The 117,125-nt window shown below is 33.6% G+C and overlaps 7 protein-coding genes, 2 long non-coding RNA genes, 1 other non-coding gene and 1 pseudogene across 11 annotated transcripts; 5 read left to right on the forward strand and 6 right to left on the reverse strand.

The window, feature by feature from the left end:
* Window positions 1-19,772: 19,772 nt before the first annotated feature.
* LOC146941317 (F-box/LRR-repeat protein At4g14103-like) lies at window positions 19,773-21,131 on the reverse strand. The gene is made up of 2 exons (XM_085758007.1): window positions 20,160-21,131; window positions 19,773-20,066 (listed from the first exon to the last, which is right to left on the reverse strand). The coding sequence occupies exons 1-2, from the start codon at window positions 21,033-21,035 to the stop codon at window positions 19,968-19,970; spliced, it is 975 nt and encodes a 324-aa protein (XP_085614133.1). The 5' UTR covers window positions 21,036-21,131; the 3' UTR covers window positions 19,773-19,967.
* A 13,213-nt stretch (window positions 21,132-34,344) lies between these two features.
* LOC146941318 (CCT motif family protein) lies at window positions 34,345-37,875 on the reverse strand. Of its 2 annotated transcripts, none has more exons than XM_085755064.1 (4): window positions 37,311-37,875; window positions 35,482-35,976; window positions 35,195-35,341; window positions 34,345-34,810 (listed from the first exon to the last, which is right to left on the reverse strand). In XM_085755064.1, the coding sequence occupies exons 1-4, from the start codon at window positions 37,419-37,421 to the stop codon at window positions 34,718-34,720; spliced, it is 846 nt and encodes a 281-aa protein (XP_085611190.1). In that variant the 5' UTR covers window positions 37,422-37,875; the 3' UTR covers window positions 34,345-34,717. The 2 variants fall into 2 exon arrangements, with proteins under 2 accessions (XP_085611190.1, XP_085611191.1); XM_085755065.1 differs by lacking the exon at window positions 37,311-37,875 and adding an exon at window positions 36,532-36,569.
* Window positions 37,876-40,676: 2,801 nt separating this feature from the next.
* Window positions 40,677-40,749, forward strand: TRNAA-CGC (transfer RNA alanine (anticodon CGC)). The gene has a single exon. It is a non-coding gene; the product is annotated as a tRNA-Ala (tRNA).
* A 1,867-nt stretch (window positions 40,750-42,616) lies between these two features.
* LOC146941320 (2-oxoglutarate-dependent dioxygenase 19-like) lies at window positions 42,617-46,080 on the forward strand. Its single transcript, XM_085755088.1, has 4 exons — window positions 42,617-43,065; window positions 43,871-44,109; window positions 45,123-45,450; window positions 45,654-46,080. Exons 1-4 carry the CDS (start codon window positions 42,784-42,786, stop codon window positions 45,903-45,905), a joined length of 1,101 nt encoding a protein of 366 aa, XP_085611214.1. The 5' UTR covers window positions 42,617-42,783; the 3' UTR covers window positions 45,906-46,080.
* Window positions 46,081-46,841: 761 nt separating this feature from the next.
* Window positions 46,842-48,694, reverse strand: LOC146941321 (uncharacterized). Its single transcript, XR_015032324.1, has 2 exons — window positions 48,490-48,694; window positions 46,842-47,025 (listed from the first exon to the last, which is right to left on the reverse strand). It is a non-coding gene; the product is annotated as an uncharacterized LOC146941321 (long non-coding RNA).
* A 16,254-nt stretch (window positions 48,695-64,948) lies between these two features.
* LOC146941322 (uncharacterized) lies at window positions 64,949-65,650 on the reverse strand. The gene is made up of 2 exons (XM_085749941.1): window positions 65,447-65,650; window positions 64,949-65,389 (listed from the first exon to the last, which is right to left on the reverse strand). Exons 1-2 carry the CDS (start codon window positions 65,648-65,650, stop codon window positions 64,949-64,951), a joined length of 645 nt encoding a protein of 214 aa, XP_085606067.1.
* A 1,331-nt stretch (window positions 65,651-66,981) lies between these two features.
* On the forward strand, window positions 66,982-73,596 carry LOC146941323 (2-oxoglutarate-dependent dioxygenase 19-like). Its single transcript, XM_085755089.1, has 4 exons — window positions 66,982-67,461; window positions 68,424-68,662; window positions 72,657-72,984; window positions 73,190-73,596. Exons 1-4 carry the CDS (start codon window positions 67,180-67,182, stop codon window positions 73,433-73,435), a joined length of 1,095 nt encoding a protein of 364 aa, XP_085611215.1. The 5' UTR covers window positions 66,982-67,179; the 3' UTR covers window positions 73,436-73,596.
* Window positions 73,597-89,714: 16,118 nt separating this feature from the next.
* On the forward strand, window positions 89,715-91,937 carry LOC146941324 (uncharacterized; annotated as a pseudogene).
* Window positions 91,938-99,000: 7,063 nt separating this feature from the next.
* On the reverse strand, window positions 99,001-102,644 carry LOC146941325 (uncharacterized). The gene is made up of 2 exons (XR_015032325.1): window positions 101,276-102,644; window positions 99,001-100,567 (listed from the first exon to the last, which is right to left on the reverse strand). It is a non-coding gene; the product is annotated as an uncharacterized LOC146941325 (long non-coding RNA).
* Window positions 99,245-103,819, forward strand: PMEPCRF (putative pectin pectinesterase PMEPCRF). The gene is made up of 3 exons (XM_085755090.1): window positions 99,245-100,296; window positions 101,504-101,640; window positions 102,878-103,819. The coding sequence occupies exons 1-3, from the start codon at window positions 99,332-99,334 to the stop codon at window positions 103,573-103,575; spliced, it is 1,800 nt and encodes a 599-aa protein (XP_085611216.1). The 5' UTR covers window positions 99,245-99,331; the 3' UTR covers window positions 103,576-103,819.
* Window positions 103,820-111,571: 7,752 nt separating this feature from the next.
* LOC146941327 (phosphatidylinositol 4-kinase gamma-like protein) lies at window positions 111,572-115,506 on the reverse strand. Its single transcript, XM_085755101.1, has 3 exons — window positions 115,345-115,506; window positions 113,030-114,808; window positions 111,572-112,259 (listed from the first exon to the last, which is right to left on the reverse strand). The coding sequence occupies exons 2-3, from the start codon at window positions 114,389-114,391 to the stop codon at window positions 111,882-111,884; spliced, it is 1,740 nt and encodes a 579-aa protein (XP_085611227.1). The 5' UTR covers window positions 114,392-114,808; window positions 115,345-115,506; the 3' UTR covers window positions 111,572-111,881.
* Window positions 115,507-117,125: the final 1,619 nt, after the last annotated feature.

Raw genomic sequence — 117,125 nt, forward strand, 5'->3', positions numbered from 1 at the left:
TATGAAAACCTTCTATAATAGTATAAAATACACTTCTATCAAATCAAGATCATTATGCATGACAAAACTCTCCGTCAAAAGATTTAATGGTGTTGTATGCGGAGAGCTGAATACAAACTCGCTCTACACTGGATCCAATCTATATCATACTTATATTTTCTTTAAGGCTAATGTTTTTCAAAAAGTTTATTTATCTACAAATGTAAGATTTTAGGCAACAATGAAAGTTCGGATTATCCGGTCTACTAAAGTAAATATGAATAATATATTTTAAAATTTATTCTTATTATATTAGTTCTTATTTTATGTACCACTATCAAAAAGTTATAAAAGAGTGATGTGTACATGTGAGATCCATTTAAAGACTCAATGAGGGTATTTCTCCATTTTAGACGCTCTTTGAGGGTATCACTCGTATGAGTCATTTTAAATTATGCATGTGTTATTCAACATGAGTGGCGTGACTTAAGAATAAGTAATCACCACTCTTCGTCTCAATGTGCCAAAAACTACATCTCTAGGGCATGGTCGATCCTAAAAAAATTTGTGCCATGGGCGAACCAAAATAATGATGACCATCTCTTATTATATTATTATAATTGTTTCGTTTGTGCAAAATAACAGAACCAAACAAAAATTTAGGTTGCTAAAGTGAGGATAAAAAAATCGAGTTCTAAATTTAGAAATACAAATAAAAATAACACTAGTTGATATACATGTACATACATTCAATGTAAATTAAGACACATCTCTACATAGAAGATCAACAAATCTTAAGAAACATCACTGTAAATAACAAAAGATAACACCACATACTACTGTAATGAAAATTGACCAAGTCCCATTTCTAATAAACAAATAAGTTCATTCTTTTATTGACATTAAATGATCTAACTAATAAGTAAATAACTTCGATCATCCTAAGAAGTTGGTCATTGCAATATTTAGTATTGTGAATTGATTCTCAATGTACTTAAATCAATTAATTTTTAGGAACCTACCAGAACCCGTTGAATGTATGTTTTATTAATTAAAGAAATCGCAGAAACACAATTAATATATATCTTATATTTTAAATGAAAAAAATTGAATATTAGATAAATCACACATAATTGATTGTATAATTATCATGAAGTAAACATGGCTCGTGAAGTCATGCATTTCAATCACAAACATCACCAACAACTACTTTCATGAACCATTAATACATCTTGCAAAGAATACATATTTTTCTCAATTTTCATGCATTAAACATGATTTTAGTCATGTATGTCACATTAGAGTAAATATTATATATGTTAGAAATACAATTTGATTGTAAATTTTAACCCTATTAAAGAGCCACATAAAAATTTTTAACGTTATATTATTTTATAGAAAAAATTTAAGTTACATTAATTACCGCTTTAAAATTAGATATAGAGCATAAAAAATATTAATTATTTCTTTGGTTTTTCATTTGTCTTCATCTAATCACTACGTACCCTTTTAACTATTAACATATACTTTGTAATCTCGGTTGTGGTTAGGGCCGCCACAACTTTAGGTCTTCACAACCTTATGTAGGTACACCGGTGTTTTAAAATCCAGACCAATGATCGACTTGGTTAAGGCATCAAGTCACTAGGTTAGTGGTCAGACCAGTGGATCACTGATCAGACCGCATGACTGTTGACCCGATCCTTAATAAATTTTTATTATAAAAAATAACTAACATAATATATATTTAATGCCTAAAAAATTTACACATTCAACTAAAATATTTTCAAAAGAATATTTTATATGACGATTATAACACAAAATCTATATATTAAGGTGCTTCATAGGATAAGCATACATGATTATAGGATCTTTGTTGTTTTGGTTCTAGTGGGAGGTTTTTTTGAGGATCACACGTTTTGAATTTGGTATACTGTTGTGGTAGTTTTACTTAGAGTTGCAAAAAGATTTTAACCCTTAGCTTTTGATTCAAGGTGTTTGCTTTACTGTTGTAGGGGACCATCCCTTTGTAATTTTCTTTGTTTGAGCTATTTTTATTTATTAATACAATATTTATGTTTTAATCAATTTCTTAAATTTCACCATGACAAATATCAATTTGACACGTAATTGAGCTCAAGTGGTTAATGAGTTTCATTAAAGGACGAATTATTTGTGAGAATGAAATATGATAGAATCTATGTTTCACTTCGTCGTGTCCGTGTCAATGTCGTGTCCTTAGAATAAATAATAAAAAGAGGTATGAAGTACGAACACTCCTCGGATTAAGCGTGTCCCGGTGTCGGACACGCGTCACGACACGCGTCACGACACTGACACATATAATTACATTGAATTATGTTATTTTCTCAAATTATTATCGATGTTGACGTGTCGTGTCCGGTGTTCGTTTCCGTGCTTCGAAAAAGAGAAAATTGAATTGAGAGAGAGAGTGTGTACCACATATGCAGAGAGGTTGCTTGCACTTGCAAGGAAATCAATGGGAAGAGTCAAGGAAGAGGCAGAGCCATACAATGAAGCCCTCTTAAGGTGAACATATGGAGTAAAAGGTACATCATATGTAGGCACTATCACACATCACTTTCACAAATTTTATTTCAAGAACTTCAAGATGTGGACACGAAGAAAGAAGTGAAACAACGACTTTTTTGAGTAGAAGCTAATCAAGGCCAAACGCAGATTTTTGAGTCAGACCAATCCATTGAGAGAGACCTCGGAACATAGATTCCTTCCAAATTCAATGAAAGTAGAGTCTTGCAATTCAAAACATTCTCTGGGAGATAGAGTCTTTTGATAAAAATAAATTGTTAGGTTTTCCATCTTGTATTCTTGGAAAATCTTTTCAAGGTAACATTCAATATTACTAGCCGCGGTGAAATGATGGGTAAGGGATAGTTTGAGTGATTTAACATGATTTCTTTGACCTGAAAGAAAGATGTCTTTTAAGGTTTGATCAAACCTGTCGAAAGACCAGTTTTTAGGAGGCACATCGCTGAGATCATAGGTTTCAACTTGTTGAAACAACTTGCTCCATCTTGTAGAGAGTACAGTGGTTGTTGTTTCGCCTAACTTAGATGAGAGTTTAGAAATAATATGATCGATTAAAAAAATTTCATCTGGTACATTGCTGATTCTATCCATCGTCATCACACAACACAACAAACACACACTTTCTTAAGTTTCAAGAAAACAGTGAAATTTTTTTTTTTTTTTGAAATGACTTTTCTTGTTTTGTGAAAAGTGAACTTGACCTTCTCACATTTATAATCACGAATTAGACCGTTGGCATCTAATTCTAATTAGAGTTAATTTAATCCTTTGTAATTTTAATCCTCTATAATATTGTACTTCATAAGAATAGTCCATATTTTAAAAACTTTTTTTAAAAAGTGGACACTTTTAATCTCTCAAAATAGTCTCAATAAAATGAAAATAGGGACTAAAAGTGAATAAATATACCAACTTTTTGTTTTAGGCTCTCTAAATTTTTCTATTCAAATCACTAAATATGTTTTTGGTCCCTATAAATATACCAACTTTTCGTTTTAATCCCTCTAAAATTTTCCTTCAACTTTTTGTCCTATAAAATTTTGGGTTAAATATGTTCTTGGTCCCAATAAATATATCAACTTTTCATTTTAGTCCCTCTAAAATTTTCCTTCAACTTTTAGTCCATATAAAATTTTCAATCGCTACTTTTTGTCCTTATTTTTAAGTCAAATTTTGTATTTTTTTTAATGAAATTGTTCAGAAATGTGTAGAATATTGTAAAAATGTTCCCCGAAAAAATTAGAATATTTTAACAAAACATCAATTAAATATGAATTTTTAACCGCAAAAAATATAAAAATTCATATTTAATTCATGTTTTGTTAAAAAGGTCTATTTTTTTGGTGAGATTCTTATGATATTATAAATTTTTATTCAAACATATTAATTCTACATATGAGTTTACTCTAAAGGAGGAACCAAATGTGAAGATGAAAAAAATTTGGGGACTAAAAGTTGAAGAAATTTTTTAGAGGGACTAAAATGAAAAGTTGACATATTTATAGGGACAAAAAACATATTTAACCCTAAAATTTTCAATCACTACTTTTGGTTCAATCACATATTTTACAGGTACTAAAAGTTGAAGAAATTTTGTAGAGAGACTAAAACGAAAAGTTGACATATTTATAGTGACTAAAAACATATTTAACTCAATCAATTAATATATATTGTACCAAAAATATTTATTATTCATATTTACTTAATATTGTACTAAAAAATATTTATTAGTCATATTTAATTAAGTAAGTTGTCTGCTAGCCCTAAAAGACTTTTCTATATAAGCTTTTAAAGAAAGTCTTTGTTTTATTTTTATTTTATTTTTTATAAAAAGGTATCTCATTTTCTCATCCTACTAGTTGAAGGTGAGAAAAACACAAGAAGGGGGGTTGAATTGTGTTTTAGAAAAATTCTTCGTTTCTCCTAAAAACTGAACACACTGATCAGAAGCTAAGCGAGACAGCTTCTGAAGTGATAATCAGAATCTAAATGCAGCGGAATAAAACAGATAGAGAGAGAAGAAGAACGACACAAAGCAATTATACTGGTTCCTTCCACAATCCGGAAGTAGTCCAGTCCCCCTTGCACTTCCAAGGAGATTTCACTATGAGTAATATCTGATTACAAATGCTCAAGCACACAAGCAAGAGACTTCCAATGCTCAAGCACACAAGCAAGAGACTTCCTTTGCTCAAGAACACAATCAAGAGACTTCCTGCTCAAGCACAACTGCAAGAGACTTCCTAACTAAACAAAATTACACAGAAAATTGTTTAAGGTTGAACACTTGATATACAATCAGAGGTGCTCACAATACAAATCAGATACAAACTCAATGGACTTAAGAATTTCTAAGATATGACTTTGAGACACAAAAATTCTAAGTGAATGCAGAACAATTTCAGCAGAGGTTTGGTACTTGTGAAAATCTTGTGAGTCTTTCGCTCAGCGTTCTTGCATTACCAATTCTCTAGGTCTTCACTCCTTTATATAGAGGTGTGAGAGAGACGTTGTGAAATTGCCAGCACACCAAAGAGTCGTTGTTGAAGCTTGATCTTTCACCAATAATCTTTTGCTTGATTTGGCTGTTGTCCTATGAAGAACAAATTTGAAATCCATTCCTTATCCAAAGGAACATCTATGCAGGCGAAACCGTATTCTGGAGCTGTTTTCTTGTCCTGTAGCGCGGACACAAAACAGAGTAGTGGAGAACGTGGTTGTACAATTCGTACAAAGTACAATGTCAACGCTTTCGTCCAAATTGCAAACACACGCCTTCAAACACCTTTGAAATGACCGTTGCAAACTCCACTAATCCTTTGTTTGTGTTTTCGAATCCAATAGACAGCTTTTGCATTGATAATTCTTCAATTCTTGATTCTTTGCAAATCCAGTTGATATTCAGCTTCTGGTGAAATGGCTTCTGATGAGGCAGCTTCTGATGATGCAGCTTCTGATGATATGACTTCTGCAGCTTCTGATGACGCAGCTTCTGATGATGTGGCTTCTGGACCTCTTGTCTTCAGAAGCACTATTCTTCAGGAGCAGCTTACTTCAGGAGCGCTATTTCTTCAGGAGCAGCTTGACTTCAGGAGCGCTTTTTCTCTTCAGTAGCAAGTTGCCTTCAGGAGCGTCCAAGCTTCAAATTTTTGTTGTTTCCATAGCTCTTTATTTGCTCATTCAGAACCAATGATGATGTAACTTTATAATTATGGTCCTGTACACTTGAACAAATATTAGCTAGTCCAATTTACAATTTTTAATACCTTGTTATCATCAAAACCCTTTAAGGTTCATTGTTAAACACATTTTGTTCCAACAATCTCCCCCTTTTTGATGATGACAAACAAAAGTATTTAAAATTGATCAATTGTTGTTAATCTAATTAACAAGTTGACTTTGGGGTTCTGAGGTTTGTAAGCTCAGAATCTGAGGTTTGTAAGCTCAAACTCCCCCTGAGTCTGATAGTCTTTAAGGTGAGGTTTGTAAGCTCCCCCTAAGTTCTATCCAGGTTAATTAAATTCATTTTTCGCGCAATAATATTATCAGAGCTTAAAAACAAAATTGAATCATTGAAAGAATTAACTTATAGATAAGAAGAATGGTTCAATTAATTTTACTTGAATTTTGATACTCCTTCGTTCGTTCATAGCTTATACCAATAAGGTAAAAAAAAATGATAGAAGGTTTTCAAAAATTTCAAATGCCATTAATGGGGCTCAGAGCCTTTAAATACTTGTCACATATACTCCCCCTTTTGTCATTATCAAAAAAAATTAAAATAAATTTAAGCATAAAAGACAAAAAGATATGAGAAAAACTCAAACAGGAGAGAGTATAAAAGAAAGTGAACTAAATAAGTCAGAGCAAAATATATGAACATGTATATCAATTGTCAGAAGCAGCTAAACAGTCAGAATCAGTAAGCATTCAGAAGCAAGAGAAATAAGACAAGATGGTTTCAGAAGCAAGGACTAAGAAATTTTAAAACAGACAACAAACAAAGAAAAACACAAGGGTGTGCAACTAAGGGTTGGTTTGTTGTTGTTTCTTCATCTCTTCCATTTCTTCAATCTTCTTCTTCAACAGTTCTTCAAGTTGTTGTTGCCTCTGAAGAAGAGCTTGTTCCCTTTCTCTAGCTTCTTGCTGCTGCTGTGCCATCTGTTTCTTCAGAAGCTTACACAACCTTGTTTCTCTGGTCAAGTAATCCGTTTCAAAGAAGAAAGGCTGGTTTGCCAGGAGCAGTGTAGAACTTCTTACTCTGAGACTCTGATTCAGATGCTCCATTAACTTCCTGACAGAAGCTTCCTTGCTTCTGATGCACTTAGCCCTTAAGCTTTCAATTAGCTCAGTTGCCCGGTTCTGAAGTGATGCCCAGGAGTCTTCATATGCACTTGTGAGATCAATTGTCCTTCGTTGATCCACAAGATTATGCAATTGACTAAGGATTGTCAGAAGCTCAGAAGTAATATATCCAGATTCCAGGATGTTTGTGGGTGGTTGTTCAAGGATTTCAAGATCAGAATCACTGATTTCCAAATCTTGAAAAGGGTTAGGAATTGGAATGGTAAAGTGTGTTTGAGTGTTTGAAGATGAAGGCTGGTCAGAGGCAATGTGAGTGGTAGTGGTTGAGGCTTGAACATTGACTAGAGAGATGTCAACATCCATGGGAGTTGGTTCTGGGGAGTGTTCAGGTAAAGGTTGAAATTCAGTTTCAGGTGGTGGTTGTTGTGGTGAAGTTGATGTATGAGTGTTGAGTTGGGGGTCAATGATGGCTATTGGTGATTGTGGGGGTGTTGTGGGTTTTTGTGGTTCAGGTGTTTGTTGATGGGGGTTTTCTGAAACAACATTTTCAGAAGCAGCTGCTTCTGGAGTTGCTTCAGAGGCCTTTTCTGAAGTTTTGTCTATGGGTAATTCACCTGAGTAGTGGAGAGCAAGATTGTCTAAGACAGAAGTGTCTTCTATTTGTTCAGGTGCTGATGGTGAAGAGGGTGAAGTGGGGATAGAGGTGACTGGAATCTGGATTACCTGATCTGCAGGGTCAGCTTCAGAAGTGATCTTCTGTGGATCAGCAGATTGAGAAACTGCTTCTGAAGTTCCCTCTTCTGGAGCATTTTCAAAGACGAGCATCATATCGTCTTCCTCATTGTCTTCAGTAGGTTTACCAGCAATGGCTCTTACTTCAGCCAGTTTATCTTTGTAGAACCTATCACAGTCCTCCAATCCCAAAGCCTTGAGCTTTTCATCTCTTTGATGAATGTATTGAGCTTTTTGATCCTTTCTTTCTGATATAAGATCAGCAGCACGTTCATCTGCCATCCTTTTCCTTATTCGAGTCATCTCAACCATAGGACTCACAAGTTGAAGGGGAGCCTTCTTCTTCTTCAGCTTGGGATCAGCCTCCTCTTTCTCTATTTCTTCAAGAGCTTCATCCAGCTGCTCTTGAGTGATTACCAAGTCTGCCTTACCTTTTCTCCTCTTCTGTGGAATAGAAGCAGCACCAACCTTCTGCATCTTTCCTTTTTCCTTGATAAAAACAGGTTTAGCAGCTTCTGACTCAGTACTAGTTCTGGCCTTCTTTCCTTTAGTAGGAGCAGCTTCTGATTCAGAACTAGTTCTGGCCCTTTTCCCTTCAGGTGCCTCAGAAACAGCAGCTTCTGACACAGCAACTGCCTTGGCCTTCTTGCCTTTCCCTTTAGCAAGAGCAGCTTCCTCCTGAGACCTTGCATCTTCCTCCAAGACGTACTCAGCTACTGATTGAACTAGGAAATCAGAGTCACTTTCCTTAAAGATGGGAGGAAAGTCCCTGATTATCTCAGTTTCAGCAGTTGTCATCTCTAACCACTTTTCATCTTTAGGGGCTTCTTTGATGAACTTCATAGAGCATAAGCTCTTGCTACTGATAGTCCTTTCAGCAGTAGAAACTTCGAAACATTTATCAGAAGCACTCCTTGTCCTTTTTAAGAACTCCAGCACCCTTCCTTGATGAAAGATTTCAGAAAGCAATCTTCCATAGGGTACTTGTTTTCTTCCTCTTGTAGTGCTTTCGTTTATGGCCCAGCAGAGATGATCCATTACATATCTGGGGAAGTTTATCTTTTCAAGATTGGTCATGAAATAAATTGCTAGCTTCTGTTGGTTGTTGGGTTGGTCAGACCCTCCTGCTCTTTGAAAGAAGCAATCATTACTGAATTTCACCAACATTCTGTTGTGAATCTCCATCTCTGAAGGCTTGGCATCTTTCTTCCCACCCAGAAGAGAGTTGTAGTAACCTTTTAGCAGGATATCTTCCTTCCTGACTATTTCTTGGAATCTTCCCTCTGCATGCATCCTACAAGCTTTAGCTATAACGTCCTCAGTGATGGTTATAGGAATGCCCATCACTTCAGACCTTATTTCTAAGCTATCAAATGATGTAGGATTCATATCCATGACCATTTTCCCTTTCTTTGACCCCGCTTGTTTGCTTACGACTTTTGCAGGCTTTTCATTGTACACTTCAGCTTTTAACCAAAAGTCCTTGACCAAGTTCACATATGTTGGCCCATTTAGCATCTTGAAATACTCAGACATCATCTGAGTTTCTATCAAACCTTCCATGTTTACTTCATACTTCTTGAGTGAAGCAAAATCCACCGGTGACTCTACTTGAACTATTAAGGATTCCCATGGAATATCCATAGTCTTCTTTTTGTAGATGGACCCAGATTCTGATACGCTTTGCTTGTTTGATGTAGATTCTGAAACTTTTGAGCTTGATGATGCCATTTGATGATTTACGAAGATTTGAAGAAGATGAAGATTTTAGGGTTCTAAGGTTGAGAGAATGCGCTTACTTCGCAAGAGGTTTGAGAGCAAATGTGTTTGTTGTGAGTGAGTAGTGTGTGAATTGACAAAGTGTTAAAAGTAAAACGATTGCAATTCAAAAGAGACAAACAAACATAACATTAATGACAAAATTGGGGGCGCGTGAAAAGTACTTTCAAAGCTTTTAAATCATCATTGCCCTTTTTAGTTATACACCAACACATACAGGCCACGTAAGAAGTTCACAGAGTAACTACCAAGTTAGTGGGCCAGAAGTTACTTTTTAAAAGGTAACTTCCAACGTTTCCACTAATTCAACTATTCAGAAGCAACAAATCCAGCTTCTGGACTTCAGATGCTGACGTCATCATCAGAAGCGAGTTTTCCTCAGAACCTCAATAAAGAGCTTCTGATGGACTACTGCTTCTGAACTAACTTCAGAACCTAAAATCCTATTCAGGAGCAAGCAAGCATTTAATCAGATACAAAGTGCATGTTCAAATTTTTCTTTATAAAATCAAATCTTTCAACAGTTAAAGGCTTAGTAAATATATCAGCCCATTGATTTTCAGTATCAATGAATTGTATATCTAAAATTCCTTTTTGAACATAATCTCTGATAAAATGGTGTTTGATTTCAATGTGCTTCGCTCTTGAATGCAAAATTGGATTTTTAGACAAACAAATAACAGCAGTATTATCACAATAAATGGGAATACTGTTAGCAGTTATCTGATAATCTTCCAACTGATGTTTCATCCAAAGTAGTTGTGTACAACAACTTGCAGCTGAAATGTATTCTGCTTCTGCTGTAGACATAGCAATAGTTGTTTGTCTTTTGCTAGCCCAGGATATAAGATTATCACCCAGAAATTGACAATTGCCACTGGTTGACTTTCTTTCAATCCTATCACCAGCATAATCAGCATCACAGAATCCAATTAGCTTATAATCTAAGGATTTCCTATAAAGGAGTCCAAGATTAGTTGTTCCTTTCAAATACCTGAAGATTCTCTTGACAGCAGTCATATGAGATTCTCTAGGATCTGATTGGAATCTTGCACACAAGCATACACTGAATAAAATATCTGGCCTAGATGCAGTGAGGTATAACAAAGAACCAATCATACCTCTATACAGCTTCTGATCTACTTTAGCTCCTTCATCTTCTTTGCTCAAGTTGCACGTAGGGTGCATTGGAGTGTTCATCACTTTACAATCTACAAGTTTGAACTTCTTCAGAAGCTCCTTTGTGTACTTTGATTGATGAACATAGACTCCATCTTTGCATTGATTGATTTGAATGCCCAGGAAGAACTTCAGCTCTCCCATCATGCTCATTTCAAATTCATCCTGCATTAACTCAGAAAATTCCTTGCAAAGAGATGCATTAGTAGAACCAAATATTATATCATCAACATATATTTGCACAACAAGAATATCTTTCTCAAGGGTCCTTCTGAAGAGTGTAGTATCGACCTGTCCTCTTTTAAAATCATTTTTGATTAAGAAATTACTTAGTCTATCATACCAAGCTCTGGGAGCTTGTTTCAAGCCATATAGTGATTTCTTCAGTTTAAAAACATGGTCAGGATATTTAATATCCTCAAATCCAGGAGGTTGCTTGACATACACTTCTTCTTCTATGACACCATTTAGAAATGCACTCTTGACATCCATTTGATATAATATTATGCCATGATTAACTGCATAGGAAAGAAGTAACCTGATTGCTTCCAATCTTGCAACTGGAGCAAACGTTTCAGTGTAATCAATGCCTTCTTGTTGACTATACCCTTGTGCAACAAGTCTGGCTTTGTTTCTTGTTACTTCACCTTGCTCATTCAGCTTGTTTCTGAATACCCATTTTGTTCCAATAATGTTCTTGTGCTGAGGTTTGGGTACCAGATCCCACACATCATTTCGTTGAAATTGATTCAACTCTTCTTGCATAGCTAGGATCCATCCATCAACTGAAAGTGCTTCATCAACTGTTGTAGGTTCAATCATTGAGATTAGTCCAATCATTGACTCTTCTTGTCTGAAATGTGATCTTGTTCTTCTTGGACTATCTTTGTTTCCAATGATTAGCTCCTCAGGATGTGAAGACTTGTGTTTGAATGTGTTTCTGGGAGGATCTTCTTGATGTGAGTCATCTTGTGCTTCATTAGAAGCAGTTTCATCTTGCGCTTCTGATGTGGGTTCAGCTTCTGGACTATCTTCAGACTCAGCTATCTGATCAGGTTCTGGAGTAGCTTCAGGAACCTGTATCTCTGCAAAACTTTCACCTTGCTTTGAAGTTTTATCTTCAAGCTCTTTGTCATCAAATTTAACGTGCATAGATTCTTCAACACAGAGTGTTTCTGAATTATACACCCTGTATGCCTTTGACCTTTCAGAGTAACCTAAAAAGATTCCTCTTTGGGCCTTGGCATCAAATTTCTTTAGGTAGAGCTTGTTGTTCAGAATGTAACATGTACATCCAAATTGATGAAAGTAAGAGATATTGGGTTTTCTTCCTTTAAAGAGTTCATATGCTGTTTTCTCCAAAATAGGTCTAATATAGATCCTGTTTTGAACATAGCATGCTGTATTCACTGCTTCTGCCCAAAAATGTTTTGGTAAATTGTTTTCATGAATCATGGTTCTGGCCATTTCTTGTAAAGTTCTATTCTTTCTCTCTAAAACCCCATTTTGTTGTGGTGTTCTAGGAGAAGAGAATTCATGGAAAATTCCATGTTTTTCACAAAAAGCTTCAAATGGCTCATTTTCAAATTCTCCACCATGATCACTTCTGACTTTCAAAATTTTTGATTCTTTTTCAGATTGAATTTGAGTGCAGAAGCTACTGAATACATCACACGCAACATCTTTACTCTTTATGAATTTCACCCAAGTCCATCTGCTGTAATCATCAACAATGACTAATCCATATCTACTTCCATATAAGGATGCAGTACTTACTGGTCCAAATAAATCAATATGGAGTAATTCTAAAGGTCTTGAGGTTGAAACAATATCTTTTGTTTTAAAAGATGATTTCACAATTTTCCCTCTCTGACATGCACCACAGAGTGCATCTGAATAATAGTCAATGTCTGGTAGCCCTTTCACAAGTTGTAACTTACTAAGCTTAGAGATTAACCTCCAGTTAGCATGTCCCAACCTTCTGTGCCACATCCATTTCTTATCATTCACTGATAGTAGGCACATCACCTTCTGATCAGCCAGTTCAGAAAAATTGATTTTATAGACATTGTCAACTCTCTTTCCTTTGAACACAATGGATTTGTCTTCCTTGTTGATTACTGTACAGTTGGGTTTTTCAAAAAGCACATCATAACCATTATCACAAAATTGACTAATGCTCAAAAGGTTATGTTCAAGACCATCTACCAACCATACATTATTAATTGAGGTAGAGGAATTACCAATAGTTCCTGTACCTATGATCTTGCCTGACTGGTTGCTTCCAAATTTCACATTTCCTCCCTCTTTCATTGTTAGGCTGAGGAACATGGACTTGTCTCTTGTCATGTGTCTTGAGCAACCACTGTCTAGGTACCATGATCTTTGCTTTGGCACTGCTCTTAGACATACCTGCATCATTGACATTTTTAGATTTAGGTACCCATTGTTCTATGGGTCCTGGAAGGTTAGTACTTAAGGCTTTACTCTTCACTTCTTGTACCTTGTGCTGTGAGTTGGGTTGCTTCTGATTAACCATCACCTTAGGTTTTGGTACTTCAGAAGCAGTAACTGTCTTCTTCTGAAACTTAGACTTCAGAACCCCAGATTTTGGTTTCACCAGACTCTGAGGAATAGGTTCTGATCTTTTCAGGATCCTAACCTTTGAAGTTTTGGAATCAGATTTGATCATAGCCTTTGACTTAGAGTTCTTTGGCTTTGAAGTAATCTTAGCCTTAGAACTAGAAGCTTCAGGTTCTGATTGAACAACAGTTTCCAACTCAGCCCCTTCTGGTATAAAGAATGTTTTCAGACCTTCCTTGATGCATTCACAACAAGACTTTAGATTGGTTTTCTCCAGTTTCACTTCTGGAAAACCAATTCCTCTGCCATTGTTCTTGTAAATGCTATAAATCATAGAAGCCACTCTGCTTCTGTCAATGCCAGATATAATAAAATCTTCAAGAGCAATTTCATGGTTACTTAAAGGTTTTTCATTACACTTTTCTTGTAGCTTCTGACATAAGAACCTGAGCTGATCTTCATATGTTTTACACATGAAGTCAAAGCCCCTAAGTCCTTGTTCAGAAGCTTTCAGATCCAATAAAGTTGATTTTTGCTGTTGTACCAAATCAGCATATTTTTCTTTTAAATCCTTCAACTCATTGGTTCTTACTTCAAAATGTGTAAGAAGTTCTTTAAGTGACTCAACAAGTTCATCTCTGGGAATTTTGGAATATACCTCGTTTTCATCTTCTGAGTCTGAATCTGACCTTGCTTCTGAAGTTGCTGTTGCTACCAACCCAACAACTACCTTTGCATCTTCATCAGCTTCCTCTTTATCAGATCCAGATTCACTACCCAAATCATCCCAGGTTGCCATTAAACTCTGCTTAATCTGCTTCTTGAATTTGCTTGGTTTGAATGTAGACCTCTTTGACTTGTCCTTTGACTTTTCTCTTTGAAGATCAGGGCATTCAGCAATGAAGTGACCTGGCTTCTTACAGTTGAAGCATCCCTTCTGATCTTCTTTCCTTGAGCTTCTGGAGTTACCCCTTCTGGAGAGAAACTTTCTGTTCTTCTTGGCCAGATATTGAAGTCTGTTTGAGAGCATGGCCATTTCTGCAGCATCTGGTTCAGAGTCTGAACTTGACTGTTCTTCCTCTTCAGATTCAACCACTTTGAGAGCTTTTGATGACTTGCCTTTGGATGAAAGAGCTATTGATTTACTCTTCTTAGTAGACTCATGTTCATTAAGACTTAACTCATGAACTTTGAGAGAACTAACAAGATCTTCGACACTTAAAGTGTTTAAATCTTTAGCTTCCTCAATGGCAGTCACTTTTGGTCTCCATCTGGCAGGTAAGCTTCTGAGTATCTTGCTTACATGATCAGAAGCAACATAGCTCTTCTTTAGAATCTGTAGACCAGAAACTAAGGTTTGAAACCTTGAGTACATCTCCTCAATAGTTTCATCATCCTTCATTTTGAATAACTCATACTGATGTACAAGCAGGAGAGCCTTTGCTTCTTTGACCTTCTTGCTCCCTTCATAATTTGAACAGAGAGAAGCAAACATAGCTTTAGCAGTGGATTTGTCACTCATCTTCATGTATTCTGCTTTGGGTATGGCAGTGACAAGAGCTCCTCTGATAATATGATGCTTCTTGTAAAGTTTCCTCAGTTCTGGAGTATGTTTCTTTCTATCCACAGCAGCTCCTTCTTCATCAAGGACTAAATCACCAACACCATCTTCCAGAATATCCCATAATTCTTCATCTAGGCTCATGATGTAACTGTAAAAGTTGGTCTTCCACCAAGAGAACTCTTCAGCATCTCCATTGAACTTTGGAACTTTTCCAATACTGGTTTTCTTACTATCACTATAATCATGTGAGACATGTTTATAGCTAGTATCACCAGGACCAGTAGGAGTAGGAGTAGACATGTTTTTCTCAGATCTTTGACTGTTGCACGGTTAAGTGTTACACAACAGACCAAGGCTCTAGATACCAATTGAAGGTGAGAAAAACACAAGAAGGGGGGTTGAATTGTGTTTTAGAAAAATTCTTCGTTTCTCCTAAAAACTGAACACACTGATCAGAAGCTAAGCGAGACAGCTTCTGAAGTGATAATCAGAATCTAAATGCAGCGGAATAAAACAGATAGAGAGAGAAGAAGAACGACACAAAGCAATTATACCGGTTCCTTCCACAATCCGGAAGTAGTCCAGTCCCCCTTGCACTTCCAAGGAGATTTCACTATGAGTAATATCTGATTACAAATGCTCAAGCACACAAGCAAGAGACTTCCAATGCTCAAGCACACAAGCAAGAGACTTCCTTTGCTCAAGAACACAATCAAGAGACTTCCTGCTCAAGCACAACTCCAAGAGACTTCCTAACTAAACAAAATTACACAGAAAATTGTTTAAGGTTGAACACTTGATATACAATCAGAGGTGCTCACAATACAAATCAGATACAGACTCAATGGACTTAAGAATTTCTAAGATATGACTTTGAGACACAGAAATTCTAAGTGAATGCAGAACAATTTCAGCAGAGGTTTGGTACTTGTGAAAATCTTGTGAGTCTTTCGCTCAGCGTTCTTGCATTACCAATTCTCTAGGTCTTCACTCCTTTATATAGAGGTGTGAGAGAGACGTTGTGAAATTGCCAGCACACCAAAGAGTCGTTGTTGAAGCTTGATCTTTCACCAATAATCTTTTGCCTGATTTGGCTGTTGTCCTATGAAGAACAAATTTGAAATCCATTCCTTATCCAAAGGAACATCTATGCAGGCGAAACCGTATTCTGGAGCTGTTTTCTTGTCCTGTAGCGCGGACACAAAACAGAGTAGTGGAGAACGTGGTTGTACAATTCGTACAAAGTACAATGTCAACGCTTTCGTCCAAATTGCAAACACACGCCTTCAAACACCTTTGAAATGACCGTTGCAAACTCCACTAATCCTTTGTTTGTGTTTTCGAATCCAATAGACAGCTTTTGCATTGATAATTCTTCAATTCTTGATTCTTTGCAAATCCAGTTGATATTCAGCTTCTGGTGAAATGGCTTCTGATGAGGCAGCTTCTGATGATATGACTTCTGCAGCTTCTGATGACGCAGCTTCTGATGATGTGGCTTCTGGACCTCTTGTCTTCAGAAGCACTATTCTTCAGGAGCAGCTTACTTCAGGAGCGCTATTTCTTCAGGAGCAGCTTGACTTCAGGAGCGCTTTTTCTCTTCAGTAGCAAGTTGCCTTCAGGAGCGTCCAAGCTTCAAATTTTTGTTGTTTCCATAGCTCTTTATTTGCTCATTCAGAACCAATGATGATGTAACTTTATAATTATGGTCCTGTACACTTGAACAAATATTAGCTAGTCCAATTTACAATTTTTAATACCTTGTTATCATCAAAACCCTTTAAGGTTCATTGTTAAACACATTTTGTTCCAACACTAGTTTCTCATGCGCCCTACAAATTTTAGATTTTATAATTCAACCAACGTCAAACGCCATCTAAAACACGTTAAAATACCTTTGAAAACCCTCCATCTTTTTGGATTTTATAATCCAAATAGGACACCAAGAAGAAAGGAGGATGGAAAAAGAGTAGAAAGTGAGGGGTTGCTTTAGTTGTTTGGTATAAGAGAAAATGAGTAGAATGTTAAAGGAAAGATAGATCTATATTTAATGATTGACAAAAATACCCTTGAGCAGATATTATATATTTATATATACACACACACAAAAACACACGCACACATACACATACATTTCTACTGTTTCAATGGAAAAAGGCAGCTAAAGCAATTGTAAGACAAAAAAAAAAAACAAGGCAGTAAATTGAGAAAATAAAAAGAAAGGACAAGTAAATAGTAAAAAAATATAAACAACAATAATAGGTGGGGTATTTTAGACTTTTCCATCAAATATAGGTGTTTCCTCTTTTCCGTCCATTTGAGTGCGGAAAAGTTTTTTAAGGTGGGCCCCACTAAAATCTTTCTTTCCTTCACCTTTTTAGAGTGTTCCAAACAAGGGAAGATGCTTCTTTCCCTTAACTTTCTCTCCTCTCCACTATCTTTCCTTAGAAACAAACATACCCTGAAAGTTATTCATGCCACCAGAGACGTCATGTGGTCAACATATCATCACCCCTTTGCTTTTTTCTCCCTGCACCGCTGACTTTTATATATCTTTTAAGAAAACAATATCTTAGTAATTAAGAAAGAGAAATGTTAACCGGTGCTTCAGGGACACTAGTTAAGAAAAACTAATATAGAAACTTTGCGTTGGGAAATGGTGAAAAGTAGAATGTTCAACTTTATGCAGATCAAAAAGTTGTTGTGGGTATGAAAAATTTCTATTTTTACTTACTTAACTAATGCACCGGGCATCGGTTAACATGACCCAGTAAAAAAAACAAAGGCTTAAATGTGTCATTAGTCCCTGCAGTTTTATCATTTTTTGGCTTTGGTCCCTGCAGTTTTTTTTGTTTGGCTTAAGTCCTTGTACTTTGTAAAAATTTTGCCATTAGTCCTTCTGTTAACTTCAAGTTAAAAAAAATGTTAATACTAACGGTGTGCCACGTGGACCAATTATTTCACGCCACGTGGCACACTAAAAGACAAAATTTTCATAATTAAAATAAATAAAATAAAATAATTGTTTTTAATAGTTTTTATAGTACTTTTTTGAAGGGAGTTTTTATAGTACTATTATTATTTAAGTAGAAATAAAAAATAAAAAAATAAAAGATATTAAAAGAAAGAAGACATGAAACGCAGAAGGTTTGAGAAAAAGGGAAAATGGCCTTCTGCGTTTCATGTCTTCTTTCTTTTAATATCTTTTATTTTTTTATTTTTTATTTCTACTTAAATAATAATAGTACTATAAAAACTCCCTTCAAAAAAAGTACTATAAAAACTATTAAAAACAATTATTTTATTTTATTTATTTTAATTATGAAAATTTTGTCTTTTAGTGTGCCACGTGGCGTGAAATAATTGGTGCATGTGGCACACCGTTAGTTTTAACATTTTTTTTAACTTGAAGTTAACAGAAGGACTAATGGCAAATTTTTTACAAAGTACATGGACTTAAGCCAAACAAAAAAAACTGCAGGGACCAAAGCCAAAAAATGGTGAAACTGCAGGGACTAATGACATATTTAAGCCAAAAACAAATATTAATAACAATATCTTAAAATCTATGCAGTCAAACTTAGTATGAAAAATATACTTTCCAACACAATAATTACTTTTTTTTTTTGTTTCTCCACAGATGTACCAAAGGAAAGTACTCTTTTAGTTTTAATGAAACCAATTGTTTTGGTCATTCTTTGTTTAGTACTGCGTAGCTTCTTCCTTTGAACTGCGTCTTGCTGGCTATCGTTCTTGTTTAGTACTACATTTCATTTTCAAACCAAGAGCCAATAGGCAATGGAAAATTGAAAAAAGTCAACCTCGTTTTTTCTCTACATTCAAAATAATTTTTCTAAACAAAATCTTTTGTGTTGTTCAGATTAAATACATAAAACAAAAAAAAATCTGAAAGAATAAAACATAATCTTTTGAGTTATTCAGAAAATTAATACAACCATTTGATATTGATAATAAAACAAGATTGTGAAAGCGCGTATATTCCATGTTTCAATAATCACTCACACACATTGCTCAAAAAAAAAACACTCACATATGCATCCATCCATCAAAATCAAATTACATAATACTTTTTTTTTTTTTTTAAGAATTTAAATTAACCCACCCAAAAAAGCACTGAAAAGAATCGGACCTAAGACTTTGAGGAGGAGCATACTCTCAGGTCCCAAGTCAATACCACCAAGCTAACTCAAGTGGCTCAAATTACATAATACTATTACTAAGTCTAATACTATATAATAATTTACATTCCAACAAAATTAACCTCAACAAAAATTACTAATATATTTGATTCAAACGAACAAATACGCTGGGGTGATGGTGGTAGCGAAACTCCCAAATATCAAAACATGGACGAAAAACCAAGGACGATAGCATTGTCATTTCAAAACCATAGCAAATTATGCAACGAAATCTAAGTACAAAGGCTTATAGTATATAGACAAACCATGTACATAATAAATAAAAAATAGAGAGAAACCATGTTTCACATACAACGATATAAAGACACATCAAAATAAATCATCTCTCATGGCTCCAATATTCTTGGAAATCTTTTCATGACCCAAATTCAAAAACCCATTGCTTCCATGTTTGCAACTTTAACATAACACAAGCATGTCACAACCATTGAAGCTTAGAACAAAAAATATAAAATAAATGTGACACATGAAATGAAATCAGCCCACGTTGTCAAACCAAAATGCCATCATCACCAACCAAGCAACCTCACCTCACGACTTTGAAAGAAAGAAAGAAGAATTTGCATCACAACCACAGGTGAGTTTCGGATGAGTTTTAAGCGCAAGTAGAATGAAATGGTTGACACATTTGGGTTGCGTGACAACAAGTGGAATTTTGGAGAATGCACCAAGTATACAAAACAGTATGCAATGCAATCAGTAAAAGGAAAATAAAAAATGGAAACCAAGTATTCAATTAGTGATAACAATAGCAAAATGCATAACCAATATGCAATGAACCATAATACAAAATATAGAAACTTTTTTAAAATCATTGATGTTTGCCAACATTCATGTTATTAACATTTTCGAACTCCACAAAACTGAATCCTCCTGTTTCAATTCCACACAAGAATTGGTAATTCAATCGATGTAGAACCAATAAATGAAGTTGCGATACATTATTTTCCGAGTAGCATGCTAGAATCATTCATCCAGCAACAGCTAAAACCAATAAATAAAAGCAGCAAAAAATCAGATTTCTAGTTGCACATCATTGAGAAAATGAAGTTGGCTTAGAACAGAACCCCTTTGACAAAAATGTAATTCTTTGATAATCTTCGGGTTGGGGGACAAACTGCGGATGCCACTTCTTCGTCACAGCAGCCTCCGAACTGACAACAATTAAATAAAAGAAAAATCACACATCTGAGGCGACAACCAAAGATAAAACGAATGGTGTTATAAAAGTTAACAAACTAACAAACCTTATGGATCACAAAAGCGTGAAAAGAGGGGCAGGCAGAGACGAATTTATTTAACCAATCCCGAGAAGAATATTCGTCCTCCACAATGGTAAGCTCCATATGAGTTAAATTAAGAAATTGAGTAGTGTCTTGATGTTGTAGTGTGACTTGTGTGCGAAGAAAGTCCACATCGTAAAACAAGTTCAATGGGAAACAAGAAGAAATGGAGGAAGAAGAGTCAGAAATGTGGGCTTTGAGCAAATTGGGGAAGGGTTTTAACATATCTGATGTAGCAGCATTATGATCATCAACTGTAACATTTTTTATGAGTAAATCCTCAAGAAGCGGACATACGGAGAGAATCTTAATAAGAAATTGAAGCTTTAGAAAATGAACCCTTGTGAAATGGAGTTTTTTGAGGTTTGGCAAATTAGTACGAGTAGGAACATAGTCAATAGTTAAGGCATCATTCCCATTCAAGTTCAAAACAACAAGAGTTGAACAAATTAGAATCCTCTGATTCAAGTAAATGGGGGCAGTGGGAGAATGCTGCAAAAAAGTGAGATTGACATGTTCAACTTTTCTTTTGATTGCTTGGCGAAGCCAAAACGAAGAAGAGTTGGCAAAGCGAGACGCAGACAAAAGAGTTAAAGTTTTGATGGGTTGATCTCTGTAAAATATAAGCCTGATGACCACGTCAGTATAATCAAAATAGGCGAATTGGTCTCGATGATCCTCCTCCGTGTCGTCCAAGTTGATATCCCGAATTCTTCGATAGAGTCCTCTCCAGCGCTTTGAGAGAAGGGATGTTGCAAAGATTTGTTTTGTGGGCAAAAGAGAGAGGATGTGACATCGTAGTTCGACGGGTAAAGCGCTGATTATGTCTGCTTTAGGCATTGTTAACCAGACTCGATTCCATCGCTTTGAGAGAAGGCTTGTTAGGGCTATTTGTGAGGAGGGCAAATATGAGAGGATGTGACGGATTAATTCATCTGGTAAATTGCTGATCCTGTCTCTTGTTTGTGCCATATATATATTGTTAAGTTTCTTTCTTGATTGGATTGAATTGAATTCAATGAAAGAAGATCGATGGATCTATCGATAAAGGAGGGAGGTTCTCTCTGGCGTTAGGGTTTCAACCTGTGACTGACTGGAATTGTGATGGATTTCAACCAAGTTTCTGATCACTTATATAATTAAGGCTATTACGCGCAATTACATTTCCATCGTTTAAATTATACAGTACCTCCCTATTATGTCAAAACGTACACTCTTAAATATCCCTATAAATATTAAGATTTTCATTTTTAGTCCCTACAGAATAAAATCACACTTTTTAATCCCTGTGACATTTTTCTTTGGTATTCTAGGGACCAAAAATGTTGATGGAAAATTTTACAGTGACTAAAAATAATGACGGAAAATTTTACAGGGACTAAAATGTGTGATTTTATTTTGTAGGGACTAAAAAAAATTCTGAATATTTATAAGGACCATTTACTTAATTAACCATAAAAAAAATGCTTAAATACAATTTTGATTCTCCTATTTTTGAATTTGCTAACTTTTGATACCCCATTTTCTAAAACAATTTTTTTTTATCCCTATTTAGAAAGCCAACAAAAAAATTTGGTCCCTCTTTAGATGATGTGGCATTTTCATTAATTACATAGATCCTACATGACATTTGTGACATGGTATCATCATTAGACAGATAATTTCCATGTCATTTTAATTAAAAATATGATCATAAAATTAATTAATTAGAATTTGTAAATAAAAATCTTAAAATAAAATATCAATATTATTCAAGAACCCTAACACCATTCTAGTTTAGAGACAGACTCCATTCTAGTTGTTAATGCCTTCAACAAGAACAAAGGAGTTCCTTGGAGGATGAGAACCAAATGGAACAACTGTTTGAATTATTGCAAAAGTATTGATTGTTCTTGTGTTCATGTGTTAAGGGAAAGTAATCAGGTTGCCGATGCTCTGGCCAAGAATGGGCAGGGGCTTGCTATGTACTCTTCACAATGGTGGCCTGCCCCACCCACCTTTTTGCTACCTATTCTCTTTAGGGATAGTGCTGGGCTATCTTACTCTAGATTGATTGTAGATTGATTCTTGTTCCCTTTTGTTTGAGGGTTTTTATCTTTGTTTTTCCGTTGACTTTGTTTTGATTTTGTATCTCTTGGTGTATTATGGTTCAGGCATCTCCTGATTTTTGATTGAATTTTTAGCTTGATAAAAAAAAAACCCTAACACCAAAAATTCCCAAATTAATTTTCAATCAGTCCCTTTTTCAATCAATCTCCTTTTCCTTGACATATGGTTGAATTACATTCATCTTCCCTATAATATTAAAATTTACACTTCTCTCCTTAATATTTTTATTTTTACTCGCTCCGTCTCACAATAATTGTCTCTTTAGCTTTTTTTATTTTTCTCAAAATAATTGTCACTTTACAATACCAATGCAGCATTTATTATGTTTTTCCACTATTATACCCTTATTTATTGAATTTCATCCAACTTAACTACTCCACTAACTACATTTAACAAGGGTATTTCAGTAAATGCCACTAATTTTACCATTGAAATCAACACAACTAATCATTTCTTTAATTATCGTGCACAAACCTTAAACGACTAATATTGTGAGACGGAGGGAGTAATAGTCTAACAACGAAAATATAACACACACAGTTAATCATATTTTATATTACTAAAACCAATGAAATGTGGGTGATAAAAAATATATTTTATATTCTAAATCATTAAGTTAATCATAAAATAATCACAAAAAAAATTATCATTGACGCTTCAATTAAAAAGAAGTATTTTTTTTAATGGTGGATCAAAATTTGTAGATATTATAAAATATTTATTTATGTGAAAACGGATTAAAATGTAGTACATAAAAAAGTTTTAGGGGAGGGAGTGTAATTCAAGCATCTCTTAGAGAAAATGAGTGAAATTTACTCCTTTTTGTTTTTGAAACTACCCTTTGCTCGACAAATATAATCTGAGCCAGTTCGGCAAATATAATTTGAACTGTGTTAGCACACAAAGTTATATTCTATAACTATTGTTAAAACATTTTATAACTAAATTTCACCTGTATAGCAAGATTATTCAACAACTATTTATTGTCCTTTTGTGTAGTTCACGGTTGATTGAAATTCACATATACTTCCATCATTTTCATTTTGTATGAGAGAATTTTCAAGAGCTCTATTCCTCTTCTATTTTTGGAAAATTGGCACAAATTGGTATCATATCACTTCTAACATTTTATTATTCGTTTATACCACCTTTTCATTCATACCATTCCTTTCTGTATATTATCTTATATTTTTTACTCATTATTATAATTATTTAATTAATTTGTGTTTCACTTTGTCTACAATTATAAATTAACAAATTCAGTACTACAAATATTACTTACATATTCATCTATCTCCATGTAATATCCAATATCTACAATTTTTAAATCTGTTTTTAATCAGTGCTAATTATCACAGTTTATATATTTTTTTGGTTATTAAATTCCCTTTTTCAATTTTAATATTATTTGTTTTATCATTTTATAAACACCTACTAACATGTTTAAAATATCTACAAACTTTTTTGTCAAAAAATAATAACAAACTATCTATAAACTTTCAAGACCATAAATACAGCATAATTATATCAATAATTTCTATACATTTAAACTGTTTACAATTATTTCATGTCAAGTTTATACTACATAAATTTGTCCGCAACCAACCAGCCCCCGTGCGGATGCACGGGTATCCTACTAGTTAACAATGATAAATTTATCACTTCTGACATCATGTGCATAACAATCATGTCACTTGCTTCTTCACAATCTTCTGATCAACATAAGCTTCTTCACAATCTTTCCTGAAAGCAATCAAATGTCGCTAAACTTAAGTCTAAGTTGTATTGATTTCGTTTCCAGCAGTAGTCAATGGTTGCCGCTAGTTAGAAATGGAATCTCGTACCATTTAAAAAACACACACAGAAAGTGTGTTTCTTACCTAGAAAAAATGTTGTTTGTGTTGGGATTTTAAGAGGGGTTTTTCAAAAATTTATCCTCTTAACGGAACAAATCCCATTGAAAATAGATCTTGATTAAATCATGAGAAATGATATTTGAACATCCATTTTTTAACAACTTTTGTGACAACCTTCTCTCTCATACTCTCATTGTACTTTTATTTTCTCTCTTCCTTTTTCTCTCTCTATTGTTATTGTCCAATAAAAAGAGAGGAAAAAGGTTGTTACTAAAAGTTGTTGGAAATTGGATGTCAAAATATCATTCCTCTTAAATCATTAATCACAAATCAACAAGAACACATTCTTAAACACTTTAAGGATTATGTGTTTACTTCTTGAAGCGCAGAACCTTAGTAGCAGAGTTGTTTCTCATCACGAGCAAAGCAAAGCAGCGATGTCTCTACTCAGTCGACGCGAACAGAACTTCTCCGATGACCGGTGCTAGCCAATTCCAACGAAGATTCAGAGAGATTAGGTTTAGAGAGCGGTAGCTAGGTTTACTCTTGTGAATTAGGTTAAGCGTTTCAACCAACAAAATGTTTCAACCTAAGTGTTCTATTTATAGAACCACTTGTGTGGTCATCAAGTCAATCACTTAAATACACTGTACCTTACGGTGGACCGCGTTTATCTATTTTCTTTATAAATTAAATAATAAGTCATACTTATTTATTTAATTACTAATAAGTACTACTTATTATTTTATAAATAAGTCTTACTTATATATTTCTCTCATCTATCTGTCCTTTGTGTATGACCATATAGGTTTCCGTAACGTTGGCAATAATATTAAATCACATACTTAATATTATAATCAGTGAGTGGTATCTAGCAACACATCACTGCTACCCAAGTGACAAGAATGTCATGTGATCTGACGAAACATTTCCGTGATATTGATCATGTGTATAATTACCATTTTGCCCTCATGTCTATATTGAACACAAGACATATCATGTCACTCTTGTCTAGTTCAATATTGGGCCCGTAGACATTGCTTATGTTATGTAGGAGGGACAGATTCCATCTAGGTCACTCATGTCCCTCAGCATGATTCGTGGAGCACCCATCAACCAACTTTATGGTCATCTTATTACAGACACTATTTGAATGGTGACAAAGCACTCAACTCCAACATCTAGGGTACATAGTGGTTTCAGGTCAAAGGGTGGAATACACCACTATCACTATGAGAATATCTTATGACACTTTTCATAACTTTTACGATGTAGTATTCTCATGCTGGGTCAATCCAATATAAATATTACTCCTAATATTTATATCTATGTGTAGACTTGATAACTCTTTATCCATGATCTGTGAGATGTGATCATCAATCTATCCACATAATAGTCTCCATGCTTTAATGATATCTCACTTCACAATAAAGCTTGACTACAGATACTTTAAGAATAATGTCCTTATGTTTAATGGGGTCTCATAATTAAGTTATACTTAATGTTCCATTAAACAGACTAATTTTAGGGACTTTGTTATTTTGAAACAAAACAAAATCAACAAAGATTGGCTATTAGGGCTTACTCCAACAGTTTGTTTGTTGTTGGACAACATCTGCTGACTTTGAATTATGAGCAAAAAGGCTTTAAGCAGTGAACACAGATTCTACCTACGTGTTCCGACACAGTTTGGATTATATAATCTGGACGTTTGTTAAAAGTTCGGCAAATATAATTTTGCCGAACTTGAATTACGAGCAAAAAGGCTTTAAGCAGTGAACACAGATTCTACCTATGTGTGCCGACACAGTTCGAATTATATAATCTGGACGTTTGTTAAAAGTTCGGCAAATAAATTTGAACTGTGTCAATTTTAACACTTCAATCTGTCTTTAAACATGGTTTTATGGGGGGTTTGACACATTTCAGATTCTATTTACCGAACAATTTTGCGAGGTTTTGGCAAATACAATATGTACTGTATGTTTACGTACTTTGGACAGGCATGAGCAATTTTATAACAGTTCGGATTATATTTGCCGAACTGGTTCATATTATATTTGACGAGTGTTGTGCAGATTAGACAAGTGTACCAAATCGTTTACGAAGTAATAAAGTGATAAGTAAAGTATTGTATCCAGTGTGATTGTCGTTTCGTCCAAACAATTCACGTTACTTATTTTTAGTTGACGATAAAATAAAGGCTTAAATGCATTTTTGGCCCCCTAAGTTTCGCCCGGTAGCGATTTTGGCCCCCTATTAAAAAAAACGACTTTCCAGCCCCCCAACTTCACCCCCTTTTGCAACTCGGTGGCCCCCTTCAATTTTGACTCGGTTAAAGTTCAAGTGGCCAATCAATGGACGCCACGTGGCATATAATAAATTAAAATAAAAAAAATTAATTAATAATTTACATAATTAAATAAATATCAAAAAAAATAAACATAATTTTAAAAAACCAATAATTTTAACATCATCATCATCAACAAGAACGCAACAAGAAAATTGGGAATGGAATGTCACGTGATATTTCTTCAAGAACAAAAATTTGATTCTTTCAAAAAAAAAGAAAAATTCATTAATCTCCTCATTCCTCTTCTTTTCCCAGCATGCATTACAGGGAGCATCAACAAAAAGAATAACAACTCCCTTATCCTGCGCAAGGTAGCAGGAAAAACACCAACAAAAAACTGCGGCAGCATATCAGATTAAAAACAGCAGAAAACCAGTAAACAAACCCCACCAACTGAAGGCTAAAAACCGCGGCACAGTTGGGCTGTTTGTACACCACACCCATTCCGAACAGCTTCAACCAAAACACCAATATGATTTCTAAACATATTGCCTTAAAACTGCAGTTTTGAAAGATCTTTAAATCCACATCAAACTTGTCCATTTTGGTACAATTTGTCCATTTTGCAACCGATCTAAGAAAACCACCATATCCACCGCCTTGGTTTCTCCGATGATCTCCACCGACGACGGCGATGATCCGAATACCCATGAAGGCAAATGCAAAACCCAGATGAGAAACAAGAAGAAAAAAAAAGAGATCTTTGTACCGTTCATTGCGAACAGCGAGGTTGAGAAGAGCAAGAAGGGAGGATTGACGAGCATCAATGTTGGAAGAAGAAAGCATGAAGATGAGTGGTTGAATAACACCAGCATCAGCAATTTTGGAGCGTGTCTTTGATGATTTTCGAACCATTCTTCGAATTTCTCTTGCAGCTTCGATTTTTGTGTTAGTTTTTCTGATAATGTTTGGATTGTTTGGTTTTGCTTTCATGTTGCTGTTGATGTTAATGTTGTTGTTGTTGATGATGATGATGTTGTTCTTTCTTGTTCTTGTTCTTGTTGCGGTTCTGGTTCTTGTTGCGGTTCTTTTTCTTGTTGATTGAAGAACAACATGAATGAGAAGGAGATGAAGATGATGATGGTGCTGTGTTTGATTCTCCTTTTCCAATTTTTTATTTTTTTATATTTATTTAATTATGTAAATAATTAATTGGTTTTTTTTAATTTTAATTTATTATATGCCATTTTTTATTTATTTATTTAATTATGTAAATTATTAATTAGTTTTTTTTAATTTTAATTTATGATATGCCACGTGGCGTCCATTGATTGGCCACTTGAACTTTGACCGAGTCAAAATTGAAGGGGGCCACCGAGTTGCAAAAGGGGGTGAAGTTGGGGGGCTGGAAAGTCGTTTTTTTTAATAGGGGGCCAAAATCGCTACCGGGCGAAACTTAGGGGGCCAAAAGTGCATTTAAGCCTAAAATAAAAGAGTTAAAGTGTTAGTGATTTGCAATTTTTATCTGTTTGCAACAGAGCAAGTTACCTATTTTGGTTGCAGAAAAAGTAAGCAGCGGTTAGGATTCTTCGAATCCCCCCTATTTATTTGTTGGGTATCAAATAACAGTAATGTCGTGTTTGTTTATCTCAGGTTGAAGATTCACGAATATGTATCCTAACGGTGTGTAACTCGCAAGCATTTTTCAAAATGTAGCGTATGAACTCCAACTCCAGGTTTGATGCATCATATCACATGATGCTAAAACTAGTCAGCTTAAATGTTATACGTGTTGGGACACGGACCACATGCTGTCAAGTGTAGTCTTGATTGTGTCTGTATTCAGTCATCTGTCAACATTCAACAATAATAAGTAAAACTAAAACCTTCAATTTGTGAACAATAGGTGAAGCAAAAAAAACCAAGGTTCTCCCACTTGTGATATGTAAATCAAAAGAGGAAGGTCACCATACATTTAAAATCTGATTTGTTTTGGTTAGCAGCATGCTGGTATTTATAGCTGATGCGCAATGACGTGTTATTCAAAGGAATTATGGGATCGGTGATGTGTCAACACATTTTCAATATCAATCAAAATACAATCCTTATCTCACACACAGTCATTGAGACATAACAAATGCACAATTACCATATGTTTTATCATAAATCTTATAAAACATGATTGAAAAATATCAAACCATAGTAAGTTCACAATTACCATATTTTTTATCATCAATCATAAAACATGATTGAAAAACATCAAACCATAGTAAGTGTACAGTTACCATATGTTTAAGTTATCATCAATCTGATCTCACACACAGTCACAGACACATAAGAAATGCACAATTTCCATATGTTTATCATCAATCTTAAAACATGATTGAAAAACATTAAACCATATTAAATGCACAATTACTATATGTTGAGTTATTTATCTCACACAGAGTCACATACACATAACAAGGGTACAATTACCATATGTTTTATCATAAATCTTATAAAACATGATTGAAAAATATCAAACCATAGTAAGTGCACAATTACCATATCTTTTATCATCAATCGTAAAACATGTTTAAAAAACATCAAACCATAGTAAGTGCACAATTACCATATGTTATCATCAATCTGATCTCACACACAGTCACAGACACATAAGAAGTGCACATTTACCATATATTTTTTTTATCATTAATCTTAAAACATGATTAAAAAACATCAAATCATATTAAGTGCACAATCACCGTATGTTAAGTTATTTATCTCACACACAGTCACAGACACATAAGAAGTGTACAATTACCATATGTTTATCATCAATACTAAAACATGATTGAAAAACAATAAACCATATTAAGTGTGAAATAACATTATATGTCTAACTCGGGCAACGCCGAGTAAATACACTAGTATACATAAAAATACAACACCAATAGAAGATGAGCTGAAGCCGGATAAGATAAATCTAATATAAGAAAACTTCTTAGGTGAAAACGCAACTAAAAATTAATTCTTACAAATAACCAATTAAAAATTACAACACATTAAAAGAATAAATTTAATCCTTCAAAAACAAAATTACATATTATCTCATTATTATTGCTATTGCTTTTTTATTTCCTTCCTTTAACAAAATAGCATCACAACAGTGAGTTATTGATCCCTAAAAAAAACAATGGACTCAATCATCGTCTCCTACTCCAATTTACAATAGTTTCCTCACAAATTATCATTTTATCCATTGTCTTTGTATTTTGTTATACTATTTTAATTTTCATGGTTCAATTTGGCTTTGTTAACAATACGATAACGTAAAAAAAAACAATACAAAAAAATTATGTCTATCATCGTAATAAAAACAAATAAACCACAACTAATTCCATTTTTATGTTGGTGAGAAATTTATTTGATGACAAGTTCAATTACAAATATAAAGTCTTGATGAACCAAACAAATAAACTATAACTAATAAACCAAATTAATGCATACCGATATTCATTGACAAAGAAAAACAAGAATTAAAAATTATGTCTATGATTATAATACAAACACAAATTTTTGTTCAGTCCGCTCTCTACTAGTAGTTCCCCTTGTTCCTCAAATCACTTAACCCATATTTTAAGTTAGAAGACTTCACTTCACAACATGACAACAAGTGCTTCATCAGTGACTTTGCATCTGGGCTCTCTATCCTGAATGTGTGTAATTTTGTGACATTGGTCAAAATGTAGCTTGCGAACTGGAACTCTATGGCCGATGCATCATAATGCATCATGGTAGTCAGTAAAGATAAGCATGTTGGGGTAAGGACCATAGTCTGCTAAGTGTATTTTTCATTGTGTTTGAATTCAGACATCTGTCAACAATAAACAATAATAAGTAAAACAAAAACCATCAATTTGTGAACACCACCATTCATGGTTTTAGATAGCACTAAAACTATATCTTGGTTGTGGCTAGAGCCAAATTAATGTAAACACATTTTCAATATTAAACACATAAGTGCACAATTAACCATATATTCATTTATCATCGATCAAAAACTTTGTTAAATCTAGGTTCATAGTCTAGCATTCTCAATTGATAATCACTCAATAATCTTGTGGATTAATTTTTTATTCACTAAACCAACACTAACATAGGAACCATAGAAAGATACATGTAAATAAATTTGATTGTGTAATTTTAGGACTATAAAAGAGTGCTTGATCTACTAACTTTTTCTTCATTGTGCTATATGTTCTTAACCATAAGAAATGCACAATTACCATATGTACACAATTACCATATGTCATCAATCTTAAAACATGATTGAAAAACATCAAACTGTATTAAGTACACAGTTACCATATGTTAAGTTATTTATTTCACACACAGTCACAGACACATAACAAGTGCATAATTACCATATGTTTTATCACACAATTACCATATGTTTTATCATCAAATTGTATTTCTAACATATATAATATCTACTCTAATGTTACATACATGACTAAAATCATGTTTAATGCATGAAAATTGAGAAAAATACATATTTTTTGCAAGATGTATTAATGGTTCATGAAAGTAGTTGTCGGTGATGTTTGTGATTGAAATGCATGACTTCACGAGCCATGTTTACTTCATGATAATTATACAATCAATTATGTGTGATTTATCTAATATTCAATTTTTTTCATTTAAAATATAAGATATATGTTAATTGTGTTTCTACAATTTCTTTAATTAATAAAACATACATTCATCGGGGTCTGGTAGGTTCCTAAAATGCTTATCTTTATTAATTGATTTAAGTACATTGAGAATCAATTCACAATACTAAATATTGCAATGACCAACTTCTTAGGATGATCGAAGTTATTTACTTATTAGTTAGATCATTTAATGTCAATAAAAGAATGAACTTATTTGTTTATTAGAAATGAGACTTGGTCAATTTTCATGACAGTAGTATGTGGTGTTATCTTGTATTATTTACAGTGACGTTTATTAAGATTTGTTGATCTTCTATGTAGAGATGTCTTTATTTATATTGAATGCATGTACATGTATATCAACTAGTGCTATTTTTATTTTTATTTCTAAATTTAGAACTCGATTTTTTTTATCCTCACTTTAGCAACCTAAATTTTTGTTTGGTTCTGATATTTTGCACAAACGAAATAATTATAATAATATAATTAAGAGATGGTCATCATTATTTTGGTTCGCCCATGGCACGAAATTTTTTAGGATCGACCATGCCCTAGAGATGTAGTTGTTGGCACATTGAGACGAAGAGTGGTGATTACTTATTCTTAAGTCACACCACTCATGTTGAATAGCACATGCATAATTTAAAATGACTCATACGAGTGATACCTTCTAAGAGCGTCTAAAATGGAGAAATTCCCCCGTTGAGTTTTTAAATGGATCTCACATGTACACATCACTCTTTTATAATTTTTTTTATAGTGGTACATCAAAATAAGAACTAATATAATAAAAATAAATTTTAAAATATATTATTCATATTTACTTTAGTAGACCGGATAATCCAAACTTTCATTGTTGCCTAAAATCTGACATTTGTAGATAAATAAACTTTTTGAAAAACATTAGCCTTAAAGAAAATATAAGTATGATATAGATTAGATCCAAAGTAGAGCGAGTTTGTATTTAGCTCTCCACATACAACACCATTAAATCTTTTGACGAAGAGTTTTGTCACGCATAACGATCTTGATTTGATAGAAGTGTATTTTATACTATTATAGAAGGTTTTCATAAGTAACATGTCATATTCTATTCACAAATGATAAAAGGTTTTCATGTTACTTGATTTGATAGAAGTGTATTTTATATTATTATAGATTTATGGTGATAAATGATTATGAAGCTCTTTGAGAAATTTTAGAGGTAGTAAATCTAGCTGAATTAATCAAATCAGATAATAAAACTTATATAAAGCTTGGTATGTCTACCTGTTGTTTTACTTAGCTTTGATTAGTTTGGTTCGACCCCCCAAATTGTTTTTGTTTTGTTATTTTTTTATTAATAATCTATATGACAAAGTGTATTTGTCACCGTGTTTTAGGGTGTGAGCATTGGTGGGTTTCAAAATATCATATATGGTGACTTGGAGCGGCAGCATAGTTGAGATGTCAACCACTATGATTAATGCATGTCTCATCTATTATTTATCAAACTTGACCTAAGACCTATAAAATGTTAGGGATGAGGCTGTGTGCTGGAAATTGAACTTGTTCAAACTCTTTAACGTCTCTTATATCACCAGTTGAGTTAACTACGCAAACTGTTATTGGCGCAATGAGATAATATTGATTGCATATTCTTAACCCACACCACTCATCAAACTAACTTAGATGAATAATGTATGTGTGAGTTTGTTGTATATTTGTCTTTAACTTTTGAGCAACGTGGTTAAACTCAAGTTTTTACCTCAACTCTTTCTTCCTAAGTAGAATCAACTCATAAACCCATATATGTTTACCTTATCTTAAAATAATATATATATATATATATATATATATATATATATATATATATGTATATATATATGAGGAGGGATATTTTGACTCCAAGAGTAAGTTTATAGACTTACTCCAAATCTCCACCTTTCATCTTATTTTAATCTAATGGCTTAAATTTGAGTTTTAATTGTTAATCATGTGACCATCTTTTTTGATCTCCTTAGAAAATACTTTCTCCATTTAATCGCCCTTTATTAATTAATGCAATAAATACCTCCACATTTTTTACTTTTTTTGGCATACCTCTACCAATTCAAAAAGTATTTTTTAATCTTTCTCTCAAACATTACAGTAAGGTTGCACTTTGAATTATAAATTAAAATGTAAGCTTTCCACGCTCACCTCTTGAACCTATGCATGAGAAGAATTTTTCTATTGAAATCTAAATCAAAAAGGAAAGAAATGGGATTGGGAGCCATGTAGAATTGAGGCTGGAGTGGAACTGAGATTGTGATTTATATGATTATATCCAATCAAAAAATTGTACGTAACCAAAAAAAATTGGGTGAGTTAGGGTACAAAGTATTAGGAGGAAATTTTGTTTTATGAGTTAAAAAAAAAAAAATACTTAAGAGTGTGTTTATGAGAAAGGAAATTTGTTTTATGAGAATTAATTAAGGGAGAATAACTGGAGAAGGTATTTAGATCCAAAAAGATGGTCACATGATTAACAATTAAAACTTACCTTTAAGCCACTAGATTAAAATAAGATGAAAGGTGGAGATTTGAAGTAAGGCTATAAACTTACTATCCCTCCTCATATATATATATATATATATATATATATATATATATATATATATATATATATATATATATATATGTGTATTAATCTGATTTTTTTTTTGTTTGTATTTTTCATTTTTGAATGCAGCTACAGTTGTTTTTTCATGCGTTCTAGAATTACACTCGGTGTAACTGTAATGTGTAATGCTAACAAGTTTTGACTTTGACAACTTTTCTGTGTGTTTTTCACTGTTGATCCTGTTCTGACTATAACTTATATATACTTCAGCAAGGTTGCGATCAGTGGTCGAGCTAGCATTTGAATTGACACATACGCGTATTCATGAACATACGCGTAGCATGAACATGTGTTATGCAGCTGACTGTGATTTTTAATGTATGGTATTCATCATTCTTTGTTGCAATCACATTTTTTATCCAATTTAGCTTAACAAACTTAATCAAGTTAGAAGCTGACCTATTTTAATACCACGTATCCACAGATCCTAACCAGTAACCATTAACCAATATATACATAAACATATACCAGTCCAAGCAATTCAAGTTTGTTTCTCAATTGTGCACCTAGCATTTTTCAAGATACTGTAATTTGGCAAGCATATACATATAGATAATAGATGTAATTTGACAAGCATAGAATGCGTTTGATCATATACATGAACATAGGATGGGGGCACTTTTTTGCCCCGTTCTCTTATTTAACAAACCTATTTACACATCTAGAGCTAGAAGGTCATTTGACTTGACTCATTACCGTCTACAGAGACCTTAATACAGCAGATAAGATTTGAAACTACCCTAAGAAATTTGACATCTACTATATTTGGCAATTATTTGTTCAGTTTATACAACTCCTCCACCAAGTGTGGACACACACAGGAGTATGATCCAATTCCAAGCACATATTACGTTGAGCACTTCACTTCATTCATATGTCTTTGTCACATAAAGCTACTTGGTTAAACGTGATAACATCATTCAGTCCTTCTTTGCCTGATCAGATTCTTCATTCTTTGCAAATCTTCCACGGACTCTTGGTTGACTGTCAGCTAGAGCCTTCCTGCAAGCATACTGAAACCAACCCAAATCATCATATGAATATCAACGGATAATTGCATCGTTAGTAGCTTCAAAAGTAGGTAATGGTTTAGGGCATGTTATAAGCAGGAAGCATTTACCAAATAACATTTTCAAGGCTTTTTATTCATGTGAAGAAAGGGCAACCCGGTGCACTGAAGCTCCCGCATACGCAGGGTTCGGGAAGGGGTCCCACCATTTGGTGTATTGTACGCAGCCTTACCCTGTTTTTACACAAGAGGCTGTTTCCAGGACTTGAACCCGTGACCTTACAGTCACATGACAACAACTTTACCAGTTGCGCCAAGGTTACCCCTCGCTTTTTATTCATGTGAAATCTCACATATTTGAAAATGTGTAAATTTATAGTTAAACTACCTTGATTTTCCTTCCAAAATTCCTCTTTGTCTTCTTGTTCCTGTATCTAGAGAGCTTTTGTAGGCGCTCCTCACTGCTGCAGTTACTGGTAAAAAACGGCCTCTCCACCGGAGATTGGACAACGTTCATATTAGCATTGCCAAGAGTCTGTCACAAAAACAGAAACCATCCGAATGAGAGGAATAAATACCTAGGAACACCTTAAAAGTAGGATCCATAATTTATACTATAAACTGATAAAGTATCCGATTTCTGGATGTGAAAAGATGGACTTTAAATTATCATACCTTTATATCTCCTTCACTAAATGATCTTCGCATGCCATAAACCGCATCAAAATCTATTCCTGAGATACCAAGGAAAGCAGGCTTCATTGCAGCAGATCCATGCATCCAATCCATCGAACTTAAACTTCCTGAGCTAACGCTCTTCGGTAATAATGGCATATCAGGAAGTGGCTTGTTTTCTTGAATTATGTTCTCGTCAATGTTCAGTAATGGAACCTTGATTTCTAGAATCTCAGAGAGCGGTGACTCCATTCCCGCCTTTTCAAATAGATCCTTTTTGCAATCATAGAATACATCGCTGAGAAGCTGTTCGTTTTGAAGAATAGAAATATCTGTGGACTTGACATCTTCGCCACAAGATATCATTGAGATGGCTGCTGTCATGGGATCAACGTCAATGCCTGGCTCTTCAATCATCGGTTCAGGTGCTTTGAACAGATCTCCTTCTGCTGCAAAATCATACTCGGACATTGCAGAAAACTGAACAAGGTCACTCTGCATTAAAGACATACATATCCACAAACACAAAAAAAAAAAAAAAAACTGATTAAAAGATGTAATAAAACATGGCTTATCAGTGGGATTCAGACCATATAGAGACTGTTTCTCAACTTTCGTAAAAAGAGAAGAAAAGAAAAACAAGTAGGAGGAAGATAAAGAGAGAATCTATCTGCGATAGTGAAGCGACAGGAAAAAAGCATGTCAGTAAAAGAACTGAGAAATGCTTTCAGAAAGTTTCAAGCACAATCTAAGAAATGTGTAAATTCTCAGGTCTAGGAAATTTTGACTCAAGTATTTATTATCCAAACAGTACATATCAAGAAGAAAAGGAGTTTGTACTTTTAATTTTTTCAGTACAAATCATCAAAACAGAATAGAATAGGAATAACACACCACAAAAGCACAAAACAATATTCACACTGTCTAGCATAAGCTTTGCATAAATGAAAGCTATATAAAGCAATAACTAACTTAGGTTAGGAGCATCTTGTTCAAAAACAAATATACACATATCAAAATACTTAAACTGCAAAGGCTTAAAATCCTAACCATCCTTGTAAATCCCTACACTCAAGGTGGACACTCTTCCTTTGACCAAAATTAGAAGGTGGATTAGTCAAGCCACTAAACCAAAGACCTAGCCTCAAAACCATCATTTGCAATTGTCAATGACCACTTTCATCATTAATTTAACAGGAACAGAAATAGCAAAAACCTTTCTACAACAATCTATAATTAAATGATTGAGTTAAGCATTACCAAATCCCTTTCTCTACACTTTTTTATTTTCTCTCCTTATTTTAAAGGAGGCAAGCGAATAAAAAGCTTTTTCCTCTTTAATCTCCCCTCAGTGCAGCACAAAAAAAAAGAGACAAACCCCACTAAGATTTCACACTTCACACTAGAAACTCATAAATAAATAGAAGGAAGATTATACAACACGGAACTATCACATAAAGGGAATATTTCCCTTTTATGCTCAATTTTATTTTATTTTCTATTACTTTTTCAGATCTAGCACATGAACACAAATCCAGCTTTTTCCACTTGTGCTACTACTATGAGAAGAAAGAAAACATTCAGACAGAAAGGAAAGACTAAAAATCATATTTAACATTAAAAACAGTCTAAGTTAGTTTTTTTCTTTCTTTCTTGAACTTCGTATTATATTATCAACCACCAAACAAGGAATAAAACTTATAAATTACAAATAAATAAAAGAGAATCTTTATTGAATACAGAGTGACCAAACTGTGAAGTTTCAAAATTTATTGAATATAATGAAAAACCCATCAAAGAAATGGTGAGATAGAGAAATGAGAAAGCACCACTGAAGCATTGAACTTCTGGTTTCTGTAGTAGTCTTCAAGTTGATGAAGCTCTTGAGAGAAATTGTGTAGATAAGACCATGGGAAAAGAAGACCATTTTCTCTATACATTTCTGCAACACAAAAACACTTCTAGAACACTCTTAAACTTGGAAGAGAAGAACAAGAACTAAAAGAAAAAGTAGAAAGTGATGAGTTAGGCAAAGCAAGATAGAAAAAGTTGTATTATTATATTTCAGAAAAGAAAAAACAAAATGGTGAGTAAATAGAGCATAAATTTGGGGATGTTACTTAGATTTAGAGGGGAGTTTGGAAGTGTGATGTAACAGATATAAAATAAGGACAAAGTAGGAAACTGACGACACCATGTTATAATCTAGTGTCCCAATGTTCTTGTCAAGAACTTTATAATGAAAATATCGAAAGGTAGGGTATTATTATTTTAATATATAATTTTTGGGAGTATTATTATAATTGCAATTTGGAGAGTAGAGAGTAGAGACAGATGAATTGCACCGAGCCAATATGACAATATCAGTGGTCATGGTGGTAGGGGGGCTGGAATACAACAGTGATCATCACTCATTCTCAGTATTATTATAGGTCACGGCAGTGTAGGACCACAAGGAGTTCAGGACTACTTGAAGTCATAAACCTATATTGTCGTTGTAATAATTGTACTAAAAATTAAAGAGTTAATGAATATGTTAAATTTTCTTTAAAATTGTATGCATTTGGTCAAATTAGTATTGATTTTTGCAAATTGACAAATTGATAGTGAGATTGTAAAATGTCTGCTATGATAGTTTAAGTAAACTTTTACTATTGTGGAATACGAAGTGAAATCTTAACTATTGATCCTTTAAAGTTGATCTAATATCAATGTTTATTTGAGATTAATTTTTCTTTAGTTAGTCTTTGTACAATTTTTATTACGTACAAACTTGTCCTTGAGATGACCTAAATATTATAGCAAATTAGTCTCAAACTCTCAATTGAGCTAACACGGTTGATGATTTAGCGCCTCGTATTTTTGTATGATTAATTTATTTTTGAGTAAAAGATGTTATTTGATATATGTTTGGATATAAGACATCAATTTAGGATAACTAAAAATCATTTGGTTTGATGTTTTGCACTAGTTAATGGAATAATTTACTCTATATTCGATGATTTAATTGGGTAAATTGATTATTGTGTGTCTAGATGAACTTATTCTATTTTATCTTACTATAGAGATAATCTTTGGGATCCAATACTTTCCTTGATCATCCGTGATACACATATCAATGCATGCTTTGTTGAGATGTGGAGTGCATCCACATTTGCATTTGTAATGACCATGCGACGATTTAGTCCACACCTCCGTTGATTGCTCCTGCCGCATACTTGAGCGCACAATTAATGTGCACGAGCTGGGAATTTTTCTTTACTTCCAACGACTCCAAAACATAACACTAAATAATTCTTGTTGAGCTTTATTAAGATTATGCATAACAGATAACTCATTTATTTTTTACCACATCCCCACTCTTTGCCAATATTGGATACTCTTGTTACAACTGAAAATAAAATGTGGATACTATTATTTATTCCACTGCTTCCTATTATTCACCATGAGGTCAAAAACTCTCAAATCGGCCAACATATCATGGAGATAAGGTGGTTCATCAACACAGTACCATCATAACACCCTTTTTGGTCTAAACCTTTATGTTTTCACACGAACCAATACACCATATTTACACTCTTTGGACAACAAAATTCGCACTCCATCTATTACGGTAACCACGCGAAATGTAGTTTGGATTATGGCCAATGCAAGATTCAAGAAAATCACAATTTGAAAAGTATTTAATTTGGAATAATCTAGTGATTAAGCTACCGGAATTTGCAAACAACTTGCAGGCTTGTTTTCCAAACATTGTATAGTTAAAAGCCTTCAAACTTTTAAAACTCATGTCACCGTGATTTTGGGTAGAATTTTGCTCTCCACCCAGCACATTTTGCTCGCACCCTGCAGCCATGCCAAAATTGCCCTTTCGCATGTTAAGTAACGCTGCGCAAGTTAAGTCACACAGCGTGACTTAACTAACGCACCTTAATTTTACACATGCGTGATTTGAGTCACGTTGCATGAGTTAACTCACGCAGGGTGCGTGAGTTAACTCACGCTAGTTACAAAGTTGTGATTTTGCAAAATTCTGTTTCCAACACCAAGAATACAGTGTAACCCATCCAACTTGGTAGTCAAAACAACCACAAAATGCCACGTGTGGTGGATATATACTATCTTTAAGATTCAGGTCCATTGTTGAGATTTCTTTAAGATAAATCCAACATTCTATCTTTTTCAAATCACTTACAACTCTCATAAAATTTAACAATAATATTTACTATATTATTCCAATTTTCTTAACCAAAAAGATGGCCGACACACTCAATCATACCAATCTCTCTGTCACACTCAATTTAAAAAGCAAAAAGTCTTGGGATGGCATATATGACAAAAGCACAAAGCTTATTGTGTAGACAAAACCCAACGTGAGTTAACTCACGTGGGCTCCGTGAGTTAACTGACGTAAGTGTAAAAAAGTTTTTACACATGCGTGACTTAAGTCACGTTGCGTTAGTTAAGTAGCGCATAATTTTACACTTGCGTTAGTTAACTAGCGCAAGGGCATTTTTGGCATGGCTGCAGGGCGCGAGCGAAAAGTGCAGGGTGAAGAGCAAAATTCTTTTGGGTATAGCGAGTCGTTTTCAAGAGCCAATGAATATTCCTAGATTGTTCACTATTATGTCCCAACCAAAAGGAATTCAACATTTTTTCAATTTCATTATTAAGAGAGCTCTTAATGAGAATCTCTCTACCAGCTTGGGAAATACATTGATTGCCTCAAGAAATAATTAAAGTAATCCAATTAATACATTTGTGTTACTTAAACATTAAAAAAATCTTAAAATTCCAATATTTTATTTGAGTAAAACACATCGCTTAAAAACTCTTCCACAGTTTGAATCAAGTCCAAAGGCAAATATGTACGGTCTAAAACAAAAGTGAAAGGATCAAGATATATCTCAATTTGAATAAAGCAAAGCAGATCTATCAAATTAGATTTAGATTTCAGTTATTACAATTAATAAAAAAAAATTATGATAAAGGATGTGCTAGACAATTTGTAAAAATATATAATAAAAATAATAAGACATGTCAAAGAGTTGAGTTGGCATATTCTAAATGTCAAAGCTGCTACCCAGACAGACCAAAACACTTTTGATTTGAATGAGTTGGTTTAGAAATTAACTTAAATCAGTCGCATATATTAACAAACAATATATATTATAAAAACTAAAACATTTCAACATGGGGTTGTAGCTCATATGGTAGAGCGCTCGCTTCGCATGCGAGAGGCACGGGGTTCGATTCCCCGCAGCTCCAATTTTTTTATCTTATTATTTTGATTTTGTTGTCTGGATCAATTAGGCTTCGTTTACACATAAGGCCCATTGGGCTTCTAGTGGTGGATACTGGAACACAACTTTCAAACCAGCTATTCACCACCCCCCTTATAAATCATATGCTCAATGTTTGTTTTCTTTCTTTTCCAAAAAAAAAAAAAAAAAAAATATGCAGAGCTAAAACTCTCTTCACGGCAAATTCATTTTATTTTTTTTATAAAACATAAGCTCAAGTATGTACGAATTTGTGTAAAAAAAACATGCGTGAAATTAATCTAGACGATCAAATGGTGCTTCGACCACGAGACTATGATTTACAGACTCGGAATCCTCTACAACCGCAATATACTAGTATATATAGTTATTGTTGGGACAAATTTAATGTTTCCTCCAGCAAAAACATCATAATGCGGTACTAGTGACTAATTTTCGTTGGGAAATATGTGGGGGGCATACCATGCAAGGTGTATTATTCTCTTTTAATATGATTTTTTTTTTTCATATACATGAGCCAGAAATCAAACCTAACCACATGTTAAAGGAGCTCAAAATCTTTACCACTTGAATCACTTCATTGTTGATATTTGTCTTTCAATTTAATCAAACACACATAGATTGGTATATAAGAATATGATGACTATATTTGAATGGCCCTACTATGCAATACTCACTTAACACTATGTTTTTATTGTCTATCTCCCTCTTCATGTTACATCACACATACTTATCACATTAGGGTCTATATTTTTCCCTCATGTTGATAGTAAATACTAACTTAAGCCTGTCCACTCACCACAAAATATCTAAAGAGAGAGTGTCATATTTGATAGTGTCAACCAAACTCTTTGATGAATGACTGAACGATTGTTTCATTACATGTGTGGAGAGTGATATACTTAATAGCATTGATAATGAAAATATCATACATTTTCCAAGATATGAAAACTCATAAATGACAACTGAAATTTATATATGCTTGTATGTATTTTGAGTTTAGTTTGGTAGAAAAAGAGGGAATGCCCCGGTTTATTTTGGTAGAATTAATTCTAGTCGTTGTGTTCCTTGATCGGTCATAGTAACTCATAATTAATCAAATTTTGGATATAAGTACTATAGCAATATTTGCGCTTTCAAAGAACAAGATGTTCACGTTAGAAGAGAACACGTTGATTGATCAATAAGTTGGCTACGACGTGTCGTCTCTGTTGTAGCTACATCAAATTAAGAGGTACTCGAAAACATCCAAATACCAGCTAATATGCACAAAAGTATTATTGAATCAAATGACATAATTGCAAGTTATGAAGAATGGACGAGAAGCACTTGTTGTCCATATATGTATGGATTGGTTGATTGAGTTTGTGTAGAATATTCTTACCCAAAACATACCTTAATACAGACGTAACCTTAACAAAGACGTAAGTAAGGTACCACATCCGTCATTAAATATGAAACACTTTAAAAAAAAAATTATACTCCAATGATATTCTTTTTACTAACATTAGCGGACACTGATTATATATTTTTTTTCCTGTGCCCAAGCAGGCGAGCTTATAATTTTAAGTGAAGTTCTTATTTATCTATCAATAAAAGGTAGGTGGATGTCATTTATCTGAGTTTACATAAATTAAAATTATTGATTTGTCTTCCGTTTTCGTGTACTTCCCCGACACTTCTTATGTTGGTTAGAATGCATTGGTTAGAATGCAATTTGACTTGTTCTAAAAACATTTACTCATCTTTTGTTAATGAGAAGTGTTTGTCGCAAATAATTTTAATTCCCTGACAATGAGTGTTTCTGGTCCACACCCTTATTTAATATATCAACCTTTGGCCGCTTATTGATTACCTATTGTTTCAATTATATCCTAGTAATTACAAGTACTCTCTGTTTATATTTTATTTTACATCAATACTCTCATTCATCACTTCCTAATCCTACATGATTGCAATCACTTCCTAACTACATCAATATTCAATATATATCAATCAATTCCAACTCAAAGATACATCCATGGCTTCAGCAACTACAATTACATCATCAGAACGGACAAAAGTTCATACATCAAATATTTCATGCATCAAAGCCTTTGCGGAATCAAATGGAACCTCTCTCATTCCTTCCAATTACCACTCCCTCACAGAACCTGATGATAATATTATTGATGTTACTGAGGAGCTTGCAGCTTCCATCCCAGTCATTGACTTCTCTCTCCTCACCTCAGATGACCCTCAAATCCACACAAAAACTGTTCATGAACTTGCCAAGGCATGTTCTGAATGGGGTTTCTTCATGGTAACTTTTCCTTTCTACCTAGTAGTTTTATCAAATGATACATCAAATTTAATGTCAATTTTTTTTATTTTATAAAAATTGGAAAGGAGAAATTATTATTATTATTATGGTTAAACATGTCTTTGGTCTTACACAATTATTAACTTTTGTTTTCTCTCCCCTAAAAAAGCCGCACTTTATAATCCATACAAAATTATCCTTCATATAGTATTAGCTTTTGTTGTTAAATTAATATAAGGAGAATATTAACAAGACCCTTAAAAATTAGCTTTCATAAGTATGTTTAAAATATTATAAAATCTCATCAGAAAAATTAGCTCAAAATTTAATTTTTAGGCACATGTTTATTTTAATCTCGAGATTTTATCATTTAAAAAAGTTCATCTTTAATTCATTTTATATTAAACAATTCCAAATTTTTACGAAGAACTTTGAATATACATGATTGTAAAAAAGATCATTCAAAAATTTAAAAGTTAACATTTTATTTCAACAAGGACTAGAACTTTCTATATTATAATTTTGTATGGATTAAAAGGTGTATTTTTTACGCCGACAATAAAACAAATTTGTTGAATTTATAAAAAATAAAAACAAATTTAACCCTCATTTTTTACATAACCTTATTATTATTAATAACGGTGACACAAATTACTATTGTACAAATGTTGCGTTTGAGATTTATGCTCGGTCTCTTAGACAACATTACACAGTCAAGTTCTTAGTTATCAGAGAGGTCATACATCATATCATAGACATATTAACAAGATATTAATGCCAACTAATATGGTCTCCCAATGTTCAGCTCACAAACCACGGAATTCCTGAGAGTCTTATGGAGGAGTTGATGAAAAAATCTCACGAGTTTCATGATTTGCCGGTGGAGGAAAAGAAGGAGTTTGGTGACAATGGTGAGCCTTTCTCACCCATCAGGCATGGCACTAGCTTCCATCCTCCATCAGAGAGTGTACATTTTTGGAGAGATTATCTCAAAGTCTTAACATCTCCCCAATTCAATTTCCCTCACAAACCACCAGGTTACAGGTAATTAAGTTCAACATAAAATAATTTCTGCTTTACTAACGAATATTAATAGAGAGAACCCTTCAAAAAATAAAGAAAAGAAAATTAAGAGAGAAAAATTGATACCAAGACAATGAAATAGAGAAATGTTAATGAGTAACCCCAATACACTTTTTAAAGGTCTAAAATGGTAACTTTTCTATGAAAATTTGTGTATTCAATATATTAGAAATTGAACCAATTGACTTTTTTTTTTTTAAAAAATAAACTTCTTAATTTGCAAGTTAACAAGACCCTATCTATTGTCTATGATGTTTACGGTTGTCAAATAGAAGCCAGTAGACCCGCATTAATAAATTCTACCACTATTAATCATTATAAGTACAAAAATAATTTAAAAAGTCCCTAAAAAATATTAGTGATTGGGATAGACCGAGAATGTTGACATGACTAGAGTTGTGTTCCGTTGATGTTTAATGTGGGGTGGTACATGAAAGCATTCTGACACTCAAGTCATTAAATGGACAAAATAATATGAAGTTTTAGAGTAGAAATATTGTGTACATTGCATTGCTGTGAGAATGAGTATTTATACCGTCTCGACAAGGAGTTGTTGAGGAGTAAAGGGAGAACCACTACAAATTGTGCCCTTCATTGGTGTGTTCTAGTGTTGAACGTACTTTAAATGTAGGCCGTGAAGTAGTATTACATTAATTATTCAATGAATGTAAAAAAAAAAAATTCTTATATATAAGACCGGAAGGAGTATTTAATGTGGACTTTTCAACCCTATCCGATAAAACTAGTAACTATCCAATGCGAGCCTAGCGGTCCATTTTAAAAGCACCACTAATGTTGACTTCAACATTTATTTATATAGCACCAATACAATTAAATCAGAGACGAATTTTGAAATTTTTTTGCTTGGGGCTTTAGCCCTCTTTTTCCAACAAAAAAAATCAGACATTTTTTTTACTCTAGTTTTAATCAACAATTCATGTGTTCTTTTTATTAATTGGTCAACATTTGTGCAGGGAAGTTGCATTTGAGTATAGCCAAAAAATCACATGTGTGGCAAGGAAATTGATTCAAGGAATATCCGAGAGCTTAGGATTAGAATCCAATTCTATAATTGAGTCATCTGGTTTTGACTCTGGCTTACAAATCATGGCTGTGAACTTGTACCCTCCATGTCCACAACCACACCTTGCTCTAGGGTTGCCTGCTCATTCTGATGTTGGCTTCTTGACCTTCCTTATACAAAATGGAATTGGAGGTCTTCAAGTTAAACATGAGGGTAAATGGGTCAATGTGAATCCCATTCCCAACTGCTTAGTTGTCAACATTGGAGATCAACTTGAGGTCACTATGCTCTTCTATATGTGTCACATACATTTATGAAATAACAAATTAGTCATTGAAATTAAAGACACTTCATTTTTTATGACTAATTTGTGATTTATTATATTTTAAACTCAAATTACAAAAGTCATTGCAATTTCCATTACCAATTGTGATTAACTCATTTTAATGTTTGATTAACGTATATCCTCTGTATTGGTTAGGCTGTGAGTAACGGGAGGTATGAGAGTGTGTTACATCGAGCAATCCTCAACAACAAGGATACTAGAATAAGTCTTGTAGTGGTGAATGGACCTGCAGAAGATAGAGATGTTGGACCTGCCCCTGAACTATTACAGAAAGAAAAGCCATTGTTCAAAAGTATCAAGTATCGTGATTATTTCTTAGTTCAACAGAAGTCACGATTGTCAGATGAAAGGGCTTTGGACCAGGTTCGGTATAGTGCTAAAAAATGACATGTATGATATGGTCTTGTCTAGTTCTAGAGGAAATTATCAAAGTTTAAAAATATGGATGTTGAATATGGTTGATGTTAATTAATGGTATGTGTAGAGTGTAGTAGATAATGTTTATAAATTCAGTAAAAATTATATAAGAAAATGCCAAATAAATAAATGTTAAAAAACTAAATGTTGGAGTATTGCTTTAATTAATTCAATTTCTTGTATTATTTCACGGGTACTTGGTTTACAAAATTTGGACCAAAAAAATCTCGCACACAATTTGGACATATTGATGACCATGTTTTTACCCTCTCTTGTTTAGGAGGTATTTACCCTTTCAAGATATCAATCAATCAAAATGTAATATACAAATGTAACGTTAAATGTCAAATATATGAGTCAATTTTTCTATAAAAAAAAAATCAATTTTAATAAGGTAACTTTTAATTTTTATTTAATTATATTTAGGTACACAATCTTAATTAATTTACACTATCGGGTTTGTAACAATTAAAATGTGTAGCTCAGTTAATTTGTGCAGGGGCCGGGGTTCGAACCCCAGATTCCCCCTTCTCCACACATAATGTGTGTGAATCTAGCCACTAGGCTACTAGACCAAAAAAAAAAATTCACATCAAATTCAACCCATAAATATTTATTTTTTAGGATGCAAAATTAATAAGTTTTTGGAATACTTTTAAAACATTATTTGTTTTTTAATTAAAAACAAAAAGGTGTAGCCAATATTTTCTCTACAAAAAAAATTGTTCCTAATTTGTACTTCCACGGATAAGTTGATACTAGGATTTACACCCGTGCAACGCACGGGCGAAATGAATATTTTTTGTAAAGATGTAGGTGTTAACTCTCAATACAATACAAAATACATAAAATATAATATAATTCGCAGATAATTTAAATATGACTATCTTGTAAGAAATAAAAAAATCAACAAACAACATATAGTTTCGTCTACTTTAGTTCCATTACACAACAACATTGAGTAATAATCATCCAATAATAACATAAGTTAAAAGTCACAAAAACAAAAATAACATAGATAAAAGATAAACTAATCAAAAAAGTCATTCTCAACAATAGGTTCAACATCTCTTGATGGCTCCAAATGTCACTACAAAAGAAATGTATGAGAACTATTAGTCAAAAGTCACAATTTATTGTATATAATAGTTAATAACAGTAATATTTATACCTACAATATAATAAATAGAAACATGAACTAAATATGTACAGACTCATGTTTGAGGAATATAAACATTTGGACTTAAATCAAATACCTATAGCCCCCCATGTATGAGGAATTCCTACAAAATCTTTCTTAATAAAATATTGGATGTAGATTGTGTCAAAAAAACTATTGGATGTATATGTATTTTGATACTTACTAATATAATTAGATTAAAGTCCAATAGCAAGCTTGCATAGATTAAATTTTTAGGATGATAAAAAAGTATACAGATGAAGTGCTAACCACGTAATGATTATTAAGGTCACATCCATTTGATAATTTTGTAAAGCAAAATGTGATATTAAAAGAAACTAAACCATGCAATCAGCCCCACCCAAACTTATAGGAATAGTCAACCGAAGGAAAAATTCCTTTTTCAAAAATGGCTTTGCAAAAGAGGATATGATTGCTAAGACCATATACAATGGGAAATTTTTTTCAATAACCTTCAACACCCACTTTTTCAATTCCCAACACTCCACATCATTTTCTCTCTCTTAATTCAACACCCATTCAATTTTTACCACTCCAATGGTAAACATTCAACACCCTACCCCACCACTTTTTATTTCTTATTCTTATTTAATTTTTGTTTTTATAATTACATAAAATTATAATTATCGATTATAATTAAATTAAAATAATACAATTAACAATTTATTTTTTAGTTTTTTTTGGAAAAACAAAATTTTGTAAAATAATTTATTTTTATTTTCTTAACTTAAAATGCAATACAACAAACTAAGCACGCGACACACAATTAACTTAAGAGAGTGAAAAACTTGGTTTTTTTCTGTGTCCAAATCAAATGATTCAAGTCTCTATTTGTAGAGAAAAAAAAAATCACGAATTTTGGTAAAAAAAAAAATTTAAAAAATTATTTGCAATGAAATAATTGAGTCCAAATTATTAAGAAGATAAAAATCCAAGCAGCCAATCGTAACATGCCAAGTGTCACAGCTTTATGAATTTCTCTTTCTCTCTCCGCAGAAAACTTCTCCCACGCTCCCTGTCTGCGCGTGCATGCCACGCGCCATTTTCAGTCCAATGCAAGCTTGCCACGTGTCCTCCCGGTCAGATATTCAACATGTTTAACTCTTTCATCACCTCTCTCCTCTTCTCTCATTTTCAATAACCCCCTACAATGGTTTCAACATGTTGAATATGACATTCAACAAGCCATTGTAAATGGTCTAACAAAGACTAATCAGATCAGATGCTTACTTGTGCAGTCTATGCAAAGTAGTCATTGAGACTCATTGCCAAAACCAAAGGAATATACTTGATTGTATTCAGGTTTGAACAAAGGAATATGTTTCAAGCCATGATTTAAAACCATGATTATACCTTCAGTTTGATTGTCTCTCCAACGTCATTTATTTGAACTCTTCTAAAATTGATGCATAAAACCTGTCACCAAACAAAAAGATTAAAAAGATGAATAAAACATGTCATCATATATTTAGTCAAAATAGCATGCTTTGCATATTCAGACAGAAAGTAATCGGAACAAAATAATAAACATCTTTATAAACTAAGAAAGTTGATTTAAATCTCAGATTAACAAAAGAAACAACAGAGGAAGTATAAGAAAGCAAGCAATGTTTGATTTGCTTTTGTACAATTATATTCAATCAAAGACTACCCTTTTATAGTAAAAAAATCCAAACACAAAGATTATCAAAGAAAAAACCAAAAGAAAGAGAAGTGTCATATTTAGATTCAAATTTTGATTGTGCAAATATTTATATTTTTGGCTGAATCACTATCTTAAGAAAATGGTAAAAGATTCTAAACTTCGTGGGTCAACTTAATACAAATCACAAACTACCATTTTATAGCCAAAAATCTCGACATCGTATCAAAGAAAAAACCAAAAGATTCAGATGTGTCATATTTAGATCCAAATTTTGAACTTTAACATCATGCAAATGTTTTAATTTGAATCGAAATCCAATTTCAAGAAAATGGTAGAGAAGAGAAAATGGCAGATACTAACTCATAACATGATGAAATAAGATACTAACTCTTAGTTAGATCATTTTTTCTCATCATCACAAAGGAACAATAAGAGAGGAAGCAATGTTTGATTGCTCTTGTAAAATTATATTCAATCAAAGACTACCCTTTTATAGCAAAAAATCCAAACACAGATTATCAATGAAAAAACCAAAAATATCTAGTCAATATGTCACTTTTTGTTTCAATTTATAAACCAAAAATATCTAGTCAATATGTCACTTTTTGTTTCAATTTATTTCCTCAACACCCAAAATGGTTAAAGTTTTAATAACTAGAAAGTGCCTACAAAATATCAAATTGTTTCCTACATTTATAAACCATCAATATTATTCTTCCACATCAGCACCAACATTTGCATTGCTTCCACGAGTAGCATTTGAAGGTGAGAAAAACACAAGAAGGGGGGTTGAATTGTGTTTTGAAAAATTCTTCGTTTCTCCTAAAAACTGAACACACTGATCAGAAGCTAAGTGAGACAGCTTCTGAAGTGATGATCAGAATCTAAATGCAGCGGAATAAAACAGAGAGAGAGAAGAAGAACAACACAAAGCAATTATACTGGTTCCTTCCACAATCCGGAAGTTGTCCAGTCCCCCTTGCACTTCCAAGGAGATTTCACTAAGAGTAATATCTGATTACAATTGCTCAAGCACACAAGCAAGAGACTTCCTTTGCTCAAGCACACAAGCTAGAGACTTCCTTTGCTCAAGAACACAATCAAGAGACTTCCTGCTCAAGCACAACTGCAAGAGACTTCCTAACTAAACAAAATTACACAGAAAATTGTTTAAGGTTGAACACTTGATATACAATCAGAGGTGCTCACAATACAAATCAGATACAGACTCAATGAACTTAAGAATTTCTAAGATATGACTTTGAGACACGGAAATTCTAAGTGAATGCAGAACAATTTCAGCAGAGGTTTGGCACTTGTAAAAATGTTATGAGTCTTTCGTTCAGCGTTCTTGCATTGCCAAAACTCTAAGTCTTCACTCCTTTATATAGAGGTGTGAAAGAGACGTTGTGAAATTGCCAGCACACCAAAAAGTCGTTGTTGAAGCTTGATCTTTCACCAATGATCTTTTGCCTGATTTGGTTGTTGTCCTATGAAGAACCAATTTGAAATCCATTCCTTATCCAAAGGAACATATATGCAGGCGAGACCGTATTCTGGAGCTGTTTTCTTGTCTTGTAGCGTGGACACAAAACAGAGTAGTGGAGAACGTGGTTGTACAATTCGTACAAAGTACAATGTCAACGCTTTCGTCCAAATTGCAAGCACATGCCTTCAAACACCTTTGAAATGACCGTTGCAATGTTCCACTAATTTTCTGCTGTGTTTTCGAATCCAATAGACAGCTTTTGCAATGTAGATTCTTCAATCTTTGAATGTTTTGCAAATCCAGTTGATCTTCAGCTTCTGGTGAAATGACTTCTGATGAGGCAGCTTCTGATGATGCAGCTTCTGCAGCTTCTGATGGTGCAGCTTCTGCAGCTTCTAATGGTGCAGCTTCTGATGATGTGGCTTCTGGACCTCTTGTCTTCAGGAGCACTATTCTTCAGGAGCAGCTTGACTTCAGGAGCGCTTTTACTTTCAGGAGCGTATTGCCTTCAGAATCATCTAAGCTTCATTTTCTTTTGCTCTTTATTTGCTCATTCAGAACCAATTAATGATGTAACTTTTTTAACTGTGGTCCTGTACACTTGAACAAATATTAGCTAGTCCAATTTACAATTTTTAATACCTTGTTATCATCAAAACTTTCTAAGGTTCATTGTTAAACACATTTTGTTCCAACAATCTCCCCCTTTTGGATGATGGCAAACAATAGTATTTAAAAATTGATCAATTGTTGTTAATCTAATTAACAAGTTGACCTTGGGGTTCTGAGGTTTGTAAGCTCAGAGTCTGAGGTTTGTAAGCTCTAACTCCCCCTGAGTCTGATAGTCTTCAAGGTGAGGTTTGTAAGCTCCCCCTAAGTTCTATCCAGGTTAATTAAATTCATTTTTCGCACAATAATATCAGAGCTATAAAAAATTGAAAGAATTGACTTATAGATAAGAAGAATGGTTCAATTAATTGTTATTTGAAATTTGATACTCCCCCTTTTTGATACACCGATAAAAAGGATAGAAATTTTCAAAATTTTCAAACTTCAATTAATGGGGCTCAGAGCCTTTAAATACTATCACATATACTCCCCCTTTTGTCATTAGCAAAAAGACATAAACAAAAAGAAGAGATGAGAAAAAACGTAAGATTAAAGGTTCAGATCATAATTCAATATAAATTAAAAGCATTGTAACCATCTTCAAAGATTAAATAAACAGTCATAGTAAGCATTATTATCAAAGCAAATAATGACATACACGGTATAAACAGTTAAAGATTTTCAGAAACAGGAAAAATTCAGAAGCTTATAATATCAGAAGCAAAAAGAACTAATTCAGAAGCAGAAATGAACAAAGAATATCAAAAGCCTAAAAAGACAGAAAAATAAGCTAAAAGTGTGCAACTATGGGTTTGGCTTATTTCTCTAAAATCTTCTTCAGAAGCTCTTGAACATCAGCATACTTCTTGTCCATATCTTTTCTGTAGTTGTCTTCTCTGATCTTGGCTTCTTGCATATCAGCTTCCAACTGTGATATCTTCAGCTTCTGCTCTAGTAGCTCTGTTTCCAGCCTGTCATTTTCTTCTTTGAGCACCTTGTTCTCCTGAGCTAGAGCCAGGTTAGGTGCATCAATCTTTTCCAGAATCTCAGAAGGAATGATCAGATTCAGCTCCTTAGGCAGGAATTCATCAGGTTTTCTGCCTCTGATACTGAGTGAATTCTTCACCCAAGTACCAAGAATTTCTACATCTCCATCATTCTCTTCAATGTCATTCAACCAATCTTCCAGCTTCTGCTTGGCTTGCTCTTGAGCCTCAATGCAGGAATCATGCAGAGCTGAAATCAGGTTGATGACTCTTTCTTTGATCATTCTCCATTGCTTCTGATAGCTTATTGTATGACCCAGATCATTTCTACTTGCTATCAGTCTGAGAACTTCAGAAGCAATATCTTCCCACACATTCTTTAGTACTTGAGAATCCAGGTAAATGGTGGGAGGTGAAGGTTGTTTAGAGGGTTTTGGAGGGGCTAGGGAACAATTGGTAGGTTTGATGATGATTGGTCATTTGTAGTTGATGATTGGCTGGTTGATGGTTGGTCAGGAGTGGGGTCAACTACCATATCAGAGGCATGATCATATTGATCATCCTCAGAGTCTGTGTCCATATCACATACACCAGTATGGTGGATGATCTTGATGACTTGAACTGGTGAAGAAGATATGGAAGCAGAGGTTAGCTCAGGAACAATGTGTTCAGGAGCGGTAGTTTCAGGTTCAGGTTCAGGAGTGGGTTTAGTAACTGGTTGTTCAGGAACAGAATGTTCAGGAACGGTCTTTTGAGGAGAGACTTGTTCAGGAACAGATAGTTCAGGAACAATTGGGGGTGATGAAGTTGTAGGGGGTGAAGAGACTTTTTCTGGTGAAGGAGTTTGTTGTGGGGGGTCTTCTGAAACAACTTTATCAGAAGCAGCTGCTTCTGGAGTTGTCTCAGAGGCTTTCTCTGAGGTTGTCTCAACATTTTCTGGTACAATCATGTTGAGGGGTTGAATATTAAGAGGTTGAGGGTTAAGGCGAAAGATATTATTGATGACTCTATCTCTCTGCACAGCCAATTCAGTCAACTTCTCATTGATTATATGACCAACTGGTTCATAAGTGTTTGACTGAGATGGCTTTGTGTTAGTATTGGTTGATGTTGACTGGCGTTTTACTGGTTTTCTAACAAGTTGAGCTATGGGTATATCATCATCAGAATCTGAAGATGATGATGAGGATTTTGAAGAAGGTGAAGGAGAGTCACTGGATATCTCATGTACTATGGGTTCTGAGTGTGTGAAAATATTACCTGTAGTAGAAGGTTCTGAACAATCAGCTGTCTTCATTTGATCATCTTCAGCAGTGTCAGGAATTTTAAGAAGTTGTGATGCTTCTGTCATTACCCTCTCTTGAAGTTCAGAAGCAATCTCCATAGCTTTTCCAATAGCTTCTGAAACAATAGTAGGAGCTTCACTCTTCTTAGAAACATGAGAAAAGTCCTTGGTCCTCCTTAATGCTGGCTTCATCTTCTTCTTTGGTACTGCAGGTTGATCAAGAGTAATGCCAACATCCATGATCAATCTAGAATCCATGTCTTCAATAGCTTCTTCAATTGAAGGTACTGATGAACCACCAATCTTGAGCTTGTCAGCAGCAACTTTTGCCTTCTTAGCAGATTTTTCAAACTCTAGGTATTGCTCTGCAGTCATCTTCCTTTTTGACTTTCTGCCTCTGGCTCGTGGCAGAGCACCACCATACATTTCCTCTGGAATATCTTCCAATCTGATTCTCTCACTGGTTGCCTCAAAATGTTCCTTGATATAGTGCATCTGCACTTCAAGGGGATCCTTCTTGCAGATGGGTGGAAAGACCTTCATAAGATCAGACTTAACAAGTGATTCACTCAAATCTGTATGAAGCTTGGTGACAGCAGGGATCAACTTCATATTCTTGAGGGTTTGTGCATTTATGAACTTTCCAGTTTTAGTATCAAGCAGCTCATCTGTGAAGGCTTCAGCACTGCTTAGCTTGTCCAAGACTCCTCCTTGATAGAATATTTCTGACAAGAGTCTTCCATAAGGTACCCAGGTTCTATTCTGCAGCTGACTCTGTTTCAGACACTCTATTAAGTATTTGAACATATATTTTGGCACGTTCACTTTCTCCTTCTTAATGAAGTGCTGAAGAAAGACCTTCTGTGCCAAATTGGGTTTCTCACTTCCACCACATGGAAGTAAGTCCTCATTCTGAATCTTCAGAAGCAGCTTCTTATCCATGCTTAGATCAGCATACTTTCCTGCTTGCGTTGAGTTGTACAGGGCCAAGTTTACTTTCTCTTTCCAGAAGCGTTCTTCAGCTGTACTTGAGAGATCAATTCCAGAGTATTTTCCAGAGGCCTCTCTACATAGTACAGCTTCTATCTGCCATTCCGCAATTCTTACTGGAATACCACAAATACTTGACCTGATTTCAATACCTGTAAATGGCTCAAGTCCCATTTCTTCTCTGGTCTTCCCTTCCAGTTCGGGATAAATCAACACCATTTGACTTTCTTCAGTTATAGACACAGCTTTGTCATAAACCTTAGCCCTCACCCAGAAGTGTCTGACCAATGCTTCGTATGTTGGTCCATTCAACATCTTGAAGTAATGCATAAGTTCCTGCTTTACATAGTAGCTTCTGATCCAACACTCATGGAAGGCGAGTGATTCAAAGTCCACCGGATTTTCTATTTGAACCTGTAGTTCCCATTCTTCCAATTTCATGCTTCTTCCTCTGTAGTCATATTCAGGAACCATACGTGAAGTAGATACTGAAACTTCTCGTTGCGAGCTTGATGATGCCATTTGATGATGATTGAAGAAGATTTAGAGAATTTAGGGTTCTAATGTTTTTGCGCTTACTTCGCAAGAGGTTTGAGAGCAAAATGTGTTTGTTGTGAGTGAGAAGTGTGTGAATTGACAAAGTGTTAAAAGTAAAACGATTGCAATTCAAAAGAGACAAACAAACATAACATTAATGACAAAATTGGGGGCGCGTGAAAAGTACTTTCAAAGCTATTAAATCATCATTGCCCTTTTAGTTATACACCAACACATACAGGCCACGTAAGAAGTTCACAGAGTAACTACCAAGTTAGTGGGCCAGAAGTTACTTTTAAAAAGTAACTCCCAACGTTTCCACTAATTCAACTATTCGAAAGCAATAAATCCAGCTTCTGGACTTCAGATGCTGACGTTATCATCAGAAGCGAGTTTTCCTCAGAACCTCAATAAAGAGCTTCTGATGGACTACTGCTTCTGAACTAACTTCAGAACCTAAAATCCTATTCAGGAGCAAGCAAACATCTAATCAGACACGTAGTGCATGTTCAAATTTTTCTTTATAAAATCATATCTTTCAACAGTTAAAGGCTTAGTAAATATATCATCCCATTGATTTTCAGTATCAATGAATTGTATATCTAAAATTCCTTTTTGAACATAATCTCTGATAAAATGGTGTTTGATTTCAATGTGCTTAGCTCTTGAATGCAAAATTGGATTTTTAGACAAACAAATAGCAGCAGTATTATCACAATAAATGGGAATACTGTTAGCAGTTATCTGATAGTCTTCCAACTGATGTTTCATCCAAAGTAGTTGTGTACAACAACTTGCAGCTGAAATGTATTCTGCTTCTGCTGTAGACATAGCAATAGTTGTTTGTCTTTTGCTAGCCCAGGATATAAGATTATCACCCAGAAATTGACAATTGCCACTGGTTGACTTTCTTTCAATCCTATCACCAGCATAATCAGCATCACAGAATCCAATTAGCTTATAATCTAAGGATTTCCTATAAAGGAGTCCAAGATTAGTTGTTCCTTTCAAATACCTGAAGATTCTCTTGACAGCAGTCATATGAGATTCTCTAGGATGTGATTGGAATCTTGCACACAAGCATACACTGAATAAAATATCTGGTCTAGATGCAGTAAGGTATAACAAAGAACCAATCATACCTCTATACAGCTTCTGATCTACTTTAGCTCCTTCATCTTCTTTGCTTAAGGTGCACGTAAGGTGCATTGGAGTGTTCATCACTTTACAATCTTCAAGTTTGAACTTCTTCAGAAGCTCCTTTGTGTACTTTGATTGATGAACATAGACTCCATCTTTGCATTGATTGATTTGAATGCCAAGGAAGAACTTCAGCTCTCCCATCATGCTCATTTCAAATTCATCCTGCATTAACTCAGAAAATTCCTTGCAAAGAGATGCATTAGTAGAACCAAATATTATATCATCAACATATATTTGCACAACAAGAATATCTTTCCCAAGGGTCCTTCTGAAGAGTGTAGTATCAACCTGTCCTCTTTTAAAATCATTCTTGATTAAGAAATTACTTAGTCTATCATACCAAGCTCTGGGAGCTTGTTTCAAGCCATATAGTGATTTCTTCAGTTTAAAAACATGGTCAGGATATTTAATATCCTCAAATCCAGGAGGTTGCTTGATATACACTTCTTCTTCTATGACACCATTTAGAAATGCACTCTTGACATCCATTTGATATAATATTATGCCATGATTGACTGCATAGGAAAGAAGTAACCTGATTGCTTCCAATCTTGCAACTGGAGCAAACGTTTCAGTGTAATCAATGTCTTCTTGTTGACTATACCCTTGTGCAACAAGCCTGGCTTTGTTTCTTGTTACTTCACCTTGCTCATTCAGCTTGTTTCTGAATACCCATTTTGTTCCAATAATGTTCTTGTGCTGAGGTTTGGGTACCAGATCCCACACATCATTTCTTTGAAATTGATTCAACTCTTCTTGCATAGCTAGGATCCATCCATCATCTGAAAGTGCTTCATCAACTGTTGTAGGTTCAATCATTGAGATTAGTCCAATCATTGACTCTACTTGTCTGAAATGTGATCTTGTTCTTCTTGGACTATCTTTGTTTTCAATGATTAGCTCCTCAGGATGTGAAGACTTGTGCTTGAATGTGTTTCTGGGAGGATCTTCTTGATGTGAGCCATCTTGTGCTTCATCAGAAGCAGCTTCATCCTGCGCTTCTGATGTGGGTTCAGCTTCTGGACTATCTTCAGATTCAGCTATCTGATCAGGTTCTGGAGTAACTTCAGGAACCTGTATCTCTGCAAAACTTTCATCTTGCTTTGAAGTTTTATCTTCAAGCTCCTTGTCATCAAATTTAACGTGCATAGATTCTTCAACACAGAGTGTTTCTGAATTATACACTCTGTATGCCTTTGACCTTTCAGAGTAACCTAAGAAGATTCCTCTTTGGGCCTTGGCATCAAATTTCTTTAGGTAGAGCTTGTTGTTCAGAATGTAACATGTACATCCAAATTGATGAAAGTAAGAGATATTGGGTTTTCTTCCTTTAAAGAGTTCATATGTTGTTTTCTCCAAAATAGGTCTGATATAGATCCTGTTTTGAACATAGCATGCCGTATTCACTGCTTCTGCCCAAAAATGTTTTGGTAAATTGTTTTCATGAATCATGGTTCTGGCCATTTCTTGTAAAGTTCTATTCTTTCTCTCTACAACCCCATTTTGTTGTGGTGTTCTAGGAGAAGAGAATTCATGGAAAATTCCATGTTTTTCACAAAAAGCTTCAAATGGCTCATTTTCAAATTCTCCACCATGATCACTTCTGACTTTCAAACTTTTTGATTCTTTTTCAGATTGAATTTGAGTGCAGAAGCTACTGAATACATCACACGCAACATCTTTACTCTTTATGAATTTTACCCAAGTCCATCTGCTGTAATCATCAACAATGACTAATCCATATTTACTTCCATATAAGGATGCAGTACTCACTGGTCCAAATAAATCAATATGGAGTAATTCTAAAGGTCTTGAGGTTGAAACAATGTCTTTGGTTTTAAAAGATGATTTCACAATTTTCCCTCTCTGACATGCACCACAGAGTGCATCTGAATGATAGTCAATGTCTGGTAGCCCTTTCACAAGTTGTAACTTACTAAGCTTAGAGATTAACCTCCAGTTAGCATGTCCCAACCTTCTGTGCCACATCCATTTCTTATCATTCACTGATAGTAGGCAAATCACCTTCTGATCAGCCAGTTCAGAAAAATTGATTTTATAGACATTGTCAACTCTCTTTTCTCTGAACACAATGGATTTGTCTTCCTTGTTGATTACTGTACAGTTGGGTTTTTCAAAAAGCACATCATAACCATTATCACAAAATTGACTAATGCTCAAAAGGTTATGTTCAAGACCATCTACCAACCATACATTATTAATTGAGGTAGAGGAATTACCAATAGTTCCTGTACCTATGATCTTGCCTGACTGGTTGCCTCCAAATTTCACATTTCCTCCCTCTTTCATTGTTAGGCTGAGGAACATGGACTTGTCTCCTGTCATGTGTCTTGAGCAACCGTTGTCTAGGTACCATGATCTTTGCTTTGGCACTGCTCTTAGACATACCTGCATCATTGACATTTTTAGATTTAGGTACCCATTGTTCTATGGGTCCTAGAAGGTTAGTACTTAAGGCTTTACTCTTCACTTCTTGTACCTTGTGCTGTAAGTTGGGTTGCTTCTGATTAACCATCACCTTAGGTTTTGGTACTTCAGAAGCAGTAACTGTCTTCTTCTGAAACTTAGACTTCAGAACCCCAGATTTTGGTTTCACCAGACTCTGAGGAATTGGTTCTGATCTTTTCAGGATCCTAACCTTTGAAGTCTTGGAATCAGATTTGATCATAGCCTTTGACTTAGAGTTCTTTGGCTTTGAAGTGATCTTAGCCTTAGAACTAGAAGCTTCAGGTTATGATTGAACAACAGTTTCCAACTCAGCCCCTTCTGGTACAAAGAAGGTTTTCAGACCTTCCTTGATGCATTCACAACAAGATTTTAGATTGGTTTTCTCAAGTTTCACTTCTGGAAAACCAATTCCTCTGCCATTGTTCTTGTAAATGCTATAAATCATAGAAGCTACTCTGCTTCTGTCAATGCCAGATATAATAAATTCTTCAAGAGCAATTTCATGGTTACTTAAAGGTTTTTCATTACACTTTTCTTGTAGCTTCTGACATAAGAACCTGAGCTGATCTTCATATGTTTTACACATGAAGTCAAAGCCCCTAAGTCCTTGTTCAGAAGCTTTCAGATCCAATAGAGTTGATTTTTGCTGTTGTACCAACTCAGCATATTTTTCTTTTAAATCCTTCAACTCATTGGTTCTTACTTCAAAATGTGTAAGAAGTTCTTTAAGTGACTCAACAAGTTCATCTCTGGGAATTTTGGAATATACCTCGTTTTCATCTTCTGAGTCTGAATCTGATTCAGCTTCTGAAGTTGTTGTTGCTACCAACCCAACAGCTACCTTTGCATCTTCATCAGCTTCCTCTTTATCAGATCCAGATTCACTACCCAAATCATCCCAGGTTGCCATTAAACTCTGCTTAATCTGCTTCTTGAATTTGCTTGGTTTGAATGTAGACCTCTTTGACTTGTCCTTTGACTTTTCTCTTTGAAGATCAGGGCATTCAGCAATGAAGTGTCCCGGCTTCTTGCAGTTGAAGCATCCCTTCTGATCTTCTTTCTTTGAGCTTCTGAAGTTACCCCTTCTGGAAAGAAACTTTCTGTTCTTCTTGGCCAGATATTGAAGTCTGTTTGAGAGCATGGCCATTTCAGCAGCATCTGGTTCAGAATCTGAACTTGACTGTTCTTCCTCTTCAGATTCAACCACTTTGAGAGCTTTTGATGATTTGCCTTTGGATGGAAGAGCTATTGATTTACTCTTCTTAGTAGACTCATGTTCATTAAGACTTAACTCATGAACTTTGAGAGAACTAACAAGATCTTCGACACTTAAAGTGTTTAAATCTTTAGCTTCCTCAATGGCAGTCACCTTTGGTCTCCATCTGGCAGGTAAGCTTCTGAGTATCTTGCTTACATGATCAGAAGCAACATAGCTTTTCTTTAGAATCTGTAGCCCAGAAACTAAGGTTTGAAACCTTGAGTACATCTCCTTAATAGTTTCATCATCCTTCATCTTGAATAACTCGTACTGATGTACAAGCAGGAGAGCCTTTGCTTCTTTGACCTTCTTGCTCCCTTCATAATTTGAACAGAGAGAAGCAAACATAGCTTTAGCAGTGGATTTGTCACTCATTTTCATGTATTCTGCTTTGGGTATGGCAGTGACAAGGGCTCCTCTGATAATATGATGCTTCTTGTAGAGTTTCCTCAGTTCTGGAGTATGTTTCTTTCTATCCACAGCAGCTCCTTCTTCATCAAGGACTAAATCACCAACACCATCTTCCAGAATATCCCATAATTCTTCATCTAGGCTCATGATGTAACTGTAAAAGTTGGTCTTCCACCAAGAGAACTCTTCAGCATCTCCATTGAACTTTGGAACTTTTCCAACACTGGATTTCTTACTATCACTATAATCATGTGAGACATGTTTATAGCTAGTATCACCAGAACCAGCAGGAGGAGGAGTAGACATGTTTTTCTCAGATCTTTGACTGTTGCACGGTTAAGTGTTACACAACAGACCAAGGCTCTGGATACCAATTGAAGGTGAGAAAAACACAAGAAGGGGGGTTGAATTGTGTTTTAAAAATTCTTCGTTTCTCCTAAAAACTGAACACACTGATCAGAAGCTAAGTGAGACAGCTTCTGAAGTGATGATCAGAATCTAAATGCAGCGGAATAAAACAGAGAGAGAGAAGAAGAACGACACAAAGCAATTATACTGGTTCCTTCCACAATCCGGAAGTAGTCCAGTCCCCCTTGCACTTCCAAGGAGATTTCACTAAGAGTAATATCTGATTACAATTGCTCAAGCACACAAGCAAGAGACTTCCTTTGCTCAAGCACACAAGCTAGAGACTTCCTTTGCTCGAGAACACAATCAAGAGACTTCTTGCTCAAGCACAACTGCAAGAGACTTCCTAACTAAACAAAATTACACAGAAAATTGTTTAAGGTTGAACACTTGATATACAATCAGAGGTGCTCACAATACAAATCAGATACAGACTCAATGAACTTAAGAATTTCTAAGATATGACTTTGAGACACAGAAATTCTAAGTGAATGCAGAACAATTTCAGCAGAGGTTTGGCACTTGTAAAAATGTTATGAGTCTTTCGTTCAGCGTTCTTGCATTGCCAAAACTCTAAGTCTTCACTCCTTTATATAGAGGTGTGAAAGAGACGTTGTGAAATTGCCAGCACACCAAAGAGTCGTTGTTGAAGCTTGATCTTTCACCAATGATCTTTTGCCTGATTTGGTTGTTGTCCTATGAAGAACCAATTTGAAATCCATTCCTTATCCAAAGGAACATATATGCAGGCGAGACCGTATTCTGGAGTTGTTTTCTTGTCTTGTAGCGTGGACACAAAACAGAGTAGTGGACAACGTGGTTGTACAATTCGTACAAAGTACAATGTCAACGCTTTCGTCCAAATTGCAAGCACATGCCTTCAAACACCTTTGAAATGACCGTTGCAATGTTCCACTAATTTTCTGCTGTGTTTTCGAATCCAATAGACAGCTTTTGCAATTTAGATTCTTCAATCTTTGAATGTTTTGCAAATCCAGTTGATCTTCAGCTTCTGGTGAAATGACTTCTGATGAGGCAGCTTCTGATGATGCAGCTTCTGCAGCTTCTGATGGTGCAGCTTCTGATGATGTGGCTTCTGGACCTCTTGTCTTCAGGAGCACTATTCTTCAGGAGCAGCTTGACTTCAGGAGCGCTTTTACTTTCAGGAGTGTATTGCCTTCAGAATCATCTAAGCTTCATTTTCTTTTGCTCTTTATTTGCTCATTCAGAACCAATTAATGATGTAACTTTTTTAACTGTGGTCCTGTACACTTGAACAAATATTAGCTAGTCCAATTTACAATTTTTAATACCTTGTTATCATCAAAACTTTTTAAGGTTCATTGTTAAACACATTTTGTTCCAACAGCATTATCAACAGAGTGATCATCTTCATCTAAATCCATTAAATCCAAATCTATATTTGCATGTTTAGCAAATGCGGCAATCATTTTGTTTTGACGAGCCTTAATGGAATCGATTGTTTGTTGTTGCTCTGCAATTTTTTGCCTTAAACGCGCCTCAACCTCTCCACTCATACCACGTGCAATATCAGTATAATTTGAATATTTATTGGATTTAGACGTTGAGCCACGGGTGCGCATGCTGCCATCCAAACCAAGCCTATATACTCTACCCTTTGCATTTCTTCCTCCAACAGCTTCAATCATTAGTGTATCATAATCAATAGGCTTAGATTGAGTACCACTCTCATCATTACCAGCCTCAAAAGGATGAGGTTGAGACTCAGCTTGTGAACAGAGATTTACAAAGTTTTTCTGAAAAATAAATAACTGAATAAATAAGATAGGCTAACAAGCAACACAGTTTAAAAAGGCAAATTAAGGAGGCAACAATGCATTGTACCTAAATAGAACATCCCAACAAACCAAATTATAAAGGCAATACATGAGTCCTATAACAAGTCACTCGATTACTAAAAAACAACTACATCAACCTCAGACATTACTAGATTCATACAATCTATCCAAACCACCAGTATTGCAATAACAAAAAAGCACCAAACATAAATGCAAGCCAAAAACTAAAGTAGATAAAAGGCCACAGTTGCCGATAATATATCTGTCAAACAAGCACAAAGTTGATTCTCAAAACAGAATCACAACTGCATAGAGAAAAAATAAACAGACTGTAGGCATTGTGAATTTTTTCAAACCATTTTCACTATATGTCACTAAATGAATATCAAACAAGAGCACTGATCAGATAGTTTTTCATTGAAAAAAATAATAAAGAAAAATAATAAAAAAATGTTGTACTATTATACATTGAACTTAATCTCACTTCAAAATTAGAATATTTTTGTTTATTTGCTAATTTCAAGCATTTTTTTTGTGGTAAATATAATAGTCATATTCAACAAACAAAAAACCTCTTTCTTCCCTCAAACATTCAAATCCGTATCAAGTATAAGTTAATAGCTATTCTGCATTTTCTGTCAAATTAAAGGATCTTATTACCAGAAACAAAAACACAAACTCTTCTACCAAAAATCAAAATTTCAACAAACCCATTTCATCAAAATCAAAAAATTCATTAAAGAGAAATAAGCTAACAAAAATAAAAGAGAATATCACCTATATTGAGGAATGAAGCTGAGAAAGAAAGGAAATTCCAAACCTGAAAATTGCAAAGAACTGTGAAGTTGAACTGATTACGAGACTGAGAAGCTGAGAGCGATTGAACGAGAGAGCGATTGAACGAGTGAGATTGAACGAGAGAGGGAGAGAGAGAGAGAGAGAGAGAGAGAGAGAGAGAGAGAGAGAGAGAGAGAGAGAGAGATTGAACGAGAGTGAGCAATTGAACGAGTGAGAGATGGAATTTATGGAGGGTTGTGGGTTATCTTCATCGTCATTTGAAAGAGCTTTGAGAGCTTTGACTGAGCGATTGAAAGGTACTGAGATCTTTGAGAGAGAGCGATTTGTTGTTAGGGATTGTGATTTTGTTTTTGTTTTTTTTTTTTGTTATAGATGGTTGTGTTGTGTGGTGTATATGGATGGATTGGATTTCCGATCCTGTAATATATTTTAGGGAACTTCTACGGTACACTCACAAAATAAGGTGTACCGGTACTCTTTCTTCATAATTTTATAAATTAACGATCATTTTTATGAAATAACTAACTATTTATCAATATTTATATTTTATAGAACATCATTTCATAAGAAAAAACATCAGTTCATTGTTTATAAGAATCATAGTAATTTTTTACATATTATCGTGAAATATAATCAATATTCTCAATTATGAGTGCTAAAAATTCAAAAAAAAATTAATTTTATTTCGTTAACACTTTTGATGAATAAGATTTAGTTATTATAAATATAAATGATAGAAAATAATATTTTTCTTCAAAAAAAAACAATTCATTTAACCATTAATTTAAAAAGTGGGTGTACCGGTACACTCAAATATATTGGGTGTACCATAGAATTTGCCTATATTTTAACTTATTTTATCTTCTTTTTTTTTTAGGGAAAATAATAAATAATAATAAAAAATTAAAAATGAAAAAAATTAATTATAATAAAGTGGCGCCAAGTTTCCCGCCCACATTATTCATCAAAAAAAATATTCCCTCCAACAATTTCCACAAATTTTTTTGATTAAAATAGACCAAGTTGTGACGGAAATAAAAATTCCGTCCCAAATTCGCGACAAAAATATTAGTTCCGTCCCATATTCGCGACAGAAATATTAATCCGTCCCAAAAATATATATAAATTAAAACAAAATATTTATAACACAAAAGCGTCGCAAATTCCGTCCCGCTTTAATTAATTTGGGACGGAAATAAAATTCCGTCACGATGTTCCGTCTTAATTTGACTGTTTTCTTGTAGTGACATTGAGACCTAATTTGGGCCTAATGGGTTTAGCGACATTGAGACCAGTCGTTGATTATATATAGTAGTTTTACGAGCTTATTTGAGAAACAATGGGGAGTCGCACCAAGAGCAGCCATAGGGATACCTCCAACCCAGGTTTAACAAAGTTTTCAAAAAACCCTAGAAAATATGTGATGCCAGCCAGCTACAGTTGAGGCAAGACCCTTTTGACAATAGTTTTTTATTATTCCAACCTCGTAACTGATAGGCTTAATTGCACTTATGGCCCCCTATCTTTCCAAAACTTGCGGTTACAGCTCCCTAACTAATTTAAATACAAAACAACCCCCTAAGTATTGAATCTTTGGCAGTTTTGGCCCCCAACGCTGATGTGGCACCTTAAATGAGGTGCCACGTGTCATTTTTTTTTTTGGCCTTGGGGGGCTAAAACTGCCAAAGATTCAATACTTAGGGGGCTGTTTTGTATTTAAATTAGTTAGGGGGTTGTAACCGCAAGTTTTGGAAAGATAGGGGGACAAAAGTGCAATTAAGCCTAACTGATATAACCAAGATGCACTTTGGGATACAATTGAAACCCATTGATAGAAATGTGTATAGGAATCCTTATCCTGAATGAGTTGACACATTTTTTTTTTTGAAGTGAAACAATTTTCATTAAACAGAAGCTGGAACACAGCCATCATTGATACAAGGAGCAACATAACTAGCTGCATTAACAAACAAAAGTGTTGGGACATACCCCATCCACACACTAAAGCTAAACATGAAATACAAATACAAAGAGGCAAATCCTTTCCCATCCTTAGATCCAAACAACCATGCCAAATTCTTCCACATATGATCTATGGCAAAGTTGAAAAGAGAGTCCAAAGTCTTTAAATCTATCAAGTTACGGATCATTTCTTTGACTTCTGCAAGCACGGTTCGACTATTAATGGTCTCGAATTTGTCCAAGGTATTCACATGCCTAGAATCAATTTGTTTGGTGGTGAGGATGTTGAGATCGGTGGGTGCCGCAAGTAGTTTTGCAATCAAAATTCTGTTCCAGTAAGTTAAGCTCCCTTGGGACATTTCTTCAAACACCATGAAGACATACTTAAAACAAAATAAAATTAACAATAAAACACAAAACAAATCATTAAAAGAGTGGACCAGAGAAACATCAGCAAGCAAGAGATCTAGGTTGCATCCTAGCCACGGTGGTTTTGGTGGAGGGCGGGTGGGTGTCAACCATGAAGGTGGGGGAGCAGCCATGAGGGAGAGAGCTTGAAACACTGTTTTCGGATTTGAGATGGGGGAGACAACCATGACAACCCTTTCATTGTTTTGTGGTGGTGGCTCGGGTGGTGGTCGCATAGGCGGAAAGGAAGGCTTATCGGCGGCTCGTGGTGGAGAAAGGAGATCATTGGTGAGTGAGAAAAATTCTAGAAAAGGATGAAGAGATAGATGAGGGGAAATGAGGATGCTCCTACTACAAGAGGAGGGAAATACCACCAAAGAGGTGGGGGAAGAAACCCACCATGGAGGTGGGGGGAGGCCACCAAACCCTAAGATTTGGGGGGGGGGGAATGAGTTGACACATTGGTGCCTATGCCTAGAGGATTTAAAACTCCTGATTTTGCTACCTTTTTCGGAGAAGATGGAAAATCAACGATGGAGCATATTCAAAGATTCACTGTTCAGTGCAGTGAAGGAAACCAAAACAAATTCCATAAACTCCAGATGAATTTGAAACAACAAGTGGATGAATTGGTTGTCAACTTCATTGAAAGGTTAAAAAAGATGTTTGGAAAATGTTCAATCTAATTTTTTTAACGCTGAATATGCATCAGTGACATTCTCCCAAATCTAAAAGAGAAATTGGTTGAGAAAGCCTACCAGGTTTGAAGGAATTGGCTTCCAGAGGAGCCCACATAGAAAAATGCTAGTAGTGCTTTCAGCCGTTTTAGTTTTATTTTTGTTTCTTTTTTATTTTATATATTTAGAGAAAAATGGTAACAAATGTCAACTTTAAACGCTTGTTATCATCACTATGGAAAAAGGAAAATAAGTATGTTTGACGGTGCTCTTACAAAATCACTCATAAATATTGTTACTAAATTATTATATTTGCCAACAATATTTATAGATTGTTGAAAAAAATGGCAACAAAATCTCTTTATTCTTGTAATATTCGTAAAAGTTTATTTCAAATTTCTTAAGGGTCAAGTAAACGTAAGCGTTTATCTCTTGTACGGACGGACAACTTTACCTCACGCCATTCGTAATACTTTTTATGTAATTCCGAGTTATATTGCTACATTATTTTAAATGAAATGTTTTAAATTCGTTTGCCATGAAAGAAAAACAAAATTTATCATACCCTGTGAAATCAATGACAACATCATGTTGACGTTTGAATGGAACATGTGGATTGATCAATAAGTTGGCTACGACATCACCAAACCATTACTTGTGTAGTTGCAACCACAAATCTAATTGGTAACAAATAAAAATTATTGCTTTATTATTATTGAAAACATGTTAATAGTATTCATGTTAATAGTATTCTCGTTTGTGTCTGTTTAAATGAGTTGTATTTGTATATGCCATCATATATGAATGACCCTACTGCTGATTGTGGTCTCTTTAGCTGTATCAAATCAATCAAATTATTTTGAAAACATCCAAAAAAGCACTATTGAATCAAACACTTGTTTGTCCATATATATCACGGTGCGAACTTGATTTTTCTCTATAATGTTCCAGTTTTTTTACTTATCCATCATTCTCATAATATCCTATTCCTCTTCTAGATCAGACACTTCACTAATTTTTATTTTTATTTTTTACAATTACATCAGTACTATTCAATATCAACCACTCAATCACTCAAATATTCATCCATGGCTTCAGTTCCTACCATTTTTTCATCATCAGAACCGACAAAAGTTGATGAATCAAATATTTCAAGCATCAAAGCCTTTGCAGAATCAAACGGAGCCTTTCCCATTCCTTCAAGTTACCACTCCCTAACAGAACATGATGATATTATTGATGCTGTAGACGAGCTTGCAGCTTCCATACCAGTCATTGATTTTTCTCTCCTCATTTCAGATGACATCGAAATCCACACAAAGGTTGTTCATGAACTCGCCAAAGCATGTTCTGAATGGGGTTTCTTCATGGTAACTTTTTCCTTTCTGCCTATTTTCCTAATTCCTAGTAGTAATCCAAATGAGAAATTTTCATCCAACAAGGGCACATGTTAAGGAGATCATGATAAAAAATATGTGTTAATAAATATGCATTTAATTTCTTTAAAGTAAAAATTTGTTTTTTTCATTATAAGATTGCTATTTTTAAATTCATTAACATGTGTCATTAAAGTATATCGGATGATGTCCCGTGAGCATAACTCACCTGGTAGGACAATTCATTATTATATGCAGGGGCTGGGGTTCGAACCCTGGACACCCCACTTATTCATCTTATAAGGTGAATTCTAACCACTTGGCTACCTTACAAAAAAAAAAATAATATATCGGATGATAAGTTTGTAAAAAAATTAAACTTGATTCCCTAGCCAATATTAAGTGGCTCTAACAATGACATATCACACTTATGTTATTGAAGCATATTTGGTTTTCAATAATGCCACTTCTCGCGAAATATTTTTATCCCGAGAACCTCACGACTGGCTTGTTATGTGTTAAGTTGTTACTGTAGCATGTTCAGATCTTTTTATCCAACCATCCCATGATTTCCGCTAAAGCAAATCCAATGGTGGCAAGCAATTCGGGATAGATTCCGGATTTATGTCGCAGCAAATAGCAGTGCTGGTTTCTTTTAACAACTTTTATAAAACTATATTTATGTAACTTTAAATGTTTTTTCTTACGTATACGGTTGCCTGTACAAACTTCTTCAACCATTTTTTTTCTATTCACATTGTCCCTTCATGGTCCTCCAATGAGAAAAAAGGAACTATTCATACTTCGGTGAAACTCGTTTAGAGACCTCCATTGAATATTTTCTTAAACACCGTCTCTTCAAAATTACAAATTCAAATTCTTAATAACCACCGTGTGTGACACATCATAGATAAACAAGAGATTAATGTAAACTAATATTGTATCTCAATGTTCAGCTCACAAACCATGGAATTCCCGAGAGTCTAATGGAGGAGTTGATAGAAAAAACTCACGAGTTTTATGATTTGCCAGCGGAAGAAAAGGAAGAGTTTGGTGACGATGGCGATCCTCTCTCACCCATCAGGCATGGCACTAGCTTCCATCCTCCAGCAGAGAGTTTTAATTATTGGAGAGATTATCTCAAAGTCATAACATCTCCCCAATTCAATTTCCCTAACAAACCACCAGGTTACAGGTAATTAAGTTCAACACACAAAAAATAAATTATGAATTACCGACGAAAATTAAAGAGAAAAATTGAGAGATCATACACTAGTTTTAGAGTTTATACTTAATAAGGACTTTCTAACCCTACTTGAGATAACTCGAAACTTGGGTTGGGTCAATCAGATGCATGATGGGCGTAGATCATTTTAAAAGTACTACCAACGTTGACTTCTCTAACGTTTATATTGCACCAACGAGATAAAATCTGAGATGGATTTTATTTATTTATTGTCTGTGATTTTTATCAATGATTCATATGTTTCTTTTTGGTTTTTTCTACATTACCCTCTCTTGTTTAGGGGGTATTTACCCCTTCAAGTTATCAACCAATCAAAATGTAATATCCAAATGTAACATTAATTGTCAAATAAATGAGTCAATTTTTTCTATAAAAAAATGAATTTTAATAAGGTAACTTTTAATTTTTATTTAATTATATTTAGGTATACAATCTTAATTAATTTACACTATAGGGCTTGTAACAAATAAAATTTCACATCAAATTCAACCCATCATGGCTGTGTTTGGTAACACGAATAAGCTAGCTTATAGCATGTTGGACTAGCTTATAAGTTTGTTTTGATATAATAAGATGTGTTGGGTAAAAAACTTTTTCCACTAACTTATAGCGTTTTTTGAGAAACTATTTCAAATAGCTTTTGAGCTTATAGCTGGTCGTTTTTTATATTTTCTTTCAATTTTAACCCTATTAATTTAATTTAATTATTTTTTAATAAAACAACATGTTCATGGGTTAAAAAATAATGGCCAAGTTCATAGCTTATTTTTTAATAAAACAACTACCACGTTTTCTCCTTTGAAAAAAAACTGTCATGCTTTATTTTATTTTTTAACTAGTAATAGACCCCCGTGCGGTTACGCACGGGTCACGTAACATTGTGATAATCATATAAAAAATAATTGCTTTGTTAGTACTATCAAATGTTTTTTTTTCATATATTATATGTAAAAAATGTTAAATATTTGAATCGTGTATGTTGTGGAATTTATTTTCTTATGTACACGAAAACAAATTTTTATATACACATATAAGAAAGCCAATAAAATAAATTTTTTAAAACTCATGATTATTTTCAAAATATCAACATCAATGTAGTGTTTCTATTAAATAACTTTTTATTTTATATGCAAAACACCGTTCAATGTTTTCACCGTACCCGTTGTAGATTTTATGTGATTTTTTTGCAGAAATAATTTTTTATGTTAATATATGAGAAAGTTGATATGATAAAATCGTAGAAACTCATTAATATTGTCAAAATATAAACATTAATATAGTGTTTCTATTGAATAACTTTTTATTTTATATGCAAAACACCGTTCAATATTTGCACCACTCTCGTTGCAGATTTTATGTGTTTATATATGCATAAATAAATTTTTATGTACATATATGAGAAAATCGATATGATAAAATTTTGAAAACTCGTGACTATTTTCAAAATATCAACATCGATGTAATGTTTCTATTAAATAACTTTTTATTTTATATTTAAAATACTGATAAATATTTGCACCGCACTCGTTGAAGATTTTATATACTTTATGCAGAAGATTTTTTTTTTAACAATATGTAATAGTCAATATGATAAAATTTAGAAAACTCGTGACTATTTTTAAAATATCAACGTCACTGTATTGTTTCTCCAAAATACCATTAAATATTTACACCGCACTAATTGTAGACTTTATGTGCTTATATCTCCAAAATGAAATTTCATGTATACCGATATGAGAAAGTTGATATGCTTAAATTTTGAAAACTAATGATTACTTTAAAAAATTTAACATTATTGTATCGTTTCTATTAATTTTTTAAATATGCAAATTATTAAGATTAAGAGATTAAAATAGATGAAAACAAAATGACGATATAGAGAATTAGTTAGGCTTGGAAGTGATAAATCTGAAAAATGAAGATACATAGAGAATTAGTTAGGATAGAAAGATAAACAAAAATATATATAAAAAAATTTCAAAATGAATAAATTTGAATTTTATTTTGTAAAATGACGATTAAACCCATAAAATTAAGAAGATTGTGAGGATAATTATGAAATTTTACTCGAGTAAAATTTTCTAATTTTCTTATTATAGTATTAGTAGTAGTAGATTAGTAGTAAAAGTAGACATTTAAATTTGTGGTGTGGAATTGAAAAAATAGTTGTCCGTAATTATCATGATAATATATTGCCTTTTAAGAAGGACAATTATGAAATTTTGTTGGATTTTAATTTTGATATTTTTCTTAATAAATATATTGTTTTTTTAATAATTTTTTTATATATTGTTAGTAGATTAAAAAAACAAATAATATTTAAAATTTTAGAGTATTCTAAAGACTTATTAATTTTGCAACAAAAATACAAATATTGGTGGAAATTTGTTATATCAACTTATCTGTGGAAGTACAAATTAGGAACAATTTTTTTTTGCAGAGAAAAAATTGGCTACACCTTTTTGTTTTTAATTAAAAAACAAATAATGTTTTAAAAGTATTCCAAAAACTTATTAATTTTGCATCCTAAAAAATAGGGTTAAATATTTTTTTGGTCCCTATAAAATGGCGACCTTCTAAGTTTAGTCCTTACTTAATTTTAATAGCTTTTTTAATCCCTACAAAAAAAAATTTACTTATAATTTTAGTCCCTGCTAAAATAGATTTTGTTTAATTATCCTTAAACTCTTAAATTTTTTAACGATTCTTTTTATACAAGTTTAGAACACTATGAAAGGTTCATTTACTAAAATCTATAATTTTTTAACATGAAATAAATTAAATATGAATTTTTTAAAACGACAAAAGTTTAAGATATAAGTAACAAAAATATGGACGTAGAAATCAAATTTTTGCGATATTTTTTTCGGAGGACCTTTTAATAACGTTCTTAACACGCCTGTAAAAAATTGTTGAAAAACTTAAGAGTTTAAGCATAAATTAAACAAATTTGGATTGAGTAAGGACTAATATTGAGTGTAGAAATTTTTTGAAGGGATTAAAAATGCTATTAAAATTAATTAAGGATTAAACTTACAAAGTCGCAATTTTGTAGGGACCAAAAACATAATTAACCCTAAAAAATAAATATTTATGGATTGAATTTGATGTGAAATTTTAATTGTTACAAGCCCTATAGTGTAAATTAATTAAGATTGTATACCTAAATATAATTAAATAAAAATTAAAAGTTACCTTTTTAAAATTGATTTTTTTTATAGAAAAATTGACTCATTTATTTGACATTTAATGTTACATTTGTATATTACTTTTTGATTGGTTGATATCTTGAAAGGGTAAATACACCCTAAACAAGAGAGGGTAATCTAGGTTTCACCTTTCTTTTTATTAAGAGAAATTTTACTTTAAACAAAAAAGTGTATCGTGACTAATATCACGATGTTACAATGTTATGTTGACTAAAGCCTACTCCACATCTATATTTTACCACCGAAGGCGGATCCACCATATAGCTAAGTGTGGTTATAGCCACACATGATTATTACCCAATTTTTGTGTGTGTTTACAAGGTCTCAAAATATTGATTATATACTATATATGTTGCGCATATATCACATTCCATTCTATGATCTAGCGGCAGAGACAGTTCTTCACTCTTGTACATGTTATGGGATCAAACCTGCACCAAAAGGGTGGAGGGTACACACATAACCACTATCTGTTACAGTTCCGCAACATTTGAATATATAGGATTATAAACCAAAGATAATTTAGCCACATCTGACTCCATTGTTTGAATCCGCATCTGTTTACCACCCATGAATTCCAATATTGCATAAATCCAACGGACCAAAATAATTTGTGATCATTTTGAGATGTTCATTCTCGCGACATATAACACCTCTCTTTTATTAATTAGTCTAGTTATTTTTTTTATAAACATATTAACTAGCTTAGTATTAAATAGTCAATGTTTGTGCAGGGAGGTTGCGTTTGAGTATAATAAAAAAATCAATGGTGTGGCGAGGAAATTACTTCAAGGAATATCAGAGAGCTTAGGATTAGAATCTGATTCCATAATTGATTCATCTGGTTCTGACTCTGGCTTACATATCATGGGAGTGAACTTTTACCCTCCGTGTCCACAACCACACCTTGCTCTTGGGTTGCCTCCACATTCTGATATTGGCTTCTTGACCTTTCTCATTCAAAATGGAATTGGAGGTCTTCAAGTTAAGCATGAGGATAAATGGTTGAACGTGAATCCCCTTCCCAATTGCCTAGTTGTCAACATTGGAGATCAACTTGAGGTTACTAAGTTCTTTTAATTGTTTCACATACATTTATGAAATACTCTGATAGCATGTATAAGCAAAAAAAGTCAAATAAATTTGATGTATTTGGTTCAATTTGAATTAAATACATCAACTTTATTTACCTTTTTCCGTTTATATTTAAGATCGGAGTAGTAACAAATTAATTGATGTTATCCTTTATACTCTTTGTATTGGTTAGGCTGTGAGTAACGGGAGGTATGGGAGTGTGTTACATCGAGCAATCCTTAACAACAAGGACACTAGGATGAGTCTGGTGGTGGTGAATGGACCTGCACGAGATAAGGAAATTGGACCTGCCCAAGAACTATTAGAGAAAGAAAAGCCATTGTTTAAAAGTATCAAGTATTATGATTATTTGCTAGTTCAGCAGAAATCGCGATTGTCAGACGGAAGAACCTTGGACCAGATTCGGTATAGTTCTTAACAATGACATGTATGATATGGTCTATAATATTACGTGAATATTAAAAATATGAAAATTGAATATGGTTGATGTTGTTAATTAATGGCATGTGTAGTGGATAATGTTTATAATATTGAGTGAAAAAAGGATGAAGTTTATATAACCTCGAGATGATTTGTTGGTGAAGACTTGAGATTTAGAAGTATGTTCTTGTCTCGTTCTTATGTTTGAACTTTTTTTAAGGTGCCAATAATTTATGTGTTGAGTCGGTTTATACAAAACTTTATTAGATTTTAATTGAGGCTTTAGTCAGTAGATAATGAGATTAATCCTCTGAATTAGTCGGTTAATAGGCTGAATACAGAGTTTCCAAAATAAATAAATGTTTTATAGAAAAGTAGTAAATGTTGCAGTGTTGCTTGGTGGATTCTAGGGTGAGGGATCAATCAAGTCCCTCACCGGTGAAGCACGTGAAAAGTGTCGTTAGATTTAACGAACGGTTTAGATTTGTTGATATTAAAAACGAGAACATTAACAATTTTCCACACACAATCCTGCATTATCTCTTTTGTCAAAAAAAAAATCTTGCATTATCTCTTCCCTATCCTCTCCAACCCACCAAATTCCCTCGAAGATTTGATAGATCTCTGGCAAGTGCATCAAATACTATCGAAGTAGTAAAAATATCGATCCCACGAGGACTGTTTTTAACTTCAATAATTCAATTTCGTTATATAATTAGGATGTGTAAAGTTTATTTTTAGTTTGCCACTAGGCAGAAGATTTGGTTTGATTTTATGAAATCAAATAAAAGAGAATAAAGATTTGATTAAGAAAATATGGAGAGAAAGATGAGATCAGATCCGTCGAATCCTCTAAGTTCCCCTAATTGGTCTACTGCACCTATTTGTTATGAATCCTTTTCTAATTTACGATGATTAACAAAATAGCCCTAATCAATCCCTTGAGTTAGGACCCTCTTCTTAAACTACAGCCCCTAATTCCTTAGGTGGTCTAATAATTCTTGAAGGTTTTACCGAACGTTAACCTATTATCACTAACAAACGATTATCTATTCCTAGACTAACCCTGTTTATTAGAACAATTCAATTAGGTCTAAGTTAAAAGCCATGGTCAGTGGTCATTCATTCTCACAAAATCAAGTTATATGTGATCAAGATATAAAAAGCATTAAGAACAATTGAATTGAATAAACTAGAATTGAATTCATAAACAAAATAGAGTTTCACAGCAACATGTGTCAATTAGGGTTACAAAGATTCATCTCGGATCTAATCTCTAAGAGATTTAGCTACTCATAATCGAGTTTACAAATAGCATAATCAATGAAATAATTAAAACATACATGAATTGGTAAAAGGTTAAAGAAATCGCCCTTCTAGCCGTCTCCGATGTCTCAAAATCGCACTTTGCTCTCCAAAATCGTAACCCCTTTTCTTCTGGCTGAGTGCAGTATTTATAGAAGTCATGGGCCTGACCCGTCAAAATCGCGCCGCGCCATGTATATAGGCGTGCCGCGATTTCCCTCAAACAGGGAGGATGTAATTTTGCTTCAAAAATCGCAGCACGGCTTGAAATTGGCGTGGCGCGATTTCCTTCGAACAGACTTCAATATTTAAGCTTTTTGCACTCCAGAACAGTATAAATTGCATGAGAACTCTATCAAAATGTCACAATAAGTCCTAAAAATTACGTAATGACAGCATGTCATCACAACCCCAAACTTAAACCATTCCTTGTCCTCAAGGAATTTGCTTGCAACAGTGACAAACGACAGTAAAATAACAGTTACCTGACAAACGATAGTACCCAAAAGTTCATTCTCCTTCTAGCTAAAGATGAGCTAGTTTGACTTGTTCACATCCACCAGTTCACAACTCCACGCATCAATATGAAATAGGGTTCTACCAGTAGACATGCAGGTCTACATATTACCATACGCTTGAAAAGTTTCTAAACATCAATCAAAGTCAATATCATTACACACTTTTGAGGTCTTTAGGGTTATAACGGGGCTTAGGTGAAAGGTGGGATATATTTGGATAAGTAGGCTACACAAAATTTGAGTTAGGCATTCCTACGGAAGTTAAAGCACAAAATTCAATCCTTCATTCATTCACCTTGTGGAAATACAATCAATGCAAAGGTACTAGAGAATATTTTTAACATTTAGGGTCGATCGAGTTTGAAGTTACTCGGATTTTCAATGTTTTGTCCCTTTTTCATCATTCAATTTCTCTTTTTTTTTTTTTTTTGATACACCATTTTTGTGTGTATTTTGCATGTCAATTTCATATTTTTGTTCTCTTATTCTCTAGTACCCCCACCCCAAACTTAGTTGGTTGCAAATTCCAATAGCAACCCCAAACTTAATCTTTAGCAACATTCTACAATGCCTTAACTCAGAAAATACATTAAGGGACAAGTCCTAAAAGTCTCTAGGCTTGTAATGTAGTTTGTCACCAAACAAAAAGTTCTAATCCTACCGGCTCACAATTGGTTAAGAAAGGATAAATTCAACAAATTAAAACAGGGTAGGCTTCAAAAAGGCTCACAGGACCAAACACTTTTGCCTCAGTGTGTAATTGACAAAGACCAATCAATAATAGAGAAACAATGCAAGTTCTAGAAATGTAGTTGCATGGAAACTAATCTAAATATAAGTAAATTGAAAAACAAATTTGGCAATGAACCTTATGGCTGAGATTTCTGGGAGTATGTGACTACCTAGCAACGCCGTACACTTCACCTTTGAATCAAGTCACCCCTCCTTTAGAATTTTTGGAATACCGTTTCATCAAACAACTGTTACTAAACTGGAATAGGTCACATGAAACAAAACAAATTCATTAATAATAAACAAGTGCAGGAGCAATTACAATAGGGAAATAAGTTCAATGGACTTTGACATAAAAAGAAAATAAAGAAAATACATCAAAAACAAAGTAAATCTAGTGGGTTGCCTCCCACTCAGCGCTTCTTTATCGTCACTAGCTTGACTGCTAAGGATCCTCAGAGGTCCTTCAGAATGAGTGCCACCCTTCCTTTTGGTAGGTCGCCACCTAGGTATGGTTTAACTCTTTGTCCATTTACTTTGAAACTTCGATCTCCTTCAGGTGTCACTAGTTCAACAGCTCCATATGGTGACACACTTTTGACCAAGAATGGTCCAGACCATTTTGACTTGAGCTTCCCAGGAAACAGCTTCAACCTGGAATTATACAACAAAACTAGTTGTCCACAGTTAATATCCCTAGACACTAAGTTTTTGTCATGATACCTTTTTGTCCTGGCTTTATAGATGAGCGCATTTTCATACGCTCTAAGCCTCATCTCCTCAAGTTCATTAAGTTTCAAAATTCTTTTCTTACCAGCGGCTATTTGATCAAAATTTAAGGCCTTAATGGCCCAATAAGCTTTATGTTCTAGCTCGACTGGAAGATGACATGCCTTCCCATAGACTAACTGATAGGGTGAGAACCCAAGATGGGTCTTAAAGGCTGTCCTATATGCCCACAGTGCGTCATCTAATTTTCTAGACCAATCTTTCCTATTTGACGCAACTGTCTTCTCCAGAATCTGTTTCAGCTGTCGGTTTGAAACCTCTGCTTGACCACTAGTTTGTGGGTGATAGGGAGTTGCAACTTTGTGCTTAATGTTATACTTTTTGAGCACATTTTCAAGAAAATTATTGCAAAAATGCTTCCCCCCATCACTGATCAATACTCTAGGGGTTCCAAACCTAGTGAAAATATTCTTTTGAAGGAAGTTGACAACCATTTTGGCATCATTAGCAACACATGGTATCGCTTCAACCCACTTTGTGACATAATCAACACAGACTAGAATATGGAGATAAGAGTAAGCGGAAGGGAATGGTCCCATAAAATCAATACCCCAACAATCAAATGGTTCAACTTCAATGATTCCTTTTAGGGGCATTTCATTCCTCTTTGATATGTTACCTGTCCTTTGGCATCTGTCACATCTTGTGACAAAGTCGTGGCAATCTTTGAAAAGGGTGGGCCACCAGAATCCACTTTGCAAAATTTTTGCAGCTGTTCTTTCTCCACTGTGGTGGCCTCCATAAGCTGAGCTATGGCAGTGCCACATGATACTATGTGCTTCCTCACCTGCAACACAACGTCTAATCAAACCGTCAGTACCTACCTTAAACAGATACGGGTCATCCCACAAGTAGTGGTTTGCATCTTTGAAGAACTTTTTCCTCTGATGGTAGGTCAGATCATCAGGAACTATGTTGTCGGCCTTAAAGTTTGCCATGTCAGCAAACCAAGGTCTTTCTCCAATAGCAAACAGCTGTTCATCGGGGAACTCGGCCTTGATGGCCTTCTCCTTCTTTGTCACCTCATCATTCTCCAGCCTTGAGAGATGGTCAGCTACCACGTTCTCGACTCCCTTCTTGTCACGAATTTCAAGATCAAATTCTTGCAATAATAGGATCCACCTCAACAGTCGAGGCTTTGAATCCCCTTTAGTTAAGAGATATTTGAGAGTTGCATGATCTGTAAAAACAATGACTTTGGAGCCTATTAGATAAGAACGAAATTTTTCCAATGCAAAGATTACCGCAAGCAATTCCTTTTCAGTTGTGGAATAGTTAACTTGATTTTCATTTAAAACCTTGCTTGCATAGTAAATTGCATGAAAAATTTTGTTCTTGCGTTGGCCTAGGACTGCACCAACAGCATAATCACTTGCATCACACATAAGTTCAAAAGGTAAATCCCAATCGGGTGCAATGATTATTGGTGCAGTCACCAACTTGTTTTTAATCAAAGAAAAAGCATTTAGACATTCAGAATCAAAATTAAACTCATTTTCTTTGACCAAGAGGTTACAGAGGGGTTTGGAAATTTTAGAAAAGTCTTTTATGAACCGCCGATAGAAACCGACATGCCCCAAGAAACTCCTCACTCCTTTAACATTGATGGGTGGAGGAAGTTTCTCTATAACCTCTATCTTGGCTTGGTCTACCTCAATGCCTTTAGCACTTATTTTATGCCCCAAAACTATACCTTCAGTTACCATAAAATGACATTTTTCCCAATTCAAAACAAGGTTAGTTTCGGTGCATCTTTTAAGTACAGCATTTAAATGGAACAAGCATTGATCAAAAGACTTACCAAAAACAGAAAAGTCGTCCATAAATACCTCAATGTTCTTTTCTATCATATCAGAGAAGATGGAAAGCATGCACCTTGGAAAGGTTGTCGGCGCATTACACAGCCCAAAGGGCATCCTTCGATAAGCAAACACTCCAAATGGACAAGTGAAGGCAGTCTTTTCTTGATCCTCCGGAGCTACTGCAATTTGATTATACCCTGAATACCCATCCAAGAAGCAATAAAAGGCTTGGCCAGCCAATCTCTCAATCATTTGATCCATGAATGGTAATGGAAAGTGGTCCTTTCTTGTTGCGGTATTCAACCTCCGGTAGTCTATACACATTCTCCAACCAGTGACGGTGCGGGTAGGTATCAATTCATTTTTCTCATTTGCTACCACCGTCATTCCTCCTTTCTTGGGTACCACATGAACTGGACTTACCCATGAGCTATCTGAGATAGGGTAGATCATACCTGCATCTAGTAACTTCAGCACCTCTTTCTTCACCACTTCCTTCATTGTTGGGTTAAGTCTCCTTTGAGGTTGAACCACCGGTTTGTATTCAGCCTCCATGTGTATTTTATGCATGCAATAAGCTGGACTAATACCTTTCAAATCAGAAATGTTCCACCCCAAAGCTTCTTGATTGTCTCTTAACACCCTCATTAATTTTTCTTCTTCCAAAGGTGTCAAGGTATTGCTGATGATTACTGGTTTAGAGGCATCCTTAGTGAGAAAAACATATTTCAAGTGAGAAGGGAGTTCTTTTAATTCTGGATTTTTCTCTCCTTCTCCACTCAAAATAGGAGCATCCATAAAGTGCTTACCCATTAATTCTTCTATTTTTACCGGACCCAACTCTTGCTTGCTTGCTGCTAGTTGCTTCACACAATCACTTACTTCAAGATCTTCATCATCTTCACCTTTTGCTATAGAATTCACAATTGCACGTTCAATAGGGTGTGTTGGTTGATGTTCACAAGAGTCATCTTTAACTATTTCTTCAACAATGTCAATCCGGTAACACTTGGGATTTTCATCTTTGTGCTTCATGGCCTCAAATATATTAAACACTACTTGCTCCTTATGGAATCTCAACATTAGCTCTCCTTTCTCAATGTCAATCAAAGCACGTCCAGTTGCAAGGAAAGGTCTTCCTAGAATGAGTGGCATATCCTCATCTTCAGCCATATCTAAGATCACAAAATCTGCTGGGAACACCAAGTCATTAACCTTGACTAGCACATCTTCAAGTATACCGAAAGGATAAGAGATTGACCGATCAGTTAAAGTAATGGTCATTCTTGTTGGTTTTGGTTCCCCACACTTAAGCTTCTTCATCATTGAAAGAGGCATCAGGTTTATACTTGCTCCCAAGTCACATAAAGCTCTTCCAATGTCTACCGGTCCAATTGAACAAGGGATAGTGAAAGCACCAGGATCCTTCAACTTAGGTGGCAGCTTCTTTTGAAGAATAACACTACAATTCTCAGAAAGTGCTATGTTCTCATCATCCTTAGGCTTCCTTCGTTTGGTTAACAAGTCTTTCATGAACTTAGCATATAACGGCATTTGATCAAGAGCTTCGCCGAAAGGAATATTCACCTGAAGTTGTGAGAAAAGTTGCATGAACTTCTTGAATTGACCTTCATCCTTTTCTTTCTTCTTCGAAAGGTGAGGGTATGGAAGCTTCACATATGATGGAATAACCTGTGGTTTGTCTCCATCCTTTAATATTTGACTCTTCGTCTTCCTCAAGATTGAATCTTCATCAATTAACTTCTCACTTTTTTCTCCCTCTATTTTTTTCTTCCTTTCGTTTTCAACTACTCCATGATCATTTTCTTTTTCAACTACACCCTCATCATTTTTTTCAACTACATCATTCTCCTCCACCTCAACTACATCATCAACCTTCTTTGGAGCTTTTGGAACTAAAGGTGTCAAAACCTTTTTGCTCCTCAATTCAATAGCATTACAAGACTCATTCTTAGGGTTGTCTTTAGTGTTACCTGAGAATCCGCCTTTGTTTTGTTCAGCCAATTGCTTAGCTAATTGCCCCAGTTGAGTTTCAAGCATCTTCCTAGAAGCTTCATTGTTCTTTCTTTCAGCTTCTTGACTCTTCTTCATCTCTTCAAAGTTGCCTTGAGTCATCTTCATGAAGTTCATCATAGTTTCCTCAAGAGCTGATGGCTTCCTTTGTTGTTGAGGAGGAGTGAGCATCTGAGAGTTCAAAGCATTGTTATTTGAGTAGCTTAGATTTGGATGCTTATTGATGCCTGAATTGTAGTATTGATTCTGCCTTTGATAACCTCCCATGAAGTTAGCTTCTTCACTTGATCCTTCTGGAACACATTCACCGTTGGGATGTTCTTCACCACATAAGTCACACTTGACTGCAGCTACTTGTTGTTGCTTATGAGCCAAAGTGAAGCCTTGAAACTCCTTAGTTAGAGCTTCGATTTGTTTGTTCATAGCTGCTTGGTTAGCAAGGATAGCAGTTTGCTCACTTACCCCAAACACTCCTCTTTCTTTCTTCTTAGCTTGATCACGATACTCATTGCCAGCCATGTTTTCAATTAGAGCTTGAACTTCATGATCAGTTTTGCTCTTGAGACTACCTCCCGCGGAAGCATCTAAGAACATTCTAGTGTTTGGTGTTACCCCCTCAGTGAAGATATGGAGGTATTGCTTCTCGGTGAACTCATGATTCGGGCATCTCTTAAGAAGTAAGTTAAATCGCTCCCAAGCATCATACAATGATTCACCTTCTCCTTGCTTGAAGTTAGAGATCTCCATCTTCTTTTCCCAATATTTAGACATAGGGAAATATTTCTCCAAGAACTTCAGCTCTAACTCTTCCCATGTTTGGACAGTCCCGTTTGGTATTGTTAGCAACCAATCTTTTGCTCTTCCCGTCAAGGTGAAAGGAAATAGACTTAGTTTCTTTTGTGCTTCCGTCACGGTGGCTGGTTGCACACAAAACTCGCAGGTTTCAGCAAAGCGGCTCAAGTGTTCATGAGGACTCATAGCTTCAGTCCCATCGAATTGCTTGTCCCTCAAACCGTTGAGGACAGTTGTCTTGATGTCGAAAGCTACGGGGTTAGCTGGTTGAAAAGTATGGGTCAGTTGACCGCGATGAGTGGCTAATCCGTAGTCTCCTAGCTTAGGTCTCGGTGGTACAACTCCTTCTCCTTCCATAGTTGCAGATTTAGGAGAAGAGATCGTTTCAGATTCAGTTGAGAGTGGCTCCGGTATTTGTTCTCGAACACCCGGTGGAACGGACTGAGCTAACCTTTGCGACCGGACAGCTTTCCGAAGTGCTCTAGCAGTCCTTTCAATTTCCGGATCGTACTCTAAGTCGTCTGAGCTCTGTTTACCTCGCATAAACAGCAAAATACCTTAGTAGCACTGCACAACACAAAGTAATCAAGTGAATATGAAAACAGAAAAATAAAAATTAAAAACAGAAAATTAAATTGCAAAAACCCTAAATTATAACGTAATTGCCTTGTTGAAATAATTCAACAGTCCCCGGCAACGGCGCCAAAAACTTGATAGATCTCTGGCAAGTGCACCAAATACTATCGAAGTAGTAAAAATATCGATCCCACGAGGACTGTTTTTAACTTCAATAATTCAATTTCGTTATATAATTAGGATGTGTAAAGTTTATTTTTAGTTTGCCACTAGGCAGAAGATTTGGTTTGATTTTATGAAATCAAATAAAAGAGAATAAAGATTTGATTAAGAAAATATGGAGAGAAAGATGAGATCAGATCCGTCGAATCCTCTAAGTTCCCCTAATTGGTCTACTGCACCTATTTGTTATGAATCCTTTTCTAATTTACGATGATTAACAAAATAGCCCTAATCAATCCCTTGAGTTAGGACCCTCTTCTTAAACTACAGCCCCTAATTCCTTAGGTGGTCTAATAATTCTTGAAGGTTTTACCGAACGTTAACCTATTATCACTAACAAACGATTATCTATTCCTAGACTAACCCTGTTTATTAGAACAATTCAATTAGGTCTAAGTTAAAAGCCATGGTCAGTGGTCATTCATTCTCACAAAATCAAGTTATATGTGATCAAGATATAAAAAGCATTAAGAACAATTGAATTGCATAAACTAGAATTGAATTCATAAACAAAATAGAGTTTCACAGCAACATGTGTCAATTAGGGTTACAAAGATTCATCTCGGATCTAATCTCTAAGAGATTTAGCTACTCATAATCGAGTTTACAAATAGCATAATCAATGAAATAATTAAAACATACATGAATTGGTAAAAGGTTGAAGAAATCGCCCTTCTAGCCGTCTCCGATGTCTCAAAATCGCACTTTGCTCTCCAAAATCGTAACCCCTTTTCTTCTGGCTGAGTGCAGTATTTATAGAAGTCATGGGCCTGACCCATCAAAATCGCGCCGCGCCATGTATATAGGCGTGCCGCGATTTCCCTCAAACAGGGAGGATGTAATTTTGCTTCAAAAATCGCAGCACGGCTTGAAATTGGCGTGGCGCGATTTCCTTCGAACAGACTTCAATATTTAAGCTTTTTGCACTCCAGAACAGTATAAATTGCATGAGAACTCTATCAAAATGTCACAATAAGTCCTAAAAATTACGTAATGACAGTATGTCATCAAGATTCTTGCTGCAAATCAAAACTTTTCTGACAAAATAATCTATATTTCATGTGGGTCCTCTCAAGTTCAGTGTTTAGATGAAGGAAATAGAATTATTGGTAGATTATCATAAACAACATTAGCCACACCATGGATGATGTAATTTAATTACGCATATGGCTGCTTTTTGTTTTAATTAATTAAGCATTGGTTGCTTCTTTGTTTTGTTTTTCATGGTTTTAGCATCATAGATCGATTAAAGGTTAAAATTGAATCAATTTCCTAAACCATTGTTCTTGTGAAGTTTTTTTTTTTAAAAGGCTTGTTCTTCTGAAGTTAATTGATTGCAAAATTAATTTTTTTTCATATAATTTACATCTTCGTGGAGCAACTTCTGCAGATTTGAGCAAGTAGGAAAAGAAGCAAATGAAGAAGAAATTGTGATAGAGACACAATTGTGTGTGGAGATGTATTGTTGTTCTCATTTATAATATCAACAAATCTGAACCACTGATTTAATCTGATGGTAATTTTTAGGTGCTCCACCGGTGAGAGACTTGATTGATCCCTCACCCTAGAATCCACCGTGTTGCTTTAATTAATTCACTTTCTTGTAGCATTTCACAGCTCTCTGAATTTTTTTTTCTCTAAAGGGAAAAATGAATTTAAAGTGGGAAATTTGGAATGGCTTCTAGTTGGTTTACAAAATTTGAACATTCCTTTAAAAAAAAATTGAACATGTATTCATGAATCACGACCATGTTTTCTGTATAATATATATATATATATATATATATATATATATATATATATATATATATATATATGGTGCGTGAATGTGATCACATATACAATGGATTCATATATATATATATATATATATATATGGTGCGTGAATGTGATCACATATACAATAGATTGAATCCTTACATCTAATACTTATGGAGCAGTTGGTTGTAAACCGTTAAATATGTCTACTTTATTTAGATTTTTAGATTGGTCTAACCGTCTACAATTGACCTCACCTTAAAGCCACTACAAAGAATCTTAGTTCTTATTATTAAGATGATGAAAATTTTGTTGTATGTTAAGTAAAATCGCGTGATGCATATTGAAGAGGTTGTTGAAGTTACATACTCATATCATATGGTTCAAAGAGTGTTCCGGAACATTCGTTAGCATTTTCCAATTACTTTTTTCGTCCCTAATTATAAGAGTACTTAAAAAAAAAAATTGTCCATAAATAAAAGACTCGCTACAATTGCTCGATGCATTTATAACTCTTTTTTCAATAAGTTGTGTCAAAATTATTTAATAACATCGATTCTTGGATTTATTTGACATAATTGAACTAAGTCAATTGTTATATTAGGTGTGAAACAATGACACCGTCTAGATTTTGTGGATGAATTTGTATTAGGAAAATGCTACTTCTCAAGAAAAATAGCTTCAAGAATTTTTCAAGACACAGTTGGCAAATTTTAATTGGATGATTTATTTGTCCACTTCCTATTTTCCAGCCACACCTCCTTGAATTGTGGCAAATAGTGCATTGTGATTGGCTACTCTTTATTCTTGAAGAATTCTTGATGTTATTTTTCTAGAGATATAGCATTGCTCTTTGTATTAATCAATTTATTTAGAAGTCCGTATGAAATTAAGGGTCTAACATGATATTTTGTATTCAATAACTATGTATAAAGTTCTGTTCATGTATGCTATGGGAAGATAAAAGAAAAAATAGTTAAAAATAATAATAAATAGATTTTAAATCGGGTAAAAGATCTAATATGGGTGATTTTATATCGGTTCAGTGTGTACTAAAAAACTGAAATATTTTAAACCTTTTTAAAATGTGACCAACAGATCTAGTTAATAGATTTTAAATCGGATTAAGTAAAAACTTAAAAAGAAACATATACTAAATCAACCATCTATAAGTTGGATTTATAATCGATTTAAAAACCCATTAGATTTAAAAAGTGTTTTTTCTACTATTATGTTATGAACAACAATATCTAAAGAAATTGCATTATGCAAATTAGAAAATTGCTCTTCTCATAACAAAAAGCACAATTCCAACTTAATTGACGAAAGTACCTCTGCGTGACTTAAGTTACGCTAAGTACGTTTTGTGCGAGTTAACTTACGCTGTGGGATTTTACTGTTTTTGTACAAAATCCATCAGTCAATACTCCAAGCGCCATTTTCTTTCCCTCTCCACCTAAAAAAACCCAAAAGTGTGATTTTTTGGATCAAAATCCTCATTCCAAATCATTGCAAATCGTCAAAAAGCAAGATTCTACACTCATCGTTAACGACAGATTTTTGTAACTTGGATCGTTTATGTGTGATTATGTTGTTAAACTGACGTAATTCGGTTAAATTATGAGTGTGTAAAGATTACGGGTCATTAATGACTTGATTGCATAACATTAATGTTGTATGCTGGTATATCAGCAACTACGTGAGTTAACTCTCGCTGACCTGTAACGCGTGACTTAACTCACGTTGGAGGTATTTTGAGAATTTTGGTTATGAGTGAGCAAATATTGATAGGAGAAGAGTATTTTTTTTTCTTCTGCAAAATGGGTATCGTGAAAATAAACATGGTTATCAACACTCCAATTGACCTAAATGACTCTTTCAAACAAAATGACCCAAATGGCAAAAAAAAAAAAAAAACCCAAATGACATCAATGATAGCTGAAAGTAGCATATCACCAATTTGGGTGCTCCAACTCCTCTTACAACAAACCAAAATGGATGCAATGGATCTAACATCTAAGATTGCAAGAAAACATAACTTGCAACCAAAGCCAAAGAGGAAGAAAACTCACAAGTAAAAAAATGTTTGGATGTCTCGTAAGTTGTAACTATGGCAGAAAATAAAGCAAACTGAAACAACAACACAACCACAAATGAAACCCATTGCTAACGTTTTTATCATCAATCTTGATGTTCACATATAGACTTTTATTTTATTGTGAATTGTTGAAACACAAGTATGTTATAATGCGAGTTAAAAAGTATTCTCATGTCAACTTTCTTAATTATTGTTCATTTACGAGGAGAGGTCAAACCATTAATTTTGTAACGGTCAAAAGATTTGGTCGTTGGATCTAAAACTCATTGGTGGCTCCTCACCTATAAATAGAATTTCCATTCCTCACTTTTGCTCACACCAAAAACTCAAAGAGTTTTTCTCTCTTCTCCCTCCTTTAACTTATGTTGATGAACTATTCTTTTCCTCCTCTAATTTCCTTCCTCCTTTAAGAGTAGTCTTGAAGGTAGTCAGACCTGTTTATGTTTCATATGGGCTTGTTCTTCGTTGGGTTGTTCTTGTACTGCCAACCCACATTGTTTCTGGAATTTTGCTCTCCACCCAGCACATTTTACTCGCACCCTGCAGCCATGCCCAAAATGCCCTTGTGCTAGTTAACTTGCGTAAGTGTAAATTAATGCTCATGTTAAGTCACGTGACGCAAGTTAAGTGGCGCAAGGCTACTTTTTTTTTAAATTTATTTACTATTTTCAAATTATGTTATTAACTTTATTCAAAATAATTTTGTTTATATTAATCTAAATTATTTTCTTAACTTTATTAACTTTTTTCAAAATTATTTTATTAACTTTATTTTGAAATTATTTTGTTTACATTAATCTAAATTATTTTCTTAACTTTATTCTAAATTATTGATTTGATATTATTCTTTAAATAAATACAAATATAAATAAAGGTAAATACAACATTAGAAACTAAAAGCAAATATAAAATAAAGGAACAAAATTGAGGCATAAATAATATCTTATTTTATTAATAATTCATACATTACAATAATTCATACAATAAGTTTGAACTTATTCACTATATCTACTTATTTTCTCCTTGGGGTAAAAAGTAATCAATCTTCGTGGGGTAAAATAGTGAGCAGCCTTCTTGGGGAAAATACATCATCAACCCTTGGGCTAAATTTAAATCTGGTTTTTTTCACCACAAGAAGTTCTTTTTACCCACGGTAAAAAGTTTCCGCGGTTAAAAAAGCAGGTTTAAAATTATCTCACGGGTCGATCACTTCCCCAAGTCGGCTACTCACTATTTTACCCCGACGAAAATTGATCACTTTTTACCCCAAAGAGAATATCGAAAAGAAAAAAAAAGAAGAGAAATAGAGGGAGAGAGTGAGGAGGGGAAGAAAGTAATATGGTGTGAGGAATTAGGGAAGTATGGAGGGGTATTTATAGGTAGAAATGGGAGCCTATGTTGTAACTACCATAAATGTGGTAAAAAAACGTGTAAAGTTTGTTAAAAACGTGTGGATTGAAGGTTGAAAACCTGACCACGTCCAAAAAACGTGTGTTCTTGAGGACAGACCACCGGCCAACGTGCGTGAGTTAACTCGCGCATAGGCCAGTGGTGCGTGACTTAAGTCACGCATTGCTTACAACGTGCGTTAGTTAAGTCACGCTGCGTGACTTAACTAACGCAATAGTATATTTGGAAGCAATGCAGAGCGCGAGCAAAATGTACTGGGTGGAGAGTAAAATTCTTGTTTCCGGGCAAGGTTAGTGTGACTATTCGACCACAAACATAAGATAGTATACATCACTCGTGACGCTTTAACTACCTTATCTAATTCTCTTATACTAAAACACGTTTTTGTCTGATATACTTCATAAAATGCACAATCGTAAATGACCGCCAACATCATGTGTGGAACATTAAAACAGTAATCATGATGATGGACCTTTTTTAGCTTGCTGTCACGTTTTTTTTGAGCGAAAAAGTGGGTTCATATTTACAAATGGCTAGTGTGCCTTATTTACAAGTCTTAATTCTAGCAAACACTTTGTGGTCCTCATTTATCTGAACGAATGATACATGAACAACCCATGAACCTCCACTTTGTAGTGGGTCATAATTCTGAATATATATCCTATTTATAGGTATTGATGGAGATAAAAAAAAAAAAATTGGAATGTATTTGAACGATATTTTGTTGGGATAACTTATTGGACAACCAAAACATATAAGGTCTGTTTGGTAAGACCATCAAATGAGCTTATAGCTTATAAGCTCGTTTGACAAAAAAAGCTCTGTTTGGTAATGGTTTTTCACCACGAGCTTATAGCTTATTTCACGACCTTATAAGTTATTTTTCAGAAGCTAATTCAAGTAGCGTTTGAGCTTATAGCTTATAGCTTATTTTCTTTTCTTCCAATTTTACCCTTATTGATTTATCTAAAAACCAATTCTATCCCTTTATAATATGTTTAAGTTACCTTTATATATTTTGTTTTGACTAACATATTATATATATATATATATATATATATATATATATATATATAATTTTTTTGGGGTGTTTTTATATATGTCATATTGTTACGCTTTTTAAAGGGATTTTATAAAAGTAACGTAATTTATTATATGCGCTGTTTTGTTACTTTTTTTCTTTTAAAAATATGTATTGTTACGTTACTTTTTTTTAAGTTTATAGTTTATTGTTGCTCAAAAAAAAAGTTTATAGTTTATTGGATCGACAAAAAAGTTTATAGTTTATAATTTTATTCTTAGGTTTATAATTTTTTTCTTCTTTAAAGGCATAATTATACATATGCATTTTATTTAGTAATGCATTGCATCAATTTTCTTCAACATGTTTTCAATTCATTATTACCGTTGGCATTGAATCAGTTTTTATACTGTACAATGGCTATTTTCATATTAAGTGCCAACGGCTAATTCATTTTTATTTGCACTATGAATAGGTGCCTTTTTAAAATATGTTTATATTCATTGGTAACTTATTTTGAAAAATAGTATTGCTTCGTAAACATCTTTTTAGCCTCTATAAATTCAATTGAGAATCAAAGCAATTTACACACAACAACTTTCATTATCTCAATTGACATTTTCAATATCACTTGCTTTTAAACTTTCATTCAAATTGTTTGGAAAACTTTGCATACACTTTAACATTTATTAAAAAAAATTCTGAGCATTAAGTCCATTTGTTAGAGTGATATACAGTCATACATTTGTTATTCTTCGATTACTTTGTTGTAAAGTTTCTTGCCATTGTTGGTGAGAATTATTGTTAAAGATAGTGGGGTGCTATCTTGTGATTGTTGTAAAAGGTTCTTTGATTCGGGAAGATTCAAAGTCCACCAAAAGTGTTTGGTGTTTGTGTTGTAATCAAGAGAAAGGGTTTCTTTCTTGTGTTTATGTTAGAAAGATTGTTAGGGGGTCTTGGGGTGAGATTGCTTGTAACAAAGATTCTAACATAGTGAATTCCTTCGCGGGGTGTGAAGGGAGTGGACTGACCCTAAGGTTTAAAGGGGAACCACTATAATTCTCTTGTGTCTTTTCTTCTTCCCTTACTCTTTTATTTTTCCACATTCATACCTTCATCATTATTTACCGGAAAAATTATCAACAACGCAAAACTCTCAAAAATTAACCAATATTCCTAGAAACCTAATTCACCCCCCTCTTAGGTTACAATCTGAACTTACATTTGGTATCAGAGCAAGAGTAAAGATAACTTGCTTCTTTGATCCAGAAAATGGCTTCCGCTAAACCGTTTCTAGCAGAAGGTCCTAATTCAAACCGACCACCATGTTTCACCGGAGATCATTATGATTTTTGGAAAATTAGGATGACAACGTATCTAGAAGCCCAAGGTGAAGAAATTTGGGGTGCTGTCCAGAATGGTCCTTATGTTCCCACTACAACTGTGAATGGTGTGACTGGTATCAAACCACAAACATCATGGAATGATGATGACCAAAAAAAAGTGTTATTTGACAAAAAGGCAAAGAACATTCTTCAATCATCTCTTGAGATGGATGAGTTTTTCAGAATTTCTAACTACAAAACAGCCAAAGAAATCTGGGACACTTTGGAAACAACACATGAAGGAACAGAAGAAGTAAAACGTTCCAGATTGAATACCCTCTCTCAAGAGTATGAGATGTTTAGAATGCAACCAGGAGAAAAGATTCTAGACATGCAGAAGAGATTTTCACATCTTATCAATCATCTTGCAGCCCTTGGAAAAACCTTGTCCAACAATGAAATAAACTTGAAGATTCTCAGGTCACTAACAAGGGAATGGCAACCAAAAGTAACAGCCATATCTGAAAAGAAAAGTCTTTCAAATATGTCGTTGGCAGCACTTTTTGGAAAATTACAAGAGCATGAAATTGAACTTGCAAGACTAGAACAACATGAAGAAGGTGTAAAGAAACACAAGAATATCTCCTTGAAGGCAGAGTCGAATGTTCTTCAACAAGATGAAAGTTCTGATGAAGATGAGAATATTACTCTTCTTGTGAAAAAATTAGGAAAATTCCTTAAAAAGGATAAAAAAATTAAATTTGGAAATAAAAGAAAATTTCACAAGAAGAATGATGTTTCTACATCAAGTCAGAGTTTCACATGCTTTGAATGTGGAAAAGAGGGGGCATATGAAGGCAGACTGTCCAACTCTTGCAAGGAAAAGTAGCCATAAAGGAAAGAAAGAATTCAAGCCAAGAAGGGCCTACATTGCATGGGATGACAATGATATAAGTTCATCTTCAGAATCAGAGGATGACGAATATGCAAATTTAACATTAATGGCGTCACACCACTCCGATGATGAACAAGAGGTAAGTGATTCTGAATTAAATTTTAAACCTTCTTATGAAGAATTACAAAATGCATTTGATGAATTGTTTGAAGAATTCATTAATCTTTCTAAAACTTGTGCTAAGCAAAAGAAACAAAATGTAACTCTAGAAAGAAAAGCTTTTGATGCACAAGAAGAATTAGAAAGGGTTAAAGGTTCTTCATGTAATAAATGTAAAGAACATGAAACAACAATTGCTGAATTAAATCAAGTAATCAAAAATTTTGAAAAAGGTCACAACAGTTTGGAAGATGTGCTCAACCGACAAAGATATTCAAACAACAAAACCGGGCTTGGTTTTTCTAAATTTGATAAACCAAACACCAATAAAACGGTCTTTGTTAAAGCAAGTGCAAATTCCAACAACATAGAAACCAAGAAAATGCATATTGTTAATTCTTCCAAGAATGTGAATCAAAAATTTAATTCTAAAAGAACAAATTACTCTAACAATTCTTTTAAGAAAAATAATTCAAATGCTAAGAAAAATTTCTTCAAAGGAAGTAATTTTGGTTCACATCATGTTCATAAATTAACATGTTTTTATTGTAACATAAAAGGTCATACTCCAAATACTTGCTGCATAAGAAACTTTGGTGTTCTTTCAAAAAAAAAAAAAACTTTGGTGTTCCTTATGGTGAGTATGTTTGGATAAAGAAAGGTACTAACCCACAAGGACCCAAAGAAAAATGGGTACCTAAAAGGTTCTATTAATTATTTTGTAGGAACTTGAAGATCATATGCAATTCTTGTCAAATTAAAATTGATTTTTCAAGATACAAGATCATTCGTTACGGTTCAATTTATGAGTTATTTGTGGTTAAATAATGCTACAACTTTGATAGAAAGATGGACATTCATACATGTTGATGATGATGGTTAAAGGTACACATTTCGTTCAAATAAATGCTTGATATGCTTATGAAATTTGATAGTTGATTCTCATTCGGTTGAATTTTTTATGTGTGCAAGAGTAGTAGAACTTTTTCAATTTTAATTGGAAGTAATAATCAACACATGTTGTGTATGTTCAGGGCTATAACAATGTTAATAATATCAAGTGATGCATGTGTTTGATGCTTCGGTTTTTTTAAATAAAAAAAATTGAAAAATTCTTTATTTTACCATTTAATTTTTTTAGAAAATTATTGTAAACAAAAAGAATATATAAGTTCTGTAAAAAAAAAAAAAGGAATATATAAGTTGATTCATATACATAGCTATGGTATTTTAAAAATCTATGCGAATCATTGAATATTCATTGTGAAGAAGATCAATTATTTTTACATAAAATTTATTATTTTCCTATATTTCGACCCTTTGGATTTTACCCTTTTTCTTCTTTTTGATGATGTCAAAAGGGGGAGAAAGTGTATGTTTGTGTTTTGTGTTTAAATTGTTTCAGGTTATCCAATTGCAAAACAAAGGGGGAGATATACAAGATAGGGGGAGTTTAGTTGAGCAAACATTGTCAAAAGGATATGGTTTGTCATCATCAAAAAGGGGGAGATTGTGAAGAAGATTTTCCTTCTTAGACTTGACTGAGTTTTGATGATAACAAACTCACATCACAAAAGAAGAAAAACTATGGAGGCACAAGATGAAGATCAAGAACAAAGATTAGTGACTAGGCTTCTTGGTTATACTCTTTGTAAGTATGGTCCTTATCTTTGATTTATCATTCTTAACTTATGGAACAACTTAGAATGCTCAGAAAATAATTACAAACATTTTTTCTAAGTTGTCATATGAAGCCAATGCCTAAAAATCTCTTGAAAATAAATCATAAACTCACAATGTTTTATTTAGATAAAAATGATTTTGCATGAAAATAATTTTATTAGAAAAATTATTTTTGATTTTGAAAAATCATTTAATTAATTACGCATCAATAAATTTGTTTCAGCACATATATTCTATTTGGCCAAAATTGTTTATACAAAAGAAAAAGATATAACATGTCTACATTGAAGGCATGTCAACGGCCATATATGTGCTTCAGCATTTTTCAATTTGTTATTTTGATGGTATATATTTGCTTCAGCAAATTTCTTCTTTAAAGGCATAATTATACATATGCATTTTTGTGTAGTAACGCATTGCATCAATTTTCTTCAACATGTTTTCAATTCATTATTACCGTTGGCATTGAATCAGTTTTTATACTGTACAATGGCTATTTTCATATTAAGTGCCAACGGCTAATTCATTTTTATTTGCACTATGAATAGGTGCCTTTTTAAAATATGTTTATATTCATTGGTAACTTATTTTGAAAAATAGTATTGCTTCATAAACATCTTTTTAGCCTCTATAAATTCAATTGAGAATCAAAGCAATTTACACACAACAACTTTCATTATCTCAATTGACATTTTCAATATCACTTGCTTTTAAACTTTCATTCAAATTGTTTGGAAAACTTTGCATACACTTTAACATTTATTAAAAAAAAATCTGAGCATTAAGTCCATTTGTTAGAGTGATATACAGTCATACATTTGTTATTCTTCAATTACTTTGTTGTAAAGTTTCTTGCCATTGTTGGTGAGAATTATTGTTAAAGATAGTGGGGTGCTATCTTGTGATTGTTGTAAAAGGTTCTTTGATTCGGGAAGATTCAAAGTCCACCAAAAGTGTTTGGTGTTTGTGTTGTAATCAAGAGAGAGGGTTTCTTTCTTGTGTTTATGTTAGAAAGATTGTTAGGGGGTCTTGGGGTGAGATTGCTTGTAACAAAGATTCTAACATAGTGAATTCCTTCGCGGGGTGTGAAGGGAGTGGACTGACCCTAAGGTTTAAAGGGGAACCACTATAATTCTCTTGTGTCTTTTCTTCTTCCCTTACTCTTTTATTTTTCCACATTCATACATTCATCATTATTTACCGGAAAAATTATCAACAACGCAAAACTCTCAAAAATTAACCAATATTCCTAGAAACCTAATTCACCCCCCTCTTAGGTTACAATCTGAACTTACACGTCAAAATTAATGGCAAAGCACCCACCTTGGTGTGCCGTATTCAAGAGCTTTTAAAGTTAAACTGGCAGGTGCAATTCAACCATACCTAGCGGGAAGGAAATAGAAGTGCTGATTGGCTTGCTAATTTTAGCTTCTCTTTAAATTCTTTTGACATTCATGTCATGGAGACTCCTCCTAGTGAGGTTTCGAGTCTCCTTTTTGATGATATTTCTGGGGCTTGTATGCCTAGGAATATTCATGTAACTTTGTAGTTTTTTTTTCGCTTGGGGCTTTTAGCCCTCTTTTTCCACCAAAATAAAATAAAATTGAAAGATAGAAACATACATTTTTTTTTGTTACGTTATGAAACTTAAATGAATAAAAGTTTAAAATAAAAATTTAGTGGAAAATAATTAATTTAATAATAACATATAAAATATATATTAAATTAATAAATTTAAACTACTAAATTTTAAGTATTCTAAATATTTTGATAAAAGAAAATATTTTAAATATCAATTGTTGTAAATTTTATTATGAATTAAGAATGTCCTTTTATGTCATTTTACATTTATCAGCTAGTTGAACCGCTAATTTTACCAAACACTTCAATTAGCTTATCAGCTATAAGCTATAAGTCATAAGCTATAAGCTATCAGCTATAAGCTATCAGCTATTAGCTATCAGTCATCAGCTATAAGCTATCAGCTAGCTTATAAGCTATCCGCTATTTTTACCAAACAGAGCCATAAAGAAATTTAGGTATTGACACAAAAATCAGAAAGTAAAGAGAGAAAATAAAAATATAATGCGAGTATGAGAGAGAAAATTAGGACAAAAATGTTAAAAAAATGGTTGTTCAAGTATCATTTCTCTAATGCGTCAAAAAAAAAATATATCATCTCTCTAAAAAAAACACTACTATTTAGATTGAGTTTCCCCTCTCTTTCGTTCTTCTAGTTTAAGCCAATACTTTGACTAGGAATTAAACGTACACAGATCATGTCATACATCATTTTCGGTACAGCTAAAAGGGCCGGTGATATCATCAAATTATATGACTATATCAATTAGCTCATGTAATATGTAACTTCATATAGAGAAGTTCCAAACATTGGGGACCATAAGAGAAAATGAGAGAAAAGATAAATTAAATAAAATCAAAACTTAAAAACCAATGCTAGTTAGAAAGGAAGAAAGTGTAGAAGTGGCTTACTCACCCTAGTTTCAAATATAAGTGAACAAAATGAAATTTGAAAAGCCTCTCAAACAACAATTTTGTACAAAAACATAATAAGGGTTAGTTGTGCATGTGTTAATGTCAACCCACAGACAATGAACATATTACAGCACATGTTATCCCGTGGCATGTTATGCGGGCAGGACTCATTGTTGATTATCTTTTCATTATTAGTCTAATCATGTATTGTTGTTTTAACATCGCCATCTTCTCTTAACTACTGAAATATAAATGTATAATTGCTTCAATCTATATAATGAAAACGCAGCTTATAACAAATAAATCAGCTTATTCAATTTTTAAAAAATTCAATATTGTTTTTCGTTTAGTCACTGCTATACATGACTAATTTTTTTTTGGAGCGAACTATGCATGACCAATGACTAATTCAAAATAAAACAAATATTAATATGGGAAAAAAAAACAAAAAAGTATTACAAATTTACAACGAATGACGCAAAATAACAAGAGTTATAAAGTCCGTTTCCACAATGATTTTATTATTTCAACTAAACAACTATGATGATGATTATGATTCACGTAACAACGGGTTGCACTTGGCAATTAGATTGGTTGATTTACTCATGAGAGGGATTAGAAGGTAATTATGTTGTGTCGATTCTCTTCTCTGAACTGTTTGGGTAACTATAAATTATGAACTTTTCACTTGATTTTAAGACATTTGAACAAAATACCTAGGTCACTGTCTTGTCTCCCTTCAACAGTTACTGCTCCGTGATGTATTAGGTAAACCCAATTTTAATCTTTTAAGGGATGTAATAAAATTATTTTTGGGCCCCAAAAAAAACCCACTATAAAAAAAAAATTAAATTCTAGTGGGACTTGAACCCATGACCACACACTCAAACTTATGCTCTAGTGGGACTTGAACCCATGACCACACACTCAAACATAAGTGGGAGTGGCTACGCGCCTACGCCACTAAAGCTTCATGATCAACATAAAAAGAATTCACTTTTAATCTATATAAGTATTATTTTAATAAGTGGGAGTGGCTACGCGCCTACGCCACTAAAGCTTCATGATCAACATAAAAAGAATTCACTTTTAATCTATATAAGTATTATTTTATACCCCAAAAAATTTGAGGGCCAGTGGCATAGCCCGTAGCCTCGACGGGCTATGGGCATGCCCTTAGAACATGATGAACACTTAATTTAAGAAAAAAAACTTAAAATGACTTACATGTTAATTATTATATTCTTGTTGACTGCTACTAAGACTTCTTCTATGTTATTGTTGTTTGCATGAAAGTTTCTATACTATATCATGACAATTTATATTGAAAGAGAAATTAGTATAGGTATTAGCTCTGATCAGTCTTTGGTCTCGTTTGTTATAGATCCAAAAAAATGTGATTTTTTTCTCGACATCCATTAACATAGATATTAATTGTTAGAAATTTAATATTATAAAAATCATATATTTTTTTCAAAAAGATATCTCTCAAAAATGATTTTTATGAGAAGCTATTCAAAATAGCTTATGATTTTAAGCATCTTATAGAAATTTTATTATCCAAAAAAAGTCACACCAAAAGGATGAAATACTTAAAATGATTTTTTATGAAGCGCTATTCAAACCAATTTTGCATTTGAAGTTTTTTTTTAAAAAAAAAAATAATCTCTATTAAAAGAATTATAGCAAAAAAATGACAAATCATATATATAAATACAATTTTTTAAAAAACTTTAAAAAGCTTTCTTTAAATATCTTTTTTTAAAAATAAAAATATTTTGGTCGCTCGCTCAAGTTTTTTTCTAGCTATGTCATTGAAAAGAGAAAGGAGACCCGGGTGGGATTGGGAGGGAGAATAGTAGGAGAGAAAGATAGTGAGTGAGATAAAATATTTATTGAGTAGAAAATAAAAAGATATTTTAGTATTTTAAAGAGTTTGTTTGTACAGTAGAAACTCTTTGAATTAATACTCGGTAAATTAATAAACTCTCTAAAATAATAAATTCGTCCGGTCCCGACTTGGGCCAATGTAAAAAATTGAAAAACTCGATAAAATAATAAGATAGTAATTTTTCGGGAGATCCCTTTATAATTTTCGGTCCCAAGAAAATCATAAATTAATAATTCATAGAAACTGAAAAAAAATATATTAAGAATACATTGAACACATTTGTTCCTCTTATTTACATTTACCGTACTTCAAAAGTCATTATTGATTTCCTATGCATATGAACACAGTAGTTACTAATTTACGTTGAGTCCCAAGGTTCGCTGCAACGTAATTCTAAGAGGCATAGACTAATTTGCCTTTTTGTTTGGTATGTACAATATAATTACTTAAAAAATCTTTAAATTAATAATTATTAATTTATCGATAAATTAATAACTCTCTAAATTAATAAATTTCTCCGGTCCTGACATTATTAATTTATAGAGTTTTAACTGTACTTAGAGCAAAAAGTTGTCGGAAAACAATTTTAATTTTTGTTCAGTTTATTGCCTTCAATTTTGTCTATTCAAAGACCACTTTTAAAATCAAAAGCTTCTTAATTGGAGTTGCAATTCAATTCACTTACATTTTAGCAAATAAAATAATATTATGACAAAGTCGGTTTCAACATAATAATAGAAATAAAGTAAAAATAAAAGGAATGAGAGATATCTTATACAGGGTATGTGATTCTCAAAGTGAAATGGCTCTCTCATGAGCTTATTTCTTAAGTCATATGGAAAATAGGGCCATATACTCAATGACAATTCTCCTTAATTATATAGAAGAAAGCAAAAGAGTTAGCTCTCTCTTGAGCCTTATTCATTTTGTTATATTAGACAATAGAGTACTCATATATGTCATTAAGTCGCTCTATCATTCTAATAAATCAACTATGGACTCAATTGATTAGTTAATTAACCCAAGGCCTAAAACAAACAATATGTCAATGGGTAAAGATCCTCTTCATTTATAACTTTTTCCATTTGTTGCAATTTGGAGAGAGATAGACACAAGAAAAATAAGTGGTGGGTCCTATCACTAAGTGGATCCCACCATCATTATTTTTTATGTGTCTATCTCTCTCCAAATTGGAACAAATGGAAAAAGTTATAAATGGAGGGGATTTTGACCCGTCAATAATGTGGTGTAGCGTTCTTGAATTCAAAACATCATTAAATAATATTTTGACGAATTATAGATAATTGAAAATCTGGTTCAAACCAAAAAGATTAGTGGAAGGAATTAACGACACCTTTTGGGCATGATGAAAAGTGGAAAAGTGATATGGAAACTAGAACTAGAAAATAGAAGTTCAAATGCATCTAAAGGTCCTTTAAGTTTTTCGTTTTTCCTAAAGTGGTCCTTTAAGTTTCAAAAGTCCCAAACAAGTCCTTTTAGTTTTTGAATTGTTTCAAACAAGTCATATTGTAGATAACATAGTTGGTGATTGCTTCCTTGAACTCATATTTGGTACCAAATCTGGCTCCTAACACCCATTTAAAATTAGGCATCTTTTTAGGTATGACAAATGGTGGATAATGCTCTTTGTTGCTATCATCTGAATCATCACCATCATCCTCTAAAATGACTTGTTTGAAACGATTCAAAAACTAAAAGAACTTGTTTGGGACTTTTGAAACTTAAAGGATCACTTTAGGATTTTTGAAACTTAAAGAATCACTTTGGGAAAAACGAATAACTTAAAGACCTTTAGATGCATTTGACCAAAAAAGAATAACAAAGGATAGGATTGAATTGTTAAAGATTTATCATAGCTATCTTAATACATTTAATTAAGATGATCATGCGGTATGGTCCACCCCTTTTTGTGTTACAACTAATAAAGCTTAATTTAACTTGATCCAAATTTCTTCATCCTCACGTCATATTTATCACCACCCTAATAACATTAATAATGAATGAGCAAAGCAAGTGGGATCAAATAGAAACAGAAATAGAAACAAGAAGCCCCCAGTCTATAATGAGTTTTGAGTTCAGTGGGCAATAGTGGAAGTGAAAAGTCTCAAAGTAGTAGCCAGCTCATTCCTCAGTCGACATAGACTTCACACCAACCTCACTAAAAACATCCACATACACACACATTACACTGTTCTTCACTCTTTCACTACACTAGTGTCTAGTACTACTTACTAAGCACCGTCATTTATATAAAAAGCTATCATTAATTACACATTACTCATCACAACAAACAGCATAATTAGCAAACTACTACTTCTATAAGTCCATTACTTCCTCACTCTCTTTTTTTTCACTTAACACTTCACAATGGAGTACGGAAGGTTAGGACTATCCGACCCTGGTGGCTCGACACCCTCCGAACCTACAAACATTACCAAACCTAGATCTTTTTCAAAGAAGAAGATCATTTTCTTCTCACTCCTCGCCGTGGTACTAATCATCGCCTCCACCGTCTCTGCCGCAATGCTCACCGGAATCCACTCCCACACTACATCCGAACCAAAAAACCCTACTCTCCGACGTAACCCAACACAAGCTATCTCCAACACATGCAGCAAAACTCGATTCCCTTCACTCTGCATCAACTACTTCCTCGATTTCCCTGACTCCACAGGGGCTTCTGAGAAAGATCTTGTTCACATTTCCCTCAACATGACGCTGCAGCATCTCTCCAAAGCACTATACACCTCAGCCTCTATCTCCTCCACCGTCGGCATGAACCCTTACATCCGTGCCGCTTACACAGACTGTCTTGAACTACTAGACAATTCCGTCGACGCTCTTGCTCGAGCACTCACCTCCGCCGCACCTTCCTCCTCCTCCAATGGTGCTGTTAAGCCTCTTACATCATCTTCCACCGAAGATGTCCGCACGTGGCTTAGTGCTGCACTCACTAACCAAGACACGTGCGCCGAGGGGTTTGCCGACACTTCCGGCGATGTTAAGGATCAAATGACAAATAACTTAAAGGATTTGTCGGAGTTGGTGAGTAATTGTTTAGCCATATTCTCTGCCAGTGGTGGTGATGATTTCTCCGGCGTTCCGATAGGGAACAGGAGAAGGTTAATGACAATGCCAGAACCAGAGGATGATTTTCCGGTATGGTTGAAGAGAAGAGAGAGGAGATTGTTGAGTTTGCCGGTGACGGCGATACAAGCTGACGTGGTGGTTTCTAAAGACGGTAACGGAACGGTGAAAACTATATCGGAAGCTCTTAAGAAGATACCTGAGTATGGTAACCGACGGTTCATTATCTATATCAAACAAGGAAGGTAAATTCGTTAATTATAGTACTATGTCCTTTTCCCTGTTTTTCTTCTTCTTTTTCTCATTAAATTCCACTTTTTCAATCATGTTGATTTTTCATTGGTGGGTATGCATTGCGGTGTGATTGCGTCATTGACTTGTTGACCATTAATAATCATTCATGTATTAATAACTGTAATCATGTGATTAGCTTAATAATATTGTAATAATTGTACTCCGTGCCTCCATCCTCATTTAAAATGAATTTGATATTAAATATGTTTATCTGGATATATCCTTCTGTTGCGAATTCGATGAAAAACTCACACCAATAACAACTTGATGTGTGGAGCAAGGGATAATTAAGCAACCAAAATCAAAGTGTATGGAACAATTTTAATCACAAGCCAAATGTAGAAAACAATAGCGAGAGAAAAGGAAGAGAGAACACAAAGAATTTGTTGACTAGTTCGGTCCAAATTGACCTAGTCTGGGGGAGAGAGCAGCCCTCTGTTCCACTATATGATGAGTAACGTTACAAAGAGATTTCAATGGGTTAGAAGAATAAGTCTCCCGCCTAATTCTACCCAAAACCCAGCCTCTTCCTGTAACCAAGAGACTCAATCCTAATAGTGTTTCCCAAGGTGAATCAACCCTCAAAACCTAGTGTTTGTTCCAAAGAGACAAACTCTATACAAACCCTAGTTTTGTTGTTGCCTTTCTAAACCCTTGTTTCAGCCCCCTCTATCTCAAGGTTTACACTGATACAATGCCTATATTTATAGTAAAAGAAACTCCCATAAAATTGTAACAAATCTGGCCCAAAAAATACGTTTATGAAAAATAACAGCACGCAAAATCGGCCACCGATTTTTCCAGAACAGGAAGCCTCCCAAAAGGCAGCCAAAATCGGCCACCGATTTTCCAGATCGGCCACCGATTTGTACTTTCAGCAAACATCAATTTTGGCCTCCAAACTCCAATTTTGAGTCACTTTCACAACACCTTCCTTATAAACAAAAGGTTACATTATGTTTTTTTTAATTAATTAATTAGCTTGTGATAGTGTAGTGAATAGTGATGCTTTAACAGAATAGTACTAGTACTAAATGAAAGCTAAGCATGTTTAGTGCTATATTGATAATGCTACAAACCTACAATTATAGTAGATAAATAAAGAAGTACGTACTAATTAACATTTTTTAATTAATGCAAATTAATACTACGTTTCAGGTACGAAGAGGACAATTTAAAGGTGGGAAGGAAGAAAACTAATGTTATGATCATAGGAGACGGAAAGGGAAAGACAGTGATCACAGGGGGAAAAAATGTTATGCAAAACTTGACAACATTTCACACTGCTTCCTTTGGTAACCGTTCCTTTTCTTTTGTATTTTTACCCATTTTTTGGCCATAATATTTTTACCAAATTAATTGGCAATGTTTTTGTATTTTTTAACTATATTAAAATTTATCGAATGTACTTAAATAAAAAAAAAAATTAAGGGATGCATGCATGATCATTTAAATGAAATATAAAAATGTGTCTAGTTAATCTTAAAACAATATATAATTTAAATGTTTAGAAACTAAATACTATATCTTTGAAGTACATAAAAGTTAACTTACTATTAAATCATATTTAACTCTTATGCAAAATAAAAACATAATTTAACATAGAAAGGTTTTTTTGGTTCTAAAGGTAGTTTATTATTATAAGAATACATTTTGGCCTTTTTATGGTTAGAAAAATTAAGGGAAACAAAAGCATGAAACTAAAATTCAAAACCATGCACGACACGAGGTAGACTCCGTACAAGTTGAACGTGGGCTGCCTATTCTACACTGTCATATTTCAAGATTCCTATTTACTCTCCTATACGGCAGGCAATGTGATTCTAGGCAAGGGAGTCTTGCTTGATTTCACATCTACTACCAATCCAAATATAATAAAAATACAGGAGAAATACATGGTCAATATAAACTAGATTTTGTTGTCAAAAAAAAATAAAATATAAACTAGATTTACAATGGCAAGACCATCTTCATTAAAGTCGTAGATTAAAGTTCATGAGAATTATAATGACACAACCCAACCGGTATTATTCAAACCTTGCACTTGAGTCAAAAACAAAAACCTTGCACACATTTTTCCTCCTCTCCTAGTGAATTCTACGTAAGCATTCTCATGACACGTTAATTTATTTATAATCAAAACCTGTCATGGTTTTCTTTATTTCTACAATTGCATAATGATATAATGAGAAAATTTGGAAGTCAAATAAGACAAATATATTGTCAAATCAAAGGTGAACTTTTTTATTATATATATCACCACCAATTCAATTGAAAAGATAAAAAAAAAAAAAAAAAACTAATGGCACCAAATAAAAGTACCCAAAACCAAATTATTGATAGTGTAGTGGGTCATGCATTGCTTGTCGAATTGATAAACAATAACATGTTCTTGTCCAGCACCGGCACAATAACACAGAATTTTCACAATTCCTAAAGACAAGACTACTATCGATAATTCTATTTCAACCACTTACTTATATAATAATAATTCCATAACACTAATCCTTAATCTTATATACTATGGTGCAGCTGCAAGTGGTCCAGGTTTTATTGCAAGAGACATGACATTTGAGAACTACGCCGGACCAGCAAAGCACCAAGCAGTGGCCCTCCGTGTCGGATCGGACCACGCGGTGGTTTACCGTTGCAACGTCATTGGATATCAAGACACAATGTATGCACATTCAAATCGTCAATTCTACCGTGAATGTGACATTTACGGTACGGTAGATTTCATATTTGGCAATGCTGCAGTTGTTTTTCAAAACTGCAGCCTCTATGCAAGAAAGCCCATGCCCTACCAAAAAAACACCATCACTGCCCAAAACAGAAAAGACCCAAATCAGAACACTGGTATATCCATCCACAACTGTAGAATCTTAGCCACACAAGATCTTGAAGCCTCCAAGGGAAACTTCACTACATATCTTGGTCGTCCATGGAAACTATACTCTAGAACAGTGTACATGTTATCATACATGGGGGATCATATACATCCACGTGGATGGTTAGAGTGGAATACAACATTTGCTTTAGACACTTTGTATTATGGTGAATACATGAATTATGGACCTGGTGGTGCTATTGGACAAAGAGTAAAGTGGCCTGGGTATAGGGTTATTACATCCACCGTGGAAGCAAATAGATTCACGGTGGCCCAATTCATATCTGGGTCCACTTGGTTGCCCTCCACTGGGGTGGCATATGTAGCTGGCTTATCCACTTGAAGTCTATTCTGCTGCTGCATGCAAGTATAGATAGATGATGATACATTTCAATCTTCAGAGTACTAATTTGATTCGATTTGCCCATATAATTTTATAGTACATACTTTATTTGGTAATTGTACCAAAACTACATATATAGTTTTCGTCGGGCACAATGCTTATTTTTCCCAATGATAATAATGAGAAAATATAAGTTGTAAAAGGTGTTTCATATATAACATGTATCTCATGACCTTTGTTTTTCTTTCTTTTTTTCTTTTTGTTTTTTCAAAGTCTAAAAGAGTACACTTGCAAGTTGAATCTTCGTTCCACCGACAGAAATTAAGTTGTTCCAATAGTATGATACCGTGTCTCTAACAGGGCCGTCCCCGACAATTCGGAGGCCCCGTTATAATCTTGACAATTTTTCATTTAAAAATAACTGAAAACAATCTAAAGACTTTCACCCACAGACAAATAGGCATTTACCTATGGATAATGCATAATTGACAGCAAAATTGCTATCTTTTAGATTTTTACCTACGGAAAAAGGACATTTAGTGACGGATTTTGACCGTAGGTACAAGTTTTTTTTTGTTTTTTACAAATTTTGAGACCCCTCTAAGTTTTAGGCCCTGTGCCAAGGGCCTTGATGCACTTGCACAGGGCCGGCCCTGGTCTCTAACTGGTTTTGACTGAGAACCTCTATGTCCTTTGTTATAAAGAATAACGAAAAATGTATTTACTTGTCCATTTTATCATTCCGTTTAATTTTATATTTATATTAACATATTTGGTTATAATTTTTTTTTTATCATATGAGATACTCAAATGCTTTTGGTAAAAAAGAACACAAATAAACCCCTTTTATAATCATATTGCTTTTTGAAAAAAGATGATGTTTCTATTTTAGTTGAATTTTACTAATTTTTTAAATAAATAATAATATACAAAGGAAATAATAGTAAAAATTAGGCTTAATTGCACTTTTTGCCCCTTATCTTTCTAAAAGTTGCGGTTACTGCCCCTTAACTAATTTAAATACAAAACAGCCCCCTAAGTTTGGATTCTATGGCAGTTTTGGCCCCTTGGTGCTTTTTTGACTTGGTCAGTGATGACGTGGCACCCAAACCCCTTATGTTTGGTGCCACGTGGATATTTATTTTTTTTTATTTTTTTTTAATCTTGCAGGCTTTTTTTGGCTTTTTTAAATTGGGGGAAATTTTAAAAAAAAGGAAAAAGAAAATAGGAAGAAAGAAGAGGAAGCTTCAAACACCATTTTCTTATGTTATCATCCATCATTCATCACATCCTCTTCGAATGGCACCATCAAAACCACACATCTACATCTACATCTACATCTCCATCTCCATCATCACTATCTTCCTCCTCTTGAATCCAACCAAATCCGAAGAAAATAAAAACCTTAAATCAACAACAACAGAAAATGAGTGGGAACAACGTTGGATCCACATAAGAAAACTACCACCAAAATTCAACCTAGATCTACTCTCAAATTGTTCAGAATACACATTCCTAGATGATTTATGTCCTTACTTAGCAAACCATGGTTTGGGTCAAAAAAACCCATAACCGTTCCCATAGTTGGTACCGAACCGACCCATCCATGCTTGAACTCATTTTCCATCGCTATATGTTAGAATATCCATGCTTAACGGAAGATCCTAAAACCGCTAACGCCGTTTATCTTCCTTACTACGCTGCCTTTGATTCTCTCCGTTATCTTTACCGTCCTGAATACAACTCCAGTGAACAACACGGTGTTCATCTTTTTCCTTTTTTTTTTAAATTTCCCCCAATTTAAAAAAGCCAAAAAAAAGCCTGCAAGATTAAAAAAAATAAAAAATAAATAAATATCCACGTGGCACCAGTTTGGGTGCCACGTCATCACTGACCAAGTCAAAAAAGCACCAGGGGGCCAAAACTGTCATAGAATCCAAACTTAGGGGGCTATTTTGTATTTAAATTAGTTAAGGGGCAGTAACCGCAACTTTTGAAAAGATAAGGGGCAAAAAGTGCAATTAAGCCTAAAAATTAACGACGTAATTGAAAGAAAAAAATACTACAAAAAAAAAATCATGCATCTCATTTATGTAGATACGCGTCAAGACTTTCGCTTTTCTATTGTGCTTACTAATATATTTTATTTTTTGTCAAAAAAAAAATATTTTTTATTTTTTTGCATTTGGTTATCATTCTTTATACCACGATCAAATTAAAATTTGTCTAGGATTGAATTATTCTTATTATAATGTGATTTAAATAATATTATGAGAAAGATAAAATTGTAATAACAATGGTTTAAATAAAGGATATAATTGAAATAATGAAAAAGGCGGTACAAATCTCATATTTTTTATATATAATGCCTTTTGTTTATATCTATTAGCGGAAAGACGGGCACGTAGCAGACAAATTACCTTGCTTTTTTTTTTAGTTTTTCTGTTTTTTTATGTGTGGTATTTGGTATAAGTATTTACCATTTACTATTTACATTATAATCAAATTTTTGAAGTTTGACTTGCTTGCTATTTCTTATTATATTTTGTACAAAAGGATCGTGTTTAATTCACTTTTTTGTTTGTCGGAGGATACTTAACTTTTTTATATTTGAAAAATGTGTCAAAAGTTATCTCTAAAATAGACGGTGGTTGATAAAATAATCATTTATGTTATCCGCTTATAACTTTTCATTATTTATCTCAATTTTACACCTTTAATTTTAATTGAAAAAAAATTAAATATGAATTAATTTTTGTATGTCATTACATATTTATAAGCTAATTCAACCGCAAATTTTACCAAACACTACAAATTTAATCAACTAACTTTTCTGCTATAAAGCAGCTTATCATCTATCCATAATAAGTTAGCTTATCAATTATTCGTTATTTTTTTTTCAATCTATCTAAATAAGTTAGTTTATCATCTATACATAAAATATTTTTTTCAATAAGTTAGCTTATCATCTATACATAAAATATTGTTTTTCAATCTATCTAAATAATATACATTGATGAGAATGACTTTTACACGAATTAATCCGATCATAAATCAATTTATGTTAATTTATCAAGTAACTTAGAGCATCCCTAATGTGGGAATCTTAAACATTTAAGACTTGGTACATTGGGAAGAAAAATTATTGGGGTCTTATAAGACTCGAGGTCTTACTTAAGACCTCCAATCTTAAGTGGGATCCCAACTTTTTTAATATTAAAAAAATTGAAATAGAATGATATAAAGTTATTAATAGTTGATTAGTGAGTCTTTTTTAAGAAATTTGTGTAAAATGGTATAAAGTTATTTATAGTTGATTAGTGTGTCCTATTTAAGAAATTTGTGTGATTGGAGGGATTGAATACTTATTAGGTACTACTATTAAAAAATTATAAATGAGTGATGTGTACACATGAGACCCATTTAACTACAAAAAAATAAATGTTTCCATTGTGGATGCTCCTAGCGACTAAATTTTACAAGGTAAATATGTGGAGAATGTGAAATTCAAATTCCAACTCTAACATATATAATGCAATGTTGTTATGAAGTTATGTTAAACTCAACTCTACTCAATTCTGTTAAACTCAAGTCACGCTAAAGCAATCCACTCTCATTATATAAAAACGCAATACTACCAAAATTACTTAACTATCCATACCTCAAACTTTTTCTTTAGGGTTATTTTTGTCAAATACTACCAAACCCACTTTCTCACCTTTCTTTATTTAATAATAAATTTTTCTCTTTCATCCCACTTTCTCACATTTCTTTATTTAATAATAAATTTTTCTCTCTCATCTTTCTTTATCCCACTTTCTCACCTTTCTTTATTTAATATTCCACCCGTTTCAAAATACATGTCTAAGTCAACTACTTCACATATGCCCATGCACAATTTTGACCGTTACTATCTTTAATTATCTAAAGTAAAAAATTATAAAAATTTAATATTTTGAAAATATTTGTCGAGACAAATCAAACAACATCTTACATGCTAATATTTGTATTTATACATTAGTTAAAAAGTATGGTCAAAGTAAGTCAAACGAATAGTGTACATTGCAAAAATTGGACATGTATTTTGAAACGGATGGAGTAATAAACTTTTTTCTCTCATCTTTCTTTATTTATAATAATAATTTTTTCTCTCTCATCTTTATTTATTTAATAACAAACTTTTCTCTCACCTTTATTTTTTAATAATAAATTTTTCTCTCTCAATCTCACTCTCCTCTCTTATCTTTTTCTTACCAACTTTCTTCATTTTTTCATTTTCTCTCTTTATTTACAACTCCATTTTCTCTACTAATTTAAAATTCGGTTTTACTAACAAGTTTTTTTTTTAGAGGAAACTAACAAGTGTTGTTGTTATAGCATAATATGATTTTGTATTTTACGATAACACTATTATATAATACGTTAATTATGTTTTTTCACGGGACGCATATTAATATTTTTCACACTCAAACATATTAGTAAATAAAATCTATGATTATTTTTATTTATTAGCTTTTTTCATATCATCAATACTCAGTGTCGAAAAATATTATAATATACTATGATTAATCATACTTCAATTTTTTCTGTTGTTTTTTTTTTAAAAAATGTATCACTTAAAAACCCGTTGGATTGTACAATTGTAACACGGGACCCATTTTAGTAACTACAACAAGTGATCAATTTTAATTAGTATTTTTTAAATATCTCTAATTAAACACCGCGATTGTCTAAGTTTTAGTATTCTTTCTTTCAAAAAAATTAATATATTAATAAAATATATGTGGGTGTATGAACCATATATTAATAAAAATATATATGAGTATATGTTTGTTTTATAGGAACTATATATTGATAAAATACAAATGAGTATATATTAACAAAAATATATCACACTATATTTTTTTTACGGGAATATGTTATTATATATTTATTTAATACAAATGAGTGTATATTAACAAAAATACATCTCACTATATGTTTTTTTACGGGAATATGTTAGTATATATTTATTTATGAAATGTATTTTCATTTATTAGCTTTTTTAATATCGTCAATACTATTAACAAGTACAATATTATAATATATTATGATTAATCATACTTCAATTTTTTCCGTTGTTCTTTTTTTTTGAAAATGTATCACTAAAAAAATCATTGGAGTGTACAATTGTAACACGGGACCCATTTTAGTAATTGCAACGAGTGATCGGTTTTAATTAGTAGTTTTTTAATATCTCTATTTAAACACCGCGACTGCCTAAGTTTCTCTCTCATCTTTCTAATATTTTTCACCCTCAAACATATTAGTAAATAAAATCTATGATTATTTTTATTTATTAGCTTTTTTCATATCATCAATACTAAAACAAACAAAAAAATTATAACATACTATGATTAATCATACTTCAATTTTTTCCGTTGTTTTTAAATGTATCAATAAAAAACCTGTTGGAGTGTACAATTGTAACACTGGACCCATTTTAGTAACTATAACGAGTTATCAGTTTTAATTAGTATTTTTAATCTTTCAAAAAAAATAGTATTTTTTTAATATCTCTATTTAAACACCGCGACTGCCTAAGATTTATTAATATATTAATAAAGTATATGTGGGTGTATGAACTATATATTAATAAAAAATATATATGAGTATATGTTTGTTTTACGGGAATATATTAGTATATTCTTATTTATGAAATCTAATGAGAACTATATATATTGATAAAATATATGTGAGTGTATGGACTATATATTAACAAAAATATATCTCACTTACCTCAAAAAAAAAAAACAAAAATATATCTCACTGTATTTTTTTTTACGGGAATATGTTAGCATATGCTTATTTATGAAATATATTTTACGATAACAATATTATATAATACATTAATTATGATTTTTCACGAGATGCTTATTAGTATTTTTCACACGAAAACATATTAGTAAATAAAAACTATAATTATTTTTATTTATTAGCTTTTTTAATATCGTCAATACTAAAATTTAATATATATTTGTTCATATTAAAATTTAATTATTTTACAATTTTTCATTACTACCGATCAATATATACATTATTATGCTTTAAATACTTTACATATTTTCACCATGGACAAAAAAAAAATCATTATGCCAAGCGCAGCCAATACGCAACACGCGGCGGAGCCGCGGCCATACAGCGCGCCGCGCTACCCGTGCTGTAGCACGGGTATCTCGACTAGTTACACATTTAAAACACAAGTGCATCTACCTGGACCTTTGAAAGCTCTACTCTTTTTTCTGTATTCCATTTTAGTCATTGAATGAAGAACTTTTACTTGGCTCAGGCATCTGCGCGATTGCCTGGAAACTTCCTTTGGAGAATGCAATGTAATCTCCATCAATTGACGGGGGTACCAACTAGATTAGTCTCACGTGGGGTGTCCAACATAATGATAGTCATTGTTCCCATCATCCCATGTCTCATCCATGTTTACGTTCAACCAGCGGAGATAGTTTTTTATGATCATAAAACTAATCTATACTACTATTAATTAAACACACACATTAATATACATTTTTCTTCAAAATGTTAAATCGATTTTTTTTCAATTATTAAAATGAAATGCCTCCATATATCATCAATATCTAAACATTTTAGATTTGATTCTGTGACCGCACAAAAAAAAATATAGGCTCAACCAACAACCGTTTTGCTTAGAACCGGATAATTTTTACTTGTGAGAAATGAGCAGTACTTCGATCTCTGAATATAAGTTAAATATAATTTTTGTAATATTAATATACATTTTTTTGAATAATTATTGAGAATATTAAATATTTTTATTTATTTTCTTTTAGTGTAATAGTTTGAGGAAACCTTCAATTGAATGGTAATTTTTAGAAACAATATATATTATTAATAAATTTAATTCTTTTAACTTGTATGAATGAAACTTAAAATCAACGCTTAAACAAACAGACCACATGAGAAAGATAATCAATCAATCTAAAATTTCAAAAGAAAAGGACAATCGATCTCAATTTCCAAAAGAAATGTGTTTGAATTGACAATGATTTGTATGAGAAATGATTCTGCTTCTATTACAATTTCAACAAGGAGAATGCTAACCAGTGCCCTCGGGGCAATGGTTAAGCATCTAAATTAAGTAAGTTTTAATGAAAAAGATGTGTAATTATTACTTTATCAAAAGTAATATCTTATGTTTCCAAGACAAAATTTTTAATTGTAGGTTTCTTAACCATTGTCCTTAGGGCACTGGTTAGCAAGACCTTTTCAACAAAGTATTCCCTCCGATAAGTATTATAAACAAACAAAAAAACCTCAAATTTTAGTCATTATTATAAACAAAATTTAATTGAAAAAGACAAGAAAACGAATGAACTTCTACCCCAAAAAAAAAAACTAGTAGTGCAATTACTTTTTTTCCATTCATTGAAGAGAGACACCGCACATTTCCCTAAAATCTTAAGATAGTGAGTTTATGAGTCCTATATACTTATAAAGTGTTTAATCTCCACTTTTCTATCCGACGATGACATATAACTCACTCTTGCTACAACATTTACAAAGTTAAGTTATTATAGAAGAAAAAAAGACAAGTTAAATTCCCCCATTTTATAAAGAATGGCATACTCTTTCAATGCTTACAAGTTACAGCACATGGAATCTTGCTTATTTGGATGAATAAAAAAGGAGATGAAAAAAGGAAGAAGTCACCTAGTATTTTTTTTTTTTGAAGGAAGTCACCTGGTATTTTTGTTGTTACTGATGATATTTAAAACCTTTATATGAAAAACAAAGATGTCTTAAAAAAATTATAATCAAAGGAGCGAAAAAATGTTTTGTTCTCACATTTTCACCATTATATTAATGGTGAATATTTTATTTAAAACTTTTATACAATTCAAGTCTAACTCTAAAATTTACAAACAAAAACTAATTAAATTCCTCTTGTTCCATTCTTTCCAAACATATTGACAGAAAAACAGCATTGACAGAACATGGAGTGGAAAATTTTATTTATATTGGAATACATTTATCATATATATATTGCATATTGGCTCAAGAAGCACAGAATTCCATAAACTTTCCTGGTCAATATACACACATATTTCCATTCCTTGAAGCCAGAGGTGTAGTATAAAAAACACAAAAATCAATATAGCAACACAAGCATCAATTCTTGATTGGTGGTTGGAAGAAGTTTAACTACAGTCTATTATAGTAGATTGTGGGGTCTGCGTTGAAGATGAAAGGAGCATCCTCACTTTACAACAATATCTCATCACTTTACAATTCAGTCATGGAAATAGCCCTTCTAAATGATTATCCATGATCACTGAAACAAGATCAAGGAATTCAGCTTCACTTGTTCCAGGAAGTGCAGCTTCCTCTGCTTTGTGAATAATCTGCTCAATGACAGACTTTTTCTTCAGTGTTTCTCGACACATGATGCTTCCAATGGAGAAAGGAGTGAGTCCTTTTTCTGCACCTTTCTGAAGAAGCATGGTTGATATACGAAGAATCCGGGCGCATTCCGCCGGAAGTTCCCATCCATGAGACTTCAAAAGCTTAATATCTTCTTCTGCATCCAGAGATTTTATGTACTCAGTGGTGTCTAGCGAGTAAGGCTCTTGAGCTTGTGGCCAGTATAACCAGTCAAAAGTGCAGTCTTCAAACTGCAAAATGGGGGACAAACCAGCCTTTAGAAATTTCAAATATGAGCCCCTTTAAGAATAGCAACAACAAAGAAAGAAGAGTTGATGATAACTATTGCTCCATCTTCCATGTTACAATAATCACCACATAGATTAATTTTATACTAACTTGGAAAGGCATTTATAATGGCAACTTATATATTTGATAGAACAACATGATTCATACTCAATTACGCAGATATTTGTACATATTATCAGGAAGGACTAGGAAAAATTCAACCAAAGGTATAGAGAGTGTGCAAAGATGATAGAAATCAAGTGTAGAGTATTCAACAGGTTTTGAAGTATAAATGACGAGCATTGCCGGAAATGATTGCAATATTGTTGCTACGAAGGTATTAGAGAGGTTCAACAGGGATCATGAGCAATAATAAAAATTCCTTATGTAAAAGTAATCAATATCAAAACTATAAGATAGTAAGCAGTGTAGTGGAACTAAAGAAGAGTCAAAACCGTTTATCCAGTCTAAAACCAATGGCAATCTGAGAAAAATCATTATCATCTGAATGTGACACAAATCTGTTAAGCAAATAAAAATGAGAATTGTGGCAAATATAAAACAGAGAACTGCATCCACAATTTTGCTGCATGTTAACAGTTATTCTAGGGGATAAGCATGAGAAGCTGATCTAAGAAAGACACTGCCAAGTTGCCCAAAACAACATCAGCTTAAATTATCTTCACAAATAAAAAAAAGGGGGAAACGGTTCATTAAACTTTAGAGGACTCACGCTCTCGGGAAGGCAATAACCATGATCAATTGGAATAAGGACAATTGGACCATCTTCACCACTCTTGGCAACCAAAATGTTCCCAGCGTGTCTATCTGCATTTACCAACCTCATATCCAGCACAGAGATCTTGTGTACCTCTTCCACCGGAAATGCTCTAGGGCCCATGTCTTCACAGCTTCCAATGTTCCTCATAAACATCTGAAGTGATCCTATTTTTACATTACTTGAAACATTCTTATAACCTTCAGGATGGTGGAATCCTTCATGCATGCATCTGACCATAACAGTTGGTGGAACTCCAGCAAACCCCTTCTCCTCATTGTTATGATATGAGCGAGTTCCTTTCCTCGGATGATCTAAAATGTAAGCTGCAACTTCTCTCAATGCACCTTGCCCTACTCGTGTGCCTTTCTTTAACCCTTCACCATCCACAGAGATAGGTAATCCTCGGGGATTATTAAATGCCATTGGCTCCTCATCAGTAGGCTTGAAAATTGAAACATATTTTGAACCAGATGAATCTTGCATGAGATAAGTTCCCCCTGATCCCTCTGAAGATCGAATTGGTTTACGGCCTTTCTCTAACCCCTCTAATGTAACCTTAATTAGTTCCTGGACCACTGGTGGAATTTTGATATTGGAACTATTAAAAATTGGTTCCAAAAGAAATTCTCTAGTCGATTGGTTCCTCTTCATGACCTTGTTTGTTATAGACACTGGCCCTAACTGGTCCACAGCTAAATTTGGCACTGTATCATGTGCAAACAATGCCTCAATTGATAACTCCAAATCCTTCTCAACTGGTTTAGTTCTTACCTTGATATCTGATATCCTGACCAACAAATGAATCACAGCGTCGTTGTCGTTACAGATCTCCTCAATAAGTCTCTGATCTTCAAGTGCCTCACCCTCCCATACTAATTCTTGATCTGCAAGATCGAAGACCCCTCGCCCTTTCTTTGCAATCTGCTGCTTCACATAACCCACATTCCTAGTCTTCTCAACATAAAACCCAAACTCCTTTCCACATAGAGTCCTAACAGTAATAGCTTTAAGATCAGAAAGCCTTAGCACTAAGTGCAACACATTTCCATCAGCAACACCATAATCACCAACACAAGATTTGTTATGAGCCAATTCCTTCCCTTCAAAAACCAGTTTCAGTTTCTTTACAAAAAATCCTTCTAAGGTTTGAATTCTCAGCTTCACCGAAGCAATGGAATCCGTCTCCAAAATATGCATGGGAATCACAGATCCACCAACAGTTAGGTAAATCAAAATTGAGTCCCTCATATGAGGACTAAAACTACTGGTAAATTCGCCATTTTCATGCATTGGATGAAGTACCAAACAAGCCATTCTCAATTTACAGGTTCAAAATCTTGCTGGCTCAAAAATAAACAAGCTATGAACCTTTCCATCAATACTAAAATCAAGACATCTTAACTAATTTCCCCCATCTCTATTATCACTTTGATCGGCTTTCACTCTTATTGCAAAAGTAGCCCATTGCCTTAACCTAAGCAGTAAACACAGAACAATAAGCCTAAAATATGCGCTGCTGTACCAGTAGTTTCTTTCCAAAAATCAGGGTTCAGAATGAAACCAAGACTTCTGGAAAATGAAACTCGTAGAGAAACTAAAATCCTCCGATCAAATCAAATGTCTCCTTGAATTGATATTAACAATACTATATATGTTTACATCGCTACAGCTTCGATGCTATGGGAAAATTTAGAGAACAATATATTTCTTGCAAACAGGAGTCCAGTTATCCTACAAAACAAGCAAGGAAACCTTTAGACAGAGAAGATGAAATTCAAAGATAGAATTTCAAATATAACAAAAATATAATTTGAAAATCTAATTTTGAAATGGATTAAATTTATAATTTTGCATACACTTAAAGTGTAAACCTTTTTGTTTTACACATGCATCCAATCAAATCAATTCACAGTCACTACATAGAAATATATATTTGCCATGATTTGATCGGACGGATGTGTAAAAAAGTTCTACACAGTCACTACATAGAAATTAACCTCTGTTGAAATATAATTGGAGATATAATAAATTCTAATATAACAAATTATATAATATTAAATTCTAAAATTTCATCAGTAACTTTATAAAAAAAAAAATCAGTAAATGTTGCGTTTAATTTCACATGGATTAGGAAACATGGAATCAGATTAAGTTAATTTCATTATGAGATGAAATCGAAATAATCATTTTCAAAATATCGAATTAAAGCAAAAGAGAATAAAATTTCTTTGATGATAAATGAGAATCCATAAAACGAATCTTCTTACAGAAAAGCGAAGATGAAAGTCAGGTAGGAAGACGGTGAAAGGAGAAAGTGTAGAAATGAAGCACCATATTTATGTGAATCGGAAAGTTTTTCAGATATGACTCAGTGAGTTACGATCGTGTAATAATGCATGAAAAATGAAAAGCACGGTTTTGAAGGCGGTACTGTCTAGTGAGAGGTTCAATTGCTATTCATATACGTACATTGATTTCATAGCTTGTCTCCCAAGTTCAAAACATTTTTCATGATGACATGACATTTATTAACCTTCTCACCAAGCTATTTCGAATTCCATTACTTTATTATCAACGTTTGTCTTTTGAGTTTTGAATTTGATCCTATGAAATTTCTGGAATGTCATTTAATGACAACTTTTGCAACAACTTTCTCTTTCATACTCACATTACTTTTTACTTTATCTCTCTATTGTTATGGTTTCCGTGCCAATACCACTTTTTTCTTTGTAAAATATGGTTGTCAAATAAGTTGTCACCAAATTGGTTGTTGAAATAACACTCATCATTAAAAAAGGGTTACGTCAACTATTGCCCTAGGAGCATCCACAATCGTAGTTCCTTAATAAGGACTCTTTAAATGGATCTCACGTGACACATCACTTATTTATAATTTTTAAATAAAAGTACCTATTAAGGACTCAATAACTCCAATGGTAATACACTAATAAGGACTTCAATGAAAAATATTTAAATGTGTCCCACTATCTTTATATCATTAAACAAAAATAATTTATCTATTACTCCTTTTTACAAGTGAGGCCAAGTAGTACACATTTTATTGCTCCTTTATGCAAGTGGGACCAAGTAGTACACATTTTATTATTTTTTTAAACGTGGGACCCGTTAGTTACCCAGGAGAGAGAGGGTCTTTATATAGTTGCCCGTTCCTTAACGGGGACTCATTTTTTCTTCCTCCAATGGAGGGTCCTTAACGGGGAGTGGTCCTTGTTAAATAAGGACCCCCCATTGGAGATGCTCTAAGGACTTGTTAAAGATTAAAAAAGAAAATAATTGTAAAATTTCATGTAAAAAAAAAGTTGTTTTTTAATTTTTCAATAAGTTAAGGGTTATGTTAACCGGTGCCTCGGGCATTCGTTAAGGAAACCAAAAAAAGAAAGTTTTAAATTAAAATAAATATTTTTTAGACTTTTAATGAGTTGACTGCACAAATTTCAATGTGATGTTACTATATTTGCTTCCTTAACCAGTGCCCTAGGGACACCGGTTAACATTACTCATAAGTTAAATGCATAATTTTCAAAATAAAGCTGCTACTTTAAACTTTTTATCAAATGTCCTTGGAGCATTTCTTAGCATTTCTCTTCAAAAAATATTAGTATAAGCTCATATTGGGCAAAGCTAATTTTTTTTTTATATTTTTTTATATGGCATATAGTTAAAATTATGGTTAAAATATATATCTACTAGTATTTGGCATCAATTTTTTCTTTCGGACTTATTGACATTTTTTTACTAACTTAGTGTTTTTTAATAAGTTGTTTTGAGCAGCATTTAAATTTATAAATGATGTTTTCTCTCAATTTTACCAATGTTATTTGATTTACTATATTACAAACCAAATACACCGTTTTGCATGAGTTATTGAATAACTAATGGTGTACATGAGTTATTCAATGAAAATCTAAAAAAATGATGTTTAGTTTACAATTGAGAACAGATGAAGTACTCGTATTATCGTCTACATATACCGTTTTGCATTTTTATGAAAACTATCGTTCAAACGGGCATTGAGGTGCAAACTGTC

This window comes from Medicago sativa, chromosome 3 (genome assembly GCF_051527215.1).
Source record: "Medicago sativa cultivar Bolivia chromosome 3, Bolivia_mono, whole genome shotgun sequence".
Classification (NCBI taxonomy): domain Eukaryota; kingdom Viridiplantae; phylum Streptophyta; class Magnoliopsida; order Fabales; family Fabaceae; genus Medicago; species Medicago sativa.

Bases quoted from the DNA above. Each gene is read 5' to 3' on its own strand.
- LOC146941320 (XM_085755088.1), top strand. From the start codon at position 42,784: ATGGCTTCAGCAACTACAATTACATCATCAGAACGGACAAAAGTTCAT. The intron at 43,066-43,870 runs GTAACTTTTCCT...CCCAATGTTCAG, and splicing joins CTGAATGGGGTTTCTTCATG to CTCACAAACCACGGAATTCC. The intron at 44,110-45,122 runs GTAATTAAGTTC...ACATTTGTGCAG, and splicing joins CACAAACCACCAGGTTACAG to GGAAGTTGCATTTGAGTATA.
- LOC146941318 (XM_085755064.1), bottom strand. From the start codon at position 37,421: ATGTATAGAGAAAATGGTCTTCTTTTCCCATGGTCTTATCTACACAAT. The intron at 35,977-37,310 runs GTGCTTTCTCAT...TCTTTAATGCAG, and splicing joins AGAAGTTCAATGCTTCAGTG to AGTGACCTTGTTCAGTTTTC. The intron at 34,811-35,194 runs GTAGTTTAACTA...GGTTGGTTTCAG, and splicing joins ATTTTGGAAGGAAAATCAAG to TATGCTTGCAGGAAGGCTCT.
- PMEPCRF (XM_085755090.1), top strand. From the start codon at position 99,332: ATGGAGTACGGAAGGTTAGGACTATCCGACCCTGGTGGCTCGACACCC. The intron at 100,297-101,503 runs GTAAATTCGTTA...ACTACGTTTCAG, and splicing joins ATCTATATCAAACAAGGAAG to GTACGAAGAGGACAATTTAA. The intron at 101,641-102,877 runs GTAACCGTTCCT...ACTATGGTGCAG, and splicing joins ATTTCACACTGCTTCCTTTG to CTGCAAGTGGTCCAGGTTTT.
- LOC146941323 (XM_085755089.1), top strand. From the start codon at position 67,180: ATGGCTTCAGTTCCTACCATTTTTTCATCATCAGAACCGACAAAAGTT. The intron at 67,462-68,423 runs GTAACTTTTTCC...CTCAATGTTCAG, and splicing joins CTGAATGGGGTTTCTTCATG to CTCACAAACCATGGAATTCC. The intron at 68,663-72,656 runs GTAATTAAGTTC...ATGTTTGTGCAG, and splicing joins AACAAACCACCAGGTTACAG to GGAGGTTGCGTTTGAGTATA.
- LOC146941327 (XM_085755101.1), bottom strand. From the start codon at position 114,391: ATGGCTTGTTTGGTACTTCATCCAATGCATGAAAATGGCGAATTTACC. The intron at 112,260-113,029 runs GTGAGTCCTCTA...CCCATTTTGCAG, and splicing joins GTTATTGCCTTCCCGAGAGC to TTTGAAGACTGCACTTTTGA.
- LOC146941317 (XM_085758007.1), bottom strand. From the start codon at position 21,035: ATGCCTAAAGCAGACATAATCAGCGCTTTACCCGTCGAACTACGATGT. The intron at 20,067-20,159 runs GTTTGTTAGTTT...AATTGTTGTCAG, and splicing joins ACGCTTTTGTGATCCATAAG to TTCGGAGGCTGCTGTGACGA.
- LOC146941322 (XM_085749941.1), bottom strand. From the start codon at position 65,650: ATGCGACCACCACCCGAGCCACCACCACAAAACAATGAAAGGGTTGTC. The intron at 65,390-65,446 runs GTCCACTCTTTT...TTTTGTTTTAAG, and splicing joins TGCTTGCTGATGTTTCTCTG to TATGTCTTCATGGTGTTTGA.